The sequence below is a fragment of the Crocodylus siamensis genome, chromosome 4 (genome assembly GCF_052110815.1).
Source record: "Crocodylus siamensis isolate JL-2025a chromosome 4, ASM5211081v1, whole genome shotgun sequence".
Lineage (NCBI taxonomy): Eukaryota > Metazoa > Chordata > Crocodylia > Crocodylidae > Crocodylus > Crocodylus siamensis.
In genome coordinates this window covers 230,571,287-230,675,747 of record NC_143398.1, presented here as the reverse complement: position 1 = coordinate 230,675,747, position 104,461 = coordinate 230,571,287, and the positions used below count along the sequence as shown (strand labels likewise).

General features: G+C 42.7%; 1 protein-coding gene across 5 annotated transcripts; it reads right to left on the bottom strand.

The window, feature by feature from the left end:
• Positions 1-8,244: 8,244 nt before the first annotated feature.
• Positions 8,245-99,522, bottom strand: ZRANB3 (zinc finger RANBP2-type containing 3). Of its 5 annotated transcripts, XM_090045853.1 has the most exons (22): positions 99,022-99,039; positions 97,231-97,313; positions 93,916-94,074; positions 66,802-66,820; positions 65,294-65,472; positions 63,090-63,321; positions 60,208-60,293; positions 56,138-56,309; positions 55,035-55,163; positions 43,894-44,013; positions 43,149-43,268; positions 40,864-41,043; positions 39,403-39,555; positions 34,904-35,375; positions 31,983-32,204; positions 30,315-30,406; positions 27,604-27,705; positions 20,687-20,829; positions 15,904-16,050; positions 14,587-14,989; positions 12,230-12,361; positions 8,245-8,675 (listed from the first exon to the last, which is right to left on the bottom strand). In XM_090045853.1, the coding sequence occupies exons 3-22, from the start codon at positions 94,065-94,067 to the stop codon at positions 8,577-8,579; spliced, it is 3,354 nt and encodes a 1,117-aa protein (XP_089901979.1). In that variant the 5' UTR covers positions 94,068-94,074; positions 97,231-97,313; positions 99,022-99,039; the 3' UTR covers positions 8,245-8,576. The 5 variants fall into 5 exon arrangements, with proteins under 5 accessions (XP_089901979.1, XP_089901980.1, XP_089901977.1 ...); XM_090045854.1 differs by lacking the exons at positions 97,231-97,313; positions 99,022-99,039 and adding an exon at positions 99,505-99,522; XM_090045851.1 differs by lacking the exons at positions 97,231-97,313; positions 99,022-99,039 and adding an exon at positions 99,309-99,459.
• Positions 99,523-104,461: the final 4,939 nt, after the last annotated feature.

Sequence of the window (104,461 nt, the reverse complement as noted above, 5' to 3'; positions counted from 1 at the left end):
CTCTCCCTCCCTTTCGTTTTCCAGGCAAAAGCAGTCAATTCAGCTGTGAAAAGGTACAAACAGTTGCTCTTGCCTGCATAAGAAAGGGCAGGTGAGTGAGCTGAAGATTAGTCTCTGTCCCTGCTCCAAGTAGCCATGATAGTGGATTTTTTTCATTCTGCCTTCCAGAAAATAATGTGCATCATTTTTTGTGGGGGGTAGGGGAGAGAAAGCATATTGTATGCAGAAAATGCAGCTTGGGGATGGGGGAAGACAATGTATTCTTAACAGGAGGGCTATCTCAACTTGGAACACCCTTCTTGTTCCACAACTCGCTCTTTATGCTGCTCAGAGGATGATTCTTTAGCTTAGCCACACTTGTTCCAGGTGTCTCAAATTTGGTTTTCACCTTACAGCAGAGTGGTTAAGGCTAATGATAGGGACCTAGTTAGGGAACTTTTGGAGGGGTTGGACATGTTTAAATCAGTAGGTCCAGATGCTTTTCACCTGAGGGTGCTGAGGGAATTGGCGGGGGTCCTCGGGGCCCCTGGGATGGCTCTGAGTGCTTGTGGGGCACTGGCCACGTACCAGAGGATTGGAAAAGGGCCAATGTGGTCCCCATTTACAAGAAGGGGAGAAAGGAGGACCCCAGCTATTATAGGCCAGTCTGCCTTACCTTGGTCTTTGGGAAGACCTTTGAGAAAATTATCAAGGAGCACATCTGCAAGGGCCCAGCAGGGGGGTCTTGCTCAGGGGCAACCAACATGGGTTCATTGAGGGCAGGTCCTGCGGTTTCCTTTTATGACCAGGTCCCAAAGTCCTTGGCTGAGGGTGTCAGGGTGGATGTCATCTTCCTGGACTTTAAGAAGGCTTTTGAGATGGTTTCCCACCACATTCTCTTAAAAAAACTTGGTGACTGTGGCATTGCCTACACAGTCAGATGGGTGGCAAATTGGCTAGATGGTTGCACCCAGTGGTGGTGGATGGGTTGTTTTTGACCTGGAGGGATGTGGACAGTGGCGTCCCCCAGGGCTCGGTCCTGGGGCCTGTACTATTCAACATCTTTATCAGCGATCTAGATGTGGGTGTGGAATGCACGCTGTCCAAATTCACTGACGACACCAAGTTGTGGGGTGAGATGGGCACACTGGAGGGGGAGGGGCAGAATCCACCTAGTTCTAGACAAATTACAGAGGTGGGCAGATGAGAATAGGATGGAATTCATGCAAGGTGCTGCATCTAGGGAGAAGGAACCAGCAACATACCTACAGTCTGGGGAACACCCTTCTTGTCAACATGGTGGCATTGTTGACTCCAGGATGAACATGAGCTGCCAGTGTGAGGAAGCGGTCAGTACAGCTACCCGCACCTTGTCGTGTATCCACAGATGCATCACAAGCGGGGCCAGAGAGGTGATCCTTCCCCTCTATGCAGCATTGGTCAGGCCACAGGTGGAGTACTGCATCCAGTTCTGGGTGCTGCACTTCAAGAGGGATGTGGCTAGCACTGAGAGGGTCCAGAGGAGGGCCACCCACATGGCCAAGGGGCAGGCCCTATGAAGACAGGCTAAAGGGCCTGAACCTATTCAGCCTCCACAAGAGAAGGCTGAGAGGGGATCTGGTGGCCGTTTACAAACTAACCAGGGGGGACCAGTGGGAATGGGGGGAAGCTCTGTTTCCCCGGGCACCACCCGGGGTTACTAGGAATAATGGCCACAGATTGTTCGAGAAGGTTCAGGCTGGACATCAGGAGACATCACTTCACAGTTAGGGCTGCCAGGCTCTGGAATGACTCCCAAGGGAGGTGGTGCTCTCTCCTACCTTGGGGGTCTTCAAGAGGAGGCTGGACAGATGTTTGGCTGGGCCGATATGACCACAGCACCCATTCCTGCCTGGGGCAAGGGGTCAGACCTGATGATCTGTTTAGGTCCCTTCTGACCCTAAGTATTATGATAATGCAGACGTGCCTACACTAGGTATCACTCAGCAACTGTGCTTGGTGCCAACAGAAAATTGTTAAACTACATCTGGAAAGGTTTCCAAAACCAAAGCATTTCTTGTTGATAAATCTTCAGTATGGCCCAGCATAGCATCTCTTCTTGGTTTAAGGTTCTCTTTCTACACTAGTATATTTATAGACATCTTCTGCACATGCATTTTAATCCATTTCAGCAGTTTTCTTTGTTATCATGCTTCCTGTATTACCATAATTGTCTAAAAGAAAAAAAGCTTTTGTTAGAATCTGATTGTTACCTCTGCGTGTGCATTTTTTCCTCCTGACTTAATTCTTTATCTGTAAATGCTTCATTACTATTTTGGAATGGCACCAGTAGTGATAGGCAACCAACTTACCACTAACGTGTGTGTGTGTGTGTGTGTGTGTGTGTGTGTAAATATATATATAAAATATGTAAGTAAATAAATATAAGCAGCGGTAGAGGGGGAAGCTTGAAAAACAAGCCACTAAAGAGCCTGAGCCTGAAATGCTTTGTTTTTTATGGCAAGGTTTTAAAAATTATTCTGACAGCTTCCTTTTCAGCTGGTGTCTGTAATTCCTGCTATTTCCTAATGACTTCTTAGTGGAAGAATCATATTTGCAGTGAATGCTGTTGAAAGCAGCTCTATCTTATCCTCCATCCCGAGCACTTTACTTTCATTTAGCTTGGCTGTCTAATCAGGGCTTTGTTCTTACTGAATTGGCTCTGATTAATTTTCTCCCCCCACCCCTCCGCCTTCATCTCACAGTGCTGTTTCCCTTCCTTTTTCTTAGTATCACGTGCTAGCAATCATCCCTCAGTGTCCCTTACCTGGGCCCTTGGGAAGACTTTCGTACTGTCGCTAATCTTGCACATGCATCACAGAAGGCAGCTTTGGGCTGCACCTGCTGCTGGTCATCACCTGTAGCAATGGCTCTCTTTAATGGCTGGAACCAAAACTTACTGTCTCTTCACAAGAAAGTCACAAAGCCCAGAAAAGGCTAAGCTCCTTCCTTTCCCTTCCTGTACTGAATCAGCTGTTTAAAGTTATCAGACATTTAAATGTTTTCCCCTGCCTTCGTAGCTTTTAGTGTGAATATAGTGATGGCCTATTTCTTGTCAGTAAGGTCTTATGCTCTCCCCTAAAGCATGGTAAAGCGCTCATAAGAAGTAGTCTAAATTATTTAGAGACTGGTAGCTTTTAGACTTTTTTTTCTGAGTGATGTCTTTTCCAGTTTTTCTGTTGCTGGTGAGCAAGTGAAATAGGCTCCAGCGGCTTCTGTGTCGGCTTCGGCAGTTCCTTCATTTGATCGTGGATGCTTTTCCATCTGTGCCTTTGAGATGGAGTGGGTGAATATGGTATTTTTCAGAACTAGTCAGTTCAGCTAAATAATCTAAAGAGTTTTATACAGCGGTGTTTTTCTTTAAGGCCTCAGGAGCCCTTTTCTAGTGATACTTAAAATGAAGCTCACTTCCATGGAGACTGGGACCATGACACGATCATGAAAGCTACTCTTTCCACAAGATATTTCAGGATCTTCAAAACTCCACAGAAGGATGCTCCTGGCCGGAGTTATATTAAGAGACAGAGACTGGGGCTCTCAAACAAAGAAATTTGACTGGTGGCTGTAGGGACCCTCAACAGCAACAGCTCTTCCCCATATTGCAGCACTTAGAATTAAATAACTGACCTGCAGGCTTGCCAAGGAAAAGCTGATTTAGCCTCATTAGAAAAGCAAGCCTTTCCAGATTTTGTGTTTCCAGTGTGAGTTTTAGAAGTATATGCACAGTTTTTCAACTCAAAACCAAACTCTCCAGAGCATCTCATTGAAGAGATCTGATTGCTGGAAGTTAAGGGATAAATCTCTGGATCAGCTTTATATGCAGCACTATAGTTTGAATATTCCTGCTAGACAAGTAGAGAAAGGAGAATGAAAACCTTGTGGTCACCTTGGCCGTGGTCACCTCTGCTGTTCCCAGTGCTGTCAAGCCTGTTTATCCTGTGTATGAGAAATATGGACGAGGGGAGATCTACCTTTGGCTACCTCAGTTCTGCAGTTATGGGGAACGTGTCGATTCCAAACAGCGCGATTTCTAAATTTTCCAACATTTACTATCCCTTATGCACAGCTTAACTGGATGGAAAACAGTATGGGTTTATCTGAGCTTCTTGTGCTCACTTCAGTTAGTTGTATATGTTAGCGTAATAGTTTGCTATTGGGCAACTGTAAACAGCAAATCTGATCTTTGGTAAGAGGACTCTCCAACCTTGACCCCATTCTCTGGGTATTAGTGTCCAAGGATTCCTCCATCTTGCAAGGCTGGTATTAATATGATTCTGGGGGACAGATAATAAAAATGAAGAGAATGAGGAGGGTATTTCATGTTTTCATCAGCAAAGCAGCACTCAGTTGTCTGATGGCCCAGTTTGCTTCTTCCCCACCCCCTGTATTACCATAGGAAAGGCAGGAGTAATTCTACTGTCTCGGCATCAACCAGCAAAGATTACAGGCCATCCTTCTGTGAGTGCAGTTACAGATGGTTTGAACTATGCAAAATTCAGTCCAGTGGACTTGACACGTTTCTAGTTCCTTTCCATATAAAAAAGAATTCAGTTTAAATTATCCTGGGTTGTCAGATACTCCAGCCAGGTTCCCTTCTATATGAAAATCTGGTGACAGCCTTAAACCCTCTGCTTCAGTGCTAGTCTGAGCTGACAGTGTCCCAAACACTATAAACTATTGTAGTTATTGCACTGCAATGTTTACCCATCCCCTGCAATTCAGCTGCTCTTATATACCTGCTCTGAGACTGATTGCTACTCATAAGCCTGTCAGCTTAAGACCTTTACAGTTTAGAGAAAATAGTCATTCAATTTATAAGTCAGGATTAAAGTGGATATTAAAAAAGTACAAGTGGCTGAAGAGCTAGGTGGGATTTTGTTCCACAGCTTTCAATAAGACAATATTGCCTATAGCTCAGTTTGGAAAGTTCATAATTTAATTCTATGACAGGCACAAAAGTAGGGATTTTTGCTCCTTACCTCAATAGTTTGCCCTGTATTTCAATCTGGGATAGAATTTAATCACGTATAGCTTGTGCTACGAGTCCACAAGGAGGCTCTACAAGTTTTGGCACTGTCTAGACAGTAGCTTTTCTGTCCTTTTTGTTCTGTTCCTAAGGCATGGGCAGATGAAAAGACAGTCACAACGTACAGACAGGTGGCTGTCAGACACAATAGGTGTTACATTCAAGCTCCCTTCAAGCTAGCTTTTAGGCATGCTGGCAATGTACTCATAATTATTGTGCATCTTAATGCTTGAAGGAACACCTTTACCCTACCTTTCTTTCCTTATCACTCATTAATATCACTCCACATTTAAGTAATGCGAACAAGAGTCAGCCAGAAGCGGGGGGCTCACATCCATGGTACAAGCCACCTCCATGATACTTTCAGCAGGTCACAGCATGCCAGAGTCCATGTGCCCATTAGGGCTGTATGAAGCTCCAGCAGCTGATTCAATTCAGAAATTTGGCCCACTTCAGCGGCCGAATCTGAATCAAATCGAGAGACCCATTAAAAGGTCCAAATAGATTCAGAAGCCTCCGAATCAATCTGGAGAGATTTGGCCATACGCTACACAGGCAGCAGTCCTCAAGGGCACTGGACACAGCTGCCTCCAGCAGGTAAGTCTGTTGTGGAGCAGGGAGGGAAGGAGCTTGGGGGGGTGGGGTAGATCAACGCCCCCACTGCGAGGTGGGGATTGGGGCAGGGACAAGCTGCCCAACTGGGGTGGGGAGGTTGGGGAGGGGGGCTCCTGCCACTGCAAGCTGCCACGCACCACCAGTCCGGGAGCTGCTCTTCCAATGGCTCTTGCTGCCTGTCCAGGAGGGCATGGGAACGGGCGTATGGCCCCGGATCTGCATGCAACAGGTTGGGCTGGGCTGGGCCGTGCTCCGGGAGGCTAGCCCCAGCCACCCGCCGCTGGGCTGTGCTGTGGGACAGGTGGAGCCAGGGCTGTGCTCCAGATGCATAGCCCAGAGCACAGCCCTGGCTCCACCCAGCCTGCAGAGCGCAGTGGAGCAGGGGCTATAGGGGGGGCTACAGCCTGAAATTCCCCACGGCCCCTCCCCGATCCAGATGCATGCGCCTGCCCCATGCCCTGCTGCTACTTGCCCAGTCAGGGCAGTGGGACAAAGCTGTGGTTTGTCCAGGAGGCATGGGGGAGCTGGAGCTGTTTCTGCTGCTGTGCTCCACTTGTCTGAGGTAGCACAGCAGCACTGTCCTGCACCCCCCTGCCCCAGATGGGCAAATGGTAGGAGGGCATAGCCCTGCTCCCAGCACCTTCCACCACCCAGCCAGGCTGGGCAGCCCGCCCCGCACAAATCCGGAGTCACATGCCTGCTCCCATGCCCTCCTAGACGGGCGGTGAGAGCTGCTGGAGGAGCCACCGAAAGAGCAGCTCTGGACTGGAGGTGTGCAGTGGCAGGAGCCCCCCGCTCCCCAAGTCCTGTGCTCCCCCGCAGCTGGGCAGCTTTTCCCAAACCCAGTCCCTCTCTCTCTGTGGAGGCATTGTTCTGCACCCCCCACACCTCTTCCCTCCCCACTCGCCCACCGCAGCAGACTTACCAGCTGTCCCCAGCATTGTGGAGGACTGCTGCCTGTGAAGATTATAGCCAAATCTCTGAATTTGTGCTGAATCAAATCAGGAGAGAGATTCGAATCACTGAATCAAATCACTGTCCCTCCGAATCGGCCAAGCCTGAATCTGAAGCAAATACTTGCTGCTTCGCACAGACTTAGTGCCCATTACAGCTATACTCCATCAACACATGGCTTACCTCAATGGGCTGTTTCAGCAGTAGTTTTTGAACTCTCACTGTATTTAACGTACAACCTTTAGAGGTGCACCAATACGTCAGTCCATATTGGACTGGCACCAATAAAAGGAAAATCGACATAATCAGCAATCGGCTTTTTTTTGACTGATCAATTTACAAATTGGATAAAAATGGTAATACTCAAGGAGCATCTATCTGTTGCCTTCGTCATAGCAGAGAGCAGAAGGGAGGATGTCATGGTGGGCGTCTGCTACAGGCTACCAAACCAAGAGGAGTTTGGAGATTAGGAGGAACTTTCTGACTACAAGGGCAGTCATGCATGGGAAAAGGCTACCCAAAAAAATTATGCAATCTCCATCTTGCTAAGTTTTCAAGAGGTTAGGTAGACACTCAGCTGGGATGGTTCAGTCAGGGATGATGCTGCATGGAACGGGAGGCTGGTCCAACTGGCTTTGTGAGGTCGCTTCTAGCCCTTCTTTCCTATGATCCAATGATCCTATTCTGCTATGCAGACCACAGAAAAGAGCTGTGGTCTTCTGTTTTGGAAAATGAAGTATGAATGCATTTAGTTTATGAAGTGAACAATGGATGCTACAGAATCTCATGAAGCAGTTTTAAGTAAAGCTGTGCTGACTAAAAATATGTTTTACTGATCTTCCAGTCTCAGTCCCAATGTTAGCAACTCTCATGCCATAAATCCACAGGACTAGCAGGTGAGGCAGGTTTCACAGATTCACACAGTATGCTATACACTTATTCTGATAAGTGACACTCAGATGGGTCAATTCTGCTAATTTTTATTTACTAGCAAAACAGTTCCTGTATTTGCCACATCATATTTTACAAAAAACTGAGGCTAGCATTGCTCATCTTAGAACTTTTGTTTAATCACAGATAGTCTTTTTGTAAGATCCTTCATACTGGAAACTGCATGGGATCACTAATAGTTTCCACTTGAGAATCCAATATCTCCTTATATGTTTAGGTAATACAACCATGAGTTTACTTATACCTACATGTGAACTGTTTAAAAAACAAACAAACCACTATTTCCATTTTGTATAGTTTAAGAAGATAAAATGGCATGAAATTGAAGCAGCGTGTGTTTTTAGCCACCCTCAATTTCATCTACCTTAGATTTCCATATTCTTTGTAGTTCAAAAAGAACTTTAGAAGAGCTCCAAAGCTGGCACCTGAAGTAGGAAGTTGATTTGCAATGGTTTTAGCGAGAAGCCAAAACTTATTACGTACTTCATCTTATTTTCAAAATCCTTACTGTAAAAAGAATAACTTTATTTAGCAACAGAGTCCAAAACAGACATCGCAAGATATATATAAATGTAATGTCTGAACCAATTTTGATGAATTATGATGCTTTAAGCAAAGACATTTCCTTGATTATGAGCTGTTACCCTCCCCCCATCTATGCCAAAACAACGCAAGGCTGATGATAATTAGAGCAGTTTTATCTACTCGAAGAGACTTTTCAAAAATTAACAGCATGATAAAAAATACAGAACATATAAAATATGTCTATACTGAAACAGCATAAAGGTTTGAAGAAACAACAAAACCCAGGACCACGCTTGGAATTTACCAGTGCATCTTCACCTCTTGACGTAATGAGATAATTTATCACAGTAAATTAACACCAGACACTGTTCTATGACCTCTGAAGAACTGATACAGTTATGGACAGCAACACGTTCTTCCTCAACCTTTGGTTTTGACTGTAAGATTTAGAATTTTATATCGATGTCCAACTGAACATCTTTATACTTCACATCTTTACAAAAAATTTTGTGATGTCACTTCCATACTTTGAAGCTAAAGAATGTCTCTTCATCTGGCTTCTCTCCTTAGCTTGTTTTGCAGTTCTCTGAAAAAAGGGGGGGGAAAAAAAAGTCTGTACTTGATACATCAACTCACTTAGCAACAGCATTTCACATTTGAGTTGATTCAAATCAGTTAAAGGCCTCAAGTTTGACCAAATAGTGTTGAAACCACTTATGACACTATTTAATAAGATTTCAAAGTTCTGAATTAACCTTGAGTAGGCACACTCATCCTTTGAGCTACTTAGCACATCAAAAAACCGACACCGCTCTTTTTTTTTAAATTAAGAGATGAGAACCGAAGTAGTGTCACACTGGGTCAGATCAATAGTCCATCTAGCCCAGTATCCGGCCTCTGGCAGTGGCAGCAGTAGATGCGTTACAGGTAAGCATGTGAATAGGGTACAGAGCTCTACAAAGATCTACCCCGTCAGACTCTCCCTTTCATCTACCATCTAGTTTAGGGATGTCAGAGGATGCATCCCTGAAAGTTCTGTTTAACAGCTAATAATTACTATCATTCATGAGTATGTCTATTCCTTTTTCAAATCTGGCTATTCTGTCTGTGGTAACAAGTCATCACCAAGTCATAGTGCCTTAGAGAGTTTGTGCCCTGGGGCACCAGAACGGAGGCAGAAGGGCTTGAGTCTCAGGCTCCGTGGCACAGGGCAGCAGCAGGATGATGCCGGGAGAGGATGTGTCACTGCCAAGAGCCAAGTTAATTTGTCCCTGGCCCAGCAAACGCTGCAATTTAGTATGGCAAGGATCCAAACCTCCTAATGTAGCAGCTTCAGGGCCAGGGAAGTCTTAACTTGGCTCTTGGTGGCAACCTTGTCAGAGGCTCGAGCTCCTTTGCCTCCATTCCGGCCACCCCTTTACTGAGCAGCCAGGGCTCACATGCCACACACAGTGGCTGCCCGCGGCACACGTGCCATTCCTGTTCTACTGTATTGCATTGCCTGGCTTAGAATTAAAAAGAACAAAGTAAAATTAAAAGGATTGCTTGTGAACATCTTAAAGAAGTGTGGAAAGCCGCTGCTGTGCACTCGAGCTACATGAGGGGTGCCCTGCTGTGTCTGGGGGCACCTGGCACAGACAGTTTGGCACGGGGAAATGATGGGTCTGGTCTCATTCTGGGCTCCCTGGACTTGGAGCTTGCTGTGAGCATGCAGGTCCTGGTCTGGGGCTGCCAGGCTGGGGTTTGCACTGCACCTGTTGATCTGCTCAGCTGCTCCACAGGGTACTCGGCTCAGCTGGAGGGGCCAGGTGGAAACAGCCCTACGCTGCTGGGCCAGAGGTGGCAGATACAGGACACAACTGCAACAGTTGCCTGGGTCCAGGCAGAGATGCAACTACCAAGTTCTTCACCCTGGGCAACATCCCTTTGTGCCCTGTCGGCAGGGGAAAGAGGGGTGTGGCACGGTGCCAAACACCAGTGAACAGGGATAGAGAAGGCGTAGTCAGGAAGAAAAAGAAACCAGCTGCTGCTGCTGCACTTGTGTCCTGCACCCGGCCCCTCCAGTCCAGCCGTGCAGAACGGTTTCCACCCAGGCCCTCCGGCAGAGCGCGGTTCACCATGGAGCAGCTTAGATGGTCAACAGGTACAATGAGACCCCACCTCTGCCTTCCCCACCCCTCCTTGCTTGCAGCCCAGCACTGACTCCACTCCCACTCCTACCCCAGCCCTGTCCCCATAACTCCTAGAAGACTGTGGGCCACACACAATGGCAATGCATGCGACTTGTGGCAGGCATGCCACAGGTTAGTCACACCAGTAGTAGGCACACTTGAAGTTCCCGCAACTTATAAGTTTCCTTGTGGTTTTATAGAATACTTGAGTTTTGCACTTCGTTAACAAGAAATAGCTGTTCAGATGTGATAAACGAAGTGTTTTCTGAACTCTCGTTCTATCTCATTTTGCTTTTCAGTTCCAAGCTGGCCCTTTGCTTCCTGTTCAGGGACCACCACAGGGAGTTTATCTATGGTTTTCTGGTGGTGTGCATGCTTGTACCTCTGGCTGTCTGCTGGGATGAACTAGCACACTGCTAATCTTGGTTTGAGAATGACTCCATGGAAAAGGATGCAGGGACAAATACCCTGAACATAAGAATATCCTGCTAGCTGGCCCCAGGAGCCTGAAGTGCCCCCCTATTTCTCTAGGCTTTCCAGCACAAGCCTGAATTTTTTTAAAGAGATCCCTAATGCCACTTGGTGCTTCACTCTGAGAACTAGGAATCAGTGCGGTCATAACAGAGAATTTTGCACTATTCCCAGTGTCTTAAGTACTCCTACATGCTTACATGGGGGAACCAGTACTTCTGTGCTTCTTGTGGGGACACAGACTGCTTGCACTGCTCCTTGCACTTTAGTATGGAGCCACCCTATTGAGAGGGTTGTGGGGGAAGAGAGACCAATTCCTTTCTTGCACACTCTTTGGCCCCTACCTTCAGCAGAGCAAGGATCTGTGGCCTGAAAGCCTGACAAGAATTGTTACCGTTACCCTGCTGGCTAAAACGAGATTTCATTGAAGTAACAGGCATTTTTGCTTGCCTGTATACGCTGCAATGCTCCTGGGTAAATGTAAACTGCACCCGACTGCAGGGCTTGGTGGCAACGTGGTGGGGCTACTCATGGGGGTAGCTCCTATGAAATACCACAATGTTGCAACCTCCAAAGTAAGGTGAGTATAGGCACCTCAAAACCCTCGCTCCACTGTCTTGTGGGTACTCCTTGGTTGAAGAAAGGCTAAGGGACATCACCCTGACAGAAACGTGCCCTTGCAAAGGGGTCAGGCAGTCAGCAGATCTAATCTATTGTTCTCTGGCAGAAGCTACAACCATCGAGGCACTGAACGGCTGGGCTCAGTCTGGCCTTTGGACTTTTTCTCAGTGGCCTAAAAGAGGGATGGTAGATCTAGGACAGCCTCCACTCCTCCATACTCTTGCCTAGGGGTACATGCTGAAGGTCCTGGTGTGATGGTCACATAGACCTCTTACATGCACACCCATGATCCCGAGGACTGATGGCTGCCAAGACATGTTGCAAACATCTGTGCCTTTTAGTTCAGGGGAAAATCCTTAGGACTGGAAGACAAAGCAGAAAGGGTGTAAAACCACTAATTTTCCCATTGTTTCCTTTCTAACCATCACTTTCTTATGAACAGGACACTTGCATTTGTCCTTTTAGGAACCAGAACCTCTAGAATTCGTAAGGATTTGCTTCAGAGTCAGAGCTCTGATAGCACTAGGTTTCTTTATGCTCCTCTAGAATAGCCAGGGGAGTTTTTGTCTGTATGGAGAGCGAGACCCTTGCATGAAAGTAGTTCAAAGCTTTATGTAATGGCAAAGTAAGAGTCAGTGGTTTGCATCAGCAAGGCAAAATTCACTCTCAGGCTACTAAGCAGTTCCCTCTAGAGCCTCCTGAACATGGTTCAGTGCCTTCGGATTTCTAGGAGGATGGAAGTTGGCCCTAAAACCTCCAATTGCACATTCTGGCAGGTAACCCATTCATATGCAAGAGGAGAAGATGCGCAGCATAAAACCTTTCTTGTAAAGTTTCTATGAACAGTGTGGGATGATATGTTCCAATTTGCACTCACCTCCTTGTGACACACTGTGCATAGAGTTTGAAGGTTTTCCAGAGAACACTGTCCTCCTCCACTGTAAACTGGTTTGATATGATCCACCTGCCAGAACTGGCCTTCTGTTGGGTTGGTTATAATTTCATTTAGCTACAATAAACAAAAGACAATGTCAGGATTTGTAAATGGACCACTCTGAGCTGACCAAAATGCAATGTTCTACGATCATGGATATATAGTAAGAGCAGACAAAACAGTAAAGTAAAATATTTTTCAAATAGATTTCACTGAGAGAAGGAAAAAACTGACTCTTTGCTATTTTGTTTATTGCTAGCAGGTAACCAGAAATTGTACTTTGGATAGTACAGTTTCCCTCAGCCCACAGTAGTTTGGTATATTTTACATCAACTATTTAATTCCATGACTCCATGCAAACAAATCCTAACGCATCTGTGCTCCTCCACAGAATTCGAACTGAGAAAAGACGCAGAACAAAGGATTTGTTTGACTTTCATGGGCAACTCGCCTTGAAATTTGTTATTTTACACTTAAATATTAAAATATTAAAAACAAAAGTAAGCGGAAAAAAACCTGTTGCACTTTTCATTCTGCTGCTCACAAAACAAAGAATCAGATTATTACCACATGCTTGCCATTTAGAAGCGTGTTCAAAATTTCTACTATATTTAAATTTTTAGTTTGACGACAAAAATTGTCAGAATGAGCAACACGATAAGCTGCATTCCTAATTTCAAAAGGCTGAGAACTATTGTAATTTAAAGGTATTATAGAGGTGAATACTACCAGTGCTGGCTGTACAAAAGCTGTATGGGGAAAAGGAGAAAGGTCTTATCTTTGTAGTTTGAATGAACTTTCTACTCTTGCTTCTTCAGAGGTCTCGAAGCTTGTCATTTCTGCGACCGAAACGTCTCCACCCAAGTCCCATTTCAGATTGGAACATGGGTGGAATGAAACAAATGTCAGCTGTGAAAAGTTCATGGAACAGATCATCAGAGCTAGGTCAGGATGACGCTTCAGCAGGAAGATGAGAAACTTGCACTTCATGTAGGCAAGACGACAGGGGAGCCAGTGGCAGCATGAGCGTCCACCGGACATAAGCAAAAAGACAAACTTCGGAGTCAAGGATTTTAGCGAAAGAATTTTGAGCAGACTTGAAGTGAGCCAGGTCTGAGATGCTTTAACCTTCACTGTTGTATTTTTACTTTGGAGTTATGGTGAAGTTGTAACTAATAAGAGCTTCTGATTGCAGTGTATGAAACTCTTCAGCATGACTAAAGCACTTCGAAGAGGAGGACACCAAAACTGCTAAACTAGATACAATATCTTTCATTAGACCAACCAAATAGCTGGAAAAATTGTTTTTTGCAAGCTTTCAGGCACAAACACACTTCTCCAACCAACAACCCTAAATACCTGTGCATTCTCACATGCAGGATATGGTAATTTGGGCATCATGCTGTGGAACGGATTCAAAATGCAGTGTCTCTTGGGGGCAGTTTGTTGACAAGACAAGAGCTGCACCCACAACTGGATGCGATTTTTAAGATATAGCCACAAATGGTAAAGCACAAGAGGCCCTCAAATAAGAATGAAGAGATGCCCAGTTTTGGTACCATTTATTAAATGTTTGTTAGTGCTGCAAGTTCTACTCTCATCAGCAATTTGGGCTATAAAATGATTTTTTAAAAAGGAAAAAATCAACAGTATGACAGCTATATCTAAATCCTACATCTCTTGTAACAACATGTGATGTTAAGCTTTGTCCCTTGACACTCACAGCTTTTCCAGCTACAAGGCCTTTAGTGTTTTAAATAAAATCTTTGAGCTGTAACACAAGGAAACTGAGGCATAGGATAAAGCTCACTCCCAAGGTACATGCCATCTTAAACAGATGAGATACGATTAACTATGTGAGCAGTCGTCTACACATCTAATTCCTCTCTCTGGTACTTCAGGTTTTTGGGCCCAAGCTCTCATTCCATATATTTTCATAAGCTTAATTTTGAAAAACAAGAAATATCCATATAAAACACTTCATCGTGCCATACAAATGCAGGTATACCATTTCCAGTTCAGAAGTGCCAGTGTATTGAAGCCAGGCCACTGCCTGGCACAGTACAACTGCAGTACTTAAGTTAAAGATATATTTGGATTTGTAGAAATAGGAAGAAGTACATTATCAGATCAGATTGCCCTCCAGTTATTTTAGTGCTTTAAACTGCTGCCCATCAGAGTGTTTTTTTTACTATCTTTGTGTTGGACTGCTTCCCTTTTAAAATAACTTGAAGAGCATAAGTTTCCACAATTGAACTGAAGTGATTATGTATAATAGATTAAAATACTATTGATATTACCTGTCGTAATGGAAGCTGTGACATCCAAGTACTATCCAGAAGTTTCTTACGCTGACTTTTAGGAGCATCTCTGAGGCTAAGGTAGAGTTCTTGAGCATTCTGTTTGCAAAGCTGGCAAATACCTCGCTCGATTTCAAAGACTTTAGTTCTCAGGTAGCTGTTACTTGAGCGAATCAAGAAGTCTTCTTGGCATGCATGAGAGCAAAATCTTGTGTCCCAATCAGTGGATTTGCAGTGTTGGTCAAGCTGAACTGTTGGATGTTGACAATTTAGGCAAAGAGGATTCCCTTTATTATCTACAGCCTGCATATAGCCTTTTTTTACAGAAGGATCTTCCACAACTTCAGCCTGAGCAGAGACTAAATTAAGAACTGGAGAGTCTTTTCCATCTTCCAAAAGCAACCTGTTAGGAAGACAAGTAGCAGTTATTTAATAAAACTGATCTTGATCAATACTAATAGTATTTACTACTAATACCGTAGTATTTACTATTATGTTTCTTTTATATCTTATACCTTAATTAATTTTATACTTTTTTCTGGTTATTCACTGCACAATGTAATTAACCCTCCTTGGACTATATTTTTAATAGAATTTTATGACCAGATTTGAAAGGGATTTTTACACATACGAGTGCATTTGCATATGTAAATTTGATTATTACCTGCAATTTTCCATTATTACTTTGGAAATGCTAGTTTGCACACATATTAAAGGGGGTGTGCTTGCATAGAAGTGGGGTATTAGAGTACAGTATGACAATTATTGCCCGTAACTGAAAGTAAATTGCCAGAGTAAATTGATTCTTTTCAGAAAAAAAAATACTGAGACCTTCCTAACATTTTTCATGGCTATCTGATAATAGCCTGACTTGGATGAGGATTCTATATTGTCTGTAGTCTTCAGCAGCTGAAAACTAGTTGGCCAATAATGTTTAAAAAGCAAGCTTGGGCTTGTTTCCAGGTGGTTTTAGACACTGCTCTCTACCATATTATATTTAATTTAAAATGGAGTAAGAGAGACACTATGTCTCCAAGCCATATACTCACAAGCTTGTTTGAGTGAAAGCTCTCCATTTCTCTTCTTTCATTTTAATGGACTCAGTTGTGCACTGACAAGCAGTCTAGTTATTATTACAGGAAATGCAATTTAGTTAAATTAGCACAAGAAACTCCCTCATCTAAACAAAGTATTGCAGTAACATAAGTCTTCATACCCTATAATTTTATTACCCAATATAAAAATAGATTTTGAGGATCAATAGTTTAATCACTACATTATGGCTATTTTGTCTGCTGTTAACACTGATGAACTTACTTTGTTGAAGGGCCATCTTTTTCTCCCACAGAAGTAGCTGCAATTTTCAGGTAAAATGTAGCTTCCTTTGAAACCATACGTACACTCCCCCCACTGCTGTTCACTTTGCTTAGTGAAGCAACTGCAACATCTTCTTTTGTCATGTACCTAGAATGATTACAAATAGTTTCAGCGTTCCCATTTCTGGTCATGCATAGCAGACAACGAAACACTTACAGAACTTGCTTACTACTGTCTGCAGCAATACTCGTGTTGAAAATCCTCTTCCAAATATTCCGTTTTTCAGACATACAGTTGAGAGCAATGGATTTATTTTCCATGAGATAGGTTTGTCTTTTTCCCCCCACAAAATCAGCCTTTGCTCCATTTTGTAACCAATAAATGAGCGAGTATTGAATGACATATAGTTCAAAAGTAATTAGAAAACAACTGAAAGAAAACAACTCAGGCAAATATCACTGATTTTCTATTCTTATGTACCAAAGGAAGAGAATGTGGAAGAGTCCTTGCTAAATTTAACTTTGCATATATTTGGTTTCATTTTTATTGTGGTATCACAGAAAACTAATTCTTCTAAATAAAGCATTTTTAAAAACTCAGCAGTCCTCAACCCAATATTTTTGGTCACTTATTAGATGTAATTACAAAGCAAACTAAGTTACAGTAGCCATATCAACAGATATACTCATTCACACACTCATAAGTGTCATCTTGTTATTTTTGAGCCAGTGGCACGGCTGTCATGGTGCTCAGGTGAGGTCCCAGAGGACTGGAAAAGGGCCAATGTAGTCCCTAGTTTCAAGAAGGGGAGGAGGGAGGATTCAGGTAACTATAGACAGGTTAGTCTCACCTCTATCCTTGGGAAAACCCTTGAAAAAATTATCAAGGAACACATTTGTAGGCGTCCAGCAGGTAATACAATGCTGAAGGGCAACCAGCACAAGTTCATAGCAGGTAGATCCTGCCTGACTAACCTTGTTTCTTCCTATGACCAGGTGACTAAATACCTAGATGCAGGAGTTGAGGTAGATGCAATCTACTTGGACTTTAAAAAGGCCTTTGACACAGTATCCCATCCTATTCTCATAAACAAATCGAATGGCTGTGCATAGACTATTACACAATCATGTGGGTGGCAAATTGGCTGAAGGGTCGTACCCAGTGAGTGGTGGTGGACAGGTTGATATCGACCTGGAGGGATGTGGGCAGTGGGGTCCCCCAAGGCTTGGTCCTTGGGCCAGTGCTGTTCAATATCTTCATCAGTGACCTGGAGAAGGTGTGGAAAGCACTCTGTCCAAATTCACAAATGACACAAAACTATGGGGTGAACCAAACACACTGCTGGGAAGAAACCAAATCCAGGCAGACCTGGACAGCTTAGAGAAGTGGGCAGGGAATAATAGGATGCAGTGCAACAAACTAGTGCAAGGTGCTGCACCTAGGGAGAGGGAATCACCAGCACACCTATAGGCTGGCAGATGACCGTCTCAGCAGCTCAGCAGCAGAAAGAGATCTTGGAGTCATTGTTGACTCCAAGCTGAATACGAGTCATCCATGTGACGAAGTAATTAGCAGAGCTAAAAGCACTTTGTCATGCATTATTAGGTGCATCATGAGCAGGTCTAGCGAGGTGATGCGTTCCCTCTATGCGGCACTGGTCAGGCCGCAGCTGGAGTACTGTGTCCAACTCTGGGTGCTGCACTCCAAGAGGTATGTGGACAACCTTGAGAGGGTCCAGAGGAGGCCACTCATATGGTTAGAGGCCTGCAGGGAAGGCCCGCTGAGAAAAGACTGAGGGACCTGGACCTTTTCAGCCTACGCAAGAGAAGGCTGAGGGGAGATCTTGTGGCAGTGTACAAACTCACCAGGTGGGGGCAGCAGGGAATGGAGATGCCCTGTTTGCTAGGGCACCCCTCGGAGTAACCAGGAACAATGGCCACAAGCTGATAGAGCAGATTTAGGTTGGACATCAGAAAGAACTTCTTCATGGTAAGGGTCGCCAGAATCTGAAAAGGGCTTCCAAGGGAGGTGGTGCTCTCCTCTACCTTGGGGGTCTTCAAGAAGAGACTGGACAAGCACCTGGCTGGGATTACATGACCCCAGCACCTTTTCCTGCCATGGGCAGGGGGTCAGACTTGATCCATTGACATCCCTTCGGACCCTAGTATCTATGAATCTATGAACACACAACTCCTATCAGATCTGTTTGATATAGTAACTAGAGTAACAAACCTAAGCCAGGTTTATAATTGTCCTATTTATTGCTGCTATTTGCTGATCTATACTTTTTTTGCAAGCCTAGAATTACACATGGTTAGAGGAATTCCTGCCTACCACCAAAATGCAGTCATTTTGGAGGGTTTAGCAGTAGGAGTTAAGAGGAAACAACAGCTTTTAGATAATTGCAGACTACTTTATGAGAAAACCTGAGTGTGAGAAATTTAAAGAAAAGTCTTATTACAGGACTAAAGGTTTTGAGCATTAACGTCAGACAGGATAGTGACATTATGAGAGCAAGAAAAGGAGGCAGAAAAGAGAGTAGGAGGAAAGGTAAATTTAGATTTTACCACTGATTAGGTACCTACTACTTTTCAGCAACACAGGAAAGGATGTAATAGCAAGTACAGAAGAAACTGGTATTTGAAGAAGATAAGGCAATTGGCTAAGAGCTATTGCTGAGAAAGGTAAGAAAGAGATTCTGGGTTATGAAATAAATATTGGGCCAATGAACGTATTATCATAAGTGGTAATTTATTCCTACTTATGATTATGTTGATGTATTAGGGATACGTGGAGGTTTCAACTACAGAGAATTAGGGAAATATATATGGTCTACATGAAACTACTGTAAAGTAAGCCAGATAGTCATAATCATAGTCAACAATGATTCAATGGCCAACTGTGAGGACATATCCAGTGGAGTTTCCCAGTAGTCTTTCCTGTGTCTGGTACTCTTCAATATCTTCATTAATGACTTGGAAGCTGAAATACTGTTCATACTTGTATATTTTCAGATGGCACCCAACACAGTGGATGAACAGAAACTTTGGAGAATAGGATTAGGATTCAAATGACTTTGATATATTGGCAAAATAGCCTGAAATAAATAGGATGATATTCAGTGAGGGTAAGTGCAAAATACTACACTTTGGACAGAACAATCAAATGAAAAAGTTCAAAATGGGACTAACAGGCTAGGCTACAGTATTACAGATTGAAAGTTAAATAAGTCAAGAATATAATATTGCAAAAAATATAATGGTATACTGGGATTTATTATCAAAAGTGTTATATGCAAGTCAAGATAAGTGATTATTTCCACTTTATGCAGCACTGGCAAGGCCTTATCTGGGTACCACACTTCAAGACAGATTTGGACCAACTGGAAAGAGGCCAAAGGAGAGCAACAAAAATGAATAGAGGTCTAGAAAGCATACCATAAGAGGAAAGGCCGCAAAAAACTGGGATTATTTTGACTGGAGAAGAAAAGACTGGGGAATTTGATAACAATCATCAGAACTAAAAAAGTGTTATTAAAAAAAATAAAATAATCAAATGTTGCCTGTGTCCACAGGGAACATGACAAGTAGTAATGGGTTTATATTACAAACAGGTTGGGTTTCTCACTATGAGGGTGGTTAAGCACTGAAACAGATTACCTAGAAAGACTATGAAATCTCCATCCCTAAATTTGTAAAATAAGGTTAGACAAACATTTGCCTGGGATGGTGTGGACAGTGTGGAACCTGCCCTGACCAAGGGGCTGGACTAGATGATTTCTAAGGTCTTGTTGAGCCCTATTTTTCTATGAGGATAGAAAGAGATGGAAAAGAGGGCGATGGTGAACAGAGTTTCTACAGCCCTGTTGTTTAAAAATTACTTCCAGAGAGGTCCCCTCCTGAGGGTTGTGTCTTACTGTGTACCAACAAGCATTTCTGGGTACAGAAGGAGTAAGACCTTACCTTCTCCTGGAATGGGAGGCATTTATAATGATTAAGAACACAGTGTTAAAATATAAGTTCCTAGTTTAACCTAATGCCAAATAACATTTTTTTTTCCTTTTTCTAAAAGTCTGCAGCTAACTTTGAAGATAGAAAAAATACAAAAGGTGCTCCTTTGGGAAACAATGCTACCCCTATTGCAACAAGAGTGAGTCAGAGCAAAAAAAAAAAGTTAAAAACAGGAAATTCTCTCACAATGCACGCATGAAGTACTAGCTAAGCCAAGAAGTTAAAAATTAAGAGCAAAAAAAGTATCTAAGTTTGTATCTTCACAATGCCAAAAATATTAAAATAAGTAAACTACTGAGGATAAAACCTTGTTCTGCATCTCCCAGTGTATTCTGCATTCTCTAAAGGACCATACTCTATTCAGGATTGCAACTGCACCTTTGAAAGCTTCAAGCACACTGCTAGTGCTTAAATGAATAATAAATAACACCAACATAAATGAGATGTGAAAGCCAATAGGTGGCATTTGGAAACCATGAAGGAAAAGATTTTTCTCCTGAATCTCTGGCAGGTTCTGGATGTTTAAAGCTGCAGAAGCCTGCAGAGCCAGAATATTTGCTGGACTAGATTCACAGTGAGAGAGACAGGCAGCATGTTCTGCACCAACAGATTTGCTCAAACATGCACAGAATGTATAATTTTGTCCCTATAGGACAAGCTGTCGTACAACGTTCAGTTTCTCTCAACATGATTCTACTGAAAGGTACAGAAAATACATGGGCCCCCTTGCAGCAATGAATACAAAAGAAAGAATGGAGAGTAAAAACACATACCTTTTTGTGCTGCTAGGTCTGGCCTGCTGTTGAGACAGCTCTTCTGCAACAAGAATGGGGCTCTGAAAGATCTGACCACTTTTCCTGATAATTTTCTGCTTCATCGTTGTTAGATTACTCCATTCTCTCACAAACCTCAAAATCTGTCAGAGAGAGAGACAAGGTCAAGAGGACAGGCATTAAATAAATATCTATTTATACTGAATAATATCTTAAATTAGTATACTGAAAAATGTCAAACTGAAAAAGTTTGCATGCTATAACCCAGTCCTTTCTAAGCTGTACCATTTGATACCAGCTGCAAAAGGCCTGCAAAATCTTGAGACTCAGGCACAGTTCACCTTTAAAAGTTTTGCTGGCATAGCTAGATTGCTTAAGAGTGTGAAAAAAGAAATCTCACCCACTAAACATAGCTATGCTGACAAAAGCCCTAGTACAAACACAATTATACTGGCAAAGAAGCCAGTTCATTTGGGAAGCACTGGCATAAGCTATTCTGGGCAAAAAACTCTTGCTAGTCTTAGCTCTCTCTACTAGGAGGATCTGCTGGTGGTGCAATATTGGCAAACCCTCTCTTTTGAGAGAAAGACCTTGGCTAATAGGAAAAACGTAGGCAGAAGGCTATGTGCTATTTAGGCAAAACTCCCAATACTGTCTCTTTGTCTCACAATGGAAGTTTTGGCTCCATAAAAGTGCTGTGAACAAAGTCTATAATTAGGTTCACAGACAACCTTTGCCTCATGTTTTAAAAATTCAGCACTAGTTTCAGTACTAGACTAAATGGCATCCCTTTACACAATTTGAAAAAGTTATTTCGCTTAGCTTTCATTACTTTTCTTAATATTCTTCTATTACTGCTAAAATTCTTACAGACTAATCTAATTGCAGAGGCAATAGTGAAAGCTTTAACAAAAATCAATTGAACTGTTTGTGTGTAATGCCTGAAGATTTATGTCTCCTTAAAAAATATTTCAGTACTACTGCGTAGTTAGAAAACTCATTTGTGATCCATACAAAAGTATTAAAATTGGTTCAGTTAGTAATGAAGTCAGAATTCAAGTGTATTCGCATATTCATTTTCAAAATGTTTTATAATCACAGCTTCACTTATTTCACTACAAGTTATCCACTTTTCCTGTGGCACTTCAATGCAAGAGAAAAATCTATGACAAATTAGCATATATAATTTGTTACTGAATTCAGTAAGCAGGGCAATATAAAGCTGAGTTGCACAAAAATATTAAGGCAATTTTATTTTACACTGGCCCCTAATGTATCATGTACTGCAAAATTAAGTAGTAAAGATGCATAACTAAATTGAGGTTGTCAGGGAAACTAGAAGTTTTGACACTGCACAGAACAGGACTAATCAGGATTTTAGCACCTAGAAATATGGATTTGTGCTTTTGACACTTCAAAGGCACAAGTCAAGGCAAATCTGAATTTCCTACCACAGCAGTCCTTGACAGCAACGAGCAGCCACAAGCAAATGTTATAGCTGAGACTTTCTAAATTGAAGAGCAACAAAAGAGTTAATAGTAATATTCAGATTTCCATAACAAGGTTGAAGCATGAACCTCCCACTGATGTAGGCAGTTCACACCTCCTACACCAAATGTTTCAGGCTGTCAGAAGACTCATCATCAGCTACACTTGGCCCTTGTCTGGGAGGTCCTCTTTGGGCTAGAGACAAATTTACAATTTAAATTTGAACACAAATCTCCAAGAAGCAGTGAATTCAGTAATAAATTCAACCAGCACAGATTCATGTAATACATAGGTTCTTCTATATGGCTAATCACCTACTGCTATATTCAGCTTTTCATAATAGAAAAAGAAACCATAATGTAAAAACTGAACCTTTCTCTTTGGTTGCTGCTTTTATACTTTGGAATTGGAAGAGCTAAAGGGGATTTCAGTATTCCTAGAATGAGTCATTAAAAGAAACCCTTTGAAGCTATAGACTGAATGAGTAATACAACTAACAAAAAACAAACTACAGAAAATGGGAAAAAATTAAATTTGTTGTCAGGGATATAGTTAATGGGAAAACAGCTTGTTTGCATGCATGTACATTTGGGGGGATGGGTAGGGGCAAATTATCCTACTTTTCATTTCACTGCAAAAAAGCTTTCTAATAATTTAGTCCAAGAGAAAGAGACTGTTTTAGCCAGCATAGTTACATTTCTCCATTCAGCTCTTCCAATATACTCCTTTACATGACCTGCAACACCTTTTTATTTGAAATATCAAGCCTTGTCTGAGATGCTCTTTCTGCCAAACCATAAAACGGTTTTACAATGCAGAAAAAGCATCTACTTAGGGGACTAGATTATTCCAAATGTGATTTGATCCTTCCCTTAAAACCCGCAGAGCCAGAAGACTAGATGCTTATAATTATGATTTTATTTTCAGATAATTGCTCTTTGAGTATAAATGTAAAAAAAAAAAAAAAAAAAAAAAGGGTACAGATTAGAGACTCTTCCCCATTGACAGGAGGGGCAAGCTGAAGTGCTCTGGGTCAAGATACAAGGGGGCCGTGGGGACAGGGATTTAACGGTGGGGGCCTACTACAGACCCCCCAACCAAGGGGAGGAGCTGGACTGGGAATTTTCAGGCCAGCCTGCAGAGGCACTTAAGGCAAGGGATGTAGTTGTCATGGGTGACTTCAACTACCCGGACATCTGCAAGGAAGAACAGTAAGCCAGGTCGGACCATTCCAGGAGGTACCTGGCCGAGATACAGGACCTCCACTTAATTCAGGAGGTGCACAGTCCCACCAGAGGAAATGCCCTGTTGGACCTGGTCCTGGCCACAGGTGATGACCTGGTAAGGGGCCTCCAGGTCCTTGACCACCTGGGTGATAGCGATCATCGCTTGCTGGAGTTTACCATCCAGCACAGGGGGGTGCTATCTCCAAAGAGGAGTATACCTCCTCTGCTCGGGCCTGTAGGGGGGCTGTCAGGAAAGCTAAGGCAGACATAGAGCTAGGACTTGCATCCAAAATCAAAGATAACAAAAAGTCCTTTTTCAAATATATAGGGAGGATGAAGAAAGCACCGGGAAATGTGAGGCCCCTGCAAGATCCTCTGGGCAATCTGGTGGTTGCGCCAGAGGAGAAAGCAGACCTCTTTAACCAATTCTTCACCTCCGTTTTCTTGTGCAGAGACCGGGACTTCCCCACTGTGATGCCAGATGGACTCGAGGGGAACGCCTCCAGACCTCAGGCTGGGGAGGACCAGGTTAGAGAGCTTCTGAAGGGGCTGGACATGTTCAGATCAGTGGGTCCAGATGCTCTCCACCCCAGGGTGTTGAGGGAGCTAGCAGCGTTATTTCAGGGCCTTTGGCATGGCTTTATGAGCGCTCGTGATGCTCAGACCAAGTGCCGGATGATTGGAAGGTAGCCAATGTGGTCCCTATCTTTAAAAAAGGGAGGACCCAGGCAACTATAGGCCTGTCAGTCTTACCTCAATCCTAGGGAAACTCTTTGAGAAGATCATCATGGAGCACGTCTGCGATGGGCCGGCCTCAGAGATGATGCTCAAGGGCAACCAGCACAGTTTCATTAGAGGCATGTCATGTCAGACCAACCTGATTGCTTTTTATGATCACGTCACAAAAGCCTTGGATGCAGGTGTTGCCATGGATGTAGTCTTTCTGGACTTCAGCAAGGCCTTTGACACCGTCTCCCACCCCACCCTCATTAAGAAATTGGGTGACTGTGGCATTGATGCCGGCACAGTCAGGTGGATTGCAGATTGGCTGAAAGGTTGCACTCAGAGGGTGGTGGTGGATGGGTCATATTCAGCCTGGGGAGAAGTGGGCAGCGGAGTCCCCCAGGGCTCGGTCCTTGGGCCCGTGCTGTTCAATCTTTTTATCAGCAATTTGGATGACGGGGTGAAAAGCACCCTGTTTAAATTTGCTGATGATACCAAAATTTGGGGTGAGGTGAGCACACTAGTAGGGAGGGAAAGACTGCAGCAAGACTTGGATAGGTTACAGGGGTGGGCTAACAAAAACAGGATGCACTTCAACACTGACAAGTGCAGGGTGTTGCACGTGGGCAGTAGTAACCAGCAGCACACTTATAAGATAGGAAACTCCCTTCTTGAGAGCACGGAGGCAGAAAGGGATCTTGGAGTCATTATTGACTCCAAGATGAACATGGGCCGACAATGTGAGGTCACTGTTGGCAGGGCTAACCGGACCTTGTCGTGCATTCACAGGTGCGTCTCTAGCACGGCCAAGGACGTGGTCCTCCCCCTCTATGCAACACTGGTCAGGCCACAGCTGGAGTACTGCGTCCAGTTCTGTGTGCCCCACTTCAGGAGGGATGTGGACAGCATGGAGAGGGTCCAGAGGACGCCACCCACATGATCCGGGGACAAAAGGGCAGACCCTACAATGAGAGACTGCGGGACCAGAACCTGTTCAGCCTTCACAAGAGAAGGCTGAGGGGGGACCTGGTGACAGTCTATAAACTCACTAGGGGGGACCCGAAGGGTTTGGGAGAGACCTTGTTTCCGCTAGCGCCCCCTGGCATAACAAGGAATAACGGCCACAAGTTGTTGGAGAGTAGGTTTAGATTAGACATCCGCAAGAACTACTTCACAGTCAGGGCGGCTAGGAGCTGGAACCAACTTCCAGGGGAAGTGGTGCTGGCTCCTACCCTGGGGGTCTTTAAGAGGAGGCTTGATGGCTACCTAGCTAGGATCATTTGAGCCCAGTTTTTTTTCTCCTGCCCTGGCAGGGGGTCGGACTTGAAGATCTATAAGGTCCCTTCCCACCCTACTTCTATGATTCTATGAGATGGAGCAGTATGGAAGAAGTCAAATAAGATGTTACAACAGGAAAAGAAATAGGATTTTTTAAAATTCTTTTAAAACTGCATTTTATAGCACATCTCTCTCAATTTTCATTCAGAATTAAGAAGTATAAAAACAGTTGTGTTAAAAAAGCCTCTGGCTGCTAAAGCTGCAACTCTATGCAATAGATATAGTCTCAGAACTAATACGTGTGCTTTTAACACAAGGTCTCTTTCCAGTGCTATGGCTAACAAGAGTTCCTTGTTCGACTTTCTAAATCTTATGTTTATAATGATGCAAAATACCTTTTGTAATAAGCTTTCTTAATGAAAGTTCAGACAGCATATTTTATATTAGCCCAATCTCTGTGGCTGAATTTATTTCTATTTATAACAAAAGGGAAAATTTTATCAGGTCACCAAAGGAAGGCTGCTATGGTAACCAGCCAGGTGCATGGAGATTACTTTTAATTTGTAATAAATAGAGCAAAATATGCATATGTCTTCACAGGCAGCCCCTTTCACTGATGTTTAGAATTAAGATGACTTAACTCTTTATTATAACTCTTTATTAATTTGTTTTCAAACTGCTTACAGCTCTTCAGGCAGCAGTTTTCCATGTGGATGTTTGAGCTGGGCTGCATATTTCTACTAAAATGGCTTCTGATAATAAAAGTTAATGAAAAAATATTGTATCCAAATTGAAGTCTTAAAACTATTTTGTGATAGTGTTTGCATGCATTTTGGACAGGTGCTGGTTTGAGATCCTTTGCTGTCCTTGTGAAAATCTGCCAAATATACCCAAATAATCTCAGTCTGCTCACATTCAGTAGGTTGGTTAGAATTTGAGAGCCAAACTCACTAGATTCTTTCCCCAAATCATCTGTATGTGCCAGCTGAACTGAGCTGGCCATAGGCCCGCAGCTGCTGTTCCTGGAATTGCCCTTCCCAGCAACTGTGGGCTGGCTGTTAGGGTACTGAGCATGAGAACGCACAATGGGGAGGAGACTCTTTCTCTTAAGCTGTTAATGTCCTTGCAGCCAGCACCTAGTCGGCATAAAAAGGGGAAAGGGATTGACCTGAAGACAAAGGGTGAATAGCAGGGTGTTATGGAAGCAGACAAAAGGTAGAGGAAGTAATGGGTGCTTTCCCTCCCTGAAGAAAGAAAAATCAGAAGAGGACTAGGGCAGACTGCAGGCATAGGGGCAGAACAGCCCCAGAATCAAGGCATGTTTCCTTTTAAAACATGAACTTGAAACTAGGATTCTTGAATCTCACCATTCCTCTGCTGTCTAGCAAGAAGCTCAAAAATCCAGTGGCAAATCGTGCACCTGATCCCACATGAGCAGTTGTTCCACAGAGATGACAACCTTCTACCACTACTAATTAACTGAATTCATAGAGATCTGGGCTGTGGATATGAAGACCTTAGTTTTGCAGATGAAACCACCAAGGAATTGATATAAGCTCCAGAAGACAGAATTGGTTTATTCAGTTTGCATTATTAAAAATACAGCAATGAGCATTCAGAAAAGGATGTTAAGTTTGCCATGTTGCACAACTTTAAATCTGGCATTTCTTAATTTGTGACTGTAATGCTCTCCCAACATATAGCTGTAGATCTCTTTCTTTATAAAGGTTACAGGTCTTAGTGTGTCTTGTTCTACCATTGATATAAAAATTATGCCAAATAAAAGGATGACCATAGGGTGAATCAAGAGACCTCCAACTTTGCCCAAAATTGCAACTGTGAAGCAATCAAGCATATTTCCAGCCACAGTTTACCATGCTTAAAGCATAACCTTTAAAATCTGATTTTAACTTAAGAACATCAGTTACTAATCCTGTAAATGAGAAATTAAATGATATGTTGATGATTCTAGCTACAGAAATGGTGGCAGGAGGTGTTATAATTTGCCAAAGTAACAGACTGCACATTTATTATTCATATCAACATTTATAAGATCTGCTGGCATTGATGAAAATGTAACCAGTGACTAAACCCTGAAGCAGAGTAACAAAATGTTCCCCATTTATAAAAAAAATAAAACCACCAAAAAACCCCCAGTCCAATTAAACATTTTCATAGTAAAATTTGCAAGACAGCTCTTACCAAAAAACGATTTTGTTTTTGCTGGAAACTCTCTGGTAAATCCTCCCAGTTATCCAATTTTATATCCAATGGAATGAAATTACAGTTTAGTGGTTCTCCCTCCTAGGGATGCAAGACAATTTGATTAAAACTATTAAATCTGGAGGTAACCAAGGTCTTCAAGTTCTTCACTTTTATTTACATTTGCAATATCTTAAATTGAAAGAAAGTACACATTTTTTTCAACAGTTAGCCCAACAATCCAGTGCACCAATACAGGAAAATATTTTTAAAAGCATTTTCATGATGGTTGTACACTAATGCTGTATAGACTTGAGAAACTCAATTCATAGTAGAGTACTTGCAAGTCAAGAGGATTACAAGTTTGCCTTTTGTGGTATATGCCTTTCTTTTAGAACAGATCTGAAATTACAGTACTTTGCATGTAATTAAATATGACAATTTAGCAGTATTTCAACTGTTAATTGTAAAAGCACTGTAGAAGCACAAGAATGGATACAGACGTACTCCTTTAGAATGGAGAAAATGACTCTATTTCACCTGAAAACAGTGTCTAGGAAGTGATGTGATATAGGTCGAGTTTCTCCACTGGGATCTGAACGAGCTCTTTCCCAACTGATTTTCAATGTGTAGGATCCCTGTGGCCCAAAGCCAAATCCGGGACTCAGAGAAACTGCTCTGACTGTGGAGAAGTGATCTCTCAAATATCACAGTGCACAGGAGAGACGGCAGTGCCGAGCACCGTGAGAGTTTGGTTGATGACCGGGGTTCCCAGGTGCCACAGTAATACTAGGAACTCTTCAATTCAACTTCTAGCCAAGTGGAAGGGGCAGACTGGGAACCACCAAATCATCAGTTTTAAGCTCACTTCACTCTCAGAGTAGTTTCAATTCTGTGCAATAGCATAATTGGAAAGGGGCAGGAGGTACAGAGCATGAGCTCTGGGTACCAATACAAGGGGTGCAACATAAAAATAGCCCCCAAGGAACTGTACTGCCACAGCAGCCTGTTAGGGGAGCTTGCACTGAGGTAGCAGCAGCAGCTCGTGTGCAAAGAGGTAAGCACTCACCTTCTCCCCACTTGTCCCAGGGCACCAAAATTATAAGCTGTGCCTCTGGTTTATTTCAAATTATTAGGGCAGCCAGTATAATTTAGCCTATTTTATATATAGGGCAACTGAGAGGTTTCCAAAGAGATTTCTAAAAAAATGGTACCAGAACCCATATAGCTAACAGAGGTGCAAAGTACACATCTTCTCCTCTTGTATTGACTATTCACTCAGAGGAGGACATTTCTAGAACTAGAGTTTCATAGATTTGCACTGAAGACATAAAGATCTTTGGCTCAAATGCTATTGCTGGCTCATGTGTGTCACCTCAACAAATTTCTGTTTTCTCGAGTTTTTAAAAAAATATTTTATCAAATTCACAATGAATAAACCAGTACGGTTGTTTGAAACAATATAAAACATTCAAGCATGGAGAGACACGAAAAACCTGGGTGATGCACATTTCAGTTGCATGTGGACTGAATGCAATGGTTAGCCTGAAGGATTAGACTGAAGATTTCTAACTCCCAAAGCAGCAGTCAGAGAGTGAGAGAGGTAGAAGCAAGCAAGCCCTTTCTCAGAAAACAATGAAGATCATTGATTGCTATTTTTGTACTCCAATTGCTTTGTGTACCAATGGGAATTTTCTATATTAATTTTATTCAGGGGATGGTAGGGTCTTATAGACATGGCACCATTAATCATGCCTAATTTAAGAAGAAACATTACATTTGCACATTTAGTTTAAATGAGGAACTGTCATAATTTGCACTGACACGTTGAACTTTCTGCCAGTTAAGCATTTTTGTTATCCTCTTTGTAGCTGAACCTCGGAAAGCATACCCCTACCTTCATGTATAACCCAATACACTTAGTGCAGTTCTTTAACTGAAAGATTTGTAAATAGTTTAGAATCAAAAATAATAGCACAAACTATCATTTCAGATATTCTGCAAAACAACTGAAGAAAACTTAATTTGATAATTTTCTGTTGTTTTTGGTCAAAGCAGGTGGCTTAGTCATATCAGATCTGAAGAAATGAGTTTGCTAAAGCAGTTTTCAAACAGCATTTTAAAATAGCTTGAGGGTGTTTAGGGAAAACATGTATTTGTGTTTTGCCATTGTAGTCCACCAGATCAACATCACTGTTCAGAAGAGCCCATTAAAAACACTACTGTGACTCCCTGTGGTTTTAATTTTGAATTAGGTCCTAAAGCATATAGACAAGATGTTAGTGCTTTCCACCTCCAACTCACTTGTAGTAATAAAGAGAATGAAAAAACTTTACAAACAGGAAGAGAAGAAAGAATTTACAATTCTAACAACTAAACATCATCAAATTTCTTTTTTGCAATAAAGGAATGAACACCTGCGCCTCTGACATTTAATCCAATTAATCAACTCAATATGTATCTATTATGAAGATAATTTTGTTCATTTGTCACCTAGGAGAGAAAAGTTAGTCTAGTGAACTATTTAATTTCTTGAAGGAAAATAATTAGGAGATAGGAAAAACAGACATTTTTTTATAAAGTATGCTAATTAAAATGGAAATACAGATATAACCGTGAAAGATTACATTACAAATAAAATGCTAGTATGCTAAAAAACAAACTGGTATGGCAAATTTAGAGAGAGCTACTGAGAGCAATCTAGTGCTTACCTTTGTGTAGAGATGAATTCTGTCAGTATTCCTGCTTGCACAGAACATGAGCCCATCATATGCTAAAAAAGTACCCGTGTTGTCTGTGGGTTCTGTAAATGAAAAACAAGACTGATTTTTCCCCCAAAATAAGTCATTTAATTTTTATTACCATAACCAAAAGTGGAAAAAATGATCATGTAAACCACAGAAACAGGTAACTAAATTTAAAAGTCTTTGGATGAACATCCTACCTAGGCAGCTTATTCCTAGGGAAAAGCAACTAAGAGATTTGTAACTCTGAAGTAATCAGGAGTTGTTCTTATACAACAATGTACATTATTCATTCAATGCCTATTAGCTTTTTTGCCTAAAAATTAATTCCTCAGAAGACTATAAAAAGTTGGTGAAATTCAGATTGAAACAAATAAGTTTCAACTTTCAATTAAGCAACATCATTCTAATAAACTTCCCTCTAGCATCAGCTTTAAAGCTGTTGTATAATAATTATGACTTACAGTACATGAAATCCTCCTAATACTGTATTTTTCATTCATTGGATGCAAGATCATTGCTACAGGGTTTGGTTTTGCATATGCATTTGTATAGTGCTAAGCCTGAGGGATCTGATTCCGACTGGAGCTTTTGAATGCTATTGTTATATCATCCAATGGAAGTATTATAAGTTTGAAGCATCCTGACAACAGCATGCTCCCATTCTTGCCTAATTCATACCATTTGAGAAGTCCTCACACTTGAATACATTTGAGACATTAATACAAAGATATGCCTAAATTTGGTAACCATATTCTCTTTGCAAAGTCATATTCTTTTCCATCCATCCCTTTCATTCACTTATCCATCCATCCATCCCTTTCATTCACTTAGTTTAGTCATCCATTAAAATGGTAGGTTTTTTAAATAGACCCATATTTAATAGGTGCTCTGTGAAATACCTAGCTCACTACATGCGTTTACAAAAAAAGTTAGTTTTTACCAAAGCAGAGAGTTGCACTATTCTCAAGTTTTCAGATACTAGATTATTCCAGGTGTTGCTAAACAAAATGCGAGAATGAACGTGGGCCATCACAGACTACCTGTGACAGAGGCTCTATATGAACACTGGCCTGTTTTGGAAATAGATTTATAAATGCTGTAAAGATTATTGCACAGTACCACTCCAAGCTACAGCAGTCAAGTTAAAAATAAAGAGAAAGTAACATTGTGGCGGAAAACTGAAGAAAAAAAAGGGAGGAAAATTAAAATTAAGAGTCTGTGTTACAACTGAAGTTAGTTTCAACTGAATGTTATAATTTATCTAGAAAACGTGCAGCATACTAACAAACTATTAGCCCTGTTAATAAGGTGATAAACTGTAGGTATATTAATTTTGTTAACAGGCAGCTCATTGTATACCATACTTACCAGGTAATGCCAAAGAAAGCTATATGCATCTATGGTTATACCAGAATTGCACAAAAAACTTCAGCCAATCTGAAAATTTATCAGGCTAGCTTATGCTTAAACACAGCTGCCTATTCAGCAGTCTACATGCATAGGCTGAAGCATGGTTTCAAATATACGGTTTTCTACACTTAGTTAAAACTGTTTTGCATTCCCAGAGCTTGTGTTTAATGCTATTTCACAGATTTGATGGGTTAGGTTTGCCATAGTAGGAATTCTATTTACCTTCTTTAAGCTTTTGATTACTCTCTTCAGATTCATTTTCAACTGCATTGGCTACCTCTTCCACATTTTTATCAGATGGCTCCTTTGCTGTTTGTATAAAGTCTTCCCTCTTATCATCTGTATTGCGTACCACTGCATCTTTGCATTTTCTAGAGTTCTTTGATGCATTTTCTCCTTCACTCTGGGTACACAGAGTGTTACTTTGATCTGTATTCTTTTTAACTATAATTAAAGAAATAAAGCGATCATTTTGGCTCCTGATGCACATTACATATAGGACTCAATTAACTGGTTAATCACATAATAAATTTAGACGAGCCACATGTGCAAAGTAACACTGGCCACATATGCAAAGTAATTACAATACAATTAACTGGTTAATCATGCAATACATTTAGACCAGCCACACATGCAACTATAAATGGTCATTCTTATACCATAAAAAAGTCTATCCAGCTATAAAAAGAACCAACCTGCTACAAAGTTAGTCTTTGAAAATGGGGGGAAACTCAATAGCTGGTTTCTACCCAGCCTTAATTTGAACATGTAGTAGGGCCCTAAAACTTAGTTTCCATGAACACAGGCAGGTATATAAAAGGAATATATTTGGCATAATAAAATGTATATTTGAAAGAGTAGGTTTTTCAAGTTGTAATTTGATGATAATCATTTAACAGTTAATTTTGAAAAGATTTTGCTATAAAAATGAAAGAGTGACTTTAGTTAAGTTGGAACATTTACAGATAATTTCACAAATTATAGAGTTAATTTTTAAATGTCTACTTGAAGCAAATATATTATCAGAGTTGAAGTTTAGGTGTATAGTGTAGAAAATTACTCAGCATATTCCTTTATTTACAAAATCTATGGCTAGGTGTGTCGTGGTCCCCACCCCACAATCATCACCCTCATTTTAGACTCATTTACTAAGTGGAGGGAGCAGAGGCAGGTGGATGCTGAGGCTCTTACTTTGGGCCTGAACCCAAGTTGGGGCCAAAGTCAGTCTCACAGCATCCTCGTACCCCACCTCTGCTGGCCCTCTGTAGCTTCTGCCCTGACTCTGCCCCATTCCCACCCCTTACTCTAATCAGGCACAGTTTGGCTCTGGCTCAGGCTGGGTTCCCTGGGTACAGGCCACAGAGCACATGGAAACTCTGTCCCCTGCCTGGCTAGTCAGCAGTGTCACCATTGCTGCATGGCTGGCAGGGGTTGCTCTTCCATGTGCTGTGCTCTGGAGGGAACAGAGCTCCAACAGCATTTGGCAGTAAAGGGGAGGAAGAGGCAGAAATTGTGGGGAGTGGGTAGTGCTGGGGGGGCGGGGGCAGGAAGGCTACAGAGGGAAAAGGGGGGGGCAAGAGATCCTTCCCCATCCCCCAGCTATTGCTCTCCCTGCTGTAGCAGTGGCAAGACAGTGAATTTAAAGACAACCTTCTGATAACTAGATTCTATACCTGCTGAATTATAACAAATTTATACATTTTCAATATATAGAATCTAATTATTGTGAGGGGTCATCTTAAATAGAGGGTCAACTTAGATTTGAGTACATGTGGTATACTTAGTGTTACAGAGCGTTAACACTGATACATTTCAATTAATTTTTTAAGCTCACTTCTTGAATTATCTATTGCTGTTTGGAGGAAAATGTATAGAGAAAGTTCCTCCCCTCCCACCTTTCTACCTTGATTATTTTTATTGAAATAAGTCTCTCAACACCTGTGAAATCAGAAATAACAGAATTATTTTTGCTTCTGTTGTTTTTCTAAGGTGATTTGTATTTGTGTAGTGTCAGGTTTAGGACACTGGAAAGACGTTTCACATGGCACTGGCATTGCACAGGTACTATGCAAGTCTCCCTGACTAATAAAGCAAAGTCAATTTACTTACTGAGATGAACAAACAGGTCAGCAACCACACTATATTATCTTTTCTCCCTGGTCTCTGTCAAAAGTGCTAGCTACACAGGGGTGACTTTTCCATTACAGACAGCAGTCATCCAAGACCACCATTTCAGGGGCAAGTTATCTACAGACAGACACTGATTTTCAAATATCCAAACTCTATTTTGGCAAGTACAGAGAATGTTTCATGCAAACAGGTTAATAACCCAAAACATGCAGTAGATAACATAGTAACTGCAATCTCTAAGTGGTACAATGAGCATGTTGTGGTATTTCCTAAGAGTGTTTTTTTTTAATTTACAAGGATGAACTTGAAGTTATTCTATTATATTTAATAAAGAAGATATGCCAAATGTGTAGCTCTTAAATGCATTTAAACAACTTTTAAAAAGGGTCACTGTCTTCCACAAGGAAAGCACAACTGAAATTGCACTAAGTTTAGGAGCTTATACTTGGAGGGGGGGGGTTTAAGGATGCCTGAATATTGTAAAAGTAAACATAATAAAGAATATTTGACTGCGGGAGAAATATAATATTTCAAATTAAACTTCTGATGCCTTCCAAATGTTAGGTTTCAGGACAATTATCTATCACTTCATTAACTAAGTTAAGCATCTGAACTGCATCAAATATCTGGAAAAAAATCTCTAATTCTATTGGTTTGTTAATAATGATAAATCATCTGAAGGGAAAGAAAGCAGCAGAGCAATGACTTAAGTCATATCTGCTGCCATGGAAACTGAATTTCTATGCTTGCCCATTGAATTTACATCCTGCTGACATTAATCAGCACTACCCATTTGTACCAAATTAGTGTCATATCATAGGAACTTTGAATAAATAGTCCTGGCCAAAATCAGGACTTGTAAAGAAGGAGACAATTTCATACATATTCCTCTTCATTTGAAGACTAGTTCTTCATATTTTACTGAATTTATAAAAATAGTGATGTATCCTCTGAAACAGCAAGATTATAATTGAATATGCACACTATCATATGCAGCAGCATGGGTCACTTACCATCATCATTTTGAGGGCAATCACACATTTCACAATAAGGTAATAATTCATTATTAGTGTAAGTGCAAACAGTACAACACCAGACATTGTCCAATGCTGAGCTTTTGCTTGACTTGCACAGTGAACTGCCAGAGGGTCCTTGATTGATTTCCTCTGTAAATAAAGAGTTTGTTTTCTCAGTTAATGATTTACTCATTTTCTTACTGGAACTGCTTTGGGTAGCTACACCTAGAGATCTTGGTCTTTTCGCTTCACGCTCACAGCCATTTTCATGACAAATTGCATCTACGTCAATTATTTCACTGGAGTCGCCTTCCCCACTGCTCTCCTCTGTGTCCTCTCTCAGACAGATTGTAGAAGATTCTAAAGTAAAATCCCGTAATGTCTCGCAAGAGGATATTTTGCGTTTTTTCTCAGTGGAAGATTTTGGTGAAAAGAAGGAACGAATGTCACGTTGTTTTTCTTTTTCAAACTAGAAAAGAGAAACAAACATTAGAAAAAGAACAAACCCCAAATTACTTAAACTGGATATTGTCTATCTCCTTGAAGACATAATTGCTTCCAGTTATGATTCTTGCTCTTTTTAATGAGGTTTTTTAGTTAGAGGACACTTAACTAAAATCTCTTTTAATAACAGGAACTTGAAAATAAAAAGCAATTTAGCCCTCTTTTCAAAAACTGAGATAATTTTCACCATTCTAGTCAGAATGATAAAAGCAGCATAATCAGAGACCACTGGAAAACAAATGCAGTGTTGGCATGCCATATGCATTATTTTAAAATTACATACATTATAAGGAAGGATATTTAATTTAAATTGTATATGTTTGCTTGATATACTGGCAGCAGTAAGTGGGCAGATCTGCAAAACTAAGCAGCTCTTTAGTCCCTGAAGGTTTCTGTACTGCAAAAATAAATAATATGTTTTAAGCCACATCTAAACAAGGAAAATGTTTATTTCTGATGTAGTACACTCCCACTCAGATCATGTCTATTTACTTTCTTGAAGACAAAACTCTTTATAATTATATACACTGTCAAAAACTGCAAGCCATCTCGTAGTATCTTTGCTGACCTAGATATGTAATACAAACTGTTACTCTATCAGGGTACACTTTGGGAGACAGAAATAAATCATTATACCAAGATGGAATCTCATAGTAGTGACTATGGATTTGCATAGCATCTACCGGGGTTCAGTAGCTGTAGTTGTACTATCGGAATCCACTTGAGGTTGAAGACTCGAGTAACAATAAATTGAAACTGAGTCAGGTAATATCTCAAAAGCATTTTGCACAATAAAATGATGTAGTGCAAATATACTTTTAGTAAACAGAAGTAGCAGATTAGGCAGTTGCAGTGGCATCAACTGAAGAAACAATAGCTAAATAAGACAATGATGAATGACGTATTAGAAGGCTAGTATCATGAGATAGTATCTTAGCCATGCTGTTTAACTTGAACTTAAAAGGAACCAGCTGCTGCCAGAAGCTGCAAAGAGAGAAAATACAAGGATTTTCTCCAAGCTAACAAATTGACCACATAATACTTGTCAAATAAGCTTCGCAGAGAAGTGATTCTCTGAAAAATCAGTCCCCTTGAAAGCACATCAAGATGTGCCCACAAAAAAGTAAAGACTAAAAAAACATTAATCACATTGGAAAGTCATGGCCAAAATACGTTGGGAATCCTTTGGAATAGACAGCACTGTAAAAATGTAAAAAAGGTCAAAGAGTGAGTGTATTCATCCTAAAGTAGAGGTTCCAGTTTTATTTTCCGCCAAGAGCTGAACTGTTTATAAGAAATGTCTCATAAATTTTGAAACAAACTCTCTCAACTGCTCACTCACTGGAAAACAGATCGAGAGCAAAATTATGTAGTTGGTTGAGATCCAGAAGAACTGAGCATATTAATTATATATAGTGCAGGGACTTTACATCTGTTCTAACTCAGAGATTGCAGGGATTTTTTTTTCTAATATCAAATGGCAGATATACTCCTAACAGGAGAGCAATCCTACCTGCATGCTCTAGTAACAATTTTCACTAAAGAGCTCTGATATAATTGTGAACCCTTAGACAAGTTTCTGCATACACAAGTTTCTTCCAGCCTTAGGCATCGTTTAGGAAGCTCTACAACTTTTCTTCTTTAACTGGAACTACTGGGTGTTGGAAGATTTACTTTTCCTTCATCCCTCGTCAAATTGAGCAAGAAGGAAATATCAATTGTTTGAACATACACCAAGAATACGTAGCTTTATTGCGTAGATTTCATAGACGTTAGGGCTGGAAGGGACCTCCGAAGATCAAGTCTAGCTCCCCGTCGGAAGGACAGGAAGTCAGCTGGGGTCACAGGATCCCAGCAAGATAAGCATCCAATTTGCTCTTGAATGTGTTCAATGTAGGTGCTTGAACCACCTCCAATGGCAGGCTGTTTCAGACCTTGGGGGCTTGGACAGTAAAGAAATTCTTCCTTATGTCCAGCCTGAAATGTTCTTGCAGGAGTTTATAATCGTTCAAACTTGTCATCCCTTGGGGTGCTCTGGTGAACAAAAAGTTCCCTCAGATCCTGGTGGTCACCCCGATAAACTTATAGGTGCCATCAGATCACCCCTGAGCCTGCGCTTTTCCAGGCTAAAGAGCCCCATGGCTGTTTTCCTGACCTCTAATCATGCGCGTGGCTCTTCTCTAGACTCTCTCAAGCTTCTCCACATCCTTTTTGAATTGTGGAGCCCAAAACTGGATGCAGTACTCCAGCTGCGGCCTCACCAAGGCTGAGTACAAGGGGAGAATGACGTCCCAGGATTTGCTTGAGAAGCATCTATGCATGCAAGCCAGCATTTTGCTTGTTTTACTAGCCGCAGCGTCACACTGCAGGCTCATGTTCATCTTGTGGTCAATGATGACCCCCAAATCTCTTTCTTCCATAGTGCTAGCCAGCGTAGCACTGCCGAGACTATAAGGTTGCTGCAGGTTTTTCTTCCCAAGGTGGAGAAGCTTGCATTTTTCAGTGTTAAACACCATCAGGTTCTTGTCCCCCATTTGCTGAGCCTCTCCAGGTCAGCCTGGATCACTTGCCTGTCTTCAGGTGTGGATGCTTTGCCCCAGAGTTTGGTGTCATCGGTGAACTTGGCCAGTCTGCTTCTGACTCCAATGTCCACATCATTAATGAAGATGTTGAACAATATAGGTCCAAGGACAGAGCCTTGGTGGACCCCACTGGTCACAGGGCACCAGGATGATTGACTTCTGTCAATTACTACTCTCTGGGTCCAAACACGGAGCCAATTTCCCAGCCAGCGGATCATGGTGGACCCAAGGCCATAACTGGCCAGTTTCGCCAAGAGGTGATCATGGGATACCAGATCAAAGGCTTTTTTGAAATCAAGATATATGACATCAATCTCGTCTCCCTCGTCCAGGTGACAGGTCACCTGGTCATAGAAGGGAATGAGATTGGTCAAGCAAGACCTACCTGCAACAAACCCGTGCTGGCTATCCCTTAGGATGTTGTCATCAGCCAGTCCATTAAGGATGGCCTCTTCAATAAACTTTAAGACCTTCCCCAGGATATAAGTCAGGCTGATGAGCCTATAGTTAGCTGGATCCACTTTCCTCCCTTTCTTGAAGACAGGCACCACATTGACCTTCTTCCAGTCTTCAGGCACTACACCAAAGCGCCAGGAAGCTACCACATTATTAAAACCATTTTTGTTCATGAAATGATGAATTTATCTGTTTATATTTAACAACAAACACAACTTCCAAAATAACTTAGTCGGTACCATGTGTGTCACTGTCTTCAGTACCATGTTTTTCCATGTATGCCCAGGCCCGGTTCATTGAGACCCACTTAAGCTCTTTACTGACCAAAACACAGCATATACTGAACAGTATGCCTAGACACCATGTAAGGGAAGCTGAGCATGTGTCTTACAAAAGTACCGCATCCAGGGGCTTTGAGTGAGATTTTTTTCTGTAGAGATGTACTTTGCCAGCTTTAATTGTAAGCATAGCTAAGCTACTTATCACTAGCAATAAACTAAGCAAATTTAAGCAGTAAGAGCCCTTTTAATTCAGGAGAAAAAAAAAGAGACTTGGAAACCATCATGCACTAATGAGAATGTAGGCTGACCTAACTGCATATTCTTGAGCACTTTTAGCTTAATTTTGAATGTGTTTTGGGATGGCACCTCTTCTTTGAGATGATATTCTTTGTAGCTTCACTGGCTTATTAAGACAGTGTGGGACTGATTCTGGCTCAGATCCACCTACTCTGACAAGGGAAAATAGAAACAGGAACAAGAAAGGACTGGTATAAAAAAAGTAACAGTGACATGGGAAGAAACAAAAGCAAGTAATCAGTTAAAAGGTCATTTCTTAGACTTAATTCTTTTCAAACAGGTCATTTTAATGTTTAATTAGAAGCCCAATTTACAGTTAGATAGTAGAACTAATTTACAAGATCATAACAAAATATACAAATCTGTGTAGTCTTACATGACTGAATAAAACTTCATTCTTGATCTCTTCAAGACTTTCATTTGGGGTCCAGGTTTCAGCAAAACTCAAGAAATCCCACTTTTCTTTATCACCTTCTTCAGCCCGTAATTTCTCTTTCTTACCATTCAGTGTGCTGCCTGTAACTCTGGCCTGCAGTCAGAATACATAACAGTTTCCTTAATTCATAATTTGGAAAACATGCAACTATCCAAGAGTTACTTCTTTTCAAACATAACTTAGTAGTTGTAAGGAGAAGAATATCACTTACTAATTCAAAAAATAATATTTATAACAGGATTAAAAGCTGTAAACTTAAGACCCAATACTCCTACCAATTCTCTAATCAAAATCCACAGCTAACACAGTAACAAGAACCCATCTCCTAATGTATGACAGCTTACTACATTGAAATTAATATTTTTTAGGTTAATAAATGTGTGTTGAATGCTGCTTGTACCCTTAGACTGCAAACTCTTTGGTAATTCTATATACAGTTCTACGTAATTCTTCTTGAAAATGGACTTTCCATAACACAAGCAAAACAGAATTGAACCACTATAATGAAATGTGCTCATTTATTCTTGATTAAATATAGATAAATAATAATAATCAACAAAATAAAAACTACAAAATAGTATCAGCCAGAAGGAAGTCAGTTTCATTAAAAGCCCTTGAGACAAGCATGGCTATTGAGCCTGGACTCCTAGGCCAGGTTCCAACTTTGATAATCAGATCATGAAAGATTCACTAAACTGGCTTTGGAGCAGATAACTGTTCATTCACTTGGCCCCAATTAACTATTGATTTCTCATTCAGTGAAGGAATCCCCAGATGAGAGATGATGAACGGATACTGAGACAATTCTCCAGGAGTAGGCTTTAAGTGCTCCCAATTTAATACTGTGATTTTTCAAATGGGCTCAGTAGAGTTACAATTAAAGGGAATTGTGCAATGAAAACTTATAGCACCTAGCTTCTTAAGGCTTTCACAGTTGGGGATGAAGAAGATGGATCTGTAGATTTAAGAATATTCAGCAGTCTTTTCTATTCCTGGAAAGCTATAATTATGCACATAGGTGAAGCTTATTCTGTAAGCAGAACTAATATAGATCAATCGTGATAGTAAAGCAAACCCACACATTCTGATTAATATTAAAAAAAAGAACCCAGGTCACTAACATTAGCAAAATGTATATCTAACACAGCCATTATGTAACAATAATGTTTCTGTACAGGGCTACAGGAACAGCAGAAGGGATAAAAAGCTAGCTCAGAATAAGCATGGTTACCCTTCAATAAAAACACAAATTGATTGACCTGGTAATCTTAATAGCAGGAGAGTGACCCAAATGTAAGAATCCTCTGAGGGCACTGCTCAGAGATGCATGCCATAGATGCTGTGGATTCCTGACACAAATAAAATGCATTGTTGACTACTTAGCTCTATTCCAGTAAGTACCTTGCGATTTAACATTGCCCACATGAGGGGATCTAATGTTCCTTTTGCAATAAGATAGTGCACATTTACAGAACTGTATTGTCCAATTCGATGTGCCCTGTCTTCGGCTTGCTTTATGTGTCCAGGGTCCCAGTATAATTCAGCAAACACAACATGAGTGGCAGCAGTAAAAGTTAAACCCTAGACAAAATTAGCAATTAGATTAATTGATTTCTAAAAAGTAATAGAGAGAAGATATGACTTTATACATGTACAAGAAAACATTATAAAATGACAGAACAGCTAAAGGGCAATGCCACAACTTTTTCTACTTTCTTATGATCCCAAATTATACAGAATATTCTGAAATAACACACCCAGACAGATGTTTCAGATTTCCATTGATTAATATATTTTTAAAGATCCAAAATGGGATTTATATAGAATTTAGGTGCTCAAGTCAAACATTAAGATCCTCAAAACACCTGTACCCTAGAGACATGGAAACTCCAAAGGTACTTCAGCATTAAAGTTTTCCAGGTGCTTAAAGTATTGCTTTTAATCTTAGCTTAATCTTGACAGGACCACCCAGCTCCATCGCAGCTATTTCCCTCAGGAGTGATCAATCCAGTAGGTGCTCAGATTTGGTTTTGTGCAAATGCAGTGGTGACCATAGGTTTCTTTTATAAGACAGCCAAAGGTAATCACATCATTTCCAACAGGTCAGCAATGGAAACACTTTGCAGCATACCGTCCTCGGAGTAGTAACTAGAACCAGGTTACGCCTGTGAATGATCTAACCACAAGCTTAGAGTCATACTCACTCTGACACTCTCTGGTCTAATAAAAGCTAAATTCTCTCTTGTAGAGTGACACAGCTTCAATAAGAGGAAAAGAGGATGCCCATTAAACTATATCTAGTTTATAGATGTGGCACTCTCTAGGGATGGATAGATTTGAAACACTTCAGGCAGGGGAGAAAACTGAACCCAGATTTCCTACATCTTGGGTGAAAGTTTTAATGACTGAGCTATTGGTAAGAATCCTCACCACCACCACATCCTCTTTTAAAGGATGGCTGAAAAAGAGTGAATCACGCTTGTTTTTTGGGAGGAAAATGATAAAGGCTGCTTGCAGATGTTAAAAAACCCCCAAAACCAAAAAATGGTGCTTTACCTTAAACTTGGCGCACTTTAAACCTGTGCCAAGCCCAGCACATGCAGTGTTTTAGTTGGACTGGGCTCACTGAACTTCTGCATAGATTATGCAATTAATCATACAATACATTAAGACCGGCCACACGTGCGAAGTAAAACCAGCCACATGTGCAAAGTAATTATCATTCAATTAGTTGGTTAACTGTGCAATAAATTTAGACCAGCCACGCATATAAAGTAATTCTCATGCCATAAAAACATCCATCCAGCAATAATAGAGCCAACCAGCTAGAGTTAGTGCTTGAAAATGTGTAGTAACTTTATAGCTGGTCTCCACCCAGCTTTAATTTGACCATATGACAGAGTCCAAAGACTTGTCTGCCCTCAGTGTTTTCCTGTTGGCTACCTTATGTAACTCCCCAGTCAGTGTGCTGACTTTATATGGCTCCCTGTTGAGTCTGCTGATTTTTGCGGATCTCAGCCCAAAGTATGTTATTTTCCTTATTGCCTAAGTTTGCCACCCAGGTTCTGTAGTCTACAATGAGGGTCAGGTGCCAGTGATCAGGAGCTGAGTATTAGCCTCTGCACTAGCTATGTCCCTTTTTGGATCTGTACTTTGCCTTCCAAAAAGGCAGGGTTTATTTAATGGCTGCTCCAGCAAACAGTAACCCATAACACATGGAAAATACCACTAATTTAAGCACTGAAAATGGATGCAAGACTTATTAACATAACTAAAATATTTGTACCCACAGCAACATGAAATAAAAATCATGTAAAATATTAATGAGAAGCAAAATAAGTTGTAATATTGCGTAAATGCTCTATATCACTTCCCCAGAAGATAAAAGCAGGGTGTTGGTTTTTTTAAAGAAATACTGAACTCCTACTAACTATTCAGATACCGGATGACTCTTTTGGCTTGGTTCTACTGAAATCATTTCAGATGAAGTGCTGTACTAATTTTATGGTTGATGTGAAAACAAACAAAGGAGTCTAGAAAAGCTTAATTTGATGGCTGCCTGCAGTAAAACATCTTCACCCTTCATGGGTATAATAGCATGTGTATGCTTGGTATTTTTAAATTTCTTACTTCAAAGTGCATTAATATATGCTTTACCCCTGCCCCCATCACTGATTTTATCTTACTTGACCAGCAGCCTGAATGCTCAGAATGGCTACACGGGTATCTGGATCCTTCTGAAACTGATGAACAAGATGTATTCTTTCTGCTGAAGGAACACTTCCATCAATTCGAATGTACCGAGCCTATACAATTCCAAAAGAATGGCAACAGTAATATTACTTGTAAAATTAACTCTCAGAAAATGACACTAAAATACTGGGAAAACAAGAAATCATTCCATTCCTATAATCAGGACCACAGGCAAACTACTGAGTATTTTTGTACTTTACTCCTTTTATAAGACGGGAGTAATCTGACCTACAGTTCAGTAAGATGCAATTAATTTATTAATGTTTGTAAAGCAATGGCTAATCTCAAAATAGCTGGGGCTACAGAAGAAGTGTGTTGTTTTTGTTGCCATTATTATTTGGAATAAAACAGAATGTTAAACCACCACCATTTTATAGAAGTATTACAGTACTTCCTTTATAGATGCTTTTTTTTTTTTTTTTTTAGCAATAATCTAAAGGTGCTACTCTTTGATAATAGAATGATCCAGACTGCATTGTTTAAAATTATTTTCCAAAACACTATATTCTATGGATAAGATATCTGAATATTGCGTTGCTGATCCCACATGTATTTAAGCTTATGAATATCTACATACACAACTAATCCTATTAAAAGCAAGAAGCTCCTAACTGGCTACATTTTTGTAGGACTGGGACCTAAATCTAAAGCAATAAAGAATAAATCACTTAGATTTACCTTGTTTTCTATGGCTGCCTCTGTACAAGCCTGAAGCATGGTTAAGTGATGAGCAAAAACCAGAAACTTAAGTTTGTCATTCTCAAGCATCATTTTGATGTAGTCTTTTACTGCTCCAGCCTAGAGCACAAGAAATTGTGCAATTTTATTAATTCTATGGACAATACAAAATGTAACCATGGCAAGAATTCTTGTCAGTGCTGTACTTTATTGGATCAACTCTTAACATAGACAATGACTTTGTGGTCACTTATAATCTTAACCCTGTACTTCACAGGTCATAATGACCCTACTTAATATGCTTTTGTTCCATCTGCTATTTAGCTCAGGTGTGTCTGCTTCCAACTCAGAGACCTGAAGAAGGGTACTGTGATACCTGACAGTTTGTCATTGCTTTTACCAACTATACAGTTGCTTCAATACAAGATATTACCCACAAGAATTCTTGCCTCTTGCATATCTCCTGAACCATCACAGCAACATCACCTCAAAATTACCATAAAGCAATAGTGACAGTTTCTGCTTTAATACCTCCTTTTCCCATGATGGCAAAAATATGAACACAAGTTCACCTTGTAAGAGGAAAATTATTTTCCTATTTGTCATATGATCAGTTGATTTTGTAAATTATTGACAAATTATGCATTTTAATAGGGAAAAATGCCTTTCTAGATATCACCTTAGGATAATGAACAAGTCCTATAGAAGCACAAAAGATTGCTGTGACAGTTTAAATTGTTTATTACATTTAAAAATGCAATGTTAAATAATATTTAACTTAAGATGACATCTCTGGATATCTTGCACATATGTTGACAGTCAAGTGATTTGTATCACAGATCTATTTTAAAGAAACAACAAGGTACCCAATGTGTCTAACACTAAAGACTAAAGGAATAACTTTAATAGCTGCTCTGTAAAAAGGCAGTTAGTAACAGTTACCAAGTTTTCTAGTGTATAAAACACCCTGCATATTAGATACAAGAAAGGATTACAGAATCTGAGATCGGAATCTGAGATCTGAGAACCTACAGGTTAGGGAACTCCCCTCTTGTCAGCACGGAGGCAGAAAGGGATCTGGGGGTCATCACTGACTCCAAGATGAACATGGGCCAGCAGTGTGGGGACGCGGTCAGGAAGGCCAACCGCACCTTGTTGTGCATCCACAGATGCATCTCGAGCAGGTCCAAGGAGGTGATCCTTCCCCTCTATGCAGCACTGGTCAGGCCGCAGCTGGAGTATTGCATTCAATTCTGGGCGCCGCACTTCAAGAGGGATGTGGACAGCATGGAGAGGGTCCAGAGGAGGGCCACTCGTATGATCAGAGGACAGCAGGGCAGCCCCTATGAGGAGAGGCTACGGGACCTGAACCTGTTCAACCTCCAAAAGAGAAGGCTGAGGCGGGATCTTGTGGCCTGTTATAAACTAGTCAGAGGGGACCAGCAGGCATGGGGGGAGTCACTGTTCCCCCGAGCACCGCCAGGAGTGACCAGGAATAACGGTCACAAGCTGGCAGAGGGTAGGTTTAGGTGAGATATCAGGAGGTGCTACTTCACAGTCAGGGCGGCTAGGGTCTGGAACCAGCTTCCAAGAGAAGTGGTGCAGGCCATACCCTGGGGGTGTTTAAGAGGAGGTTAGATGAACATCTTGGTGGGGTCGTTTGACCCCAGTACTCTTTCCTGCCATGGCAGGGTGTCGGACTAGATGATCTCCTCAGGTCCCTTCCGACCCTACAAACTATGAAACTATAAGTAGAGAATTGTTGAAAAATAGGTCTGGAAGTGTCACTGGGAAGTAATCTAAATTAGTCCAACCCCCTGCTCATGGCATAATCATCCTTGTTTAAACCATGCCTGACAAGTGTTTGTCTAACCTGCTCTTAAAAACTTCCAGGTACAGAAAATCTATAACCTCTCTAGGTAATCTGTTCCAACACTTAGCTACCCTCAAAATAAGAAAGCTTTTCCTAAATACCTAAGTGTTGCAGTTTAAGGTAGTTATTTCTTAACTTGTCCTCTGCAGCCAAGAATAATCTATCACCATCCACTTCATAAGCACCCTTCAGATATTGGAGAAGGTTACCAAAAAACCCCTCTCAGTCTTCTCTCCTCCAGACTAAATACTGCCAGTTCTTCTAAACTCTTCTCATGACTCACATCTTCCAGACTTCTAATCATTTGTTGCTCTCCACTGGACTCTCTCCAGTTTACCCACATCTTTCTTAAAGTATGGTGCCCAGAACTGGACACAATATTGCAGGTTCTGATCTTACTAGAGCTGAACAGAGCAAACAAAACATTTCACCTGACTTGCAAGTGACAGTCCTGTTAAGTGTCTGCAACTCCACCCCTCTTGGTATCATCTACAAATTTGCTAAGCATGAGCTCAGTTCCATCCTCCAAATCATTTCTGAAGGATTCCAGTGGTACCAGACCCAGAACACACCTTGGGGAATACCAATCAACACTTCCTTCCAGTTAGATATCGAGCTAGTGATGGCCACTCTCTCTTTAAGCAGAATGATCCAATCAATTATGGATCGAGACAAAATCCTTCAATCTTCTCTGGATCATCTGTTATTATACTGCCCTCCTCATTCACTAAGGAAGCTACACTTTACTTGTAGGTCTTCCTCTTATTTTAACATACTTGTAGAATGCTTTTTTTTTTCTGGCTTTTTATGTCCCTTACTAGCTGTATCTCAATTCACGCTTTGGTCTTCCTGATTTTCTCCATGTATATTTCCATGCGCATTTCCAACATGCTTTTCAAATTTTAGATGTGTGGAAATACAGGAGATATTATATGTTATAATGTGGTTCTTGTTAAGATCTTGGGTGAACTTCTATGTCCCCAGTGTTTAAAAAAAGTAAGGAGATGGCAATAAGTTTAATTTTTAAAAATAAAGAGTAGAGCTTAAAACTTCTTTTACTTTTTTGGTGCGTACATGCGTGCATGTGTGTGTATATATATAAAAACAGTCATAATGCTTTTGCTAGTCACCAAATTGAACAAAAAAATATTCAATTAAATTATTTTTGGATTTTCAACAACAGAAAATACCAATGAGTAATGTTTTTACCAGCCTGTAATTATATAAAATTATGAAAATGCATAATAGTTACAAAGGTTTTCAAGTATTTTGTAACTGAATCTTAAGTTTTTTTAAGGTTAAAATTTAAAGCTCCTAGTTAAATTCCAGCCATGTTGCCACAGTAGTGTGGCTGAGTCACAAAACTTTATATATGGTTCCTTTTTGCATAAATAATGTATCTATTCTTTTTCAAAGTATTATCAGCAACAAATGCTCATGCTGTTTAAAAGTCTCAAACATAGCTACTGAAATACTTACATATTTACCCAAATACAAGATAACCATGATTATATGATGACACCCTAATAAGCACTTTCTATATATGGGAAATTTATGAATTGGTTATAATTTTTCAGATACGCAATCTAATTACTGGAGATTTTGTCCTCCTTCCATTGTTACAACAGGGAAAATACGTCTGAAGGGTGATCAGAGAGCCCCTTTGCCATCTACCAACCCCCCCAAACATTTTCCCCTTGCTGCCAGACCCCGTTCTCCCTGAGTGCACAGAAGTGAGTGGCAAGTTCGACTCTCCAAGGAGAAATTGAATGTCTGTATGGGGCATGAGTTAGAACACCTTGGGACAAGTATGGGGGTCCGGGAAAGGTGGTCCTTCCTCAAAGAGGCTATCCTTGGGGCGCAGCAGGATGCAATTCCCCTGCACAGGAAGGCGGAAAAAGGGTCCAAGAAATCTTCATGGATGAGCGCAGATATCCAGGCTGGCCTGAGGGCAAAGAAAAAAGCGTACTGGCAGTGGAAGCAGGGGGCAGGGACAAAGGAGGAATACACCTCCCTGACCCGAGCTTGTAGAGATTTGGTAAGGAAGGCTAAAGCAGCACTGGAGCTTAGATTAGCTTCTGGGATTAAAGATAACAAAAAGTCCTTCTTCAAGTATACAGATAGCAAGAAGAAGTCTCGGGGTAACACTGGACCCCTACGAAGCAGGGCAGGGCAGTTGGTGACGGACGCACAAGAGAAGGCAGAACTCTTCAACAAGTTCTTTGCCTCCGTGTTCCTGTCTGCTGACAATGGGGTGCTCTCGGGTGACAGTGTAGAGAGGCCCGGGAAGGATGCCAGTCCCCCCACTGTTAGTTCAGACCTAGTTAAGGATTACCTGGAGGGCTTGGATGTGTCCAAGTCGGCGGGCCCAGATGACCTTCATCCGCAGGTGCTGAGGGAATTGGCTGGTGTCATCACGGAGCCATTAGCACGGCTGTTTGAGGACTCCTAGTGCTTGGGCCAAGTCCCTGAGGACTGGAAAAAGGCCAATGTGGTCCCTATTTTCAAGAAGGGGAGGAAGGAAGAGCCTGGCAACTACAAGCCAGTCAGCCTCACTTCTATCTTGGGGAAGGTCTTTGAAAAAATTATCAAGGGCCACATTTGTGAGAGCCCTGCAGGGGAAGTGATGTTGAGGGGTAACCAACACGGGCTCGTGCAAGGCCGATCCTGCCTGACTAACCTGGTCTCTTTCTATGACCAGGTAACAAAGAGCTTAGATGGAAAGGAGGAAGTCGATGTCATCTTCTTGGACTTCCAGAAGGCCTTCGACACAGTGTCCCCCCCGATTCTGGTGGGCAAGCTGAGGGACTGCGGCACTGACAAATGCACGGTCACATGGGTGGCAAACTGGCTCCAGGGGCGCACCCAGAGGGTGGCTGTGGACGGGTCGAAGTCGACCTGGGAGGGTGTGGGCAGCGGAGTCCCCCAGGGCTCAGTCCTTGGGCTGGTGCTGTTCAACATCTTCATTAGTGACCTGGACGAGAGTGTGGAGAGCACCCTGTTCAAGTTTGCTGATGCACCAAGCTGTGGGGTAAAGTGAATACACGGGCAGGCAGGGACCGCATCCAGGCAGACCTGGATAGGTTAAAGAAGTGGGCGGATCTGAACAGGATGCAGTTCAACAAGGACAAGTGCAGGGTGCTGCACCTGGGCAGCGGGAACCAGCATTATGGTTATAGGTTAGGGGCTGCCCCTCTCAGCAGCACAGAGGCAGAGAGGGATCTTGGAGTCAGGATTGACTCCAGGATGAATATGAGTCGCCAATGTGATGAAGCAATAGGCAGAGCCAACCGCAGCCTGTCATGCATCAACAGGGGCATCACTAACAGGTCCAGAGAGGTCTTGCTCCCCCTCTATGCGGTGCTGGTCAGGCTGCAGCTGGAGTACTGTGTCCAGTTCTGGGTGCCACACTTCAAGAGAGACTTGGGGAACCTGGAGAGGGTCCAGAGGAGGCCACTCGTATGGTTGAGGGCCTCTGTGGCCAGCCCTGTGAGGAAAGGCTGAGGGACCTGAATCTCTTCAGTCTCCGCAAGAGGAGACTGAGGGGGGATCTTGTGGCTGCCTACAACCTTATCAGGGGCCAGCAGCAGGGACTCAGGGAAAGTCTGTTCACCAGGGCTCCCCCTGGAGTCACCAGGAACAATGGCCACAAGCTGAGGGAGGGTAGGTTTAGGTTAGATATTAGGAAGTACTTCACTGTAAGGGTGGCCAGAGCCTGGAATAGGCTTTCCAGAGAGGTGGTGCTCTCACCTTCCCTGGAAATCTTCAAGAGGAGACTGGACAGGCACCTGGCTGGGGTCTTATGACCCCTCCCACCCACAGTGCTCCTTCCTGCCCGTGGCAGGGGGTCGGACTCGATGATCTGTCTAGGTCCCTTCCGAATCACTGATTCTATGATTCTAGGAACAAGCTAGCTGAGACTTTGGCAAATTAGCTTGGGCAGATGCCTGCAGGGGCCAGATTTTAGAGCACTGAAAAACTGAGCAGCAGTAAGACCGTAACAGTTGAAAAAGGATGATATACAAATGAAAGACAAAGGGAAATAAATGTATTGAAAGCTTTGGACAGGAAGGAAAACACTTGAGTTAGCTTTTGTGAGAGGGACTGGTAGTTGCAGAAGCAATCAAGGTCCGGGAAAGCATACTGTGTGCTGTCTACTTCCATTAGGAAATACTCTGGGACAGCTAAAAGAATATGAGGTACACTTCAGGGCACTGCAGTTTTCATTAGAAAACTTGCTGTTTTCTCATGAAGCCTTGTGCTTTATCTTCAAAGTAATAGCAAGGGTGTGCTGATAAACTCTGCAAAGCTTATCTGTATGTGTGTTTGCTCTTACCCAACACATTCCTTATGAAAAACATGAAGCATAAACAAGAAGGCTCACACCTTTTGTAAAGATTTGTGAAAGGGGGTGTTTAACCTGATGGTAGTCTGAAGAATAAAGAACTTGGAAATAGTTGCATAACGGATTCACTCTCAGCACCGGATGCCATACAATGTTCCTACATACCTCAAGATTTAAGCTTTGCGAGTTTTGTTACTGTCTTTCAGATATCTAGAGATTCAGTGGCTGAAGCCTAGCATGGCAATCTCTGGAGTAGCTAACAGGAAATGATCAACCAGACGATCATATACTCTTGTACAATTAATATTGCTTTTGTATACTAGTGTAAATTACAGTAAATATGTAAGAGAAGCTCCTAATCCTAGCAAAGTAAAGACAGCAGGATGCTGTTACCACACCTTGTCAGGAGGTGGCAGGGTAGCCAGTACTAAAAACCTTGTTTGCCTTGAGCAAATGACTCCATTGGGATAAACTTAAGATAGATGACACCTAAACATTTTACTATATGCTCTTTCAAAGTAAATCTGCACTCAACTAAGAAATGTTAACACAAATTAGTGTTGTAAAAATGCCATCTGTTCATATTCTCTTTCACACCATGGCAGGCAGGAATAAGATATGTTGGAATAAAGGAAAACATAATACAAGACCTGGCATTACACTTATACAATAAGACAGCAAAATTATCTCTCCTTATTTACTTGCCAATATGTTTTGTACACCCGTTGAAACAGCACAGACCATGTGGAGTTCCTCCTCATTTGCTTTGACAAGCAGGAGTACTATCAACCAGCACTGTTTAAACCTGAAAGGAATTTGTGAGTTCACTTCCACCTTCCTACCTAAGGCGATGACACAAGCTTGCATTATTTCCAGAGTCACAAGAAGCAAGTTAGCCAGAAAATGTTTAGTTTGAAGCAGCTGTTGCAAAGGAGAGAACACAAAGCCTTAGCTTGTTATAGCTCTGACAGTCTGCAAATAACCAAAAATAACCAATCTAAGCATAAAGACAGATGCTTGGGCGGGGGGAGAGAGGAAAGAAACAAACAAAACCCACCAAAATCTTGCACTTTCTTACAGCTCTTACCAGACTGCTATACTAGGATCCACACTAAATCCTGTGTTTTTGGCTTACAGGCTCTGAGCAGAGTCTAAACAATGTCTCAGGCTCTAGGCCTTTTAACACTCAAGAGTACAGATCTTCTGTCTAGCACCCCTCCCTGAGAAATGAGACTTCACTGTTCAGCTGCATAGTCCTGGAACTAGTGCCAGTGCTCCCAAGCTGCCCCAGCAGCTCTTGCTCACTCTCAAAGCTGGAAAGCCTCCGATTTATTTACTCCTTCGGTGACTATACGATCACAGATGCAAAGAAACTTTGCAAAGGTATTACTAAACCCCTCATACCTCTTGCTCACAGACACCACATAAAAAGAGAGACAGATCTACGGCAAAAGTATTAAAAACTTGCACGTGAAACTCTTCCTCAGTTTTTGCCTTAATCTAAGAGCCCTTTAGATTCTGGTCAGTGCTTTTAATATCCCAGAAAACTTCTTCTCTTCTCCTGAAAGCTGTACTTGTTCTTTTACCCTCCCTTCCAGTGAACCTGTCTTTTACCAAGTCCCTGTTCCCCAGTCCATTCACGGTCTTCAGAGTGAGGTCAAGGAACTGTCTGAAGGTCTGAATGCAGGCTCCACATGGCACAAGATGACTAGTTGAGATTGTAGGCAGCAGTTGGTTTCTTCAACTGGTGGTGATTTTCTCCCTTTGAAAAGCTTCCAGTTCTTTCAGATAGCACACAGCAGCTTAGTGAAGAGCTATCCAAGTTATTATTAAACAAGCTAGTGTAGGTACCATAAGTATTCTGGTTGCAGTAGCCTAGAGCTCCCAGAGGGTTAATTCACATTGAAATACAGACACACCTTTCCGTACTTAGGGGGAAAACGGCCCGAGGATAACTGTACACAGGTGGATGGCAAGTTGAGACTGTAGGAAGCTGCACCTTGAGAAGGCCATTTAGAATTAATTGTTGTCTTATACAGAAGCTAAATTATACAGTAGCGATCGGTTGAAGCTTGGACACTGAGCAAAGCAAATTCATGTCAGTCTCCTTGACCCCAAAGGACGGCTGACCAGTACGAATTGCCACAAGCTGGACATTAAAACAGGCAAATGAGAATCTAGCCTAAGTGCAACAGAGAGTTGAGAATCTGTGATCTTGAGGCATAGGCTAGGTTTAAGCTCATGTTGTGCTGCCCATATTGAGAATATCTTGCTTTCAGCTGAATACTTTTTCTAGTAGATGCAAACTTCCCTGATCTGTAACAAGAATCTGTGATCTGCGGTATTTAACCAGCCAGCACGTGAGAAGCAGTGACTTTGGGTCTGGAAGTGCTCTAGCTGCAATGCTCTGTAATGAGATGTAGACAGTCTGTGAGCTGGTTCTGAGACCGGACAGATATTTGTAGTACACCAGTCAGTTAGAACTGCTTCAGCCAACATCAAGCTCCAAGCCTTAGTGTGGGTTTGTCATCTTTGATTTTGGAAAATCATCCTAGGAATTTGAGAGGCTGATGGAAAAATATAAACAAGGCATCAAGGTACAACTCCAGACTTATATCTCCTGTCAAACCAAAGTTCTGGCACATGGTATTGACATCAGTGGCAAAAAAAAAATCTATCACCAGGCACTTCAAATACAGGAATACTGGCTCTTTGACAAACTTCTGAAATGACCACTCATGAGTTGTGTATCGCTGAGGCAATCTGCCAAGCTGATATTAGAGCCCAGGAGGTGAACAGCAATCAATCAGAGGTAACTCATGTTGTTCTCACCATGTCCACAGCTTGATGGATTCCATGCACAGAGGAACTGAAAGTTTATACAGCATGTGATGGGTGTTGTCAGGCTCTGCGCTGTGGACTTCTGAACAACAGATGGTAAGACATGTAAAACTAGCCTGATAGCTTTGTGCTCCAGACCAAAGTCAAATCCTCAGAGATAGGTGCCCAACTCCTTAGGCACCAAACTCCCCACTGATATTAAAGTGGGTTCAGTGCTCTTAAGCAAGAATAAAGCTCCTAAAAAACTAAGCCCACATCCCCTGCATTTATAGGTGCACCAGGTTGGCTTCCCACCCCATTCCTAACCCATCTATAATCAAAGCACTAGCTGTGGACCTGGATGACCACGGAAGAAAAGCAAAAAAACCCCATTTTTTAAAACCTGTCATTTTTTCTGCTAAATAAAGCAGAAGAGTTAACATCATACAGAGTTATTGAAAATGTAATGCTCAGGACTATGAAAAGAGCAGATCTGCAATTTTACAATGCTAGATGAGCATTATGCAAGACAGCTTCATTAATCCATACCATGACATCATCATCACTGAAAAAGAGAAAAACCACAAAGAAGGGCATTATATCTGATGCAAAGGGCTAAAAACTGAAAATGTCTGGAAAAAAAATCATGGGCACAGGATCTTAGCCTACAAAGTAGGTTTATTTCTGCATTCTGAAAAAAATTGAAGGAATTGCTGAAAAACACTGAAAATCAAAAGGACAATGGAGTCTGCAAACATATGAGGGGAGGGGAGTCTTAGCGAGAGCAAATCAGCAAAACTGACTCTTTACAGAAGTTAAGACAGGGATCAGGACCAATGATAAGACAAGACATTCAATGCAGAACTCAGATATGTTATAACCAGAAAGTCGTCTCTTCTTGATCATCATTCAATAATAATTCCATCAGCTTTAGAAATCTGAACTCAGTCAAAAAACTTCGCTAATTTATCTTTGAGCTAGAAAGAATAAAGCTGGAAGACAAAATACCAAACACAGAGGTCCTGGAATATATAGTAGACAAAACCACTATCAAGAAGATGAGGTAGTGATGGAATTGTCATGTCGGGAGAATGGGAGGAGGCTATATCCCCAAGAATACTTTGTATAGTGAGATTTGAGATGGCTCTAGAAAATAGGGTCGTTTTCGATGGCAGTACCATAATGTGTGCAAAAATGATATGAAGTCATTCAACATCAGCGTAGAAAGCTGGAGGAGCATGCAGAACCCTGTTTGATCTGGAGGGAACATCTGGCACTAGGTTCAGCTCAACATGAAGCGGCATTGATCCAGAGGATAAAAGCAAAGCAAGAAAGAAGAAAGCAGCATGCTCGGACTCTAACTCAGACAACATATGGATCTGTAAAACTTGCAACAAGCTGTCACTCTTGAATTGGGCTTGTCAGCCCAAATGGATTCATCAGGCATCTGTCTAGACCTCTTATGTGTACACCATGTTATAGAGGATCAATGGCTGCCAAACAGCTTTAGCTTGTTCTTAAAGTAGAGAGATCACAAGTCATGAAGAACATTTCATGCAGATTAGCTAGCTACCTTTAACAAAAAGGTCTTAAGTTAAGGAAACTTAAGACATATGGGATCTAGTTGGGGAGGGTTAAGGAAACTGAAGACATATGAGTCTTGTTGAGGATGGTCCTGCTTTGAGTAGGGGGTTGGACTAGATGACCTCATAAGGTCCCTCCCAACCCTAATTTTCTATGATTCTATAAATTGCTTCCCAGAGAGGTGGTGCTCTCACCTTCCCTGGAAATCTTCAAGAGGAGACTGGACAGGCACCTGGCTGGGGTCTTATGACCCCTCCCACCCCCAGTGCTCCTTCCTGCCCATGGCAGGGGGTCGGATTAGATGATCTGTCTACGTCCCTTCTGACTCATTGATTCTATGATTCTATGAAACTAAAGACTATACAAGTGTCCAACACTACTGATTATGTAAAGCAGCTTGAAGACCCATAGCTACTTAGTTAACAGTGACTGGGGAAATGGAAATATAATATAAAACTAGAATAAATAAATAAAACAACAATTATTTGAAGTAAGTTAAATGAAGATTCCAAGGTTTACCTTGGCAATGGCAGTCTGTTTATACATGCGTGTAATTAGACCCATAATTTGAACAAAGTGACTTTCAGTGGCATCTGAATCTGAAGTCCTCATTAATTTCTCCCAATCTTCAAAACTGGCATTCAGTTCCTGAACGAGAAGGAAAAACAACATTTAGAGAAACAGTATAAAAGGCAGAACAATTAATGCTTCTGTGAATCATGTCTACTGCAAAAAGGAAAGGGAAGAAGCAAAATATATCCAGCTTCTTCACAGGTAAATATCAGTCCAGAGATAGGAACATGTGATGGCCTACCAATTATAGAAACCTACAATTAGCTGTGGATAAAAATAAAGCTTATTCTGTTAACGTTATATATCAAAGGATAAGAGCTTTCTCCCTAAAATACATATTGGGGAGAAAAAGGGTTCTAAATAACGCATGTATACTGGAGCATCAGGAAAACACAAGGTCCTGGCTTCACAACCTGCCTGGGGAGCAGGGGGAAGCCATCAGCACAAAGGGGAGCAGCCAAGATGATGGCTTCCCCCCCACTGCTGATTGGCCGAAAGGGCTGCCCACTGCACAGCCCCCATCCCTCTCCACCAATCAGTGACAAGGGCAGGGCTCCACAGCACACTTGGCCAGTGGCAAGGGGCTGTAAGTGTCCCATGAAAACCCCCTTTGTTCACTGCAACTTAGGTAGATCCATACCTATAAGAAGCATACAATTAAAAATATGTATTTCATTACATACTTCAAACAACATACTTGAACCCAGACTTTCTAATATAGCATTTGTGTATGGAATGTACAGAAAAGAGGCATATTAGGTAATGATTTTCATGACTTATAAGATGCAGTTAATTGCTCATTCTCATTCACCTCCTATTGGTAAAAACGGGGCCACAACAAATTCATTCTAATAAGACCAATGTCTCATTGTTTTACTTTTTGGTTTGTGAAAGAGATTTCTCTGCACCCACGCATGCGTATGTAAAAAAAATGAGTTATGTAAAATATCATCATTAAAATAATTCGGATAGAAAGGGGAAATTAGGAAGATATTACTGCTAGCAATAAGTGTGCTAGATCATTAAAAATACTAAATAAGAATCATTACCTTTGCAGCAGCATCTGGGAGATCAAAAGGAATACGCTGTCTAATTTTGGGAGGCAACTGAGTTAAAACTTCATTCTTTAGGCGTCTGATCATTATATTACTTAACAGCTGGTGCAATTCATCCAAGTTTGAAGCCCCTCTGCAATCCCACTGAGCTCTTTTACCAAAAAATCTGAGAATGAAAAGGTAAGATTAGCCCCAAAAGCATGTCCTCTGCCCAGGGAATCCCTACAGTGAGGAGAAAGAAGCAGGTGGCTGAGTTTGTGTTGCCTAAACTGCTTTTTCCTGACTGAGAAAGAATAGGTAGTGACAGAAAATGTAGGGGAAAAAAATCTAAGGTCATGGTTCAAATTGCTTAAAAATTCCTTTTCTGTGCATAGAAAAAATGCATAAACCCTTATATTTATGAAGAGAGTACTGTGATGAGTACACCTTAAAATGTAATACTAGCTAACATTATAACAAAGAGGCAGTTAGCCAGGGGAACAGTCAATTAACACAGTAGCATCAAGACAACCCTACACATCCTACGGGTGCTAAAATGCTGATTTCCAGTAGTTGAAAAAGAAGAATAGAACCATGTCTTAAGTGCATTGTGAATCAACAAGCAGTACTTTATCAGCCATACAGCACTGTAACTGCAGCATGGCCAGGACAAAGGATGACGATCACCATGCTTGCTTCTCCTGCTGTAACTGCCTTGAGAATTTCCAAGGGCTTTAGTGAATCCATTTCCTTGAAGCCAGTGAAAAATTTAGCTAGCAGGGAACCTCTGGGTCTCCAAATGTCCAGACAGACGCAATCAAATCAATATCAAAGGGCACTTCTACATGCTGTTGTGAAGCAACTGTGATGTCTGCAGGGTGCCATAGTGATACAAGTGGAGCAAAACTGCTCCAACTTTTCACTTGCTTCATTCAGGGTCAAAGCTGGAGTGACTTGGCTAACCTGGTTCACTATGAGATCATGCAGACATAAATCTGATCATAACAGCTGATGCCTAGTCCTGATAAGCAGCTAAAATCTATGTTTGTTCATACTTCAAATGCTATCACTTTTAAAACCCTCTTAGTAGTATTTATGAGCAGACAAGAGTACAGGAAGTTACCCACTCAGTACTCCTTTCATCTTTCTCATTGGTTTTCACCTCTTTTCCCTTTCTATCAGACCTGCCAGGAAAAGGGGAATAATACTGTATATTCCATTTCATTTGGAGGTATGCCCAGGGTAAGCATATTCTTGAGATAGAAATGTTTTGGACACACCTGGAAGAATAAAATTCTATACTTCCTCAGATTTTAATCAACAACATTTTACTTTGCTGTTTAGAACTGACTTGGGGAACTAATTTCTAGTTTGGTGAAGTTTGACCAGTGTATGCGGAAACTGTATTCAGAAAGAAAATGCTGACTATACTATTTGCTTGAATCTGCTCCCCCTGAATAAAATTCTCAAATGCTGTGTATGCTACCTATAGGAGGGGCTTTCTCTGTCCCAATTAGCAGTAATGTGTTGTCATTTTAAGCATTTAAATTAAGAAACTGCAGGAAGACTTGTGAACTCCCTCTGGACCTCTCATCTTCAAAAACAGGTGACCATGAACATCTTAGTGGAAGGGCATGTAGGGAGAGTATTGCACAAAATAATTAATCAGGCTTTTCATCATAGGACATTTTAGGTTCAGCCCAATGATTTTAAAAACTTATTTATTAAAAGCTTGCTAAACCTTCACTTGGTTTGATTTCAGTACATTTATGGCGTTCCAAAAATAAAATAATCATCTAGAATTGAGTAGCAAACCACAATGTATATCCCACGCACATTTGTGGTGTGAAAATTACATATTCACAGTCAAAACACCAAGGAAAAAATAGTTTCTCTGTCTGGAAATCTGACTTAAATGCCATGAAACAGCTTTGTCTAATAATACTGATGAAATACATAAGACAGGAGGCCTGTAGGAAAGTAGAACCTTACAATATGAATTTTTATGAATGTTATCCAGCTGTAAGCAAATTTAGGTGCCAAAATAGATCTCCTTATGTAATAGAAACTTCTCCTCCTAAATCTAAGTTTCCAAATATGTGTGTGTGTGTATGAAGTTATAGTTACGTTAATTCAGTAGCGATAAAACAAAAAACCCCAACAAAAAATGAACCCAAAAACCCAACACCACCCCTCACAGTCATTTCTTTGCCTCTCAGTGAAATGTCATGGTTTTATTAAACATTCAGGACTCATGGCAGAGGTGATATCTTTTATTAAACCAACTAAACTTTTGCAAAAAAAAAAAAAAATTTACTGCAGGTAAATTACTTTCAGGTGCAAACACCCTTCATCAGGCATCAGAGAAAAGATTGTAAAAGTTCTCCTGGGTAGAAATGAGAGTTCACATTTCAGAGGAGATCTGAATGTAGTAAAATCTCTTGTTTGGAAAAGTTCATTTTATATGCAGATTAGGCTCAGACTTTTCCAAACAGAAGATTTTACCACCTTTAGATCTCCGCTGAAATGTGAACTTTCATTTCTACCCAGGAGAACTTTTACAGCCTTTTCTCTGATGCCTGATGCAGGGTGTTTGTGCCTGAAAGCTTGCAATTAAAGAAATTTTTGTGCAAAAATCTAGTTGGTCTAATAAAAGATATCACTTCTACCACAAGTCCTGAATGCTTTTTCCTTTAGACCAATACAACTTAAACCTGGATGCCTGACACATGGTTTTATTAATTAATTTTTGCAAAACCAGGTATTTTAACCACAACTTCTTGGTAATCCAAAACTGTAATCCATCCCCTTTTATGTTATATTTAGAATACATTTAGAGAAAATTATTCTTACATTATGCCAAGAGCAAGAGCACAAGATCATCTTTAGCAACTAGTTATCTAGGAGGTAGGAAAAAGGAGAATTAATTGGAGCTCAGGGTATCTGGGTTCAGTTGCCAGCCAAGCTGCGGGCATACTCCATGACACTGCGCAAGTCTCTTTCATGCTTCTGAAAATGTTATAATTGGTTTAGATTGCACCCAAGTGCTTCATCTTGAAAATACTATTAGTTCCATATGCCTAAGTGGTACAGTGCCATATCATTGATTGTGAAGTGACTGGATACTAAAGAAATGAAGGATGTATATATTTTCCAGTTGCCTGGGAATTAGGAAACCCCAAGTTAAAACCAGGCTTAAACTAACTAAAAATATTTGTTTTCTTTACTCCCTAGAGTTGCCTGCAAATCACTCTGAAGTTGAAAAACGGCAACTATTACTATTTGAGTCGTTCAAGGGTCAGCAATTAAAAGAGGAACTATTTTTTTTTTCCTGTTTCAATGGATTTTTCATGATTTTTCATATATTGGCTAATACAGGGGTAGGCAAAATGGTGGATCCAGCCCATGGCAGACTCCATTTCCCAGCAGCCCCTGCCGGCATGGTCCCCAGCCAGTCTCCACGAAGACCCTAGGATCGTAGGGTCATGACAGTATGGGGCTGCAGAACTGGGGCTCTGTCCCAGCCCCAGCTCCGGCCCTATGCTGTCACAGCCCTGTGATCTTGGGGTCGCTATGAAGACCAGCTGGCAGCCATACAGACAGGGGCCGATGGGGGTCCACTACAGGTAGGATCCGGCCTGCAGGCCAGATTTTGCTCACCTCTGGGCTAATAGATTGGCCAAACTGACATCAAAGAGGGCTTCCATTTTTTTATGAAACAGCAATAATTACTAAAACTTTCAGAGAGTAAAGTTCCAAGTCAGTCCAATCCTGCCCTGAACATGAAATAACAGTTTCTAAAAAGAGAAACACAAGAAAATGGTATAGCAGCAAAAGAAGGTTTCCTAAGTCTTTCATCAGGTGCAAAATAACAAAACAAGTTTCCTCCACTTTGCATAGACAATGCAACTCCTGCAACATCCCCAGCTTAACTTTCATGGAAGACTGGGTCATGCAATATGGTATAAAAAAAATGAACCTATAACACACAGTATATTACACTCTTTGATTAATTCCCTGTGTGGGAAAAATTGCCCCAAAAACCCAAGACTGACAGAAAAATAAAGGGGCAGGTATCATAGTACCTGACACGAGCATTGCAATACTTTTTTGCATATTCACTCCATGTTCCAAATCTTCTTGGAAAAAGTGCTTCAATCTGCATGAAAAGCTGTAAACAAAACCACACCAACATAAATTATTAAACTAAGTATGCTCATGCCATATAAACAATGTTTAAAACAGATTTTTCTCTATACTTTTAGCGTAGGTCTATTTAAAAGTAAGCTCCCCTTACCGAAGAACAGTTTGTCAGCACACTGTTTAATAGTGCAACAATATGTCAATATAAAACTTGAATCATACAAACATGCCTGAAAAAGATGCTTATAGACGGTACACCAGAGCAACTTGAAAAACCTAGCTGAGGACTTTACAGAGAAAAGAAAAAGAGAGTAATACAAAATACACATTATTTTTGTGTAGGTCCCAAGTCCAAGGCACGGGGCTTAGAGAGAGAAGGATAAGATGGAAAAGACTGTGCATCCTGACAATAAAACTCACTGAGTCATTGCAACTCGTGTACCTTTTGCAGAGTTTCTGATTAGATGTGCTTTGCATTTTTATTCTGCACAAAGATTTTCTTGGTTCAACATTTTGGTTTGAACCACGGTAGACAGTGTTCAGATCAGAACCAAAGTTTTTTGGTTTGAAGTTTTGGTTCAAAGCAAATGATTTTAGTTTAGATTTGTAATTTCATGCACATCACCTCAGAGAGTAGGAACAACCTTCAATAACTAACTAGAATGTCAAAGATTGCTGTTTTGGTCTAGTTTATACACATTTTCTGGGCCAGAAAGAGAAATCTGTCCTCAATGATTTGCTAGAGATGGCTACTTCTTTGCATTTTTATAGTACATTTCAAATAATTGCATTTCAAGAAATGTTTCATTTGAATCTTGTTAGTGGTGATGGTCTCAAGCTGCGGCTGTTGAGCAACAGAAGAGTCTCTTGCTATTGGCTCCCATAACAGGTGTGCATCTACAAAAGCAGCAGCTTGCCCTTCTGCCCTTTTAAACATTTTAAGCTAATATTCCCTATGCACCAAGTTTGTTTTCTCTAGGTGTGAATAGTTGCCTTTTCAAACTATTTTAACACTTCAACCTTTTTCCAGAGACTTGTATGGGGGCAATTAACAAAGTAAATCACATTTAAAAACAAGGATAGTCTCAGAAAAAAGGCTGTGTGTCCCTTATCAGTTCCAAACATGGAAGTGCCTACAACCTGTATCCCTTGTTCCCAATATACAGTTATGCAAATTAATGCTGAAATATGTTGCTGCACCCAAAATAAAATGCAAAACAATACTTATTCAGCCAGTTGTTTCCTACAAAGACTGATTTACCTTCCTAATATGTTACACTGAGGGTGGACAGCATATGGCTCATGGAGCCAGAAGGCTTTGTGAGGCCTGTGCTGGGCCTGGGCAGCCAGAAGCTGCACCAGCATGCCACTGCTTCTCCCCACCACCTTCTCTGCCTCTTGGCTCCCCAGTTGCAGCGCAGGCACAACTTGCAGCCAGTGGGGAACAGACGGACAGCTTCTAGTTGTGCCCATGCTGCAACCAGGTGCATTCAACCCCCCACCAGCATCACGAGTCCAGCACTGCAAATACTGACTTTCTTTCAAGAATGGTCTCTCTCATACTTAAAACAGTAAAAACAGAAATGTTTTCTAAAAACACCAATTAAAATCAAGATAAAAATCAAGCATTAGATATTCAAGTCTCCATGTTTCGAAATACAGTTAACACAAAGACCAATTAACACATGATTTTTTTTTAATGCGTTAAATAAAACTTTGGAGCCTGCACCTGGGCTGCCCTGCCCCACTGCCTTCACCGCCACCTCCAGGGTTGCCACACGGGGCAGTGGTGGCAGTGCAGAGGAGTCATAGGGCAGCCTAGGCATGAGTTCTGGGTAACTGCATTATAGTGGTATAACAGAAGGTACAATCATTTTTACCTGACACTTTTACAAAACAGTAATGAATTTTGAAAATACTTTAAGAGTCCTGAAATCTCTCAGATCAGGAAGCAAAAGGTGTCAGAGTTCTTGCCTCCACATGAGTGTAGGATGCAAACCCGCTGTCATTGCCTCTCCCTAGGGCCCAGAGGCCTGGAAGTGGCTCATACTGGAGCTCCCTGGCAGTTCTAACCTACCCTGAGCCCAAGTCGTGGGGCCTGAGGGTGCCAGGCAGCCCTGTCACAGTGTCTCTGTGTGGGTCCTGGTGAAACGTGGTCTCCAGGTGGCTGCAGCAGGAAGGTGGGGGGAAACACCTACCCAACCAGGGCCCTAAGCAGCTGGGATGGCAGCGCCAGGGTTTGGGAAAGGTAGTGCTGGGCCATGATGGGACTGCCTGGCCTCCTCGGGCAGGTCAGGAATGCCTGGGACCCATTGAGCAAGCAAGTTGGGAAAGTTCAGGCCCAAGCCAGGGCCAGCACCAGAGCAGCTACCCTCAGCCTGGGCTGCCTGCAGCCCCCAATACTGGAGCCAGAGTGGGATAATCCCACTGCCGCTGGGGCTGTGATCAGGCAGTGGGGATGCACCAGATCTGTGGAGGCTATGCAAAAACCCTCTTCGATTGGGCATCCTGCCAGGGTGTGCGGAGGTGCCCCCTCCCTGGGCTCCAGGCCCCGTTGTGAGCAACACCCCTCCCTGGGCTCCAAACCTCACATACACACCCATAGACCCCCACACCTTCACAAATCCCACCCCCCACACACACCACACCTACCCTGCAACCATACGAAGTACCTGCATAATTTTGCATGATTTTGAGTTTTTTTGTGCATAATTTTGAGTTTTTAGCTGTGAAGTTAAAATCGAGATTAATTGTAACTAATTTTTTTAATCATGCAACTAATCATGATAAAATGTTTTAATTGTTTGACAGGCCATTTTTATACCTCTTCAGGTCTTCCTAGAGCAGGCGTTCCAGTGAGGAGAATGGCTCGTACAGCTTTCTGGACAACTGGCAACAAAATCTTGCTGCGGGTTGCATTTCTAGATTTCATATAGTGAGACTCGTCAACTACTACCACCTTGAAGTTTTGTTTGTACAAAGCATCTATTAATGTCTGTGCATTTGTAGTTAGCAAGCCATAACCCAAAACAATCACTTTGCTGGTTGATATTCTCCTGGAAGAGAGAATCCAGATATGTGGTTACTAATTTATAACAACAAGACTAATCAGCAAGAAACAAAAATCACCTTCTGAATAAGTTCTATAGATACACCTCTCCAATGTGCATGTGGCTTAATGCAACTAAATCTATACAATCACCTATCACAACTATTGATATTAGAGAATTTTGATGTTTAAGCCAAATTATGCTAGCACCTGAAACATTTACAAACCATACATTTAGTAAGCATTTGTAGAACCATTGCAAATGCACCTACAAGCAAGTTCCAAAGATTCGTTTGGTGGCATTGTGTCAATTTGTGTTCCTTCCCCACCTCAAATATTTCTTCAAGCAGGAAACCTATGAACTTATATCTTTATGATTCCCAAATCCCATATGTTTGTCTGTACTCTTTAAGAGTACAATACCATGCATATCAAGCACTCACTAATATTATAACATGGTGGTTTTGCACATAGGGAAACTGCTGGTTAGATGCACCATCCTTGCCAGGACTGTCCGACTGAACAGGACTATGTGGCCAAAGGAAAAAAAAACAGAAATATGCATGGCTTGGTAGCTCTTCAAGGGTGCAGACAAATGCATGAGTTACCAAGGCATGGAATCATAAGGGTGTAAGCTGTTACAATGTAATTTATATCCACCCTGTTTTATAGTGATACACATGTAGCAAAACATATAACTTTGACCCTGTTTCATTGAGGGCTCTATTTACAGTAATTCACCTCAGTTGTTTCATTATAGGAGCATGCTTATTGTACAAACAAAAGTGAGTTTCACACCACTATACTAAAAGTCTTCCCTGGCTATGCCAAAGATGACTTTGACTGAACCACAAGTACATGATGAGGTTAACTTTGTATATGCAGTCCTTAGGTCAGCAATTCTCACCCAGGGTGCCATGAGACCTTTTTAAGAGTGCCCTGGGGTATCATGTAATATTAGCACTGTTAGGTTTGTAAACACCTACATGTGATTTAAGACTTCAAGTAAGAATCCCATATCAAAAAAAATTCGTTACTATGTTTGATCTTTCTGAGCTGTTTGCAATAAAAGAATTGCTCTATTATTTTTCTGCATTAAAAAATGAATAAAATAAAAATGAATAAAAGCAAAGAACAAGCATTTTCAGAGGGTGCCCCAAGTCTAAAACCAGTAAGAACTACTGCTATAGGTAGTTATAACCTGGCCTGATGCTAAGAGAGCTCTGACTTACATGAGGTATATGTGACGGGCAAGCTGAAGGCTTGGAACGAGAGCATTAATTCAACAAACCTTCAAATACCTTCAATTCAGAGACACTGAAATTGAAAAAATTTGAAACCAAGAACAAGTATTTTTTGTTAAGAGTTCGAGACAGACAGGGGACAGCTAGAGTTGAACACATTGTCTTCAACCTGTTAAGAAAGGAAGATTTGAGATAAACCTTCTTATTCCTTGTTAACTACTATGCAAAAAATGTAGAAGTAATCTTTATGAAGCAAATATACCAATAACTACATAAACAATTTCCTTACCTGTATTGCATCTTCCAGAAGAGGATCTCACATTACATTTTTTACATTAAATATAAAACTAAAGGGCAAGATTCTCCAGGGCAACTAATGGTTTTGTGCATCTAACTTCAGGCACGAAAGGGGGTGCATATTTATCACTTCCCAAAAATCAGAACCCTCAACTTCAAATCTCTCCTCTGAAAGAAGGAAGTATTAACTTCCCTTTAATTTTTTCTTATCTAATGGAAAAACTAAAGCATAGGAAATTAAATGTCTTCCCTGAGACCACATTAGAAACCTGACCTGGAACCCAGACTGCTCGACTCACAGCTACATGCATTGATACGAGAGCATCTTTTGCTTTTTCTGAGTATCAAGCTACATAATATTTTGTATAATTTTTTAAGAGTTTACTGAACAAATCAAAAGTACAGCCTTGCTATGGAAGAGTAGGAAGCTGTACTCACCCAATGTCAGTTTTGTTCTGAATAATACTAAGATCGTCAGGACAGAGTTCAGGAATCCATTTCTCCATTTCTTCAGTCCAAGGGTACCGTAGAGATGAAGGGACTACTATTAAAAGAGGCCATTCCTTTTTATAGTAGTAAGAAATGGCAATTGCTTGAATTGTCTTCCCCAACCCCATCTATGAAAAAACACATGGAAAGAAGCTACCATTTCATAGAATCATTCTGAAATGGTACCATACCACCATTTCATATCATATCATCCATCGAAAATTGTGTTCAAAACTTAAAATGCATCTTGTGGACCTTGACTTGTAAATGGTTTGGGACTTCCTTAAGCAAAACATGGTCTTTCTTTGACACACTGCTGTGTTTGGAATACGTAACATTTTTGGGTTAGCACTTGCCGCATAAATGAGGGGAGTTTGAGAGATACACCACAGACAAAATACCTGCCTCATCACTGCCTGCATTTGTTAATTTTCTGGGCTGCGGAGTGTATCTTCCCTAATTCTCCTCTCTGGCTTTTTGAACTAGTAGTGATAAGTTCTCTGTTTACTGGGATATTTTCATTTGTCCATGGCCTGCTAGGTTAAGCTTACCAAGCTCATTAGCATCTCTGCATTTCTTGTTCTTCCCTCCATTTCATATAAACTGAATCAACTTGTGCTTACTTGGACAAAGGTTGTCTTCAACAACCAGCTCTATTACGTTATCACTGCTTACTCAAAACCAAATTTAAAATGGCATCACCTTGGTTCACTGACTATTATTTAATGAAGAGCCATCAGCTAGCACATCCAGAAATAACTGGCCCCTCCCACTATCAGCAACATTTATTCTCCAATCTATATCTGGGCAATCAGTCACTTGTAACAAGACAATATAAAAGAAATCTCTATCCAACTTAAAATATGAGAGCCCATGCAGACCTATTAGAATCTCTTTCCCAAACTGCTTTTAAAAGTATAAGCTTTATTGTTAGTTATATAGTGCAGGTAAGCACTTCACATTGTCACAAACAGATTTTAATTTTAAGAAGTATTACTCTCCCATTTCCCTGAAAAAATAAAGAACTGTTTTAATCCGAAAATAATGTATTATTTTTATGTTTTCATGCACTTGCTCTGCTGCACTTAATATTTACATTTAGAAAAGTCATCCGTTTAAAAATGTCACTTGAATTCAAAAGATAATTCACTCCTGTTTTAAAAATAGCCAACTAGAAAAATATAATTGCTAAATGCACTGCAAAAGTTAAAGCACAAGATATTTAACCTCCATTAGACACAATTATTAAAACCTCATCTTAAAAACAAAAGGGATTATTCAAGTTGACCTTAAACCAGGCTGAGTAATCTCAACTTTAAATTTTCATGCTTAGAGACCTTCTGTGTATCTGAGGAGCACTGTAATAACTGTTTCTCTTACCCCCAATCTACCCCTCCAATAAGCAACATACTAAATGCTAACAACAAAAACAATACAAGAGAGGAAACATTACTTACCTCATCAGCAATCATACACCTAAATGCGAAAAACAAGAGATAAAACTTTTTTTAACAAATGGTTTATTAATAGCTCTACTTTTACAAACAAATTTTGTAACAGCTTAATAGATGAACAACAATAACTAGCCTTATTCTTACCTATATTATTATGGAAATATATCAAAAAATGAAGGGTTGATAAAATGATAATAAAAACTACCAGCTGTAAATATTTTAGAGCCCTTTCCTCATGTATTTATCAGATTCATCTGCATTGTGAAAGAGTTTAAAACAGTATATTAAATCAGGTACAATATAGTGTCAGATTAAATACTACGTAAAACTACAATTTAAATAGGCTTGCACAGATTTTCACAGGAACATCTTCTATTTTAATGTCTGTCATACAGAATTAACCAGTGTTTTGCATCTCTGATGACAGATTATTTATCATACTGTCCAAATAATCACAGTACACCAGTTCACGCTATCTTACTTGTTCTCAGACTAAAGTGGAAGGAAGAGTAGACTTCCATTTTCAATATACCTATCTTAATTTAAACTTGAGCACTGGAAACTTGGATATTTCAAACTCACAATTCACCTATGTAGAATCACCTGTGCAAGACCAGTAACAGATCCACTCCTGAAATATTTGTTTAAAAGATCTATATTCTGTCACAGTCCAATGCTTTACAGGTTAGTACATATCAAAGACAGAGCCTATGATCTAATGAAAAATCATGATTGATATACCATTTTATATTGCTCTTAAACTTAGATATGGGTCAGGAAACTTCATTGACTCTAACCATCTGACTGAGACAAATGCTTTTTCAGCAAATGGATATTTTGCTCAATATTAAGATATAGGATGATAACATATGAAGGAGAGACAATGCCACATTTGGCTTGAAAAGTCCACTTACTAGCTCACATGCCAAGCACAAAGGCCTAACACACCTAAATTCTACAGAGATAAGCCCTACTCAAAAAGAAAAAAAGTAATATTTGCAGAGGTAGCTTTCCAGCTGCAAAGAAATGCAGTTGCATCTTTCCAAACCTGCAGTGACAACACCAGCATCTCTCTTGGTACACAGATTTTCTAATCAACAGCAGAAATTAACAAAAGCATTCAACTTCATAGCCACTATTTGAACACTGCTTGACAATAAGTTATACACACACACACATGCACGCACACATCTGTTGCAAAAAAAACACCCAAAAAAACCAGCAGGGACCAACCCGTCATAGCTTTTCGTAGCCTTTCTCACAACCAGCAACAGAAAGGGAAGATTAGTGTGGATCATTCTCTCCCTCATAGGGGTACAGCAAGAATCAGACAAGTCATGAGGGGTGGAAACCCAGCTCTCTCTCTCTCCTCCAAGAGCACTGGGAGGTGTGAAACTTCAGTTATCTAAAAACCCATTGCAGTGAACAGCTTCAAGCACAAATTGTGGCCATAAACAGACATATACTCAAAATGCCCCAAATCCCAGAGTGTTTCAAACTTGGCACATTTTAGCATCATGGAGATGTGTGACCCACAACTTTAGGTCCTTCAAAATGCTAGAGAAGACATACAGCAGGAGCATTCTTCTGCCAACAGGGCTGAAGAGTACAAATCTGTACGACTCTCAGGTCCCTACCACAGGTTACACTTAAGACATGATTAACCACTTAATCATGTCTAAATTGTGATCTGGCCACATGTTCAATCAATTAATGGCACAATAAAATGAGGAATAAGCCACCATGTTATTCCACAAAAAAAGCGTAACAACTATGGCTGGTTCCTAGCACGCCATTAACTGAACATGTGGCCAGATGTGCCCCTGTGCCTGGGAGCCCTGACAGCTGAGCCCTATGCACCCCTGGAGCTGGGAGTCCTGTCAGCTGAGGGCCCTCCCTCCTTGCTGGTACAGGGTGAGCCTGGGATAGTGATTCCAGGCTTCCCCTGCACTAGGAATAAGGCAAGATAGGATCTTATGTGCAACCTCACAATCATTTTTCCTGCCATGTATGTGTGGCGTGGCAGGAAGCGTGATTTTGTGGATCACGCATCAGATACTATCGTGCCCTTACCTGCATGTCTGGAAGGACCCTCGGCCTCCAGCAGCTCCGGACGACAGCTGGGTGCAGCAAGGGGGCGGTGGGGAGGGAGAAAAGAATACTGTGGGAGGCCAGAAGATGATTGAAAGGTGCAGATATTTCATGAAGCATTTTAAATTGAAGCACTTCAAAAGATGTTCCTCTTTTTACCAAGGGCCATTTTGAAGTGCTGCTTTAGCTGGAAACACACTTGCTTTCTGGAGCATATCAAAGCATTGCAAGTGCTTGAAACAGTAAGTCTGTCCAACAACCTAATATAGAAACCCCAAAACTCTTGTAACTTCATAGTATTTACCAGGATTGACAAATGCTGTATTTTCTTGCATACTACATGACCCCAAATAAGACCGGCACCTTGTTTTTTTGGAATGAATAATACCAAAAAGATTTTTCCACAGTCATGACCCAGAGCTGGCTTTTTCAGAGAGGCTGCACTGCAAAATTACTGCCAGATTCTCACAGCCACCAAGCTGAGTGGCTGTGAAAGGGCTAACACTGGACTCCTCCTCTTCTGCTTGCTTGCTAATAGAGGAGCTGGAAGCCATTTTGCAACACAGTACCTTCAGCCTCTAGTTAGAAAAGAAAATCAGCTTCCCTGATTAAGATACACTCCCCAATTTTGGGGAGCTGACCTTTGGGTGGAAACTGCATATGGTATGTAAGCAAATATAGTAGCTGCACTTCACCTTACTAGTGGGACAACTCACATTTGGGCTTTTGCTATCTAAACTGGCAATTAGGTTTTTTTCTCTAGCCAGTATGCGATTTGCAGTACGTTCAAGCATAATATAACTTGTAAGGTTTCAAGAAAAAACAAAAGCATATACAACTTCGAATTTGAAAGAGTCAACCAGAAACTAGGACTAGGGCTGCAGCCTCTCCACCACCCACTGTCTTCCATATCCAAGTCTCCTTTCCTGCTCTTATTCACGTAGTGTCCACTCTTACCTGCTTCCCATCTCTCCCCCAAAGACACATCTATATTTATATTACTTTGCTTGCTCTATTATTAGCAACCAACCGACTCAGAATGCTAGCATACAAATAAATACAGAGAAAATCTGAATGGGATTAAACATATGTTCAAAGTTAACCAAAGATGTAAGTGCTGAAGTGTCAGGAATCATGATAAGAACTGTAGATAATTCTTGAACTCTTCCATAGACAGGTGCTAAAAGCTATTGTTGATACAGTTTGCAGATTATTCTCTAGCTAGAGTTCAAGTGTTTATTCGTGTATCCATCTATACACACAGTCATAGGTTGAAAAACAATCCTGCATGAAGTCTTTTAGTGAAGTGCCCTAATTAATTTGCATTCTGGACATGATGATTTGGTTGACGTGTACTGCAACTATGATCTGCTTCTCTGGACTATTAATTTCTATGGAAATCCAGAGTGAATATGACCCAGATAAAAGATGGCGATTTCAGAAAAGGGTATTTTCATTTCCAGTAGTATGGTTTACAGCACATCTTGTTGCAAACATTTTTGGTTTTACAATCAGATTTTCCTATTGTTAAATACTAGTCTGCTTTTTGTGCAACTCCACAGTCCCCATTTTTTGCATCTCTCCATGTGATGTGAAGTTCGATTTTTTCTTCCTGTGCATTGTTACCTAGATTAGAGGAGTTTAGTAGATTAGCTACTAATAAAAGAGGCAAGAGACAGATTTACAGTGTGACCTTTTATTGTTTAGACCCTAAAGAACAAAAACAAACACTTATCCCAGTGTCAATCCAGGTATCCAACACAGTGCAGGAGAGATTCTTATCTATACTGCCTCTAGCACAGGGAGGATGGGTGGCATCGAGACAGGTAGCAGATCTTCCCATATTTACTGAGTTCCCAGATTTTCTCTCTAGACTATATCGTATATTTATACCTGGCTTATTTTAAAATAAACATTTTTAATTGGCTGATTTAGATTTCCTTGTTGTATTGAGACTTCAGGAACCAGACTGAACCAGTTTTTCTACGGACTGTAAAGTGTCAATTAAATAGTATTTATGCCCTTGTGAAAATTATAATTTTGGAAGAAGGGAGTGCTTCTCTCCTTCCTTCATCATCTTGGAATTCTGCTTCTCACTGTCATGTTTTCTTTTCAACTTGGTTTATGGTCTTCAAAAACAAACTGTCAAAACAAAGCACCCTAGTTTAAGAAACTTAACACAAATATATTTATTATTGCAGAACTACATTTAATACCTGTGGTTATATCAATCACTACTATTAACATTTTAAAGACAAAGCCATGGCATGCTATGTCTGAATATTCTATCTTATGGGCTTTTTGTATAATGTTTCTTTTCAGGCCTTTTGCTCTGTTTAATTTAATCTCACTACTGGTTTAGCTGGACATGTAGGGCTCCTATACACGTGCAGGGAGGCTGCTTCAACGCTCTGTAATTACAGTGCGTCAGAGCAGACTTGATTAATTGAGTCTGCTGGCATGTGGTAAATACCGTGCTCCAGCAGACTCCAGTGTCACATGTATCAGTGTCCCTGTACTGAAAAATGGTGGCAGGGGTGCTTTAACTAAAGCTAGTTCGACATATGCTGTTTCTTTATATGCAAATATAAAACAAGGGACTTTCCCCCATGGTGACTGGGGGAGAAAACCTCGTCTTTTATTCAAGAAAATACAGTAAAAGATTTCAGTTCAGTTCACTGTCTCCTACACTAATGCAAGCAGACAAGCTGCCAGCATGAACATAAAAAATTACATACTATCAAAGCAGAAGCAGCAGACCTTCGAATACATTTGAAGGTACAAATCTGTATTTTCTTCATATATTTTGACGGCAAGACGACAGACTTCTTGTTCTTTGAAGTTCAATTAGTCATTTCCTCTCAACTGGTAGTTACCCAATTTGAGCTTCATCATTCATATCCCATCTGTTCGTATGACACCTTAATAATCATTATATCCAAGAACGCAAAACTGATATAACAAACAGTTTCATATCCTGTTATAAGCTCAGCCCACATGGCCAAAAGTTTCAGAAAATCATAATAATATTAGGTGTCTTTGCCACACACACTCTTCTGTAACAGTCCAGAGACAACATCATAGTTTGATGATGTTTCTTTGGGTTAAAATAAGATTTTTTTTTTTTTAACTAAAGTTTGTATTTATTTTCATGGAGATCCCAGTGGTAGGATTAGAACCTTTATAAATGTGCAGCCAAGAAGCCTGCTATTCCAGTATCAATACCTAGAATCTTACTTCAATGTACCAGATGTGCAGATTTAGCTTTCTTTACTTCTGTGAACATCATCGTAATGGTCTTTGAAGAAAGAAAAATGGATGGACCATATTTCCAGGGACAGAGTGAATCATGCTATAGTTATACAATTTGGTACACCAAAGTTTTTTTGATTTAAAAAATACATACAAGGGAAATGGAAGGACAGAAATTTATAATTAACATAATAAAGAACTAATTGCATTGGAAACTGAAATTTGTAAGCTTACTAAAATATTAATGTATTAATATTAGCTTTAGAAATAAGCATGCTGTACTAATAGAGTAATAGTACTTTCTTCTTACTAATGCATTATAGCATAGCTCAGTGAGGAAAACCAAGAAAATTTATCATTTTTGCAGGCATTCAACAAGGAATTCTGGCCTGTGTAGGAATAGTTGCAATTCAGTTTCAGTAATTCCTGTTCCAAAACTCTGTTTAAGCTTGAGCCTTCTTGGACTTGTATTTTTCTGGAACAATCATGTGACCAAGCTGAACTAAGCTTTGCTGGAAAATGGCAGGGCAATCAATATTCATGTCAAAAAGCTACAGGACAGAAGGCAAGTTTGCAGCTCAGCTGAAAAGCAGCTGCAGAGAGCAACCAAAACAAGAGGTGGGAGGTTAGGAAGCATGCCAGGATGACGCAGTTCTCTGGAAGAGTGACCTGCACTGAGTATGAGATGCTGGCTGGCAGGCCCTCCAAGCACTAAATCCTGGATTGTACTTAGAAGCTATGAACCAGGTGGCAAGGTCCAAGAAAGAACAGTAAGGCTAATCCCAGAAAAAAAGGGAGATTATTTCTGAAGTCTTGCTTATGACAGAAAGAGCTTACTTACATCTGACAGGACACAGCATACCATTCATATTATGAAAAAGATACCCCAAGTATTTTCTCAAATACCGCCCCTTTGCACATGACACACATACCTTGTTCTCTGGCCAATTGTGTGACAAAGTGTCCAAGAAGTGTTGCAGCCTAGGAGACCGTCTGGCTGAGGCAAGAGGCAGTGTCCTGCTGTAGCAGGACAGCAACAAGGCTAGGCTCCAGACCAGGGGCAGGCAATTATTTCGGGAGGAGGGCCGCTTACTGAGTTTTGGCAAGGCATTGAGGGCCGCATGGCAGGCAGCCAGAGGCAGATAAATATTAATTTTCTAAATTTTTTAGGGCCCCCTGCGGGCTGGATAGAATGGCCTGGTGGGCTGCATTCAGCCTGCGGGCTGCATTTTGCCCACCCCTGCTCCAGACCCTCATGCAAGGGCAGGAGGACTGCTACTCCCTCACTGTAAACAGTGCTTTATATAAATTCCTGTTAATAAGTCTTGTTTCCCCGTAAGAAGCCTGATCAAGATCCAACAGACTGCATGTAGAAGCTCACTTCCCCTGAGCCAGCTCAACAGCTGCTTCAGACACAAACTACAGTGCTCAGTCAACAGATGCTGACATCCGAGAACGTTAACATTGAATTCTGCCCCTTCTGCTTCCTGGGTCCCAGAGAAATGGCAGCTATTTTAGCAGCCATCAGAGGATAGCATGGGCATGCTTCTATACCAGCAAAGGAAAGCCAGCTCCCCACTTAAGACACAACCCCAATTCTGGAGGGCTGATATTGAGGGGTGCATGTGGTATGCGAGTAAATATGGTACATAAAATGTATTCCAGTCAAATGAACACTATGAAAATACAAGTGATTAGAAGATAAAGATTTCCATTGTAGAGGCACCTAACACCTACAGAGGTTGGCACCGGCAATGAAGGCATTATAGAAATATCATAAGAGATTTTCCAATGAATTACCAAAATAGAGCTAGACTAATAACTGTGATTTGACTCTTATAAAGTTTTAACCTAGCAAATGTAGCTATTGCCTTTACTGTTACCCACATCAAGAACCTGTTTACTTCTAATAAGATATCTCCCTAAAGGGAAAAATAAAAATGAATAAATACAGTGGCAGCATGTACATTAGCCCAGAGATAAGACCTATACTTTTATGTACATTTTTGAAAGAAAGGTAGTTAAAGTAAAAGCACTTAAACTAGTTAAATAGTATAGATATTTTTTTAAATGTGAAAAATAATATAATTTTCTTTAATGAGCACAAGCCTTGTGCAGTCTGCTAGAACATACTGTACAAAGGAAGCTTGCATGTTGCTTCTGCTAGTGTGGGTGTCCTGATATTCTTGGGATTCTCACCTACTCATGTGAGTCAGTTTTATATAACACTACAACATATAATTTGCCTCCTACTCACAAGCCAACACTTTAGCACTAACATCTTACCCATGGGTTATTTAAGGAACGTGAACTTAGTACATTTTTATATAAAACTGCGCAAGCAGCCATTACATTTGTGTGTCAGTAATCACAGCATGCAGTCCTAAAACTAGAACAAAGGGAAATGACTTCCTTGCAAAAATAATTAGTTACTTCCCCAGAAATAGAGCCACAAATGGTTTAAACTAGATATGGCTTGCTCTTGATTTATAATGGGCATTTTAAAAGTCTATTTAGTACAAATAAGATGTATTAAGACTGACAGCATTGAAAACTTGCCACTTACAGAAGAGATATGATGCAGACAGTGAGCATACTCTTCAGTATTCCCCATCTGGATGGTGAGTCACCACCTTTAACACCTGGTTTTGATTAGAATTTGAAGGTGTGTTACCATGTTAACCTACTAACCTTTTAAAAAGCTAGCCAAGATGGTTTGGTGTAATGTAAGCTAAGCTGGTCAAGCTGAAGCTTTGGTTTAAAGGCTCTCTTAGGAATTTTGAAGATGTTAGCTATATAACCTTAAGTTCCTAGTCAAAACAGAGTCCAACGCAGGGGTGGCCAACCCATGCGCATGTGCCCCACATGGCAGGGCAACCTATGTATATGGCATGTAGCAGATCAGGGAGAAAGCAGAGAACACAATAGCAGTTAGGACAGGGTGCAGAAAACAGAGCAACAGCTTGGGCAGGAACAGAAAGCAGAGTAGCAGATCAGACAGGGAAAAGGGATCAGAGTGGCAGTCAGGGAAGGTGCAAGGCTTACCTTGTGGCACAAAAAAGTTGGTTCCCACCAGTCTAACAAGAGGACAATTAATCTTTATAATCATTTAATATTTGGCTTCTGAGACTTTAAAGTTCACCAACTCTGGCAGTTTTCTTTTTTTGAAGCGGGCTCAAGTACGTACATGACCAACATTCACTCATTTCAACTGCTTTGGCTAAACACTTAAATCATGATTTAAGCAACACATGATTTAGCAGGGATCCAAGTTTTCCATTCGCCACAAAAAAAACGGGGTAAAACCTGGATTTTCTCATTTTAAGGAGAAAAATCTGGATTTTCTCTTTTAAAGAAGAAAAACGCAGGAAATGATGGGTTTACTCTTGCAGGCAGGCAGAGTTCCAGTTTGCAAGGGAGTGAGGGGAGCAGGCAGAGGGCAGTCAGGCAGGCAGGGGGCACCATGTGCATGTGCACAACATATACATGCACATGGCCATCAGGCATCCTGGAAAGCAGCTCCCTGCAGGTAAGTAGTTATGGAGATGAAAGGGGAGGAACTGAGGCCCCCATAGTGAGGGAGGGAGTTGGGCAGGGCTGGGGCTGCCCAGCCTGAATGATGCTTGGGGCCCAGGGCCAGAATGTGGCCGCAAGGCCTGGCTAGGAAACAGGACAGAGCTGTAGGTGGCTCGTCCAGGAGGTAGCAGGGGGGCTGGCTCCCCGCTGCTGCATGCACTCCCAAGGGGAACATGGGGGTCATGTGCCCCACCAGATTGGGCTTCTGTGACTCAGCAGGCAGGACCTGACGTGGCAGGACAGAGCAGGGCTGGGCAGGGAAGCTCAATGCCACCACTGTGAGCCCCACACTTCCATAGCAAAATGCCACCTACCCACCTGGCAGCAGTGGGAGGCACAACTCCGTGCCACCACCTCCGCTGCTGCCATGTGGGTAGGGGTGCTTCACAGTCACAGTGCTTGACTCGTGGCAGCGGCACCAAGCTTGGAACTAGCCCGCTCTGTCCTGCCATGCCGGGTTTTGCCCGCTGAGCTGCAGAAAACCCAGGGGAGGTCAGCAGGGTGAGGAGCCCCGAGCCCTCACCTGTCCCTCTCCCACAGGCTCCACTCCAGCCGTGCTGCCCGTGGGGGATGGGAAGCCAGGCTCCACACTGCTGCAGCAGACACCATCTCCCACAGGTGGCAGCCAGTGTTTGGGAGCTGCTGCAGCAGGCAGAGGGCTGCAGACCCAGGTCCCTGGCCCCATAGCCCTGGCAGCTGGGGGCCTCCTCTGGCAGAGCTGGGGGGGCAGGGGGCTGTGGATGAGGAGTAAGGTGCATGGGCAGAGCCGGGGAGCTGTGAGTGGGGAGGCTGTGGGTGGGAAGTGAGATATTTTGGGGATTTTAATCAGAGAATTCATGGGACTTTTTTAATAGGAGAGTTTGTGATTTTTAAACAGAGAAAACCAGGATCCCTGTTGATGAGATGCAATGACCAAACTTCAGCTACTTGTAGCCTGTTCCCTTTCCAAAATGAACCCTGTGCCTGGTATTTCCCCTACCTCCCTTTTCTAGCTCTGATAATTTTCTCCAACCTGCTCTTCCTTCTGTCCCAGACCTAGTCAACTTCACCCCCCCGCCCAAGACTCTAGAACAGGGGTGGCAACATTTTCAGGCCAAGTGCCAAAAACCCCAGCAACTTGCGCTTTGACAATGTTGGAATGCTAGAGGTGAACAGTGAGGGAACCGTGAGGAACCTGATCCTTGTTGTGGCACCACAGCCCCGGCCCCTTCCCTGCCATGCTCCCCGATGTTCGCATGCAGCTGTTGCCAGCAATGAGCAGGGCCAGGGCTCTGGACCCCACTGCAGCCACCTGCAGGCTTGTGGTTGCCTGCTGCTAGCAGCCCAGGCTCTGGGCAGGTCCCTGTCACCTGGCAGGGACCTCAGGCTGCTTGCAGCAGGCTGCCACAACCCTGCAAGTGGCTGCACTGGGGTCTGGAGCCCCAGCCCCGCTTATTGCCAGCAGTGGCTGCAAGCATACCTCCAGGAGCAGAGTGGGGAAGGGGCTGGGGCACAGGGCACGGGGACAGGGAGGTAAAGGAGGCAGCCCCTTCCCCACTGCATGCTGGGCGCTGGCCACACACACAAGGGTAGCACAGATGGGCCAGTGCCCAGCATGCACAGGCCATGACGCGGATAAGGGCCACGGCCAAGGTCTGTGCTACACCACAGCACCAGCGACAGCAGTGGCCTGGCTCCTGGCTCAGGGCTGCAGGAGAGCAGGGCTTAGCAGTGCGGTTTGGCCCACCCCACTAGTGCTCAGGTGCAGAAGGAGCACCAGAAGGTGCATCTTCTGGGGCTACTTGGGGCAACTGCCCCTGTAGCACCACCCCAACCCACAAACACTTTTCTCTGGCTACATGGCCAGGCTGAGGGCTGCCCTGCCCCATCCTCAGGAGATGCAGATGCAGGTGGCAGAGCCCTGAGCTGCCCAGCCAGAGCCCTCCTGTGTGGCTGCTGCACTCGCACAACTTGCCCTGCCCTTCATAGCTGGGCTTAGCAGGATGGGGATATGCCCCCCTTACTCTGCCCCCTTGTGAATGACAAACTCCACTGTGACCACTTCAGGCTGGACATAAGGAAGAACTTCTTTACTGTCCAAGCCCACAAGGTTTAGAATAGACTGCTGCCAGAGGCAGTTCAAGCACCCACATTGAACGCCTTCAAAACACATTTGGATGCTTATCTTGCTGGGATCCTATGACCCCTGCTGACTTCCTGCCCCTGGGGCAGGGGGCTGGACTCGATGATCCTCCGGGGTCCCTTCTAGCCCAAATGTCTATGAAATCTATGAATGCCAGGCTATGTGGGTGCACATCCCCGCAGCAGAGCAAGGCTCTGATACAGCTTTGGCCCCTTCCCCGTGTTGATTTCCAGGGTGTTCATGGCAATGAGCTAGCTGGGATTCTGGACCCTGATGCAGCCGCTTGCAGGCTTATGGCTGCCTGCCACATCTGGCCTGGGCTCTGGGCAGCTGCTGCCTACCATGGAGCCCCGGCTGCTCGCAGCAGAGCTTGCAGCTTCCCTGTCACCTGCTGCGAGCAGCCCAAGCTCCGTGGCCAGTGGCAGCTGCCCAAAGCTCAGGCCGGATGTGGCATGCTGAGCAAAATGGCCTTACATGCCATGCTCTGACATGTGCGCCAGAGGTTGCAAACCCCTGGTCTAGAAGAAGTTTCTAGTGACATCTTCCCTTCTGATTTCAAATGTAGGGATGCTCCCCTCTGATACTTCAAATCTTTAGTCTTCTCCACCCTAGTTTTCTGTCATAGCTCATAGCCTACAAACGTGCTGGTTTTCCCAACTTTCAAAAATTTCTTTAAGACAAACTGCCTAAATACTAGCCCAGCTCCTTCTACCCAACTATCTCCAACTTGAAGCAATGCTGCAAATCACTACTGCTCAGACCTTTTCTCCCAATTTCGATCAGCCGCCCTCCAAATCTTACAGCCCTCTCAAACACATACCAAGGTCCTCTTGACCTTTGGGATTCCTTTCCCTTTCTTCCTCTGCACTGCCTTGATTTTCCTCTTATGCTTCCAACTTTTCTTCGCCATTCTCTCTTCCACCCTTTATTTTGGGCATCTCCTTTTCTCACAAAATGTTGATGCTGGGTGACATAATCTATTCAAGGATTTAACTCTGTGCTGACAACTTAAATCTAATTCTGCTCAGTTCAATCACACATTCTGACATATCATCCTTGACTGTCATGTTGCCAACTTGCATTGTACATAGCGAACACAGAACTCATTTTTCCCACCCTTTCTCCCTGTTAAAAATCTACCATCTGTATCATCTACATTTGTGATCCTTATGTCAATTGGCTTTTCTATTATCAAATCATGCCCTACATTTCTAAAACCCAACCCCTCTTCTTTCCTGTCGCTAAAAAGGCACAGTTAAGTCCAAATTTTCTCTCACTCTAATGCTATATTTCTTTTCCAACCTCAATTAATCCTATTTTTAAATAACAGTTTTTCATTACCACTGTACTACATACTTTTTATTCCCTCCTATGACCTCTTCTACATCAAGCTTGAAATCCTTTTCCCAATTACCAACACACTGCACAGTTCTGCTCAGTCTTTTCTCTGATGCCATTATTTTGCTTTACATGCCTTGAAGAAACTAATATTTCCCTTCATACATCTCTAGGTCTCTTCTAGTGTTATACTTTGACCTGAAGTGTCACTCAATCTGAGCGCAGCAAGCTCTGATCTGCTTTCAAATCTTCTTCAAAATGAGTTTCTTCATCAGAGTCTAGCATTATACAGAAGAGCTGTCTAGCCCCATATCCTGTCTCTAACAGTGGCTATAGCGGTACAGAGGAAGAGCATATGAACATGGTATATATATCTAGTCATCCATCCCTTGTCATACCTTTCCTGGCATCCACCATCACTGGTTTAGAGATGCCAACAGATAAAACCCTGACTTTTCTGTTTAATGGGTATTAATGGATCTATCATTCATTAATTTGTTTAGTCCCTTTTTGAACCTGGCTATACGATCTGCTTCTACAACCATCTGTGGTAATGAGTTATACAAGTTAACTACCCTAGCACTGTTAGCCCATGTTTGATTTGGTTCTCTAAGTTCACTCTTTTACACGTTCTCTTATTGATTGTTTTAGGTTTCTCTTCAAAATTAGAAGACATCTGAAAATGGAAACCATAGTACTGTGGATTTGCCCGGATATAAAAGTTAGCAGCTTAAAGAACAAGAGGGAAGCCGAGTCATCCCTCCATTGCTTATGTATTAATGTACCATACATCTCAGTGATCAGAGGGCTAATTACTAGTATATCCAAAATGGGTATATGCTTTGGGATACCAGACAAAGATTTCCTATCCAGATTACAGGGCCAAAAGTCTATCCTCCCATATATGCCTGTGGGTCACATTTAATGTGAAAATTTGACAACCTGCTTAGATATCAAGGTGGAATTCACCCTTAGTTACTACTTTTCATTGCTCGGCATATACTGCAACTTGGAGTGTCCCTTCAAAACCCTCATCTCTCCAAGCAGAGATCTGTTGAGATTCTGTAGATCATGATTAACGTTTAAAGCTTGAAGAGTCACAATTTAAGAAGTCAAATCATTGATGGCATCAGCACAGATATCTGCAATTTGTCACCGGATGTCTTAGTGAGGTCAAATTAAGAACAATGAAGCCTTCCATCCATTTATAGTCTTTTGACTATTTACTCAGATCCACAAAGGAGTTATGACTTAGTGAGCAAGTTTAGGAAACAACACTGAAAGGTTCTGAAAGGAAAGGTCCCTTTTGCTGGGGGCAGAAGCATCCATCTGCCTGACTGAAGAAATCCCATGAGGTTTAATAAGGACAAGTGCAAAGTCCTGCATTTAGGACAGAACAAGCCCATGCACTGATACAGGCTGGGGGCTGACTGGCTGGGCAGCAGTTGTGCACAAAAGGACCTGGGGGTGAAAGTAGACAACAAGCCGAATACCAGCCAACAGTGTGCCCCTGTTGCGAAAAGGACTAACGGCACACTGGGCTTAATTAGTAAGAATGCTGCCAGCAGATAAAGGGGTAGTGATTCTTCCCCTCTACTTGGCACTGGTGAGGCCATATTTGGAGTACTGTCCAGTGTTGGGCCCCCCACTTCAGAAAGGATGTGGACAAATTGGAGAGAATGCAGCGGAGAGCAATGATAATGGTTAGAGGGCTGAGGAACAGGACTTATGAGAAAAGGCTGAGAAAACTGGGCTTATTTAATTTAGAGAAGAGGAGACTGAGGGGGGATTTGATAGCAGCCTTCAACTACCAAAAGGGTGGTTACAGAAAGGATGGAGCTGGACTGTTCTCAGCGGTGGCAGATGATAGAACAAGTAGCAATGGTCTGAAGCTGCAGCAAGGGAAGTTTAACTTGGATATTAGGAATAACTTTCTCACTGGAGCTGGGGAGCATAGCACTGGAACAGACTACCCAGAGACACTGTGGAATCTCCATCCTTGGAGGTTTTAAGACCCAGGTAGACCAAGCCCTGGCTGGGATAATATATTGTCTTTGAACCGGAGGTTGGACTAGATGGCTTCCCAAGGTCTTTTCCAACCCTGATTTTTCTATGATTTTTGAACAGCAAATTTGGCAACTGCAGAACAGAGCCTTCAAGTTCAGAGAGACAGAGCATGAAAAGATAAGAACATCTTCCCCCAAACTAGATGAAGTAGTTCCAGCTCAGCATTCAAAAGCCAAGTTGGCCTGAAATGCATAAAACATTCCAAGTCTGCAATGACATATCTGCTTGGAGAAATTAGTGTAAGTAATTGTAACACCAGTATACTGATTATACTACTTCTGGTATAGATGTAAAATTATATTGGAAGGAGTAGTGGCATAATTAGTCCTTACTAGTTAGTGAACAGGATAGTTACTATTCCCAAAGTCAAATCTTGCAAGTAATTGAGCACCCTCAAAACTCATTGATGTTATTGGATGCTGGGGCACTCAACCTCCTGTAAGATGAGGCACTTATACGTGAACATGTATCATATTGTTTTATGACAAAATGAAAAAGAATATGAAAGAATGAAAAACGAATGAGTCAGAGGACTCATTCACACCACCAAAGTTGTTCAGAAGAAAAATCCAACATACGTGAGAGGCGAAAGGAAGCCCTTTTAAAAGTGGTTTTAATGAATACTTACACGTTTGCTATAAAGCGGATGCACCAAAGCTCATAACAAACTTTTAAAAATGTTACAATCCTACACTGTGTCAACTACTTCCTGGTATATACACCTACAACACTGCTGCTTAATAAGTAACACCAGGAGCCATTAGTTTCTAGACAAATGGATTTTTAAGTAGAAGTTGAAAGTTTTTTTAACCCAATTTTTCATGTGTGTAGTGAAAGAATCAATAAATAACAAGGATAATTAAGCAGAAAACAATGCCCTCTTCTTCTTCATTTTGATTTTCAAAAACAAGGTGTGTGTGTTATTCAAGGGTGTATTATATGCAAGAAAATACAGTAGTATGAAGATGCATAATTTTGGGACAAAACGATTACAATGGTAGTTTTTAAAATGATACTTGGGGAGGCAGTGAGTTAAATGGTAGAGTTTGCTCTGCAGGTGTAGACACAGAACAACTGAACCATCCCCAAATGTCACTGACTGGAAACCAGTTCACAATTGTGGATGTGCTATGGCTCTGACAACCTGGGGGTCGGAGTGAGCACCCAGCCCAACATGCCTCATAGTGGGCGAGTGGATTGGGGGAGAGGGGTACAAGTGGGGTGGAAGAGTGTTCACATTCATGCTCCGAGGGCCACAGAGGGTAGAAGACCTACAGCTGGGAATGTTTTCATTTTTTTGCTGTCCCTTCTCTCCTAAACATGAGTTCAATAAGAATTAACTGAACCCATCAGTATGCCTGGTTGACTTCTGGAGGAGGAAGTTGGGGAGGGCACTTGAATCTGTGCTTTTTGGCTCCCAGGGGCTGGTGAGCAGGGTGGGAGGAGAAGCGATGCAGGGCTGTGACTAAGTAGGGAGTAAAGACACAGATCCTTGTTAGAAAGATAGCTTTTATTGAACAAGCAGTGCAAGGGAGCATATTTATAAAAAAAAAAAAAAAAAAAAAAAAAGGGCGGGGGGGAAGAAGCCATATACCAGGGTGGAGGAGTGCTGCTTACTGAACAGCCAGTTGCAGCAATGGAAGAGGTGGGAAGGAGAGCAATGCAATATGAGATACCTGGAAGACTGACCAAGACCCGTGTTTTGGAACACTTGGTATCCAAACACAACACTGAACTGGTTCAATATAGTGTTTGATTTTCCAGGTACACTTTCAAACAGTTCTAGGTGGTTTTAAATCATTCTAAATCATGTGCATGTCCATGCTCTCAGATCTTTTCCCAAACAGAGAAGACAGGAGATAGCCTTTTAATCACAAGGAAGACTTAAAAGCATCACACATACCTTCAAACAAAAAACAAAATACTATACATGGAAAATATGCATGCATATTAAGCATACAACTGTAAAATTAATTTTTCTTTTATTGACAGCTGGTGGCAAAGATAAGACACTGGAGCAAATCAGTAACATTAACTGCTAACAATAATATAAATTGCTAATCACCCAATAACAAGTTAAGCAAAAAAATATATAGAAAAAATATATAAAAGCAAAAAGATTTTGACAACATGAAAAAGCAAAACGTGTAAAAGGAATGATACATTACACAGAAGGAGAAAGGCTCATAACAACAGAAAACAAAGAAGTAGAAAGAACCCTGTAATAAAAGGAAAAAAGAGAAGGAAAAATATTAACAATACATAAAAGAAAACCCTGGTACTCTAATAGCAACAGAAGTCTTTGTACTCAGAACATTACTATTGCCTTTGTATTGTTTAATCTGCAAAGGCAAGAAATACTCCTAAAACTACATGTAATATGTGGGTAAAAAGAGTTTATTTCACAATACTCTTTCAGCAACCCTCTCAAAGAATCATAGAAGTTGGGTTGGAAGGGACCTTATAGATCTTCAAATCTGACCCCCTGCCAGGGCAGGAGAAAAAAAACTGGGCTCAAAGGATCCCAGGTAGGTAGGCATCAAGCCTCCTCTTAAAGACCCCCAGGGTAGGAGCCAGCACCACTTCCCTTGGACGCCCTGACTGTGAAGTAGTTCTTGCGGATGTCTAATCTAAACCTACTCTCCAACAACTTGTGGCCGTTATTCCTTGTTATGCCAGGGGGCGCTCGGGGAAACAAGGTCTCTCCCAAACCCTTCCGGTCCCCCCTAGTGAGTTTATAGACAGTCGCCAGGTCCCCCCCTCAGCCTTCTCTTGTGAAGGCTAAACAGGTTCAGGTCCCGCAGTCTTTCATTGGAGGGTCTGCCCTGTTGTCCCCAGATCATGCGGGTGGCCTCCTCTGGACCCTCTCCATGTTGTCCACATCCCTCCTGAAGTGGGGTGCACAGAACTGGATGCAGTACTCCAGCTGTGGCCTGAGCAGTGTTGCATAGAGGGGGAGGATCACCTCCTTGGCCGTGCTAGAGACGCACCTGTGGGGGCACGACAAAGTCCGGTTAGCCCTGCCAACCGTGACCTCACATTGTTGGCCCTTGTCCATCTTGGAGTCAATAATGACTCCAAGATCCCTTTCTGCCTCCGTGCTCTCAAGAAGGGAGTTTCCCATCTTATAAGTGTGCTGCTGGTTACTACTGCCCAAGTGCAGCACCCTGCACTTGTCAGCGTTGAAGCACATCCTGTTTTTGCTAGCCCACCCCTACAACCTATCCAGGTCTTGCTGCAGTCTTTTCCTCCCTACTAGTGTGCTCACCTCACCCCAAATTTGGTATCATCAGCAAATTTAAACAGGGTGCTTTTCAACCCGTCATCCAAATCGCTGATAAAGAAATTGAATAGCGCGGGCTCGAGGACCGAGCCCTGGGGGACTCTGCTGCCCACTTCTCCCCAGGTCGAATATGACCCGTCCACCACCAACCTCTGAGTGCAACCCTTTAGCCAATCTGCAATCCATCTGACTGTGTAGGCATCAATGCCACAGTCACCCAATTTCTTAATGAGGATGGGGTGGGAGACGGTGTCAAAGGCCTTGCTGAAGTCCAGAAAGACTACATCCATGGCAACACCTGCATCCAAGGCTTTTGTGACCTGATGAATACAGAGCAGTGTTTCTAAACATGTTGGTCACGACCCAAAAGTGGGTCGTAAGAGTATATGAAAGGGTCACGAGCAAACTTTAAAAATGGATTTTCCATAAAAGGAGGAAAAAAATGGGAAAACGTGTTTTTTTCCTTGCAGGCTGGCAGAGTTCCAGCCTAAAAGGGGCTGCTTGGGTGCCCCCTGCCCAACAAACTGACTTCCTACCCCACACAGGGGTAATCCCAACATGGATCCAAGGGGGCAAGAGGGCACAAAAGCCCCCATGGCTCACCAAAAGTATATGGGGAATGTCTCCTAGCTAAAAAGGAGGTGTACACCCCATGGAAGGGAGAGGCCATCACCAGGGAGGACTATATCTCAGTTGCTTGGGGCTGTAGGGGGGTAGTCAGGAAAGCCAAGGTGGAGATGGAACTGGAACTAGCCACCTGGATCAAGGACAACAACAAGTCCTTTTTTAAATACATAGGGGGTAAAAAGAAGGTATTGGGTAACGTGGGGCCTCTGCAAGGCACACAAGGAAATCTGGTCGTCGCACCAGACGACAAAGCTAACATATTTAACAATTTCTTTACCTCCATTTTTCTGAGCAGGGACCGGAACGGTCACCCCACCACCACCGGGACCCCCATAGGTCCCAAAGGAGGCGCACCTAGGGTCAGTGAGGATGTAATCAGGAAACTTCTGGAGGGACTGGATGTATTTAAATCAGCTGGTCCTGACGATCTCCACCCTAGAGTACTGAGGGAATTAGCAGAGGTCATTGCAGGACCCCTGGCACGGCTTTACAAGCACTCGCAGTGCTCCGCTATGGTGCCAGAGGACTGGAAAAGGGCCAATGTGGTACCCATCTTCAAAAAAGGGAGGAAGGAGAACCGAGGAAACTATAGGCCAGCTAATCTTACCTCAATCCTGGGTAAGCTTTTTGAGAGGATTATCCTAGAGCATGTCCACGAGGGGCCAGCAGGGGAGATTATGCTTAGGGGCAACCAACACGGGTTCATTAGAGGCAGGTCCTGTCAGACCAACCTGGTGGCCTTCTACAACCAGGTCACAAAACCCTTAGATGCAGGGGGGGCAGCAGACATAGTCTTTCTGGACTTTCAGAAGGCCTTTGACACTGTCTCTCACCCCGTTCTCATTAAAAAACTACAGAACTGGGGTGTCAACACCTACACAGTCAGATGGGTTGCCAACTGGCTGGAGGGCTGCACTCAGAGAGTGGTGGTGGACAGGTCTTCTTTGCCCTGAAGGGATGTGGGCAGTGGGGTCCCCCAGGGCTCGGTCCTCAGGCCCGCACTGTTCAACATCTTCACCAGTGACTTGGACGAGGCGGTAAAAACCACCCCGTTCAAATTTGCAGATGACACTAACATGTGGGGAGTAGTGGGCATGCTAGAAGGGAGGAATAGGCTACAGTTGGACCTAGACAGGTTACAGGGGTGGGCAGATAAGAACAGGATGGGATTCAACACTGACAAGTGCAAGGTGATTCACCTGGGAGGAAGAACCAGCACCATACCTACAGGCTGGGGAACTCCCTTCTTGTCAGTGCAGAGGCAGAAAAGGATCTTGGAGTCATCACTGATGCCAAGATGAACGTGGGTGGGCAGCGTGGGGATGCAGTCAGGAAGGCTAACCATATACCTTGTCATGCATCCACAGATGCATCTCAAGCAGATCCAAGGAGGTGATCCTCCCCCCGTATGCCTCACTGGTCAGGCTGCAGCTGGAGTACTGTGTCCAGGTCTGGACACCGCTCTTCAGGAGGGATGTGGACAACATGGAGAGGGTCCAGAGGAGGCCCACTCGCATGATCGGGGGGCAGCAGGGCAGGCCCTATGAGGAGAGGTTCAGAGACCTGAACCTGTTCAGCCTCCACAAGATAAGGCTGAGGGGGGATCTAGTGGCCGTTTACAAACTAGTCAGAGGGAACCAGCAGGCACTGGGGGAGTCCCTGTTCCCACAAGCACTCCCAGGAGTGACAAGAAATAAGTCACAAGCTGGCAGAGGGTAGATTCAGGCTAGATATCAGGAAGCGCTACTTCACGGTCAGGGTGGCTAGGATCTGGAACCAACTTCCAAGCAAAGTGGTGCTGGCTCCTGCCCTGGGGGTTTTTAAGAGGAGGCTAGATGAACACATAGCCGGGGTCGTCTGACCCCAGTACTCTTTCCTGCCATGGCAGGGGGTCGGACTTGATGATCTGCTCAGGTCCCTTCCGACCCTAGAAACTATGAAACAGGGAACTGAGGGCAGGGGACAGCGGGTCGGGAGTAAAGGACACTGGATCAGGACTGGCCATTCATGTTTACAAATGGGTCCTGAAGAAACAAAATGGTTGAGAACCACTGATCTAGAAGACACTGATGAGAACAAATGACTTTGCCCTGGGATGCTCATGCATCTGTGGATGCATGACTTTCCCCCCAACTTCTGAGTGCCTGGGGGCCACATCACACCACAGTGACACCCCATGCTATGTGGGGACCCCAAACACTCCTGGACTCCTGGCCACAGGTTTCCTGAGTTCTGAGGACCACCCCACCCTGGAGCAGGAAGCAAAAGCTGCAAGAGGAAAGGAGAGCCTGGAGACCCTGGTGGTAGCAGCCAGGGTGACTTGGGGAGGAGAGGGGAGACGGGCAAGTAGTACCTGGACTAGGAGCCACAGGTTAACCCCTCAGGGGCTGCACATGAGCTACAGGCCACCTGTTAGGTAGCACTGATTTAGGCTATCTGTTTCTGAGTTCTAGAGAAGAGCTAGATATACAGGTGCCTCAAAGCCCAACTGAAACTACTAAGTCAGAGGTCATTACTGAAAATAACTGCAAGGTCCTATATTGTCTCTGAGGGTGTAACATGGTATTTCTAGCCATGAAAACTGCATGGAGTTCTGTCTAACACGCTTCAGATTCCCACAGATACAGCAGGCAACTACTGAGGTAATGCAAAAGGCACTGAAAAAATGCCAAATCTCATTATTTCAATACTAAGGGCACTGCTTAAGCTGATTTCAGTGTGCTTCTTAACTTTTGCAGAATTGGATACTTTCAGCTGTGTGCACCACATTAATCCTCCTTACCACTTTAGAGTACCTGCCTTTAATATCATCCTTAAACTTGGCAAGGCATAGGTGTTTTACAGGACTGCTAACAACACAGAATTGATAGTGGACTGGATGGACAAGAACAGGGGTATCAAATTCACCCAGCCCCCAGAGCCTGCATCCAGACTCACCTCTGGTGATGAGTTAAACAGTATCAGGCTGCTCATTACTCACCCTCACCCCAACAAGCAACACTAACAGAGCTGTATATCTCACAGGGGCCTTTCTCTTCCTCTGCTAATGAGACTGAGCCCTGAGAATACCCCTGATCCCCAGTGACATCTCCATCACAACCCACAGAGAAAGCCAGTACAGGGTCTGGCTATTGTTGTGCCCCCCCCACAAAATACTAGGATCTTGCTGATGTCTTCGATGAGACGAAAGAAGGCATCATGTCATTCACAAAAATGTTGCCCCACTGACCTGCAGCTAGGTGCCAAGATTCCCTTTGGACCAACTTATGCTTTACCTGAGTCTGAACTAGGCACCCGTCAGGAATACGTTCAGAAAAATCTAGTCAAGGGACTTATCTGGCCATCCAAATCTCCAGCTGGGAGACTAGAGACAATCTTCTTCGTTCTTACGAAGGACGGGTCCTTCTGCCCTGTTTGGATTACAGAGCCTCAAATCCGACAACGATCTGCAACCATATTCTACTGCTCCTAATCAATGAACTTTGAGTGACTCAGACTGGCCAAAATATTTTCCAAGTTGGATTTACAAGGGGCCTACAATTTGGTCCAAACTTGAAAAGGATGATCAAAAAACTGCCCTTCAGATCTGATATGGTTATTTTGAACATGTAGGCATGCCCTTTGGATTCTGTAATGCCCCAGTGTGTTCCAAGATGTGCTGGGCCAATTTGTTATAATTTACCTACACATTTTAGTTTTCTCTGCTGACCCAACCCATCACACAGAATGTGCACACTTGGTTCTACAGAATCTCCGGGAGAACCATTTATACGCTACCTTAAAAAAATAAAGAGTGAATTCAATAAGTCCCGTACTGAAATATATAATTTCCCTTCTGGTCCTGACAATGGACCCATGCAAGGTAACTGCAATCATAAAATGGGCTGCTCCACAAAAATGTTCTGCGAGTCCAGCATTTCCTGGTGTTTGTCAATTTCTACTGATGATTTATAAAAAGTTTTCTATGCTTGATAGCCCCATTCACCATGCCCCTGAAGAAGAAGATGGCCTTTAAATGGTCCCAGAAAGCTCACTCAGCCTTTGAATTACTGAAGACATTCACCTCTGCACCCATTCTGGTACATCAAAATAATTCATGGTAGGAGCCGACTCAAGCTGTGCCAAAAGGGCATATTCTGTCTCAGTCCTCGAACTCTGAGGCAGTTGTATCCTTTTGCCTTCTACTCCCAGGCCCTAATACTGTCCACAAAGAAATATTACATTTGGGATTGAGAGCTGCTTGCTACTAACGCAGCCTTTGGAAAGTGTGGTACCTTCTGGAAAGGACCCACTACCCAGTTGAAGTGATACCAGGTCACAAGAATTTGAGATACCTCCAGACAAGTTTGAAATTGAACTCATGTCAAGTCTGCTGGTCAATATTCTTTTCCTGGGTTGTTTTTGTGGTCACTTATTGTCCAGGTATTAAGAATCACAAGGCAGATGTAATGCCCTGTATAGATGAACACTGTATGCCAAACCCATCATCCCTTTTCTACCATCCACCAACCCAAGAACTTTATTCAAGGTACCACTCCCAGGCAGAGTCGACCTGAGCAACAGTCCCATCCAAACCTGACTTCCAGGGGCACCATAGTTTCCTGGTCCTCTAGCATCACCTTGATATTCCTGAAGGACTCCTAAGCCCCAAAATACTAAAGCTCTGACATGCCACGCCACCTACGGGCCAGCTTGGGAGCTCTAAAACACAGCCACTGGTCTCTTTACAGTTCTGGTAGCCAAGGATGAATCTAGCTATATTGTTCAATGTCTGCTCTTGTGCTGCATGTACCAGAACTAAAAAAAACAAAACCCAAAAACCTGTGGTTCTTTTCCAGCTCTTCCCCACTCCCCCATTACCATGGTCAACCTGTGGACAGCGGTGGACAGCGGTGTCCCTTTGCGGGGAGCAGTGAATCGGCCCTGGGCCCTGAGCACTGGGGGTCCTGTGGAACTGGGTAGAGGCCGCAGTGACTCCAGGCTGCTGCCACCAGCTTCCCATCCAGCTGTTCACTATCTCCCACTCCTGCCACCGATGCCTCCAGTGGCAGCTTCTTTGGGTCCAGGGCGCATGAGCTGATTTGCCCTGGGCCCTACACCTTGCTCAGGTCGGCTCTCTCTGTGGATTTTATTGTACATCTCCCACTGAGGACTGCTCAACAATTAGTTGACTAAAACAACCTATTTCATCCCTCTTCAGGCTACTCCTATAGCAAGTGAAACGGGTAACTTGTTCCTGGGATAGTTTTCAGCTTCATGGCTGTCTGACTCAAGTCATTTCAAATCACAACCCCCAGTTTTTCTCACTTTTCTAGCACGAGTTTTGCAAGGCTCTGGACATGGAGCATATTCATTTGTCTGTGTAACACCCCTAGACAAATGGGTAGACAATGCATATAAATCATAACCCTGAACAACACCTCAAGTATTCTTTGAACTATCATCAAGATAACTGGGTAGCCTTGCTATCCTTGGTGGAATTTGGTTGTAATTATCTTTTCCATGCCTCCACACACCAAACTCCGTATTTTTTCTAATTATGTGTCCCACCTCCAGCTTCATCCAGTACTGTCGGCTCTCCCTCAACTACCTACCAGAGATGAAGTCATTCTGGAAGTCACTGAATATTTAAATCCCTTCACTTTTAAACCTCAACTGCCTGAACCTCTGATGGTACACCCAGTCTTTCACACACCTTTCATAAAATCATAGAAAATTAAGGTTGGAAGAGACCTCAGGAGGTCATCTAATCCAACTCCTGCTCAAAGCAGGACCAACCCCAACTAAATAATTCCAGCCAGGGCTTTGTTGAGCCAGTCCTTAAAAACCTCCACCACCTCTCTAGGTAATCCGTTTCAGTTCTTTACCACCCTCCTAGTGAGAAAGTTTTTCCTAATATCCAACTTAAACGTCCCTTGCTGCAACTTGAGACCCCTGCTCCTTGTTCTGTCATCTGCCACTACTGAGAGCAATCTAGCCCCATCCTCTTTATAACCACTGTTCAGGTAGTTATAGGCTGCTATCAAATCCCCCCTCAGTCTTTTCTTCTGCAGACCAAATAAGCCTAGTTCCCTCAGCCTGTCCTCATAAGTCATGTCCCCCAGCCCCCTGACCATTTTCTTTGCCCTCCGCTGGACTCTCTCCAACTTGTCTACATCCTTTGTACAGCGGGGGGGGGGTGCAAAACTGGACACAATACTCCAGATGTGGCTTCATCAGTGCAGAATAGAGGTTCTGTTTAACCTTATACTGAAGGTCCTTTTCCCAATGGAAAGACCCACCAATAATAGTTGAAGGGAACAAAAAACACTGATAGACAGATTTTAGACTCCAAATGAGTTTAGGGGAAGAATGGTCTTGGGAACTGACAGTCATGTCCATAATCCTGATCTGGTGTAGGTTTTCCACCAAGAGTACCCAGAAAAGCCTAGACCTGAGCTACCAAACTGGCAGCCTCACCCAGCTAATGAATTAGCTGGTCACTACTAGGGCCTCCTAATTGACTGCTAGAGATAGCAGACTCCCTATTTAAGTCTACCTAGGGTGGCAAGCTGCAGGATAGCCAATAGTTCTACCTGAAGGTCTACTGTGGTAACCCTCTCTGGTTCTTGTGCTCTTTGTTTTTCTGGTTTCTGACCCAAATCAGTTCTACTTCTGGACTCTGGCTTTTGAGAACTCCTCTCAGCTTTGGAATTTTAGTCCGTGACTTGGCCTGTGACCTAGACTCCACCTCTGCAATACTCCCTGGGATTTGATAACTTGGACTCTACCCGCCCGCCCCCCCACCCCCGTGTAGCTCTGGACTGCCTAACTCCTGACTTTAGCCCTTCTCTGGTGGCCCATTCACTAGACTAAACTACCTATGGCCTGGTCCATATATCAGGAAACTGATCAGCTCAAGATTTCAAATAAAAATTAGTTTAATTAAATTAGTTTATGGCATACGATGCCATCGTCACCAGTGAACAGCTGAATAAACAAGTTTTCAAAGACATAATTGTAAATTGCAGTGATAATAACTCCGGCTAGGAAGCAAGGAAAGCTGACAATTAACTTGTAATACCATGTCTTCCAGAATTGTCATGGGTGCTACAAATAAAACATTTGTCACAAGCTAGTTTGTTGCCATCAATTTTCTAGACACTATTAAAACCAGAATAGGTCAAGCCAAGAAGGATGCTCTCCTCTAGACAGTCCTCAACAACTAATTTATTCTACTAACATGTTTTTTATTTGATAATAGTACTTGAATCCAAGGCAAGGTTCCCCGCCCCCCCCCCCATTTAACATGGAAGGAAAAGCCCCTTGTTTTGGATTTGAATATAAAATGGGTGGGGAAGTTGCTGCAGCTCTCAGTTGGAGCCGCAGCAGTTGCCTGCTCCCCACTTCCCCCCCGCCAACTATGCCACCTGCTCTCCTGCAGCCTATGTGCAATTGATACTGCTGGGCCAGGCAGGGGCTGGAGTGACCATGTGCTCCATGCCCTAGGCTGGAGCAGGAGCTGCAGGGCGTAAGCAGTGGCAGGGTGGGGTCATGTGGGGAGGGAGCAGAAGCAGTAATGAGGGGTGCATAGCAGCAGGGCAGGCAGGTGGAAGGTGGGGTAGGCAACAAGGGGGGCAAATCTTGGAGCATCAGGCCATTTGACTCCCTTGCTGCTGCCTGACCCATTGCAGCAGGGATGGGGAAGGAGAGATGGACTATAACATGACTCCCAATAGTTACATTGTATAAATGGAAATTAATAATAAATGTGTAAGTTTTCCACACATAGAACCTAATTATTGGGGGGAGAAGGTTTAAATTCAAAGGTGTCTTGGATTCAGGTAAATTGGCCTCTTGAAGGCTCAGATTGAGCGAAAACATTTACTCTTCTATCTTTCCACTGATTAATTAGAAAAATAGTAGAAGCACAGAATCTCATTATTTCATAAACATCAGCAAAGTTCCTGAACATATTAACTAACACCTGTACGTGACCAAGGTGGTTTAAAAAAAACAAACAAACCAAAAAATCTCAGCAAAATTGCCTGAAATGGTCCATCTTCTCTCTGCACCTCAGGAACACCCAAGGTATTATCTGGGAAAACACATCCAGCTGAAACTATCTTTCAGAGCTATCAGGTTCTAGTTACTGCACTGATACTTTAATCCGGGGGTTGGCAACCTATGGCCCGTAGGCTGAGCTGACCTGTGAAGCCATTAGATCTGCCCAGTGGAACCAGGGGAGTGTGGAGGTGTTTGATAGAGGGGGGCTTTGCTCATGCTGCAGCCGGACGGGCAGCAGAGAACTGCACTTGTGCTGCATGACAACTGGGCATTGGTGAGAAACAACGACAGCAGCCAGGTCCCAGCACCAGCCTGCCTCTGACCCAACCTGGCCTGCTGCCAAGAAATTTTTCAGAACAATCATGACATATTGCGACTCAAAACCCCACCCTACACAAATACCAATCGAGATCCATATTAACATTCCTTTAAGAACAACAGAAATGAATGAATTTCATTAGCTTAAGATCCCACCAAAAACTAAGACATCCATCCTGATTTTTACAGTGTATAATAGGGTGATTAATGATGTTGTAGGATTGCTCATGAACACTATACCATTACCATTTTTTATTTTACAAAAAGGAAATTTGTTTTAATCCATACAAACATGGAATGAGGCAACCTATTTTGACAAGCTTTTTGTGATTGTTCACAAAAAAAATTCTAAAACTGAACTAACATATTTCAGCACATCATGAAAGAAGCATTTTACCTGCCACTTCTCTCAAGTGCAAATACGATGCCTTTCTTCTGGAAAGGGAGCAGTCTTTCCCTCAGTTTTTCAGGTAGAAAAAGTAACTTAGCATCAATATTCTCAGAATGAGACATTTCAACCACAGAGGTTGCCTGCATTGTGTCTGCCATGTTGAACCTGAAACAAAAACCAAAGAAGAGTCACTTACAAGTTGGGCACTGAATATTCTGTAAAAAGACAAAGTTTTATAGGGCAATAAATAGTAGTTTTTTCAATATGCAATTTTTTTTCCAATACATATATATATTCACCTGCATTACTTCAATAAGAATATTTTTTATTGTTAATTCCTAGCTTGTGATTGAAATGTTCTGTTTTTTTAAAGTAAGACTAGTTTATAAGACACTGAAAAGTAACATTTGTTTGAAACTATCATAAGTGACCCTTTGACTGTGCTTAAAAGTGTTACAGAACCAACAAAATCAAGATCCTCTTTGTAATGATTAAACAATTGCAATTGAAATAAAAGGCAAGTAAGTTCAAACTGCTGGAAAACTGCATCAGCAAGGAAATCAGGTGAACTTGTTTCCCAATCTGCTGTTTTACTCTTTTCATAAACTCAAATGAAACCCAGAACAACAAACTCAGAATAATCCAAATAAAACTGGTAGGCTTGATTTTATAGACAGAAGCCAAAAATGCAACTTTGAAATCTTTTTTTATCTAAATCTATGGAAACTATCATTGTACTTATATACCCAGGGTAGAAAAACAACCTCTTAAACCACAGAGGACTTTTCCAAGATGCTATAGAGCAGAGGTGTCAAACATACTGGGGGTGGGGTATGAATTTCCATGAGAAATTTTAGCTCTAGTTTATCCCCATGAAATGTCATGTATGGAAATTCAATGATGCACTCATAGAATGCTTACCTGGCATGATAAACAGCGTGATTGGGACAGAGGCCAAGCTCCTGTGGAGCCCAGCTGGGCCCCTGCATGATCGTACTAGGGGCCAAACTCCCACAGAGGCTAAGCTTGACCAGGCTCCATGGGAGTTTGGCCCCTGCCTGGTCTGGGACCTCAGTATTGAGGGGCTGGCAGTGCCAGGCTCCTGGGCACTATTAGCCCTGCCTCTTCAACCCCTGCCTCCTGGCACAGCCCTGAACTCCTACAGTAGCCATCATGCATGTGCGTACATACTAAATTGAAAATTTCAGGATTATGCAAAATTAGAGATGTTTTTTGATTTTTATCAATCAGCAAAAATCAAAATAAATGCTTTAAAATAAATATTGATTTTAGCTGTTGAAATTAAAAAAAAATAATTAAATTCTGCCAAGCCAACGTAATAGTAAGGCAGCAAAAGTTAAGTGCATTTTCCTTCACAGACAAAAACTTAACAGCTAGGGGCAATCTGGAAAGGAAAAGTATAGAGACCTAAAAAAAGATATGCATCTCAATTCAAAGCCAGGGCTGCAGCTAATTATGATCAATTTCACTGTACCCTTAGCTTACATTAGCAGGTGGAAAATACCAGATGTTACAAGTAATAACTAATACTCTTTCCCTTAAGAAACATTATGAACTTCTACACCACGTCACTGGTACTTTAATAGGACATCGCACACACACACAAAATTATGTTATAATGCTGCCAAAATATGGAATGGGTTTCCAAGGGAGGTGGTGCTTTCCCCTACCTTGGAGGTGTTCAAAAGGAGATTAGACAAACACCTGGCTGGGGTTACTTGAACCCAGCACTTTTTCCTGCCCGGAGCAGAGGGTCGATGATCTTCTAACAGGTCCCTTCCTATCCTAAAAATCTATGAAATCTTTCTTAATCTTGGATATCTCCCTATCAGCTCTTTGTAATGTAATGTTCTTGCTTACCGAACAAACTTAGTTTTTGCCTTCATTATTTCATGGTCCATTCAAGGATTTCCTACAAAACTGTGATACTTACTTTTTCACCAGTTGTGCAAAAATGCTCATTTATTGGAAGGGTTCTTATTTAAAGGTTCTTATTTATTACAGGGATCCTGGTTTTCAGTGTTTAACAATAGCAAAATTCTCAAGAAAGAGAGAAAGAAATCTCTGATTAAAACCCCCAAAATCTGTGTTTTTCTGCAATTAAAATGTAACACCACTATATATCTAGGTACCAGTTGAACACAATGTTTTATTAATACATTTACCATTTGAAAGCCTACCAGTGCCTCAATCCGTATAATAAAATACATTCTAAATATCTATAAATGTTGGCCTTTGACTTCAGTTGTTTTTTATTATGGAAAATCAGAGCTCCCCCCCTGCCCCCTTGGCTCACTGGGAAGTGGGTCCAGCTGCAGCTATCTCATCCCCCTTTGCTGCTTTGTGGCATTGAGCAGCCCTGATATGCCCTGTCCATGGTATTGCCCCTCACTCCTGACCCCCAGCCCCCCAGCCATGCTGCTGCCTCTCACTCCCCAACCCCAGCCCTGCTGGAGGGGGCCCCCAGCTGCCAGGGCTATGGGACCAGGGACCCAGGTCTGCAGCTCCCTGCAGCAGCCTGAGCCCCAGCTGCCACCCATGAGAGGTGGCAGCTGCTGTAATGGATCTGAGTGCAGACCCCGGCTCCCTCTCCCGCAAGGGAGGCACAGCCAGAGCTGATCCCTTTGTGGGGAGCAGATGCAGACTGCTCACTGTGGGCTCTTGGCTCTACATCCTGCTGCCCTCTCCCTGGGCAAGATCTGGCACAGCAGGGGAGATTGAGACTGACAGAAAGCTTGTTACCGGCACTGGGAGCTCATGTTTTTCTGTGGCAAATGGAAAATCTGGATCCCTGTTCCTTAGTAAACGAAGGAAATATGATCTAGCCAAAAAAAACAATATACATATTTAATGGCTGTATCATGATGAAAGAATGGTCAGCAGTGGCTCACCATTTAACTCGGAGGAGGTATCAAATGGGGATCTGTCCTGCATCCAGTACTAATTAATCTCTTCATTAATTATTTGGAGGATGGGATTGTCTGGATACTTAGCAAACTCACAGATAGCCCCATCCTGGTGGAGTTGCAGATATTATGAAGGATAGTATTAGGAGTCAGAATGACCTTAATAAACTGCAAATGTGGTTAAAAAAAATCTGTCAAATGATGACATGCATTTGGGATTGAATAATCACACGCTGAGTAGAGAGTGACTAGCTAGACTACAATACTGCAGAAAAGGATCTGGGGTTTATAGTAGACTACAAGATGAATGAGCCAACAATGTGCTATTAATGATGGGGGAGGGGAGGAAAAGCCAACAGTATACTGGAATGTATTAACAGGAAAAATAGCTTACTAGTTAAAGGAAGCAATTTTTCCACCGTTCTTCACAATGGTGAGTACTAGAGGTTATAGAGCTGATGATGACGGACTTTGTGGCTGCAGGGGCAGAACAACACATTTTTAAATTGCAAGAAGTGAAATTAAGGTTGAATTATAGGTAGAGTTCTCATGAGTGGCTGAGCATTGGAACAGATTAGCTAGAGAAATTGTTGAATCTCCATCCTTTGAAGGGGTTTTAAGAACAGGACAAACAAATACTTGTCTAGACTGGGTTAGACAAGACTGATCCTGTCCTGAGCAGGAAAAAGAACTAGAGCAGGGGCAGGCAATTATTTAGACCCATGGGCCACATAGGCAGTTCTGGGGAACTGTCACGGGGCAGTCAACGCTGGTCCCGCTCCCCCTCCCCCGAAAAGCCCAGAGCCCACATGCCCCGAAGCTCCTCTCTGCCGCTGCCACCAGCCGAGCACATAGTCCCAGCCCCAACCCCAGACTCAACCCCTCCATCCACTTGCCCTAGCTGGAGCAGACCAGCTCCAGAGTGCTCCCTTGTGTACAGCCCTGACTCTGGATCGCCCTGTGCCTGCTCCAGACCAGCCCACCCACATTGAACAGTGGCTGGGCAGAAGCTGCCGCTGGGCACAGGGGAAAAGTAGCCACCTCCCCCTTGCTGCTGGGCCTTAAGCTTGCTGCAGCCACCTGGAGCCCACACGCAGGCTGCCCTGCAGCTCCTCTCCCCTGCCACCACTTCCTTGCTGGGCGACCTAGAAATGACGGTGACAGCAGCGGAGAGGAGCCACAGGGCAGCCCAGATGTAGGTTCCAGGCAGCTACAGCAAGAAGGGCTGCCAGTGGTGAGGCGGCCACTTTTCCTCTGCACCCAGCAGCAGCTTCTGCCCAGCCACAGTTCACTGTGGGTGCATGGTCAAAAGAGTGACATGGGCCAGGGCTGTGCACATGGGTCCCAGCTGCTCCAGAGCTGGTCTGGTCTGGTCTGGTAGAGGCAGGTCTGGAACAGGTGTGGGGTGGGCCAGGACCAGGGCTGTGCATGGAAGTCCCCATCAGTACCACAGATCAGGGGCACCAGCCAGAAGAAGCCACCGCTGCCTTGGCTGCCTACAAGTGTCCAGCTGCCCCAACCCCACTGCACAGCCATGGGCGGCAGGATGCGCCTTGGGCCATAGCACCTGGGCCAAGTGGGACCTGATGTGAACCAGACAAAATCCTTCCATGGGCTGGATCTGGCCCACGGGCTACATTTTGCCTACCCTGAGCTAGAGCGCATCCTGAAGTCCCTTCCAGCTCTGCTTTTCTGTGAGTAACCCCAGAGCCAAGCACCATCAGAGACAGCAGAGCTCAGGGAAGCATTTCATGTGCGCTTTCTTTTCTTACTTTCTTGGACGGACCTGAAACACCTATTCTTATGTTGGCAGGGAACGGAGACGCTACTTCTTAAAACAGCAAAATAAATCTCCAAAAAAAAAATACACACGCAGGCCGATAAAGTAAAAACTCTTTCAATAACAGCTTGCCCAGCTAGGGGAAGAAAGTCTCTTCCTGCAACAGATGGGGTGGCTCCTGACCGTACACCCCACCACCCGCGCACCACGCGGGACGCTCACGACACCAGCACAGCGGCTGAAATCACTTGTGCAGCAAGGCCTTGAAAGCACAGCTCAGCGGCGCTCGGCTTTCAGACCCCGGGAGCGACGGGACCGGGACCGGGACCGGGACCGGGACCGGGACCTCGACCCCCCGCCCCCACGCGCTGAGGATGAGCGGGCCCAGCCCTCCCCGCCTCGCACCTGCAGCCGCCCAGAGGCATTCGCGCGCTCCCGCTCAAACACCCGGCGGCCGGAAGTGACGCATCGAGAACGTGTGACACACCGCCCAGCCCACAGAACATTGCCCCGCCCCCGCTGGGCGCTTCCGGTGGGCGAGGCTCGGCGCGGGGCCCTTTCTCCGCCCTCCGCTTTTCCGCGACAGGCATGTCCCCCCGTGGTTGGGGCCCAGCCACGGAGCCCCGAGGGGTGGCAGGCACTGTGGGCAGTGCGGCTGCCGCGTGTCTTAGGCTAGGAACCGAAGCCACTACCTTTCCCAGGATGCTTTGCGCTATCCAGGGGCTGCGGTATTTCCTGGTGCATGCCGGGACATGTAGTCCTTGGGGGAGGTCTTCTCCGCGGGCACAGAAGGAGGGTTAACGTCTCTCTGAGGGCCCAGCGCCCATTTGATCGTCATTGGCGGTGAAACCCATCCGTCACCGCACCCCTTATGCTGCTATTGGTTACCTCTCCCTAGCGCGGGTGGGTCTCCGTATGCCGGTTTTGTCGGCGTCGCCGCTCTATTGGTATATCGGGAAGTCAGTCGGCCAAGCCGCCCTGGCGATTGGCTAGCCCTCTCTCGCTGGGCGTGTTTCTGCGAAAACGGTACGGGCGTTTCTGAACAGGGGCTCCGGGGCACCGCTGACTGGCTGAGGCCGATGTCCGTCCTGCGGAGCGCGCGCTGCCATTGGCGGCCGCCGCCGGTGTGGGCGGGATTCCCCCCACCGCGGCAGCAGGAGGAACCGGAGCCGCCACCGCCGGGGCTGGCGATGGGGTCGGTCCCGACGCGCGCGTGAATTCCCCGCGCTGGGGCGGCGCCGCCCGCAGTAAGGCCCCGGGGGGGAGGGGAACGGCCGTTGGGGGGCGCGGCCGTAGGGCCTCGCGGTGCGGGAGGGGGCGGCTGAGCCCGGGTGTGGGGAGGCGGCGGCAGGGGCCGGGGCACTGCCAGCCCCTCGTCCTGCGGGGCAGAGTCCGGCGCCTCCCGCCTCCGGGGCTCTTCGCGGCCTGACTTCTGTCCACAGACGCTTGAAAAATAGCCCTTTGCGGGGAGGGAAGGGTGGACACCACGCCTGCCGGTGGGAGCCCGGCGGCTGCCGCCTGGCCCGAGGGCTTTGGACGCAGGGGAGGCATCCGTGGCTGCCCCGGTGCATCTTTAAAAGGCCTCTGGGCGAGGCGGGCCGTGCAGCCGCTGCGTCGGTAGCGCTGGCTCCGTGTCCGAATCCCTCTGCAGTCCTCGGGGAGGCTTTTTAACCGTGATGCGCCGGCGACACCGATGCCCGTGCCTGCCCCGCTGTTTCCGCGGGTACCGGACCTGCGCCCTGCCCTGCCAGCCAGCTCGCGGCTGGGCTAGGACCTCACCTGCCTCCCTTTCTGCATCTTTGGGATGGTGGTTTTTGTGTTGGTTTGTTTTTTTTTTAATGGACCCAAGGGTAATGTTTAGGTTTGTTCCTGTTCTCTTTGCAAGAAGGCAGACCAGTGAAGTGGACCATCAGTCCTCTAAAATATCCATTGTATTAGAGGCCAGGATTTCTATAGGTGATACCTTTTTATTGGACTGGCTGCCCTGTTGGGGTTGGTTTGAGACCTACTTTTCCAATGTGAGGTGTTTTTATTCAGGTCTGAGGTCTTGGTATGTGTTTGTTTGTTTTAAACGAATCAACTGGTTTCCTACCAGTTGTTAGGTATGCCCTGTGCAATTTCCCTTGTAGTTATCATTACGCTGCAGCCAGACAGAGCTATTTATTTTTTTTGGTGCTAGTTCTAGAATCGTAGAAAATGAGGGTTGAAGGGGACCTCCGAGGTCACATTTAGTTCAGCCACCTGCTCAGAGCAGGACCTGCCCCAACTAGATGGTCCCAGCCTGGGCTTTGTCAAGCCAGGCCTTAAAAACCTCCATTACTTTGTGCATTTCATGATACATAAAAGTGGGGGTCAAAAGTAGTGTCCTTTCAATACAGCCTTAGAAGGAAATGTTTCTAAATAAGAATCTGGCTATGTGGATCTGAAACTTAAGAAAGATTTTTATTTGATAAAAACAGTTAACTTTTATATGTACAGGTGTACAAATTAAGCCTTAAATATCTGTTGTCTGGGGTATAATCATTTAAATGTTTTTGACTGTAGAATAAAGTGGAATAAGAAGTTGCAGTTGTTGTAGTCTCCAAAGGCTGCAGGTTAAGGTTCTTGATGCAACGCTGAAGCAGAGTCCGGCATGCTGATGTTCTTGGTCGTGTCATTTGAAAGGCTGAAAGATTAAGAGTGTGCATTTATTATTACAGTAGAAGTCAAAAGAAGAACCCAAACTACATTTCTTGTTAAAGCCTTTATTTTAATGTCCTGCCATTCTAGGTGGTAGATAATGCCAGTGTTGGCATGCTTTGTGATATACTCCACTCCTTTTACATGTCATGTAATGGTTTTCACAAGTGTGGTAATAAGAACTGATAACAGGAATTATTTTCTTACAGGTACTGCAACTGTATAAGGCTTAAAGATTTAAGGTGAAGAGCATAGATTACAGTTGTATTAAAAAGTTTCTGCATTAAGCTCACAACAGTGTATTGGGTTTTGGTTGGTGAGACCTTCCAATATTTTAGAGAAGTCTAACAGAATGTCTGCATTTTATTTCACTCTTTAAATCGCTTTCTATTTTTCTAAAAAAAAATAGGAATTTTCTATCAAGTCATCAATAGTTTTCTGAATCTTGAGGAAGAAGAGTAGCCATAACAAGTGCCAGTTCTTTGTAAAAGGTGCATCTTGTGTTGTATTGTACTCATTAGCAGGTTTCCAGAACTTATTTATTTAAATCAGTAAAGCTCTAGAAAAGGTGAACCACTGGATTTTTTCTGCACGTGGTCCAATTTTCTCTTCTTCACAAAAATGTCTTTTTAGAGTCTTTCCTGTTCCTTTCATTTTTGGTGCCGCCTCCTCTTATTTCTCTCAATCTGCCTATTGAAACAAGTTTTAAAAATGATTTTTACTCTTCATGTCTGTTTTTTGTCTGATACTCATTTCTCTACCTCTACTCACCTTTCTGTCTGCTCTGGGGGCTTCCCAATCTCATAAATTCAGCTTGCTTTCAAGCCTTTTTCTGTGGCGGCTTTATTCCATGTGGGCACTTCTTTTCTGTTTTTTTTCTTAAGTGGTTGTCATACAGCAAGTAGCTTTGTTAAGGATATCATTTTGTGTGTTGTTTTGGGCTTTACTTTAGTTAACAGGTGCCGATAACTGATCTATTAGCCTGAAGAATGTGGCAGGCTTCCTTATCTGTCTTTTTTTCCTGCATAAAACTTGACCGTTTTCACTAACTTCTCTCCACACCCCCAAAACATCTGTCCCTAACCAAGAACTTGTGGTGCCATATGTTGTAAAGAAGTGATATATTTGAAGTTCAGTGCCACTGATGACTCGGCATTTCTTGGCTCCAGAGTATTTGTGCAATTACATTTATTGATCCTTTTCACTTATTATATGTGAATATTATATAAATGAGTTGTGATACCATTTATTCTTGAAAGGCATTCAAAAATAATTTGTGTGAAGCAACACAAGCCTTGTGTTTGATATGATGTGGCATAGATTTATTTCTTTTAAACATATTAAAATATATTATCTGTTCCATAAAATTTGGAGGACTAGATTATGTTATGTATTGTGATGCTAGTCCTTGCAAAAATGGGCATAAATTATATCTTGGATTCAGTTGCAAGCAGTGTTATTGGCTGCTGAATCTGGAGGTTTCTGGTAAGGTTTGCTAAGCTCTGAATTCTCCAGTATAGTCTAAAGCTTACATATTCATTTCAATCACACATTTCCAATGTAATTTAACTAATACCCAGTATGAACAAAATATTGTAACTTATGAGTGTGGCAATTTTTGTAGGTGCTGAGAGAAGTCTTGTAATATTGATATCACTGGGGCTAATAGTATTGCTGAAGCATGTAGTTCAGATCAGGGCACCCAAACAAGCTTTGCATTGGCAGTGTTCCCAGTTACACCCCTGGAGGAAGGAACACCTTATGATATACAGCAGAAGCCCTTTGATGCACTAAATGTTTCCATTTCATTAAAGATGAGGGGGCTTTCTTGAAAGTTGAGAGTGATTCAGCCATGTAGGAGGCTAAATGCATGATCATGCCTTCAATTAATTTTTGTGAGGAAATGACTTGTTAATGAAAGTAGTAGGATGAGGGAGATGATGGAGAAGAAAAATCTTTCTAAGTTGAGGAAAGGGAAATTCAAAAGAATGAATGAGGAAAACAGGAAGACAAATCCTTAGTTTTCCTACTCAATTTTAAAGCAAGAAAGCTCACAACTCCAGACTTCAGGTGACAATAAAACTGAAGCAGAAACAATGCTATTTAGCCACAAATGGGTACTTGCACACTAGGGATGTGGAGCAAAAGAGAGATGGACTGATGCTGCTCAAGGCCAGAGTTGGAGCTGCAGCAGCTGCCTGGCCTGTCCTGTCCCATCCCATCCTCCCTCCCCCACAGACACCTCATACATGAGTCCAATATGAGGGGCTTTTTTCCCTACGTTAAATGGGGGGACCTGATCCTGGATACAAGTAAATATGGTACTTTCCTCTACCACAAGAGGACTGATGAAGCTAAGCTGTTTTGGGTATTGCAGTTGTATCCCACAAAAATGCCAGGAGAACTCATAATTCTGTACTCAAGTGTAAGATGTATATGTGGATAGTAAAATATACAGGGACCAAATACTAAGTGAACATGAAAACAACTAGTGAAAAACTATGAATTCAAGGAGCATCTTGTTCCCCTGTGCACTGAATGAAGTAGGATCTCTCTGGGGCTAACAGAATCATAGAGAAGTAGGGCTGGAAGGGACCTCTACAGGTCATCTAGTCCAACCTCCTGCCAGAGGCAAGATCATCCCTATCTGAGCCATCCTGTACAAACCCACTGTCTAACCTCTTAGCAAAACTATGCAGTCAACCCTGACATAGCACAAGAAATAACACCCTAACCTGCTACAGGTAAAGCAGGCAGACTACAGCAGCCAACGTCCTGCTGCTGCAAAGGTTGTTAAAAATATGCCCAAGAGATCTCAAGAAGTGTCACGCCCCCTGCTAGAGGCGAAGGCAAAACCCCCCACAGTCCATACCAATCTTTGCACAGGCAGAATTTCCTTCTTGACCCCTTCTGTTCCTGAGCACAGGGGGAAAGGCCCATTAGCCAGGAACCTCTGGATTTAAGTCCCACAGGAACATTGGCAGAGTCAAAATCCCTGGCCTTGGCTGCAGCCAACATCCAGTGCTCTGAGGAAGGCTTGGGGGAGTTGCGGAGGGGAAAACCTTGACACGTAACAGCAAGAAGGGGGAAAAAAATCCATCCCTGCCTCATGTGGCAGCCAGCAAAGTCCAGAAGCATAGAAGATACCCATAGTAGAACATACTAT

Excerpts from the sequence above, each read along its gene's own strand:
- ZRANB3 (XM_090045850.1), bottom strand. The coding sequence starts at position 99,122 with ATGTTCTGTGGGCTGGGCGGTGTGTCACACGTTCTCGATGCGTCACTT. Across the intron at positions 32,205-34,903 it reads TTGCCCTCAAAATGATGATG|TTAAAAAGAATACAGATCAA; the intron begins GTAAGTGACCCA and ends CTTTAATTATAG. Across the intron at positions 27,706-30,314 it reads GAATTCATCTCTACACAAAG|GAGGGAGAACCACTAAACTG; the intron begins GTAAGCACTAGA and ends TTGCATCCCTAG.